Genomic DNA, 139,734 nt, shown 5'->3' on the forward strand with positions numbered 1-139,734 from the left:
CACCAAGCTGTGGCGGCCATGTTGATGCCAAGACTAGTCTTTTAAAGGGGAAGTATCACTTTTTTTTTCATCTGACGTTTCAGCCATGTGTCATAATCTATGTGCAATATTATAGTATAGAACTTTAGTTACTAGTGAGAATATATGCATTTAACACATTGACTTTTGTCAATGATTCTCATTTCGGATCCCAGATTTCATGGGAAATTGTATCTAATTTTTTTTCTTGGTACATCCCAGCCACCGGTTTGAATGTATTATATTAATATTTTAGAGAATTTTTGAACTATTTTTTTTTTTTTTTTTTTAGATAACATAATATACAAGTATTTCTTTCCTCCCTCTGACCACCATATATAGTAGTGCTGGGCTTTTAAAAGGGTACTCCAGAGGAACAAAACTGTTTTCTCATCATCTGGTGCCAGAAAGTTAAACAGATTATACTTCTATTTAAAAATCTTAATCCTTCCAGTACTTATCAGCTGCTGTATGCTCCAGAGAAAGTTGTGTAGTCATTCCATTCTGACCACAGTGCTCTCTGCTGCCACCTCTGTCTGTGTCAGGAATTGTCCAGAGCAGAAGAAGTTTGCTATGGACATTTGCTCCTTCTCTGGGTAGTCTCTGACATGGCCAGAGGTGGTGTCACGTTGGGCAGGGATAAGGTAAAGCCCTGAACTCAACAACACCCTCTGACCCTTCCAATTGCGTATTTGTCCTAAGGAAAGGATCCACAACCACAAGGACAGTCCCTGCCTGTCTACGTGCTGGGGCTTCAGAGTCAAAATAATAAACTACAGAGGCCATTGCTATTTACTGGAGATACCTCTTTCACTGGCAAACTCTGGAGGCCACAGCAGGTCTTAAAGGGCCAGAAAGTTAAACAGATTTGTAAATTACTTCTATTAAAAAATCTTAATCCTTCCAGTACTTATTAGCTACTGAATACTACAGAGGAAATTATTTTGTTTTTGGAACACACAGCTCTCTACTGACATCACGAGCACAGTGCTCTCTGCTGACATCTCTGTCCATTTTAGTAACTGTCCAGAGCAGCATATGTTTGCTATGGGGATTTTCTCCTACTCTGGACAGTTCTTAAAATGGACAGAGATGTCAGCAGAGAGCACTGTGTTCCAAAAAGAAAAGTATTCAGCAGCTAATAAGTACTGGAAGGATTAAGATTTTTTAATAGAAATAATTTACAAATCTGTTGATTTAAAAAAAAAAAAAAAAAGTTTTCCACCGGAGTACCCCTTTAAATAGCCAGCAACATATATGAGGCCTCAGTATTGGTCAGCTGTCCACAGCCCCAGATTGGCTAGGGCTTAGCCACAGCAACCAAGCCAAGTCAGATATCAGGAAAATGTAACCATTTGCACCAGACGAGTCCTTAGAGGTGGCAGCAGAGAGCACTGTGGTCAGACTGGAAAGAACTACACAACTTCCTCTGGAGCATACAGCAGCTGATAAGTACTGGAAGAATTAAGATTTTTATATAGGAGTCATTTTGAAATCTGTTTAACTTTCTTGCACCCGTTGATAAAAAAAAATAAAAAAAAAATAAAGTTTTTCTTTCAGAATACCCCTTTAAGTGTATTAATGCCCTCTCAGTCACTAGGCATGGTATCCTGCTCTAATCCTATATCTAATTACCCCAGCCAAGGAACAGGGGCTTGTTGGCACCCACCAAAAGCTTCACCAAATCCCTGGGCCTAGATTACTTGCTTACAGTCCACATTTTTCCCAGGACAACTGGGTTAAAAAGGGGCGGGGTTTATGTAAACTCTTTACAAAAGTGGCCTTTTTTAGGGGGGCATTTCTGGGCGGTCACAGGGGCAGAGTTTGAATGCCCCAATTTTTTCATTTTTTTTTTATTCAACAGATACATCATGTGACCCATTAAGCATATAATCCCGAAACGGATACTTCCTCTTTAATAAGTAGAAATACTGTATTCTTATTACGGCAAAGGTCAGATAGTTATATTTCCTAGGTGTTTATGTGTTAAAGTGGGCTTACAGCAAAAAAAGACCCTAAAATAGCTACCTGTGTACATACGTGAGCATATATATTACTCCATAGGGCCAAATTTAGAAACGTTAGACCGGCGGTCTCCAACTAGGGGGTGTTGTGGCTGTCTGGGCATAGTGGGAGTTGTAGTTTTGCAACAGCTGGAGAGCCGCAAGTTGGCGATGAAACAGATATGGCTGCCTCTATTTATTGATCATATAAACCTCTATACCAGCAAGATGCAGGGGTAATCTATAATATATGAGTGAAATACAGTCAGTATAAGAAGCATTAAAGGGGTACTCTGGTGGAAAACTGTTTTTTTTTTTTTAATTATTTAAATGAACTGGTGCCAGAAAGTTAAACAGATTTGTAAATTACTTCTATTAAAAAATCTTAATCCTTTAATTTTTGAATTTCTTTTTTGTCTTGTCCACAGTGCTCTCTGCCGACACCTCTGTCCGTATCAGGAACTGTCCAGAGCAGCATAGGTTTGCTATGGGGATTTTCTCCTGCTCTGGACAGTTCCTGATACGGACAGAGGTGTCGGCAGACAGCACTGTGGACAAGACAAAAGAAATTAAAAAAGTATAGAATTTCCTCTGTAGCAAACAGCTGCTTAAAAGTACTGGAAGGGTAAAGATTTTTTAATAGAAGTCATTTACAAATCTGTTTAACTTTCTGGCACCAGTTCATTTAAAAAAAAGTACTCCCGTGGAAAACTTTTTTTTAAAATCAACTGGTGCCAGAAAGTTAAAGAGATTTGTAAATCACTTCTATTAAAAAATCTAAATCCTTCCAGTACTTTTTAGGGGCTGTATACTAAAGAGAAATCCAAAAAAGAAATGCATTTCCTCTGATGCCATGACCACAGTGCTCTCTGCTGACCTCTGCTGTCCATTTTAGGAACTGTCCAGAGCTGGAAAAAATCCCCATAGCAAACATATGCTGTTCTAAAATGGACAGCAGAGGTCAGCAGAGAGCACTGTGGTCATGACATAAGAGGAAATGCATTTCTTTTTTGGATTTCTCTTTAGTATACAGCCCCTAAAAAGTACTGGAAGGATAAAGATTTTTTTTAATACAAGTGATTTACAAATCTGTTTAACTTTCTGGCACCAGTTGATTTAAAAAAAAAAGTTTTCCACGGTAGTACCCCTTTAAGCCAATGTTTCCCAACCATGGTGCATCCAGCTGTTGCAAAACTACAACTCCCAGCATGCCCGGACAGCCAACGGCTGTCCGGGCATGCTGGGAGTTGTAGTTTTGCAACAGCCAGAGGCATCCTGGTTGGGAAACACTGGCCTAGGCCCATAAAGTATTCTTATGATAAATTTGGCTCTAATGATTGAATGCATATATGTGTGTATACAGTACATGTATGTATATGGTTACTGACATGTACATAAACACATAGGTATGAACCAATACAAATCCACAGACGGCTATATGTATATACTCCATATGTAGAATTATATGTACACAGGGCAATAGTACTTGCTCTGAGGAGAGTCTCGCCCTTTCCTTCTCCTCCATACGCTCAGACTTCTGCGGTGACCGAACGTTCCTGCTGCGCGATATATTCTGCAGAACAAAAAACTGCAAAAGCCAAAATAAATGCATTAAATACTGCGCTGTGTGGTCTGTGGTGTGCAGCGTTTTGTGTATGTGTATGTGTAGCATCATGGCAGATCTTCAAGATTATGAATGGTTCCACATGATCAGGATAGCCAATCTGAGGACAGCAAAAATAAGAGAGGGGGCAGAGTAACACTGCAAGATCAGACTGCATGGGTTTGTTTGTAGTCTGTTACCATAACAACACCTGGGTTTGTTTGTAGTCTGTTACCATAACAACACCTGGGTTTGTTTGTAGTCTGTTACCATAACAACACCTGGGTTTGTTTGTAGTCTGTTACCATAACAATACCTGGGTTTGTTTGTAGTCTGTTACCATAACAACACCTGGGTTTGTTTGTAGTCTGTTACCATAACAACAAATGGGTTTGTTTGTAGTCTGTTACCATAACAACAAATGGGTTTGTTTGTAGTCTATTACCATAACAACACCTGTGTTTGTTTGTAGTCTGTTACCATAACAACACATGGGTTTGTTTGTAGTCTGTTACCATAACAACAAATGGGTTTGTTTGAAGTCTGTTACCATAACAACACATGGGTTTGTTTGTAGTATGTTACCATAACAACACCTCGGTTTGTTTGTAGTCTGTTACCATAACAACACATGGGTTTGTTTGTAGTCTGTTACCATAACAACACTTGGGTTTGTTTGTAGTCTGTTACCATGACAACACATGGGTTTGTTTGAAGTCTGTTACCACAACAACAAATGGGTTTGTTTGTAGTCTGTTACCATAACAACACATGGGTTTGTTTGTAGTCTGTTACCATAACAACACATGGGTTTGTTTGTAGTCTGTTATCATAACACATGGGTTTGTTTGTAGTCTGTTACCATAACAACACATGGGTTTGTTTGTAGTCTGTTACCATAACAACACATAGGTTTGTTTGTAGTCTGTTACCATAACAACACCTGGGTTTGTTTGTAGTCTGTTACCATAACAACACATGGGTTTGTTTGTAGTCTGTTACCATAACAACAAATGGGTTTGTTTGTAGTCTGTTACCATAACAACACATGGGTTTGTTTGTAGTCTGTTACCATAACTACACATGGGTTTGTTTGTAGTCTGTTACCATAACAACACTTGGGTTTGTTTGTAGTCTGTTACCATAACAACACATGGGTTTGTTTGTAGTCTGTTACCATAACTACACATGGGTTTGTTTGTAGTCTGTTACCATAACAACACATGGGTTTGTTTGTAGTCTGTTACCATAACAACACTTGGGTTTGCTTAGGAGCTGTATACAGAAAACGGTAGGAAACTTTTCATAAACATTTGCACAATTTGAAAACCACTGATAAAGAGCATCAGGCCATCTAACGGGGTCCTTACGTGTGTGGTCTACAGATCCACTACAGATTTTAACCCCTTAAGGACCCGGGGTTTTTCCGTTTTTGCATTTTCATTTTTTCCTCCTTACCTTTTAAAAAATCATAACTCTTTCAATTTTGCACCTTTAAAAATCCATATGATGGCTTATTTTTTGCGCCACCAATTCTACTTTGTAATGACGTCAGTCATTTTACCCAAAAATCTACGGCGAAACGAAAAAAAAAATCACTGTGAGACAAAATTGGAAAAAAAATACGGCATTCTGTAAATTTTGGGGGCTTCCGTTTCTACGCAGTGCATTTTTCGGTAAAAATGACACCTTATCTTAATTCTGTAGGTCCACACGGTTAAAATGATCCCCTACTTATATAGGTTTGATTTTGTGGTACTTCTGGACAAAATCATAGCTACATGCAGAAAAATGTATACGTTTAAAATTGTCATCTTCTGACCCCTATAACTTTTTTATTTTTCCGCGTATGGGCAGTATGAGGACTCATTTTTTGCGCCGTGATCTGAAGTTTTTAGCGGTACCATTTTTGCATTGATAGGACTTATTGATTCATTTTTTCATGATATAAAAGGTGACCAAAAATACACTATTTTGGACTTTGGAATTTTTTTGCGCGTACGTCATTGACCGTGCGGTTTCATTAAAGATATATTTTTATAATTCGGACATTTCCGCACGCAGCGATATCACATATGTTTATTTTTATTTACACAGTTTTTTTTTTTTTAATAGGAAAAGGGTGATTCAAACTTTTATTAGGGAAGGGGTTAAATGATCTTTATTCCCTTTTTTTTCCACTTTTTTTTGCAGTGTTATAGCTCCCATAGGGACCTATAACACTGCCCACACTGATCTTTTACATTGATCAATGGTTTCTCATAGGAAACCATTGATCAATGATTCTGCCGCTTGACTGCTCACACCTGGATCTCAGGCACTGAGCAGTCATTTGGCAATCAGACAGCGAGGAGGCAAGGTAAGGGACCCTCCTGCTTTGTCTCAGCTGTTCGGGATGCCGCAATTTTGCCACGGACATCCCGAACAGCCCCCTCAGCTAACCGGCAACGATTTACTTTCACTTTAGACGCGGCGTTCAACTTTGAACGCCGTGTCTAAAGGGTTAATAGCGCGCGGCACCGCGATCAGTGCTGCGCGCTATTAGCCACGGGCCCGAACCGTGTTATAGAATGGGAGCGGACTCATGACGTACCGGTACGTCATGGGTTCTGTAGGGGTTAAAGGGGTTATCCACCATAAGGTGATTTTAGTACGTACCTGGCAGACAGTAATGGACATGCTTAGGAAGGATCTGCGCTTGTCTTGGGGCTAAATGGCTATGCTGTGAGATTACCATAACACTGTGGCTAGCTTTTTGTGAACTGGTATTTCCTGTTTGAGTTTTCTTTTTTGCCTACAAATCCCAGAATTCCATTTTCCTCCCTCCCAAACATCAGCTACCCCACCCATTGAAACATAAACAAGTTGCATCCATTCAAAAGACCTGTGGTTTTCAATCAGGGTGCCTATAGCTGTTGCATTAGTTGCAGATTGATCTCTCTCCCACCAAGCGATTGCTCCACCCATTGAAGCAGACAGGCTCCCTGTCATCAGCTGACTAGTGATGTCAGGTCTTGGCCGCATTGCAACCTGGGAAAAAATCTGAGACAACAGTAATTTTGTATGCTGCTAAAAATAAATATTGAGGTGAAAATCACAGAAGAATTGTGAGAAAACCGTCACACACAGGTACAGACACTATATTATGAACTACACTAACTTTACAGCCCCTGTAGCATAGTAAAAAAAAAGTGGAATACCCCTTTAATCCTACACTGAAACTAATGAAATCTGCTGCAAAAATTCACAACAAAAAATAGCACGCTTCAGGAATTTTCTAATGACTCCCAGCACTTGAAATCAGAACAAACACAACTAGAAAAATTATTATTGTGTATGGAAGGAGGTGCATGGATAAAAAAAAAAAAAGCGACATAAAGTGAAGGTGTAACCCCCAAACTTTTTAAATCTTTACTACATTATTGATACCAGCAACTGGCTGAACATATGTACAGAATATTCTTAGTCCAAAGAATGTAAATAATATGATCAGTGGGGGAGATTTACCAAAACCTGTGCAGAGGAAAAGTTGATTAGTTGCCCAAAGCAACCAATCAGATCGCTGCTTTCATTTTCTAAAATGCCTCTAAAAGGAGCAACTGGTCAACTTTTCCTCTGCACAGGTCTTGAGAAATTTTCCCCCGTGTGTCTGAGCACCCCTAGAGTAGTTTCTCTTTCCTCCCAACATGTTTTTTTTCACTATTTATGGTGACTTCATCAGAGGAGGTATAGTATGTTCACAAAGCAATTCAGCAATTTTGGACTATACTGGTGCCAGTATGGTTTGGCAATGATTACCAAGCCTTTAAAATCTGTACCTCAGTATTGGTACTAACAACAGGCTGTACATATTTACTAAATATTCTTGATATGGAGAATATGAATAATATGATCAGTGTGTATAAGCACCCCTAGAATCGTTTCCAACGTGTTTCTGTCACTGATTATGATGACTTCATCAGGGGAGATATAGTATGTTCACAAAGCAATTTGGCAATTCAGCAAATTTGGACTATACCGGTGCCAGTATATTTTGGCAATGAAACAATGTAAATATAAGAAGAATGAGACATACGGTTTAATAGGTTGTCACTCCCCACATGACTATGCACACAAACTTGACCTGTGATCTACTTATAGTAGTGCATCAGTGGATGCATATTATACTGCAATAAGATGAAGACAAATCTAATAGATTCTCCTCATGGATCACTGTCTTAGTCCACAGGTATAGTTGAAGAGACCAAAGAGTCATTATAATGAGGTACAGTCTCTATGACATTAAATACGGTGTGAACTTCAATGGCAGGAGCCGGAGACCTTCAAAAGTTTACAAAGAAGATTCTCATTCCATGACTACAAGTGGAGATCTTAAGATACATCAGTAATGGCTTATAGCTTGTGTAGGTATAGACGGAAGGATGAAGCAGTTTGTCAGCCTATGTATGGACGTATAAATCTGCAGGTTCCCTCTTCAGCAGTGGTGTACAATGAAGACAGGGGGCGCCACATCAGAGATCAAACTAGACCCCCATATTGGTGACAAGTCCCCCCCCCCCATATATTGGTGACAAGGTCCCCACCCTATATTGGTGACAAGGCCTCCACCCCCACCACATATTGGTGACAAGTCCCCCCCCCCCATATTGGTGACAAGGCCTCCACCCCATACTAGTGACAAGCCCCCCCCCCATATTGGTGACAAGGCCTCCACTACATATTAGTGACAAGCCCCCCCCCTATTGGTGACAAGCCCCCCCTATATTGGTGACAAGGCCTCCCTCCCATATTGGTGACAAGGCCTCCCTCCCATATTGGTGACAAGGCCTCCCCCACATATTGGTGACAAGGCCTCCATCCCATATTGGTGACAAGCCCCCCACTGTATTGGTGACAAGGCCTCCCCCATATTGGTGACAAGGCCTCCCCCCCCCCCATGTTGGTGACAAGGCCTCCCCCCCCCCCCGTATTGGTGACAAGGCCTCCCCCCATATTGGTGACAAGGCCTCCCCCACATATTGGTGACAAGGCCTCCACCCCATATTGGTGACAAGGCCTCCCCCCCCCCATATTGGTGACAAGGCCTCTACCCCATATTGGTGACAAGGCCTCCCCCCCCCATGTTGGTGACAAGGCCTCCCCCCCATATTGGTGACAAGGCCTCCCCCACATATTGGTGACAAGGCCTCACCCCATATTGGTGACAAGGCCTCCCCCCCCCCATATTGGTGACAAGTTCTCCATCCCATATTGGTGACAAGGCCCCCCCCCCATATTGGTGACAAGGCCTCCCCCACATATTGGTGACAAGGCCTCCCCCCCCCCCATATTGGTGACAAGTTTTCCATCCCATATTGGTGACAAGGCCTCCCCCCCATATTGGTGACAAGGCCTCCATCCCATATTGGTGACAAGCCCACCCATATTGGTGACAAAGCCTCCCCCCCATATTGGTGACAAAGCCTCCCCCCATATTGGTGACAAGCTTCCCCCACCCCCATATTGTTGTTTGTTTCCCTCTCCATGCACTTTCCATGATCCTTTAAAGGGGTGCTCCACTGACCAGTGTTCGGAACATTTTGTTACGAACGATGTGCGCATGCTGCAGGGGTCAGCCACACCCCCTTGTGATGTCATGCCACGCCCCCTCAATGCAAGTCTCTGGGAGGGGGCGTGGTGGTCGCCATGCCCCCTCCCATAGACTTGCATTGAGGGTGTGTCACGTGACGTCCCGAGGTGCGTGGCTGACCCCCGCAGCGTGCGCACATCGTTCAAAACTAAATGTTCCGAACACTGGTCAATGGAGCACCCCTTTAACCAGTTCCCAACCTTAAGATGGTATTTCTGTAGGGGAGTCCTGTAACTGTTCTGCACAGGACGGATGGATGCATTAGTACGACCTAGGCCTCATTCAGCATCTGTTACAATGTGTCAGAGAAGACAGAGGTCCGCGTCCTACAGAGGTGCAGATAGCATCATGGATGTTGACAATACAGAATGGGGGAGATTTATCAAAACCCGTCCAGAGGAAAAGTTGCCCAGTTGCCCATAGCAACCAATCAGATCGCTTCTTTCAGTTTTAACAAGGCCTCTGCAAAATGAAAGAAGCGATCTGATTGGTTGCTATGGGCAACTGGGCAACTTTTCCTCTCCACAAGTTTTGATAAATCTCCCCCAATGTGTGTCGGTTCACATCCGCACAGATCCTTATTTTCAGATAATGTTAAAAAAATATCGCAGCGTGCAGCATTATTTATTCCACGCTAAAATGATGGAAACCCAACGGATGCCATTAGTTAGTAGTGCTAAGACCCCCGTATGGCCAACTGCGTATCACTGTCCCGCGTGCTCCCCGTCTAATACCTTGGAGAAGCCATGTAACCGATCACTCTGCATTCTGCAATGCGTTGGGGAGATTGAGTGACAGGAATCACATGACTCCTCCATAGGACTCCATGTTGTAGACGGGAAGCATACGGTGTGAGAGAAAGGGGGAACGGAGCTGCAACGGGGGCTGGAATAAGAAGGATTAAAGGAAATGGACTTGAGTTATACCAGATAAATGTACAACTAAAAATATGGAGAAATAAGTTAATATTAATCTGCTGAGGGCAAAGAGATTATAGTGAGTGATGGTTCCTCCTCTTGGTGGAAGATGGTAGGAGTAGTAGTTTTGCAACATTTTAAGGTCCACAGTTTAGAGACTAAGCTGGAAGTTGTAGTTTTGCATCAGTTGGAGGTCCACATTAGAGATGAGCGAACTTACAGTAAATTCGATTCGTCACGAACTTCTCGGCTCGGCAGTTGATGACTTTTCCTGCATAAATTAATTCAGCTTTCAGGTGCTCCCGTGGGCTGGAAAAGGTGGATACAGTCCTAGGAGACTCTTTCCTAGGACTGTATCCACCTTTTACAGCCCACCGGAGCACCGGAAAGCTGAACTAATTTACGCAGGATAAGTCATCAACTGCCGAGCCAAGAAGTTCGTGACGAATCGAATTTACTGTAAGTTCAGACTTCTATGGGAGAAAAACGCCATGATTCCAGGGGGAAATAAACGCCATAGGCTCAACACGCTGTGATTTTGCAAAACCGCCAAGGAGCTGAAAAAGAGTGTAAAAACTTCAAAAGGATTTAAAAAAAAAAAAAACACGAAATTGAAAAAGTGAAAAAAGAATTTTGCGTGTTTTCATTGATTTACAGCTAACATCTGGCCGCAGCGTTTTTTGGCCGAAAAAATGCGATGTAGCAGAATTGGCGTTTTTCTTGGCATTTTTCTAAAAAATAAAAAATAAAAAAAAAAATATAAAAACAAGTGGAATTCCAGCCTTAGAGTGTAGTGTGAATTCACCCTAAATCAGGTTGCAATTTCTAAGTGCAGCCAAAAAATTGCCTAAAAAAAAGGTCAAACAATATGAAAAAATAACAAAATAATAATAATTAAAAAAAAAAAAACAGAAAGTATTATGCACTTTTACGGCAAGAAAAAGAAAAAAATGGGTGAAAAATTAGGCGTAATTTAGAAATTTTTTTATGCTTCAAAATTCATATATAGCCTTAAAGCGAGGGTCAAGGGGGAGAGTTATCAAAACCTGCAATCAGATCGCTTCTTTCATTTTTAAAGAGGCCTGTGGAAAATAAAAGAAGCAATCTGATTGGTTGCTATGGGCAACTGCACCACTCTTCCTCTACGCAGGTTTTGCTAAATCTCCCCCATGGGGTTAATCTCAGATTGTGAATACCGTGTCATGTGACGTAGGATGTGCAGCATACACGCCTGTGGCCAGAATCTGCTTAGGCCCAATATTTGCAGCCGACAGTGATGTAATAACAGACACCTACCACTAGATGGCTCCAGTACACCACGTAATACATTATAATTCATTGTTTAGTGCGCACGCTGAAGGTCATTTACAACATACAGCAATGCAGAAACATGGTGCAAACACTACAGACGTGCGCAATCACACTGGGATTTTCAGAAAGCATGTTTTATTTTCTGATTATAAAACCTTAACCCCTTAAGGACGCAGGGTTTTTCCGTTTTTGCATTTTCATTTTTTCCCCATCACCTTCTAAAAATCATAACGCTTTCAATTTTGCACATAAAATTCCATATGATGGCTTATTTCTTGCGCCGCTAATCCTACTTTGCAGTGACATTAGTCATTTCACCCAAAAATCCATGGCGGAATGGAAAAAAAATTCATTGTGCAACAAAATTGAAGAAAAAATGTAATTTTGTAACTTTTGGGGGCTTCCGTTTCTACGCAGTACATTTTTCGGTAAAAATGACACCTTATCATTATTCTGTAGGTCCATACGGTTAAATCGATCCCCTACTTATATAGGTTTGATTTTGTCGTACTTCGGGAAAAAAATCATAACTACATGCAGGAAAATTTATATGTTAAATACTCTCATCTTCTGACCCCTATAACTTTTTTTTATTTTTCCGTGTATGGGGCGGTATGAGGGCTCATTTTTGCACCGTGATCTGAAGTTTTTATCGGTACCATTTTTGTATTGATTGGACTTTTTGATCACTTTTTATTCATTTTTTCATGATATAAAAAGTGACCAAAAGTGCACTATTTTGGACTTTGGAATTGTTTTGCGCGTACGCCATTGACCGTGCGATTTAAATAACAATATATTTTTATAGTTCGGACATTTCCGCACGCGGCGATACCACATATGTTTATTTTTATTTACACTGTTTTTTTTTTATGGAAAAAGTGGGGTGATTCAAACTTTTATTAGGGAAGGGGTTAAATTACTTTTGTTAATTTTTGCAGTGTTATAGCTCCCACAGGTACGCCCTACGTCCTTAAGGAGTTAAAGGGATATTCCCACCTCAACTAACATAGTTACACTTGTAGGACACGTCAAGTCAGATATGTTTGCAAATACATTCATTTAGCAACTGACCCTCCTCTTGATATTCCTGCTCCTTTCCTTATTGACAGCTCATTGCCTAGGTCTGTTTCCCAACCAGGGTGCCTCCAGCTGTTGCAAAACTACAACTCCCACCTGATAGATATGAGATAGATAGATAGATAGATATGAGATAGATAGATAGATAGATAGATATGAGATAGATAGATATATGAGATAGATAGATAGATATGAGATAGATAGATATATGAGATAGATAGATAGATAGATATGAGATAGATAGATATATGAGATAGATAGATAGATAGATATGAGATAGATAGATATATGAGATAGATAGATAGTTATGAGATAGATATAGATAGATATGAGATAGATAGATAGATATGAGATAGATAGATATATGAGATAGATAGATAGATAGATAGATAGATAGATATGAGATAGATAAATAGATATGAGATAGATAGATAGATAGATAGTTATATGAGAGAGATAGATAGATAGATAGATAGATAGATAGCTAGATAAATAGATAGGGAGATAGATAGACAGATTTGAGATAGATAGATAGATAGATAGTTATATGAGATAGATAGATATGAGATAGATAGATAGATATGAGATAAATAGATAGATATGAGATAGATAGATATGAGATAAATAGATAGATAGATATGAGATAGATAGATAGATATGAGATAGATAGATATGAGATAGATAGATATGAGATAAATAGATGGATAGATATGAGATAGATAGATGAAATAGATACAAAAAGCAAAGGACCGCAGCACACACAGGTAAACTTCAAAATAGGTGAGTATTTATTGCATCTTCACAGCAAAATCAGGTGCACCTATTTTGAAGTTTACCTGTGTGTGCTGCGGTCCTTTGCTATTTGGATTTAACATGGTGACCATGACCAGGAACCAGATGACGGCTTGCACCGAATAGATTGTACTTACCTGCTGTGGTTGTGCTGCTCTTTGGACTTTTATTTTAATTTTTTTTAGATGAGATAAATAGATAGGTAGATAGATAGATAGATAGATAGATAAATATGAGATAGATGGATATGAGATAGATAGATAGATATGAGATAGATAGATATGAGATAGATAGATATGAGATAGATAGATATGAGATAGATAGATAGATATGAGATAGATAGATAGATAGATATGAGATAGATAGATAGATAGATAGATAGATAGATAGATAGATAGATATGAGATAGATAGATATGAGATAGATAGATAGATATGAGATAGATATGAGATAGATAGATAGATAGATATGAGATAGATAGATATGAGATAGATATGAGATAGATAGATAGCAAAGAGATTCTAGAGCAGCACTACCAATATGAGTAAATGCAGGTGCACGCAATCCGAGAAAGCCGGGTCACTGCTACAGTTGGAGATATATACAAAGAAGATTGCAGTACTCGAGGTTCAGGTGAAAAAACTTAGAGTGGTTTTATTCCATCCAAAATGCGAAGTTTCGGTCGCCACATGCGACCATTTTCAAGCATGACAACATAGTGAATGTGCAACATATATATAGGGGGATGGTACACAAAAGTGCAATCAATGACAATTAATAAAAAAAAGCAACGTAATGTGAATTCAGTAAAACTCCCATACAGCAAAAGGGAGACAATGACTTAGTCATAATAAAGTGCATCATATAAGGTACATATGGATCTGTACAGTAAAGTGACAACAGTGCTATATGCGTGCAAAACAATTGGTGTCAGGTGTATTAAAAACATAATTATGCCTAAGATGAAGTTTGCACTCACCAAAATGAAAAAACAGCGTCCCGGCACACTAACGAGGGCACTGCGTCCCACGTGGGCCGTCCCACAATACAGGACAATACACATCAGGTGTGTTGCCAATGAGTGCATGTAGCGTCATGTCAGAGCGTCCATACCCAAGCGCATGCGCCCGTGACTTTCTTCTTCCCAATGCGCATGCGCTTGGGTATGGACGCTCTGACATGACGCTACATGCACTCATTGGCTCTCCTGATGTGTATTGTCCTGTATTGTGCGACGGCCCACGTGGGACGCAGTGCCCTCGTTAGTGTGCCGGGACGCTGTTTTTTCATTTTGGTGAGTGCAAACTTCATCTTAGGCATAATTATGTTTTTAATACACCTGACACCAATTGTTTTGCACGCATATAGCACTGTTGTCACTTTACTGTACAGATCCATATGTACCTTATATGATGCACTTTATTATGACTAAGTCATTGTCTCCCTTTTGCTGTATGGGAGTTTTACTGAATTCACATTACGTTGCTTTTTTTTATTAATTGTCATTGATTGCACTTTTGTGTACCATCCCCCTATATATATGTTGCACATTCACTATGTTGTCATGCTTGAAAATGGTCGCATGTGGCGACCGAAACTTCGCATTTTGGATGGAATAAAACCACTCTAAGTTTTTTCACCTGAACCTCGAGTGCTGCAATCTTCTTTGTATATATCTCTAGATAGATAGATAGATATGAGATAGATAGATAGATAGATAGATATGAGATAGATAGATATATAGGAGATAGATAGATAGATAGATAGATATGAGATAGATAGATAGATATGAGATAGATATGAGATAGATAGATATGAGATAGATATGAGATAGATAGATAGATATGAGATAGATAGATAGATAGATGTGAGATAGATAGATATGAGATAGATAGATAGATATGAGATAAATAGATAGATATGAGATAGATAGATAGATATGAGATAGATAGATAGATATGAGATAGATAGATATGAGATATAGATAGATATGAGATAGATAGATAAATAGATAGATAGATATGATATAGATAGGAGATAGATAGATATGAGATAGATATGAGATAGATAGATATGAGATAGATAGATATGAGATAGATAGATAGATAGATAGATAGATATGAGATAGATATGAGATAGATAGATATGAGATAGATATGAGATAGATAGATATGAGATAGATAGATAGATAGATATGAGATAGATAGATAGATATGAGATAGATAGATATGAGATAGATAGATAGATATGAGATAAATAGATAGATATGAGATAGATAGATAGATATGAGATAGATAGATAGATATGAGATAGATAGATAGATATGAGATATAGATAGATATGAGATAGATAGATAAATAGATAGATAGATATGATATAGATAGGAGATAGATAGATATGAGATAGATAGATGATAGATATGAGATAGATAGATAGATATGAGATAGATAGATAGATAGATAGATAGATAAATAGATAGATAGATATAGAGTAGATAAAAGGCAGCACTCCCATATGAGGTGAAAATAAACTAGTGTTTTATTCCGTGATGCAGACAACGTTTCGGCGATCTCTCACCGCCATTTTCAAGTGCAAATAAGTGATACATAAGGGGTGTAATACACGCCCCACAATCAGTGACATCATAACAATTAGCATAATTAGAAAACAAAATATAGGAAACAAAATGGTGTCACTAATGTATCGGCTCCTCGCTCATATCACAAAAAATTAATAAATAAATCAATAATGTAAATTATAAAAATAAATAAATATCTAGCAGATCCCAAAAATGGTTGCGGTTGTATTCTGTTCCCGTTGTCATCATGACTGTATTCACATAATCTAGAAAAAGAAAGAAAATTAAAATCAAATCTCTGAAATAGAAAGTATCACTCAATACTGAACATCCACCTGGACTCATTACAAGGGGCTACACTGGACCATTACAAGGGGCTACACTGGTCATTACAAGGGGCTACACTGGACCATTACAAGGGGCTACACTGGTCATTACAAGGGTCTACACTGTCATTACAAGGGTCTACACTGTCATTACAAGGGGCTACACTGGTCATTACAAGGGGCTACACTGGTCATTACAAGGGGCTACACTGTCATTACAAGGGGCTACACTGTCATTACAAGGGGCTACACTGGTCATTACAAGGGGCTACACTGTCATTACAAGGGGCTACACTGGTCATTACAAGGGGCTACACTGGTCATTACAAGGGGCTACACTGGTCATTACAAGGGGCTACACTGGTCATTACAAGGGGCTACACTGGACCATTACAAGGGGCTACACTGTCATTACAAGGGGCTACACTGGTCATTACAAGGGGCTACACTGGTCATTACAAGGGGCTACACTGGACCATTACAAGGGGCTACACTGGTCATTACAAGGGGCTACACTGGTCATTACAAGGGGCTACACTGTCATTACAAGGGGCTACACTGTCATTACAAGGGGCTACACTGGACCATTACAAGGGGCTACACTGGACCATTACAAGGGGCTACACTGGTCATTACAAGGGGCTACACTGGTCATTACAAGGGGCTACACTGGTCATTACAAGGGGCTACACTGGTCATTACAAGGGGCTACACTGTCATTACAAGGGGCTACACTGGTCATTACAAGGGGCTACACTGGTCATTACAAGGGGCTACACTGTCATTACAAGGGGCTACACTGGTCATTACAAGGGGCTACACTGGTCATTACAAGGGGCTACACTGGTCATTACAAGGGGCTACACTGTCATTACAAGGGGCTACACTGGTCATTACAAGGGGCTACACTGGTCATTACAAGGGGCTACACTGTCATTACAAGGGGCTACACTGGTCATTACAAGGGGCTACACTGTCATTACAAGGGGCTACACTGGTCATTACAAGGGGCTACACTGTCATTACAAGGGGCTACACTGGTCATTACAAGGGCCTACACTGGTCATTACAAGGGGCTACACTGGTCATTACAAGGGGCTACACTGGTCATTACAAGGGGCTACACTGTCATTACAAGGGGCTACACTGGTCATTACAAGGGGCTACACTGGTCATTACAAGGGGCTACACTGTCATTACAAGGGGCTACACTGGTCATTACAAGGGGCTACACTGTCATTACAAGGGGCTACACTGGTCATTACAAGGGGCTACACTGGTCATTACAAGGGGCTACACTGGTCATTACAAGGGGCTACACTGGTCATTACAAGGGGCTACACTGGTCATTACAAGGGGCTACACTGAACCATTACAAGGGGCTACACTGGTCATTACAAGGGGCTACACTGGTCATTACAAGGGGCTACACTGGTCATTACAAGGGGCTACACTGGTCATTACAAGGGGCTACACTGTCATTACAAGGGGCTACACTGGTCATTACAAGGGGCTACACTGGTCATTACAAGGGGCTACACTGGACCATTACAAGGGGCTACACTGGTCATTACAAGGGGCTACACTGGTCATTACAAGGGGCTACACTGTCATTACAAGGGGCTACACTGGTCATTACAAGGGGCTACACTGGTCATTACAAGGGGCTACACTGGTCATTACAAGGGGCTACACTGGTCATTATAAGGGGCTACACTGTCATTACAAGGGGCTACACTGGTCATTACAAGGGGCTACACTGGTCATTACAAGGGGCTACACTGTCATTACAAGGGGCTACACTGGTCATTACAAGGGGCTACACTGTCATTACAAGGGGCTACACTGTCATTACAAGGGGCTACCCTGGTCATTACAAGGGGCTACACTGTCATTACAAGGGGCTACACTGGTCATTACAAGGGCCTACACTGGTCATTACAAGGGGCTACACTGGTCATTACAAGGGGCTACACTGTCATTACAAGGGGCTACACTGGTCATTACAAGGGGCTACACTGGTCATTACAAGGGGCTACACTGTCATTACAAGGGGCTACACTGGTCATTACAAGGGGCTACACTGGTCATTACAAGGGGCTACACTGGTCATTACAAGGGGCTACACTGGTCATTACAAGGGGCTACACTGGTCATTACAAGGGGCTACACTGAACCATTACAAGGGGCTACACTGGTCATTACAAGGGGCTACACTGGTCATTACAAGGGGCTACACTGGTCATTACAAGGGGCTACACTGGTCATTACAAGGGGCTACACTGGTCATTACAAGGGGCTACACTGGACCATTAGCTCAACATTTTTTGTGTAACAATGAATTCCACATTTAGACCATTTGGTTTTAAGGAATTGAGATCACAGATCCACCTTAATTCTCTTTTCTGCAGGATGGGCACCCTATCCCCCCCCCCCCTTCGCTTGAGTGGGGGGATGTGGTCTACCACCATGCATTTTAAGTCATACTCCGGGTGACCTACTTCCATGAAATATTTAGAGACTGGTAAGTCTCCTCTCTTTTTTCGTATGGCATACAGGTGCTGGTTCAATCTAGTTTTTGTTTCCCCCACATAGATAAGATTGCGGGGACACCATAGAATATAGATTACATGATTGCTGTCACAGGTTAAATAGAATTTTATTGGGATGGTTACACCTGTTTTGGGGTGCAAAAATGCCTGTCCTTTTTGTAGGTACAGTGATCCCTCAACTTACAATGGCCTCAACATACAATAGTTTCAACATACAATGTTTTTTTCTGGACCATTGTAACTTGAAACCAGACTCAACATACAATACAGACAGTCCAGATCTGTGATACCTGTCACAACTGGAGGAAGTGACCAATCAGAATGGACATTTTACTGGTAAATCACCTCTATTAGGCTGGATTCACACTACGTTTTTCAACTACGGTTCCCGCCTACATATTCATTAGTGAAAACGTATGGAACGGTATTGGAAACCGTATAAATAGGCAAAGCATTGCAAACCGTATGCACCCTGATGCCTACCGGTTGCGTACGGTTTGCTTGCAATATGTTTTTAAACAGTACTCCAAACCGTGTTTGACCATGCGCATTTGCATCCTAAAGTCCCCACCCAAGACCCCTCCAATTAAAAATGGACAGAATTTTCAAAAACATGTTTTTTTTTTTAATAAAAACTGACAGAACTGTATGCACTTTTAAAAACAGTATACTGTTTAAAAACGCATACAGTTTACTTTTTCCCATACTGTTCCATCCGTTTTTTTCCCATACGGTTTTTGATAGAAAACGTATGCGGGAACCGTAGTTGAAAAACGTAGTGTGAACCCAGCCTTACTTAAGTGCATGCATTGACTGGTGTCTGGTAGCGCCCCCTACAGTACAGGGAGGTATTACATGTTCTGTACTCTTTACATGTGCCAGGGTTAGCTGCTCCTTTGGAAACCAAGTAAGGGCGGCTCCATTTGGGGCACTGTGTGTACAGTGATCCCTCAACTTACATTGGCCTCAACATACAATAGTTTCAACATACAATGGTCTTTTCTGGACCATTGTAACTTGAAACCAGACTCAACATACAATACTACGGACAGTCCAGATCTGTGAAACGTGTCAATGGCCGGAAGAATAAACTAATCAGAATGGATATTTCACTGGTAAAACCCTAAAGTGCATGCACTGACTGGTGTCTAGTAGCGCCCCCTACAGTACAGGGAGGTATTACATGTTCTGTACTACTCTTTACCTGTATTACTGAAGTGTATGCACTGACTGGTGTCTGGTAGCTCCCCTACAGTACAGGAAGGTATTACATGTTCTGTACTACTCTTTACCTGTATTACTGAAGTGTATGCACTGACTGGTATCTGGTAGCGCCCCCTACAGTACAAGGAGGTATTACATGTTCTGTACTACTCTTTACCTGTATTACTGAAGTGTATGCACTGACTGGTGTCTGGTAGCTCCCCCTACAGTACAGGAAGGTATTACATGTTCTGTACTACTCTTTACCTGTATTACTGAAGTGTATGCACTGACTGGTATCTGGTAGCGCCCCCTACAGTACAGGGAGGTATTACATTTTCTGTACTCTTTACCTGTATTACTGAAGTGTATGCACTGACTGGTATCTGGTAGCGCCCCCTACAGAACAGGGAGGTATTACATTTTCTGTACTCTTTACCTGTATTACTGAAGTGTATGCACTGACTGGTGTCTGGTAGCGCCCCCTACAGTACAGGGAGGTATTACATGTTCTGTACTACTCTTTACCTGTATTACTGAAGTGCATGCACTGACTGGTGTCTGGTAGCGCCCCCTACAATACAAGGAGGTATTACATTTTCTGTACTCTTTACCTGTATTACTGAAGTGTATGCACTGACTGGTGTCTTTTAGCGCCCCCTACAGTACAGGGAGGTATTACATGTTCTGTACTACTCTTTACCTGTATTACTGAAGTGTATGCACTGACTGGTGTCTGGTAGCGCCCCCTACAGTACAGGGAGGTATTACATGTTCTGTACTACTCTTTACCTGTATTACTGAAATGTATGCACTGACTGGTGTCTGGTAGCTCCCCCTACAGTACAGGGAGGTATTACATGTTCTGTACTACTCTTTACCTGTATTACTGAAGTGTATGCACTGACTGGTATCTGGTAGCGCCCCCTACAGTACAGGGCAGTATTACATGTTCTGGACTCTTTACCTGTATTACTGAAGTGCATGCACTGACTAGTGTCTAATAGCGCCCCCTACAATACAGGGAGGTATTACATGTTCTGTACTACTCTTTACCTGTATTACTGAAGTGTATGCACTGACTGGTATCTGGTAGCGCCCCCTACAGTACAGGGAGGTATGACATTTTCTGTACTCTTTACCTGTATTACTGAAGTGTATGAACTGACTGGTGTCTAGTAGCGCCCCCTACAGTACAGGGTGGTATTACATGTTCTGTACTGCTCTTTACCTGTATTACTGAAGTGTATGCACTGACTGGTGTCTGGTAGCGCCCCCTACAGTACAGGGAGGTATTACATGTTCTGTACTACTCTTTACCTGTATTACTGAAGTGTATGCACTGACTGGTGTCTGGTAGCGCCCCCTACAGTACAGGGAGGTATTACATGTTCTGTACTACTCTTTACCTGTATTACTGAAGTGTATGCACTGACTGGTGTCTGGTAGCGCCCCCTACAGTACAGGAAGGTATTACATGTTCTGTACTCTTCAACTGTATTACTGAAGTGTATGCACTGACTGGTGTCTGGTAGCGCCCCCTACACTACAGGGAGGTATTACATGTTCTGTACTCTTTACCTGTATTAATGATGTGTATGAACTGACTGGTGTCTAGTAGCGCCCCCTACAGTACAGGGTGGTATTACATGTTCTGTACTACTCTTTACCTGTATTACTGAAGTGTATGCACTGACTGGTGTCTGGTAGCGCCCCCTACAGTACAGGGAGGTATTACATGTTCTGTACTACTCTTTACCTGTATTACTGAAGTGTATGCACTGACTGGTGTCTGGTAGCGCCCCCTACAGTACAGGGAGGTATTACATGTTCTGTACTACTCTTAACCTGTATTACTGAAGTGTATGCACTGACTGGTGTCTGGTAGCGCCCCCTACAGTACAGGGAGGTATTACATGTTCTGTACTACTCTTTACCTGTATTACTGAAGTGTATGCTATGACTGGTGTCTGGTAGCGCCCCCTACAGTACAGGGAGGTATTACATGTTCTGTACTACTCTTTACCTGTATTACTGAAGTGTATGCACTGACTGGTGTCTGGTTGCGCCCCCTACAGTACAGGGCGGTATTACATTTTCTGTACTCTTTACCTGTATTACTGAAGTGTATGCACTGACTGGTATCTTTTAGCGCCCCCTACAGTACAGGGAGGTATTACATGTTCTGTACTACTCTTTACCTGTATTACTGAAGTGTATGCACTGACTGGTGTCTGGTAGCGCCCCCTACAGTACAGGGAGGTATTACATGTTCTGTACACTTTACCTGTGCCAGGGTTACCTGCTCCTTTGGACATCAGGTTAGGGTGACTCCATTACTTTTTTAGGACATTGAATGTACTGCACAGGACCCAGAAGAAGCTCCTGTCCTCTACATAGATCAGTGCTTCCCAAGCAGGGTGCCCCCAGCTGTTGCAAAACTACAACTCCCAGCATGCCCGGACAGCCTTTGGCTGTCCGGGCATGCTGGGAGTTGTAGTTTTGCAACAGCTGGAAGCACTCTAGTTGGGAAACACTGACATAGACAGTGATTACAGCTCCCAGCAGATCTTTCCTACTTTTATATATAAGGATTTGCTTTATCTATATTAGTTATCTACTTATTTTTATTTTTTTATTCTCACTTTTTCCTAGTTTTGGATGACATTTTGGTGCCTTTAGAACCAATTACCAGGTTTCCATAGAGTTCTGGTCTCAACATACAATGGTTTCAACATACTATGGTCGTCCTGGAACCAATTAATATTGTAACTTGATCATTTAAGGGCCAGGGATGAGACTGTGAGGCGAAAGGTTTATGTATGTGAATATTCTTTGAAGTTCCGCCCTACTTATGCCTGTGAGCCAATGAGAGTTCTGCAAGCACAGTTGTCAGAGCTTAGCAACGTCCCTAGCAACCAATAGAAACTTGCTGGCACGACCAGTATATAAGATCACTCCCTGCCAGCATTCCTGCACATTCACATGGTGGTTTAGCGAGCAGAGTGTTTCTGTTTGTCAATCACAGAGACGGGGTAACCCCCGGTGATAAACTATGAGGTCATTTTTTTGTATAGCCTTATCTAGTTTTTCCTCTGTGTCGACAATTCTGCTAGCCGGCAGAAATTGGCTATATGGCAAACTCTCTGAATCTGAAATGTGTCTTCTTCGTAAAAGTTTGGGCTTTGTACCCACGTCTGCATTCAATAAATTTAATTGGGTGAAAGATTTACATTTATTTACCAGGAAACTACATTGGAAGAAATTCTATGCCAACTGTGAGAGACGCCGTGCCCAGGAACTTGGCCTCCCGGGGATGTCCTCCGGGGTGCAGAGTTACTGGTCGATCTCATGAGTGAGGGGGATCAATCCAGTGGACTAGGTTCCTCTACGCAACTGAGAAATAAAAGCAAAAAGACTCCACCCACAGGAGATCTCTCCTGTGTGGATGTGTTCCTGAACTTGGTTCTAAATGATTTGGACCAGGTTAGGTCAGTTGGCAACACTAACTTCAGCCATGATGAGATGCAGGCGCTGCTCAGATTGGAAAAAGACAAATCTCTGGTAATTAAGCCCTCCGATAAGGGGGGCAACATTGTTTTGATGGACCATCTCAAATATCGTCAGATGTGTCTAGATCTCCTTCTGCTGGATGATTGCTATGAGATCTTAAGAGATGATCCCACTGTGCAATATCGCACTGAACTAGTCGAGATTGTCCAAACAGCTAGGGATGCTGATCTAGTAAGTGAAGAAGAAGCTGACTTTCTGGTACCCCGCCATCCCAGGGTGGCAACTTTCTACTCTTTGCCTAAAATACACAAGGGCACCACACCCCTCAGGGGGAGACCAATTGTCTCGGGCGTGGAAAACCTATCACAAAACGCTGGTGTGTACATTGATGCCATATTAAAAACCTTTGTGATGGCATTGCCCTCATACACCAGAGACACTACTGATCTGTTAAAAAAGATTGATGGTCTGACCCTTGAGGGACATACGTGGCTAGCCAGTATTGATGTGGAGTCCTTATACTCCTGCATTCCCCATGATCTGGGAATAGCGGCGGTTGAGTTTTTTCTATGAAGTAGAGGTTGCCAGTACCGTGCCCATAGCCGATTCGTCATAGACCTGCTCCGGTTCACCCTCACCAAGAATTATTTTCTATTTGACAGACGTACCTTCCACCAGCTCAGAGGGACCGCAATGGGGAGCCCTTGTGCCCCCATATATGCTAATCTCTATCTGGGCTGGTGGGAGGAAACGTTAGTCTTTGGTGAGGAATTGGTGCATTTTACGGAGCAGGTCGGTCTGTGGGCACGGTATATTGACGACATTTTTGTCATATGGAATGGCACCCGTGATGACTTAATATCCTTCATTGATGCTTTAAACAACAATGCAATAGGCCTTAAGTTTACCTTCGAATTGTCATCTGATGAATTACCATTCCTGGATGTCCTCATTAAGAAGGATGATAGGGGGAATTTACAGACAACTGTGTACCGTAAGGCCACTGCAACAAATTCTCTATTGGAATGGACTAGTTTCCATCCGGTACCGTTAAAGCGAGGCATCCCGAAAGGGCAATACTTGAGGATGAAGAGAAATTGTTCATCCCAAGTAGAGTTCAGGAAACAAGCCAATGATTTGAGGCAGCGTTTCCTGGACAGGGGGTATCTGGATTGGGTCCTGCGAAAAGCTTACCAAGACACGAGGGAGGTTGAAAGAGCAGGCTTGCTTGTGCCTAAAACCCGGGAGGTGAGCTCAGACAACCTCATTAGACTAGTGGCTACTTATGATGGGGGAACACAGGATGTCAAACGCATTCTTAGCAAACATTGGGAGATACTGGGGATGGACCCCGACCTTAAAGATGTTGTGGGATCTCACCCCCAGATCTCCTTCAGAAAGGGCAAGAGCCTGAAGGACAGGTTGGTGAAGAGTCACTATGCGCCACTTCAGGCACAAGGAACTTGGCTAGATAGGCAAATTAAAGGATGTTTCCGTTGCAGTGGGTGCATAGCATGTAGGCACATTGAAGTGGCCAAAACCTTTTCTAGCACCAACACGGGACAAATTTACTCCATACGCGACTTCATTAACTGTCGGAGCAGAGGGGTGGTGTATAAAGCGACCTGTAGTTGCGGTATGCAATACGTTGGCAAGACATTTAGAGAGTTCAGAAGGAGAATAGGGGAGCATTTGAGAGACATAAGTAATCTGGCAGACAAGCCGATAGCTCGACATATCAATGGCCAACACGGTGGGGATGCCCAAAATCTGAGATTTGTGGGAATAGAGCTGGTGAGACCTCCCACCAGGGGAGGAGATTGGGATAAACTGATCCTCCAAAAAGAGACCTGGTGGATTTTCACCTTACAGACCCAGGCTCCCCGTGGTCTTAATGAAGCATTGAGTTACGCCTGCTTTTTAGAATAAGCTATTGTCTATGTCTTATGCTCTCCATATGGTTATCCTTGAACTCTCTGTGTTTTCTTTGCCATACATTAAACATCTTGGTTAATTATACCCCCGATACCCCCCCCCCCTTTCCTCATTGCCTTGTCCGTCTTCCTCTCCCCTTTCTATTACCACCCCCCCCCCATTATGTACATGCAATCATCCATCCATTTTTCCTATGCACAAATGCTTTATTTTTATATAGGCATAGGTCATTACATAGAGTTCGCTTAGAAGTCCTATTCTTGCTTTTCACAGGACGTTTCTAATACTTCTTACCCCGCACCTTTATATTCATATTTATTATGGTCCGTTTTACCTCTAGATCCGGCTAAATACTGTGATGTTTTCAGTTGCTGGCAGCGCTATTGGTATTTACCTGGCGCTGCCTAGCAACGAGCGACGCTCGGCGCTGGGATATGCGTCACCGGAGGTGAGACGTCACCACCGGAAGTGACGCACGGCGGCCTGTGATGCGCGCGTGATTTCCTTTCAGACACGCATAAGTATAGCGTGGGTGTCCGCGGCAAGTTAGCCAGGACACCGATCGGCTGAGTGCGCTGCCCACCATTGTGGGAGTGCACCTGGGGATACCGCCACTGCGGCAACCCGTGGTAACCGTGAGTAGCCATCTGCTGGCACTTTCTGCCAGTAGACAACAGATACTATTAGCACCAGTATTGCCTAAACTGGATAGGTGCTCACCTGTAGGTACACTCATGGCATTGCTTAAACTGTAAATACTTTTGTAATTTCTATTTGGTGATAGCCCTTACTTTGATAATTTTTGATATTATTGTAACTGTATATTGGGAATATTGATTCTATGTAAGTTGCCTGGTTAACCCCTGAGGAACCCACCGATGTGGTAGAAACGCGTCGGGTATACCAGAGCAAGGGCATGTTTTATATTGCCAGGGATTTATAGGGCGCAGTCCAAGGGATATATCGGGGCAGGGGTCGCTCTTTTTAGGGCGAGTGCCCCGACAGTCCCTGTGGGAGCAGGGGTAGTCTACACTACATTTCCCCGATAGGGTGTTCTAGGGTGATTTATGCACTCTGTGCACCACTGCTCTCCTCACTATCCCCTATATAGACACACCTCCATCTAGTGTGGTCTATACACTTTAGATCTGGTGTCAACCCAAACTACTGGCTTTTGTTGTGGGGCCTGTGCTAATGATTGGTTTTAGACGTGTCTGATTAAAAGTTATATTTTAAAGTGTGTACCCCTCTGTGAATTATATGGCTATATGGCAAAGACTGAACCATAGACCTAGGATGAGAAGATTGCTTATATTGATTGCTTATATAAGATTGCTTATAGCAACCGGGACCCACCGGGTATGATGCGCACTCACCTCGTGAGCGCGCATTATATATGGGGACGCCCATATGGACGTTCAGAAACGTCCATATGCGCTAAAGGGTTAAGGACAATGGACATAAATGTACATCCTGATAGGGTGGTACTTAAAGGGGTATTCCAGGCCAAAACTTTTTTATATATATCAACTGGCTCTGGAAAGTTAAACAGATTTGTAAATTACTTCTATAAAAAAATCTTTATCCTTCCAATAGTTATTAGCTTCTGAAGTTGAGTTGTTGTTTTCTGCCTAACTGCTTTCTGATGACTCACGTCCCGGGAGCTGTGCAGTTCCTATGGGGATATTCTCCCATCATGCACAGCTCCTGGGACGTGACATCATCATTGAGCAGTTAGACAGAAAACTTCAGAAGCTAATAACTATTGGAAGGATTAAGATTTTTTAATAGAAGTAATTTACAAATCTGTTTAACTTTCCGGAGCTAGTTGATATATATAAAAAAAAAGGTCTTGCCTGGAATACCCCTTTAACGCACCAGGACATATATTTACGTCCTGTAGATGACGCATCATGCTCTGCAGGTCCCTACTGCTATCAACAGCCAGGAACCCGCAGGTAATGGCGGCCATGGGCGATCGCGCCGTGCAGTGCTTCTAATGGCTGATCTGATGGCCCTCGGGGATGAGAATATCCAAGATGGTGGATGGAGGTCTCCTCACCTGCTCTGACCGTCATCCCTGGGTCTTCTTCTCTGGTCTGCCTTTCAGCTGACCAGAGAAGACTGCTGATAGCACTGATCAGTGCTATGCATATGAATAGCACTGATCAGTATCTGCAATCTGATGAGTGCTATAAATAGTCCCATATTGGGACATAGAAATTGTAAAATAAATGTGAAAAAAAAGTTTTAAAAAATGTGAAAAAGACCCTCCCCCAATAAAAATTTACATCGCCCCTTTTTCCCATTTAAATTTGGTGTTGGCACATGTGTAAATGTCCAAACTATCAAAATATAATGTTAAAGGGGTACCCCCTGCCCTGTGTCGGAAGCTCAGCTCCCCAGCATCTGGAAGTTTATTGTTCCGAACGCTGTGTGCGGGCTTCCGTGTTCAGGGCTGCCCCTCGTTACGTCACGCCCGCCCCCTTCGTTATGTCACGCCCGCCCCCTTCGTTACGTCACGCCTGCCCCCTCAGAGAAAGTCTATACGAAGGGGGCGCGATGGCCGTCACGCCCCCTTCCCATAGACTTTCGTTGAGGGGGCGAACAATAAACTTCCGGATGCTGGGGAGAGGAGCTTCCGACACAGGGCAGTGGAGTACCCCTTTAATAATTCTGTGCGGTGAACAGGGTAAAGGTAAAAAAAAAAAAAAAAATCAGAAATTGCTGCTTTTTGGTCACATCACATCCTGTAAAAATAAAATAAAAAGTGATAAAAAATTAACACATACACAAATATGGTATCGATAAAAACTACAGATCACGGTGCAAAAAATCAGTCCTCATATACCCCCGTATACAGAAAAATTAGAGAGTTAGATGAGTCAGAATAGGGCGAATTAAAACATACAAATTTTGTTTAAAAAGTTAGATTTTTTTAAATTTTAAAGCAGTACTATAATAGAAAAATATGTAATGATGGCTATCATTTTAATCATAGTAACCCACAGAATAAATCAAACATGTCTATTTTACCATAAAGTGCACTGCGTAAAAACCAAACAATAAAGTTTTTATGGTAGAACAAAAGGTGTCATTACCAAATACAATTGGATTTAAGAAGGAAAAAATTAAAGAATCAAACTGGCTGTGTCCTTAAGGCAAAAAAGGGCTGTGTCCTTAAAGGGGTACTCCGGTGAAAACCTTTTTTCTTTTAAATCAACTGGTGGTAGAAAGTTAAACATATTTGTAAATTACTTCTATTAAAAAATCTTAATCCTTCCAGTACTTATTAGCTGCTGAATGCTTCAGAGGAAATTCCTTTATTTTTGGAATACTGATGACATCACGAGTATGCTAAGGGCAGCATGGTGGCTCAGTGGTTAGCACTGCTGCCTTGCAGCGCTGGGGACTTGGGTTCAAATCCCACTAAGGACAACAATAAATAAAGTGTTATTATAATAACGTCAGCAGAGAGCACTGTGCTCATGATGTCATCAGAGAACATTCCAAAAAGAAAAGAATTTACTCTGTAATATTCAGCAGCTAATAAGTACAGGAAAGATTAATATTTTTTAATAGAAGTAATTTCCAAATATGTTTAACTTTCTGCCTCCAGTTGATCTAAAAGAAAAAAGGTTTTCACCGAAGTACCCCTTTAAGGGGTTAAAATTAGGGATCGACTGATTATCGGTTTGGCCGATATTCATGATTTTTGACGTTATCGGTATCGGCAATTACCTTGCCGATAATCCGATAATGTCCCGCCCTGTAAGCACCGCCCCGCCCCCCACAGCACGCCGCACCCTCCACCGCACCGCCCCCATTGCCTCCCCCATCCCCGATTTTATAATTACCTGTTCCCGGGGTCTGGGGCCCGCGCTACTTCTGGCTCCTGCTGCGTCCTGCGTTACGCTGTGCGCTGCGCAGCGCAGTGATGTCCTCAACGTGATGTCACCGTCAGTGCACACAGTGACAGCTCAGGACGGGAGCCAGAAGTAACGCGGGCCCCAGCTGGACAAAAGGGGGACAAAACCCAGCTGAGAATGTTAGCAGTCCAAAATCCCAACTTGTCATTCCCCGCTTTCAAGAGACTGGCTATCCAAGTGGCTGAGTCCGGGACTGAGTTAGAGGAAGCTTGTCCACCTGTTCAAGAGCCATTAGGGGCGGTAGCCAGACCTATGTCACCATCACCAGCCCCTGCCCCAGTGTCAACTGCTTTGTCAGTCACCGCAGCTGAACAACTGACTAAGGCTGTGAAGGAGCTTGCCACCTGGTCTGCTCCACGCAATTTCAACCCCCGCAACCCTCCGCCAAATAGACCCTCAGGGACTCAAAGACCCTTTTGTACCGATTGTAATAAACCAGGATATTGGAAAATGCAGTGTTGGGATTTAAACGGATTTCCCCTGAGGTCGTGGACCGGCCCTCAGGAAAAGAGTCATCAGGTCCAATCCCCAAATGACCTCAATCAGGACTCTCACTTTATGTCGCCTCCTACCCCTATGTAAAAATTATTGTAGAAGGTGTATTGTTGGAGGCGTTGATAGATACAGGGTCACAAGTGTCTACTGTTACATACTGCGCTCCGGCGGTTAGCACCGGCCGTGAGCGCAGTAGCCCCGTGTCCCCGCTCACTGGCCGTGAGCGCAGGAGCCCTGTGTCCCTGCTCACTGGCCGGGCCGGGATTTGCATAGCGGGACGCGCCCGTCACTTACTTACATCCAATTCTGCTGCTGCTGCTCTGTCTCAGCCTCGGCGCGCGCGTCCCCGTCCCTTAGGGTGCGCGCGCGCCGATGCTTTGAAATTTAAAGGGCCAGTGCGCCCATAATTAGTAAGTGCACCTGAACACTATATTATAAATCCCTGCACCTCCCACACATCCCTGCCGGACCTTCAGTGCTCATTGCCTAAGAGAAAGCGTTCCCATTGCCTGTTTTGCCTATCCGTGAATTTAGCTGCATTATAAACGTAGCTTAAAGGGGTACTTCCCCTGGAAAACATTTTTTTTTTAAATCAACTGGTGCCAGAAAGTTAAACAGATTTGTAAATTACTTCTATTTAAAAATCTTAATACTTCCAGTACTTATCAGCTGCTGTATACTCCACAGGAAGTGCTTTTCTTTTTTGAATTTCTTTTCTGTTTGACTACAGTGCTCTCTGCTGAAACCTCTGTCTGTGTCAGGAACTGTCCAGAGCAGGAGAGGTTTCCTATTATGGACAGTTCCTGACATGGACAGAGGTGTCAGCAGAGAGCCCTGTGGTCAGACAGAAAGGAAATTCAAAAAGAAAAGAACTTCTTGTGTTGCATACAGCAGCAGATAAGTACAGGAAGGATTAAGATGTTTAAATAGCTGTAATTTACAAATCTGTTTAACTTTCTGGCACCAGTTGATTTAAAAAAAAAAAAAAGTTTTCCAGTGGAGTACCCCTTTAACAATACAGGCCGCCATTTATCATTGTAGGTGTAAGTGTAAGCATTTTTTACACCTTTTTTTTGTGTGCTGGTAATGTGTAGGATTAATAAATTTTGTGCAGGTCACATTTTCTGAAATTTCACTCTTCACATACACCAAAAAGCTAAGCTAAGTCTTGGCTGGTGTAGTTTTAGAGACTTTTTGGTGGTTTTGCGCCTTTTCACAAAAATGCGCAGTTCATAAAACCCGTCCATATCATGCGTATTGCCGATACAACTCAAAAGCAGCAGAAATGTGTCAACCAAATGGCTCAACAAAGGTACAAAACAAAAAGGACAAATTGCTCCAAAATAGCGCCAAATATAGAAGGAAATAAAAGGGTAAACACCAGTGTTGATCACGAATATTCGCAATGCGAATTTTATTCTCGATTATCGCATATTTACGAATATAGCGCTATATATTCGTAATTACGAATATTCGTTTTTTTTTTTTTTTTCACAGTACACATCACAGTGATCATCCCTCTCTGCTTCCAGCTTGTTTGGTGTAAAGAAGGCTCTAATACTACTGTGTGAGACTGGCGCACGAATTTTCGCACATGCGAAAATTTACAAATGCAAATTTTCGCATATGCGAATTTTTGCTTATGTTAATTTTTGTATATGCGAATTTTCCTATATGTTAATTTTTGCATATGCAAATTGTTGCATATGCGAATATTTTACGCGAATATTACGAATATGCGAATTTAGCGAATATATGATGAATATTCGTCCATATATTCGCGAAATATCGCAAATTCGAATATAGCCTATGCCGCTCAACACTAGTAAACACAATGATAAATGCCGGCCACAGTCTCTACTTACTTCTCAAAGAGCGTCTCCTTGGCTATACTGACGTGTACTGCAGAGGCTCTGCTCCTTCCTTGACAAGCAGAAATCTATTTCTATTGGCTGCTGTGCAATAAACAGAAGATCCAGATGCAGAGACATGGCTGAGTGACTGAGCATGTGTGTCCACCAGCACTTAACTTAAAGGGGTTCTCTACCATAAGGTTATTTTTAGTACATACCTGGCAGACAGTAGTGGACATGCTTAGGAAGGATCTGCACTTGTCTTGGGACTAAATGGCTATGTTGTGCGATTACCATAACACTGGGGCTAGCTTTTTGTGAACTTGTATTTCCTGTTAGAGTTTTCTTCTTTGCCTACAAATCCCATAATTCTATTTTCCTCAGCCACCCCACCCATTGAAACATAAAAGAGCTGCATCCATTCAAAAGACCTGTGGTTTTCAATCAGGGTGCCTACAGCTGTTGCATTAGCAGACCTCTCTCCCACCAAGCGATGCCTCCACCCATTGAAGCAGACAGGCTCCCTGTCATCAGCTGACTAGTGATGTCAGGTCTTGGCCGCATTGCAAGCTGGGAAAAATCTGAGACAACAGTCATTTTGTATGCTGCTAAAAAGAAATATTGGGGTGAAAATCACAGAAGAATTGTGAGAAAACCGTCACACACAGGTACAGACACTATATTATGAACTACACTAACTTTACAGCCCCTGTAGCATAGTCAAATAAAAAAAATCCTGGAATACCCAGCTGTTGCAAAACTACAACTCCCAGCATGCCCGGACAGCCACCATGCTTGGAGTTGTAGTTTTGCATCTGCAAGAGCAGTGTTTCCCAAACAGGGGGCCTCCAGGTGTTGCAAAACTACAACTCCCAGCATGCCCGGACAGCCTTCGGCTGTCCGGGCATGCTGGGAGTTGTAGTTTTGCAACAGCTGGAGGCATGCTGGTTGTGAAACACTGTGTTAGATCTTTATTTCTCCCTCATCATTGGAAATCAGGGGCCCTACTGACTATGACCAGTTTTAGAGAGGGAATATACTTATAATAGGTTTGTTCTTACCGCTGCATTGGCGTTCACTCCAGCTTTGTATGTGGCGTCCGTAACCTATCCTGCTCGAGGGAGAACTCTGTAGGACCTTGTTTCCCAACCAGGGTGCCTCCAGCTGTTGCAAAACTACAACTCCCAGCATGCCTGGACAGCCAAAGGCTGTTTGGACATGCTGGGAGTGGTAGTTTTGCAACAGCTGGAGGCACCTTGGTTGGGAAACACTGCTATAGGGTGACACAAGCGTCATCTACGGTAGGAGGTCCAGGTGACCACCATCACCAATCGCTGCCAAACTCCTTCACCTTCCCCTGGGAGAGATAAGTATTGACTAGATGGCTGATGGTTCTTAAATAATATAGAACAGTGGTCTCCTATTTGTGAACCTCCAGCTGTTGCAAAACTAAAACTCCCAGCATACCCGGAAAGCTGTTGGCTGTCCAGGCATGCTGGGAGTTGTAGTTTTGCAACAGCTGGAGGTCCACAATTTGGAAACTATAATATAGGACAATGTCCCCAACCTGTGACTCTCCAGCGGTTGCAAAACTACAACTCCCAGCCATCAACTGTATGGGAATGCTGGGAGTTGTAGTTTAGCAACATCTGAAGGTCCCCAGTTGTTAGATTATCGATATAGGACAGTGTTCCTCAACCTGTGAGTCTCCAGCAGTGGCAGAACTACAACTTCCAACATGGTGGCTGTTCCGGAATGCTGGGAGTTGTAGTTTAGCAACATCTGAAGGTACATAGTTTGTAGATCATCGATATATGACGATGTTCCTCAACCTGTGACTCTCCAGCGGTTGCAGAACTACAACTCCCAGCCATCAGCTGTATGGGAATGCTGGGAGTTGTAGTTTAGCAACATCTGAAGGTCCACAGTTTGTAGATTATCGATATAGGACAGTGTTCCTCAACCTGTGGGTCTCCAGCAGTTGCAGAACTACAACTTCCAACATGGTGGCTGTTCAGGAATGCTGGGAGTTGTAGTTTTGCAACATATGAAGGTACATAGTTTGATGACCTTTGATATAGGACGATGTTACCCAACCTGTGACTCTCCAGCGGATGAAGAACTACAACTCTCAGCATGGCAGCTGTCTAGGAACACTGAGAGTTGTAGTTTTAAACAGCTGGAGGTCCACAGTTTGTAGATCTTTGATATAGGACAATGTTTCCCAACCTGTAACTCTTCAGCGGTTGCAGAACTACAACTCCCAGCCATCGGCTGTCCAGGGATGCTGGGAGTTGTAGTTTTGCAACATCTAGCGGTCAACAGTTTGGAGACCACAGATTTAGGACAATGTTCCCCAACAGGTGACTCTCTAGTGCAGTGTTTCCCAAACAGGATGCCTCCAGCTGTTGCAAGACTACAACTCTCAGCATTCCTAGCCGAAGGCTGTCCTGGCATGCTGGGAGTTGAAGTTTTGCAACAGCTGGAGGTCCACAATTTGGAAACTATAATATAGGACAATGTACCCAACCTGTGACTCTCCAGCGGTTGCAGAACTACAACTCCCAGCCATCAGCTGTATGGGAATGCTGGGAGTTGTAGTTTAGCAACATCTGAAGGTCCACAGTTTGTAGATTATCGATATAGGACAATGTTCCTCAACCTCTGAGTCTCCAGCAGTTGCAGTGCAGAACTACAACTTCCAACATGGTGGCTGTTCAGGAATGCTGGGAGTTGTAGTTTTGCAACATATGAAGGTACATAGTTTGTTGACCTTTGATATAGGACGATGTTACCCAACCTGTGACTCTCCAGCGGATGAAGAACTACAACTCTCAGCATGGCAGCAGTCCAGGAACACTGAGAGTTGTAGTTTTAAACATCTGGAGGTCCACAGTTTGTAGATCTTTGATATAGGACAATGGGAGATTTATCAAAACCTGTCCAAGGAAAAGTTGCTGAGTTGCCCATAGCAACCAACCAGATTGCTTCTTTCATTTTGTAGAGGCCTTGTTTAAAATGAAAGAAGCGATCTGATTGGTTGCTATGGGCAACTCAGCAACTTTTCCTTGGACAGGTTTTGATAAATCTCCCCAATTGTCCCCAACCTGTGACTCTCCAGCGGTTGCAGAACTACAACTCCCAGCCATCAGCTGTATGGGAATGCTGGGAGTTGTAGTTTAGCATCATCTGAAGGTCCACAGATTGTAGATTATCGATATAGGATAATGTTCCCCAAACTGTGACTATTCAGCAGTTGCAAAACTACAACTCCCAGCCATCGGCTGTCCAGGAATGCTGGGAGTTGTAGTTTTGCAACATCTTGCAGGCCACAGTTTTAGGAGACCACTGATTTAGGACAATGTTCCCCAACAGGTGACTCTCTAGTGCAGTGTTTCCCAAACAGGGTGCCTTCAGCTGTTGCAAAAGTACAACTGCCAGCATGTCCGGACAGCCGAAGGCTGTCCGGGCATGCTGGGAGTTGTAGTTTTGCAACAGCTGGAGGCACCCTGTTTGGGAAACACTGCTCTAGGGGATGCAAAACTACAACTCTCAGAACTACAACTCTTAGCATGATGGCTGTGAAGGAATGCATGGAGTTGTAGTTTTGCAACAGCTGGAGGCACCCTGTTTGGGAAACACTGCTCTAGGGGATGCAAAACTACAACTCTCAGAACTACAACTCTTAGCATGATGGCTGTGAAGGAATGCATGGAGTTGTAGTTTTGCAACAGCTGGAGGCACCCTGTTTGGGAAACACTGCTCTAGGGGATGCAAAACTACAACTCCCAGCATGGTGGCTGTGAAGGAATGCATGGAGTTGTAGTTTTAGAGTGCCACAGGTAGAGGAACAGTACTGCATTCCATTGCTGCGCCAGTATCACTTCTCATCATAAGTGGTATGGTCCATTTGGGCGTGGCCAAGTAAAGTGTAAGTATCACGGGCCAACCAAGGTGGGCGTATCCCACCACTCCCTACAGGCGTGGTCGGCCCCGCCCACTCCCCCTAACAGGGATACGTGCGCTTCCACACCCACCTTACCCAATTCCATTCTACACACAGTATTACGTGCCCCCCCCGCCCCTCCCTCTCAGTACGCGTTGTACGTAAAGCGTAGTCACGCCCACTCCTGCCGCCGTCGTAGAAGAGAGGAGGAAAAAAAAAAAAAAAAAAAAAAAAACTTTTTTTTTTTTTTTTTTTTTTTTTTTTTTTTAATTGAGGAATCAACAGCCGCCATCTTGTCGCGGCTCGGTCAGCGCCGGAGATCTCCGGGGCCCTAAGAGGAGGATAGGGGAGGAGAGGGCCGCCAGCCCGGACAGCGGGGGACTCCGGAGGCGGTGGGGGGCAGCTTCCTCTCCCCCCCCCCCAGCCGGAGGAGGACACCGCGTATTTCTCTCATCCCAGGCCCCGTTTGGTGGCGGTAGCGGCGGCTCCTTTTTGTTTTCCCTCCCCCTCCCGGAGGAGGAGGAAGCAGCAGCGGCCGCACGGTTGCGTGGGCGGGTGGAGAGAACCGGAGGAGGAAGGGGGAGGGGAGCTGGGACCGAGGCCTGACGCAACCTCCCGGGCCTACCCTCGGCCTGACACCCCGCCGGCCGCCGCTCTTGGGGGGCTGGAGCCCCCACATTTATCGTCTCTCTACCTTCACGTCCTGACCACTGGGGGGCGCCACCGCATCACACACGGTGCTCGTCACATCTGAGGGACACTGATTTTTTTTTTTTTCGGGGGGTCCGAACTGATATTTGGGGGTTCCCCATAGTCGATCGTCTGCACTTACAGCCTGTGACCTGTAGGGGAGCTGTAGTTTTTAGGTGCGCTTCAGTCGCAGAGAGCTGATCATAGATCCCTGGACTATCGGGGGTCCCGAGCGCAGAGTCGGGGGGTCCCCAGCGGGCGGAGTAGATTGTTGGGGTGCACAGGGCGGTGTATTGGGGTCCCCCAGGCCGGTGTGACATCACTGCTCGGATCGGGGGGCTCAGGCCGGGGCCCCCCAGGGATGCGGGACTCGGGGGGCTGTTAGGTGCCAGTAAGAAGCCGGGAGGGAGGTGGTGGCAGGGCCGGGGCATCCCCCCCTCCTCCTCCCCTGTACGCTGCTCCTCCTCCGGGGAGGGAGTCTTGTCTGTCTTCGGTGACCGATCAGAAAAGGGGAGAAGATGGCCGAGAACCTGCTGGAAGGGCCGCCCAACCGGAAGAGACCCAAGCTCAGCTCCCCGGGCTTCTCCGCCAGCGCGGACAGCACAGGTACGAGAGGCCGCGGCCCGAACCATCCCTGTAGGCCCGGCTGGGGAAAGGAGGCCGGGATAGAAAGGAGGGAGGCCGGGGCAGCAGATGGCAGCGCCAGGGCCCACTCCGAATCATCACACACCTTACATGGGGCTGACTGTAGTGCATCACACGCCTTACGTGGGGCTGACTGTAGTGCATCACACGCCTTACATGGGGCTGACTGTAGTGCATCACACACCTTACGTGGGGCTGACTGTAGTGCATCACACACCTTACGTGGGGCTGACTGTAGTGCATCACACACCTTACGTGGGGCTGACTGTAGTGCATCACACACCTTACGTGGGGCTGACTGTAGTGCATCACACACCTTACGTGGGGCTGACTGTAGTGCATCACACACCTTACGTGGGGCTGACTGTAGTGCATCACACACCTTACGTGGGGCTGACTGTAGTGCATCACACACCTTACATGGGGCTGACTGTAGTGCATCACACACCTTACATGGGGCTGACTGTAGTGCATCACACACCTTACATGGGGCTGACTGTAGTGCATCACACACCTTACATGGGGCTGACTGTAGTGCATCACACACCTTACATGGGGCTGACTGTAGTGCATCACACACCTTACGTGGGGCTGACTGTAGTGCATCACACACCTTACGTGGGGCTGACTGTAGTGCATCACACGCCTTACGTGGGGCTGACTGTAGTGCATCACACGCCTTACATGGGGCTGACTGTAGTGCATCACACACCTTACATGGGGCTGACTGTAGTGCATCACACACCTTACATGGGGCTGACTGTAGTGCATCACACACACCTTACGTGGGGCTGACTGTGGTGCATCACACACACCTTACGTGGGGCTGACTGTGGTGCATCACACACACACCTTGCGCGGGGCTGACTGGTGCATCACACACACCTTGCGCGGGGCTGACTGGTGCATCACACACACACACACACACCTTGCGCGGGGCTGACTGTGGTGCATCACACACACACACACACACACACCTTGCGCGGGGCGGACTGTGGCGCATCGCGCGCACCTTGCGCGGGGCGGACTGTGGCGCATCGCGCGCACCTTGCGCGGGGCGGACTGTGGCGCATCGCGCGCACCTTGCGCGGGGCGGACTGTGGCGCATCGCGCGCACCTTGCGCGGGGCGGACTGTGGCGCATCGCGCGCACCTTGCGCGGGGCGGACTGTGGCACATCGCGCGCACCTTGCGCGGGGCGGACTGTGGCACATCGCGCGCACCTTGCGCGGGGCGGACGGGCGACTGTAGAATACTCAGATGGGACTGATTGGAAAATATACATTACATGGTATTTGTTACATCATTGCATTATAACCCTTACATGGGGCTGACTGTAGTGCATCACACATCTAACGTTGGGGCTGACTGTAATACGTTGCGCAGGACTGACTGTGGCACCCTTCACACTGCATTTTTGTGCTGTGTTTAACGTATACATTTAAAAAGTGAACAAAACGTATACAGGTAGCCAAGAGTAAGTTCTGCTCACCTATACTGCATATTACACAGCTATCCCTTCTCAGGTTAAAGCAAGATGAAAACGTAGTGTGAACAAGTCCTAACACAGCATACAGTACATGGGACTGTAATATATCATTTACATGGGGCTGACTGTATCATACACATTATGTTGGAATGACTGTAGAATACTCATTACATGGGACTGACTGTATCACAAATAATATCTCACACGGCTGTCGGTAACACATCATACATTACATGGGACTGTAGAATATACAGATAGAATTACATAACATGATCACACAGGACTAATGTCATTTATTACATGGGGCTGACTGTAACAACGTGTGGACTGACTGGTGCTGTATATTACGGATTATACACTGTGCAGTGTCTGATATATACATCTCATGGCTAAACTTCTCAGCTGTCTATCCAGAGCTCCATGAAATCTCTTGTCACCTGTTACATTATACACTGCTCAAAAAAATAAAGGGAACACTAAGATAACACATCCTAGATCTGAATGAATGAACTAATCGTATGAAATACTTTCATCTTTACATAGTTGAATGTGACAACAAAATCACACAAAAATTATCAATGGAAATCAAATGTATCAACCCATGGAGGTCTGGATATGGAGTCACACTCAAAATCACAGTGAAAAACCGCACTACAGGCTGATCCAACTTTATGTAATGTCCTTAATACAAGTCCCAATGAGGCTCAGTAGTGTGTGTGGCCTCCACGTGCCCGTATGACCTCCCTACAACGCCTGGGCATGATCCTGATGAGGTGGAGGACGGTCTCCTGAGTGATGTCCTCCCAGACCTGGACTAAAGCATCCGCCAACTCCTGGACAGTCTGTGGTGGATGGAGGGAGACATGATGTCCCAGATGTGCCCAATCGGATTCAGGTCTGGGGAACGGGCAGCCAGTCCATAGCATCAATGCCTTCCTCTTATAGGAACTGCTGACACACTCCAGCCACATGAGGTCTAGCATTGTCTTGTATTAGGAGGAACCCAGGGCCAACCGCACCAGCATATGGTCTCACAAGGGGTCTGAGGATCTCATCTCGGTACCTAATGGCCGTCAGGCTACCTCTGGCAAGCACGGAGGGCTGTGTGGCCCCCTAAAGAAATGCCACCCCAAACCATTACTGACCCACCACCAAACCATTACTGACTCACCACCAAACCAATCATGCTGGAAGATGTTGCAGGCAGCAGAACGTTCTCCACGGCGTCTCCAGACTCTGTCACATGTGCTCAGTGTGAACCTGCTTTCATCAGTGAAGAGCACAGGGCGCCAGTGGTGAATTTGCCAATCTTGGTGTTCTCTGGCAAATGCCAAACGTCCTGCACGTTGTTGGGCTGTTAGCACAACCCCCACTTGTGGACTTCGGGCCCTCATACCACCCTCATGGAGTCTGTTTCTGACCGTTTGAGTGGACACATGCACATTTGTGGCCTGCTGGAGGTTATTTTGCAGGGCTCTGGCAGTGCTCCTCCTGCTCCTCCTTGCACAAAGGTGGAGGTAGCGGTCCTGCTGCTGGGTTGTTGCCCTCCTACAGCCTCCTCCACGTCTCCTGATGTACTGGCCTGTCTCTCGGTAGCGCCTCCATGCTCTGGACACTACGCTGACAGACACAGCAAACCTTCTTGCCACAGCTCGCATTGATGTGCCATCCTGGATGAGCTGCACTACCTGAACCACTTGTGTGGGTTGTAGACTCCGTCTCATGCTACCACTAGAGTGAAAGCACCGCCAGCATTCAAAAGTGACCAAAACATTAGCCAGGAAGCATAGGAACTGAGAAGTGGTCTGCGGTCACCACCTGCAGAACCACTCCTTTATTGGGGGTGTCTTGCTAATTGCCTATAAATTCCACCTGTTGTCTGTTCCATTTGCACAACAGCATGTGAAATTGATTGTTAATCAGTGTTTCTTCCTGAGTGGACAGTGTGATTTCACAGAAGTGTCAGTGACTTGGAGTTACATTGTGTTGTTTAAGTGTTCCCTTTATTTTTTTTAACAGTGTATAAAGGCTTTTATTTGCCACAATCATATTGTCTCAAAGTTATTTCCTTGCCTTATTTATCTTATATCCCTCATCACCCTCCTGTACAGTGTGTATGTGTCACTACAACTCCCAGCATGCCCGGACAGCCGAAGGCTGTCCGGGCATGCTGGGAGTTGTAGTTTGGCAACAGCTGCAGGCACCCTGGTTGGGAACCACTGTATTAGGATGTAACCCATCAGTGAGCAGGGGTGTGGAAATATTTAAAAAATGACTTGTCCAAGGGACTAAAACGGAGCAAAATCTACTTGTCCCTCATGACGATCCACTTGTCCTGGTACACAAAATAATTTTAACCAAAATAGTCTGGGGGAAAAAAAGTCTTTATTGGTTTATTTAGGTTTTGCACTTTCGTTTTTTATTCCTCGCACTATAATAGCCGTAACTCCTATTTTTACATCTACAGACCCATACGAAGGCTTGTTTTTTGCGGGACCAATTGTACTTTGTAATGGCGCCTTTTATTTTTCTATAACATATGCTCCGAAACAAAGAAGAAAAATATATTTGTGAGGTAAAATTGCAAATTTGGTGTTTTTAATTTTTTTACGCCAGTCACCTAGTGGTCTGACTCTCGTGGTATTTTGATACTTTAGGGCGCCCTGATTACCAAATGTGTTTTAGCTTCCGTCATGTTTTACTAATTTTAAAATTCATAACTTTTTTTAAATAAATTAAGTTGCCATTTTTCAGACCCCTATAACATAAATTTTTTCTGTATACCGTGCTGTATGAGGGCTAATTTTTTGCGCCGTAATCTGCTGTTTTTATCGGTACAATTTTGGCATTGATAGGACTTGTTGATCGCTCTTTATTTTATTTTTTCTGGATATGATGTGATAACAAAAAAAGCAATTCTGTTGTTTGGTTTATTTATTTTTAATTGACCGTACGGGATACGTTATATTTTAATAGTTGGGAAAATGACGCACGCGCATATACCAAATTTTTGAACTTTTATTAAAGTATCTGTCAACAAAAACTTTTTATATAATGTAGATAATTCCAGTACAGTCATGGCCGTAAATGTTGGCCCCCATGAAATTTTTCTAGAAAATGAAGTATTTCTCACAGAAAAGGATTGCAGTAACATATGTTTTGCTATATACATGTTTATTCCCTTTGTGTGTATTGGAACTAAACCAAAAAAGGGAGGAAAAAAGCAAATTGGACATAATGTCACCAAACTCCAAAAATGGGCTGGACAAAATTATTGGCACCCTTTACTTAATATTTGGTTGCGCACCCTTTGGAAAAAATTACTGAAATCAGTCGCTTCCTATAACCATCAATAAGCTTCTTACACCTCTCAGCCGGGATGTTGGATCACTCTTCCTTTGCAAACTGCTCCAAGTCTCTATTATTGGAAGGCGCCTTTTCCCAACAGCAATTATAAGATCTCTCCACAGGTGATCAATGGGATTTAGATCTGGACTCATTGCTGCCACTTCAGAACTCTCCAGCGCTTTGCTGTCATCCATTTCTGGGGGCTTTCTGACATATGTTTGGGGTCATTATCCTGCTGGAAGACCCAAGATCTCGGATGCAAACCCAGCTTTCTTGAACATCATTGAACCTCCACCATATATTATATAACAGTAGAATGATTTGCTCTACCAAAAAATCTCTATCTTGGTCTCATCTGCTCATCCACAAGACATTTTCCCAGAAGGATTTTGGCTTACTCGAGTTCATCTTGGTAACATGTAGTCTTGCTTTTTTGTGTCTGTCAGCAGTGGGGTCCTCCTGGGTCTCTTGCCGTAGGGTTTTGTTTAATTTAAATGTAGTCAGATAGTTCGCGCTGACACTGATGCTCCCTGAGCCTGCAGGACAGTTTGAATATCTTTGGAACTTGTTTGGGGCTGCTTATCCACCATCCTGACTATCCTGCATTGACACCTTTCATCAATTATTCTCTTCGGTCCAAACCCAGGGAGATTAGCTACAGTGCCGTGGGTTGCAAACTTCTTGATAATGTTGCGCACTGGGGACAAAGGCAAATCTAGATCTCTGGAGATGGACTTGTAACCTTGAGATTGTTGATATTTTTCCACAATTTTGGTTCTCAAGTCCTCAGACAGTTCTCTTCTCCTCTTTCTGTTGTCCATGCTTAGTGTGGCACACACAGACACACAATGCAAAGACTAAGTGAACTTCTCTCCTTTTTATCTGCTTTCAGGTATGATTTTTATATTGCCCCCACCTGTTACTTGCCCCAGGTGAGTTTAAAGGAGCATCACATGCTTGAAACAATCTTATTTTTTCACAATTTTGAAAGGCTGACAATAATTTTGTCCAGACCATTTTTGGAGTTTGGTGACATTATGTCCAATTTACTTTTTTCCCTCCTTTTCCAATATACACAAAGGGAATAAATATGTGCATGGACAAGCGGGGCTCTGTGCACTCTCCGGACTCTTAACATAAGGATGATTGACAAGCCAGGAGTCAGCACAGATCCCTGCTTGTCCCGCCCAAAAATATACACAGTTTCTAATCAGTATATTACAAATATACATATTATGGTATTTACATTATATAAAGTTTTAAAATCATAATTCTTTAAATTTTGCACCTAAAAATCCATACGATGGCTTTTTTGCACCACCAATTCTTCTTTGTAATGACATCAGTCATTTTACCCAAAAATCTACGGTGAAACTGGGAGAAAAAAAATAGTGGGAGAAAATGCCATTTTGTAAATTTTGGGGACTTTCGTTTCTACGCAGCACATTTTTCGGTAAAAATGACCCCTTCTCTTTATTCTGTAGGTCCATACGATTAAAATGATACCCTACTTATATAGGTTTGATTTTGTCGGACTTCTGAACAAAATCATAACTACATGCAGGAAAATGTATACATTTAAAATGTTCTTTTCTGACCCCTATCTTTTTTTTCTATTTTTCCACGTGAGGGCTTTTTTTTTTTTTGCGCAGTGATCTGAAGTTTTTATTGGTACAATTTTTGTTTTGATCGCATTTATTTATTTATTTATTTTACTGTATAAAAAGTAAGCAAAAAGATGCTATTTTGGACTTTGGAATTTTTTTTGCGCGTACACCATTGACTGTGCGGTTTAATTAACAATATATTTTTATAGTTGTAATTCAGACTGATTCAAACTTTTATTAGGGAAGGGGTTAAATCATTTTAACTTCACTTTTTTTTTTTTTTTTGCAATGTTCTAACCTCCATAGGGCACTATAACATGCAGTACGTTGATTCAGTACACTGATCACTGCCATTGCATTGCAGTGTTATCGGCGGTTGATTGCTCAAGCTTGGATTTCAGGCTTGGAGCAATCAATCGCCAATCGGACGCGCGGTAGGCAGGTAAAGCACCCTCCTAGCTGATTGGGACATTGCAATGTTACTGCAATGTTACCGCGATGGTCCCGATCACCCCGATTGAGCTGCCGGGAAGCTTTCACTTTAGATGCGGCGATCAACTTTGATCGCCGTGTCTAAAGAGTTAATGTTGCACATCTGCCTGAATGGCGATGTTCGGCATTAGCCACGGGTTCTGGCAGCTGATAGCATCATACTGTGCGGGTATTATGTGACCTCAGCTCCTGAGCTCTCTTCATAACCCTCCCATGCCGCAGCGCCATTTTATAAAAGGGGTTAAATTTTATTGTCCCTTAGGGGACTTTAAGGGTACGTTCACACGAGTAGAACTCCGCACAGTGAACAGTACCATCAGTGTGAATGGATCTTCCGCGAGACCCGGTCATGCGGCGGAAAATTCCACCGCTGAAATTGTTCTGGCAAAGAAAGTGTTCATTCTTTGCGGGGGATTCCGCGAGTACTGCATAGCTGGCAATGGTCACGGTGTGAGAGAAGATTCAGCAGTGTGAACATACCCTTAGGAGGAATCATTAGATTCCTCATGTAGATGAATCCAGTTCTGTTGGACTCCATTGATCGGTGCTCATTTGATGCCTAGAGCACACTCAAATAACAGATTCATGGTTCCACTCCACTAGACCACCAGGGACTGGTTAAAGGTCCCTTTTAGACGGCTGCTGTCAACTTTGACAGCAGTGCTCTAAAGGGTTAATAGCTGGGGGGGGGGGGGGGGGGGATCGCCGCATGCTGGGCTATTAGTGACGGCCCCCAGCTACAGAAATCAGCAGGGGACCGCTGGGTATGGAGCTGCCTCAAGTTAGGAGCCTGCTCCATACACCCTAAACGTCGCCAAATTGACTGTCCGGCTCTACTAGCCCGAAGCAGGGCTAAATGTCGTCAGAATTCACCTGCCCGTCGCCTGGAACAGCGTGTCCTGGGGGTCGGGCGAAAGGAATTCCACATCCCTGAGTGAGGGACTAGGAGTTACTACGAATTATAGTCATACATGCATTCGCTTTATTGATTCTTTTACCCTGCAGAACGGGCAGATTTGCTATAAGAAATTAGATGTTACATGTGAAGACTACTACCCCCATTATTTACATATATTGCATGAGTGTTACATAGAACACATGAGATACAAAGAACAAGCAGGCTCAGCCCCAAAAAATCCTAATGGTGGGGTGCTGCCGCGTGTATTAAGCTATGCATACAACAACCAGAGAGTACATCATATAGCGCACACCCAAATTTCACAAAAATATAGAACACTCTTTATCGATGTACAGTGGTCCCTCAACATACGATGGTAATCCCTTCCAAACGGACCATTGTTTGTTGAAACCATCGCATGTTGAGGGATCCGTGCAATGTAAAGTATAGGACAGTGGTCTACAACCTGCGGACCTCCAGATGTTGCAAAACTACAACACCCAGCATGCCCGGACTCCGGGCATGCTGGGTGTTGTAGTTTTGCAACATCTGGAGGTCCGCAGGTTGTAGACCACTGTTAGAAGAAGTTGTACTCGCGTGTCCCCGCCGCTCCGGACCGTCACCGCTGCCCGGGATGTCGCCGTCCATCGCTGTCGCCGCATCCCTGAGGTGTCCCTGACGCTTCGGCAAGGCCTCTGCTTCCCCGGCATCCTCGCTCTCTGTCGCCGCCATCACGTCGCTACGCACACTGCTCCTATTGGATGACGGCGATGGAGAACACCGGCGATGCAGGGGATCCCGAAGAGGACGCGCCGGAGCCCTGGGGACAGGTGAGTGACTATCACCAGAGCACGCGGTGTTGGTGGTGGTGGCGGCGGTGTTGGTGGTGGTGGCGGCGGTGTTGGTGTTTACATAGAACACATGTCTAGACTGCCAGACTTTAGGTATAATATCGGCTCCAGCTTCAAGATCAGACCCATCTGGGAACGTGATGTCTGTGACTTTTTGTAGTTTTTTTTTATCACGTTCTTACGTTGTGTTTTTCTTCATGCACATCTTTTTATGTTACGTGCGAACTCTGTACATGTGTAAAAGGGCAGTATATCTTACGGGTTGTAGCAGATTCTTTGTAGTCTCGACAAACTACTATTGGCACCTCTTCTACGTCTGACGGCGTGGTTGAAATTAACGTATCTTGGGAAGAAGTTGAACCAGTGTTTTCCATTCAGGGTGCCTCCAGCTGTTGCAAAACTACAACACCCAGCATGCCCGGACAGCCGAAGGCTGTCCGGGCATGCTGGAAGTTGTAGTTTTGCAACAGCTGGGGGCACCCTGATTGGAATATAGGGTTCCTTTCAGTCTAAATCTTACACTTTATGCAAACCAGTTGTATTGCAGATCTATAGGCTCATTCTGCGCCTACAGTGGTAACTATACATAGGCATGCATGTTCCACCGCGCGTCATATTTTGCAGATAATCCTCCATAGAAGCATTTCTGTAGTACAGCATAGAAGCTCCATATGGCCCCCTGATATGAGACCCCAAGGCCTCCCTTACATGTGCAGCCTTCATTTGTTGTGTGAGGGGACTAAGTCACTACCAGACACCTTTTTGGCTGCACCTTATATCTCCTAGAAGGAAAAAAACTTGAAAAACAAGCGGTGTGGAGTGGACACTAGAGAGGATATCCCTTCAGTAAGAAGGTTGGGCCTAGAGCGGATGTACATGGAATCTTCAGATTAACACAGAATAATGCTATTCTGTTACATAACATTACTCTGTGTTATCGGCGATCTGCCGGTAGAGCCTGCTGAGCCAGCAATTTGGAGCAGATGAGACCTCTGGATGGCAAACAAACTGATCGGACCCCCACGAACATGTTGCTTGGGTGCCGATTGGTTTGGAGGTATTGCCATTGCGGCACTTAAGTGCCACAATCACTATTGATCATTCAGGGGTTAATGCATGGTTTTCCCAACCAGGGTGCCTCCAGCTGTTGCAAAACTACAACTCCCAGTAAGCCCAGACAGCCGAAGGCTGTCTGGGCATGCTGGGAGTTGTAGTTTTGCATCAGCTGGAGGCACCCTGTGTGTGAAACATTGGGTTAATGACAAGATCCTCGTTCTCCATCGACTGCGAGTACACTGCTTATAGCAGCCGTCCTTTACAGTTTATGTAGTGAGGGCAGGTCTTGCATCTTCACAGTGGGACCACCGTTCAGGGCGTAAATGTTCATCCCGGTGAGTTAAAGGGGTTCTCCGATGCATAAACATCATATCCCCTATCCAAAGGATAGGGGATAAGATGCCTGATCGCGGGAGTCCCGCCGCTGGGGACCCTCGGGATCATGCACGCGGCACCCCGTTACACCCCGACTACAGGGCGGGCGGAGCGTGACGTCACACGCCGGCGCAGGCCTGACGTCACACGCCGCCCGCCCTGTAGTCGCCGCTAATCAGTCCCGGAGCAAACACGCTCCAGGGACTGATTACAAACGGGGTGCCGCGTGCATGATCCCGGGGGTCCCCAGCGGCGGGACTCCCGCGATCAGGCATCTTATCCCCTATCCTTTGGATAACGGATAAGATGTTTAAGCACCAGAGAACCCCTTTAAGTACCAAAGCACCAGGACGTACTTATTCTTCCATTGTCCTTAAAGGGGTACTCCGGTGAAAAACTATTTTATTTATTTATTTATTTTTTTTAAATCTACTGGTGCCGGAAAGTCAAACAGATTTGTAATTTATTTCTATTTAAAAATCTTGATCCTTCCAGTACTTATCACCTGCTGTGTGGTCCACAGGAAGTTCTTTTTTTTTTCTTTTTTAAATTTCTGTCTGACCACAGTGCTCTCTGCTGAAAATTTCTGTCCATGTCAGGAACTGTCCGGAGCAGGAGAGGTTTGCTATGGGGATTTGCTTCTGCTCTGGGCAGTTCCTGAGACACAGGTTTCAGCAGAGAGCACTGTGGTTAGACCGAAAAGAAATTTACAAAGAAAAGAACTTCCTGTGGAGCATACTGCAGCTTATAAGTAATGGAAGGGTTAAGATTTTTAAATAGAAGTCATTTCCAAACCTGTTTAACTTTCTGGCACCAGTTGATTAAAAAAAAAAAAAAAAGTTTTTCACCGGAGTACCCCTTTAAGGGGTTAAGAGGACCGTCCGGCTGTCCTGACCTGTCTGTTGTTGAACACATTCAGCATCTTCTACCCTTAGATCCAGTGATAAGTCTGCAGCGTTGCAGATGTTGCGCAGCCTGTCGCAGACCTGTCAGGGTAGATGATGGCTCCGCTCTGATCGATCCCTCGTAGTTTCTCCTCGCTGATTTACAGCGCTCACAAGTTGGCTCCGAGTTCTAGCAAACAAAGGGGGGAAAAAATGTGGTGCCTGAGTCTTTGTTGTGAAAGTATGTGGCGATGTTCAGCCGGAGCCAAGTGCTTGGTTACTGGCGATCCCCTCGGCGTGTCATCACCACGTTTCCTCATGCCGCGCGCTGGGATTTCAGCAGTCGTTGTGATAAGTCGTCCTGCCAGCAGTAAGTTCCCCCTTCACAACAATGAATGAATGGTTGTGATTCTGCCCGAGCCAACGTATTATGCGTGACACATCAAGTATGAGGGGCTCAGCATTCCCCATCATGGTGGTTTAGGAACATACATTGGAATTCATACCCACCCCTCCCTTCTCACTATGACAAGGGGAATGTGTCAACATCTATTTTTATTTATCTATTTATTTATCTATCTATCTATCTATCTATGTAGCCATCTATCTATGTAGCCATCTATCTATGTAGCCATCTATCTATGTAGCCATCTATCTATGTAGCCATCTATCTATGTAGCCATCTATCTATGTAGCCAGCTATCTATGTAGCCAGCTATCTATGTAGCCAGCTATCTATGTAGCCAGCTATCTATGTAGCCAGCTATCTATGTAGCCAGCTATCTATGTAGCCAGCTATCTATGTAGCCAGCTATCTATGTAGCCAGCTATCTATGTAGCCAGCTATCTATGTAGCCAGCTATCTATGTAGCCAGCTATCTATGTAGCCAGCTATCTATGTAGCCAGCTATCTATGTAGCCAGCTATCTATGTAGCCAGCTATCTATGTAGCCAGCTATCTATGTAGCCAGCTATCTATGTAGCCAGCTATCTATGTAGCCAGCTATCTATGTAGCCAGCTATCTATGTAGCCAGCTATCTATGTAGCCAGCTATCTATGTAGCCAGCTATCTATGTAGCCAGCTATCTATGTAGCCAGCTATCTATGTATGTAGCCAGCTATCTATGTATGTAGCCAGCTATCTATGTATGTAGCCAGCTATCTATGTATGTAGCCAGCTATCTATGTATGTAGCCAGCTATCTATGTATGTAGCCAGCTATCTATGTATGTAGCCAGCTATCTATGTATGTAGCCAGCTATCTATGTATGTAGCCAGCTATCTATGTATGTAGCCAGCTATCTATGTATGTAGCCAGCTATCTATGTATGTAGCCAGCTATCTATGTATGTAGCCAGCTATCTATGTATGTAGCCAGCTATCTATGTATGTAGCCAGCTATCTATGTATGTAGCCAGCTATCTATGTATGTAGCCAGCTATCTATGTATGTAGCCAGCTATCTATGTATGTAGCCAGCTATCTATGTATGTAGCCAGCTATCTATGTATGTAGCCAGCTATCTATGTATGTAGCCAGCTATCTATGTATGTAGCCAGCTATCTATGTATGTAGCCAGCTATCTATGTATGTAGCCAGCTATCTATGTATGTAGCCAGCTATCTATGTATGTAGCCAGCTATCTATGTATGTAGCCAGCTATCTATGTATGTAGCCAGCTATCTATGTATGTAGCCAGCTATCTATGTATGTAGCCAGCTATCTATGTATGTAGCCAGCTATCTATGTATGTAGCCAGCTATCTATGTATGTAGCCAGCTATCTATGTATGTAGCCAGCTATCTATGTATGTAGCCAGCTATCTATGTATGTAGCCAGCTATCTATGTATGTAGCCAGCTATCTATGTATGTAGCCAGCTATCTATGTATGTAGCCAGCTATCTATGTATGTAGCCAGCTATCTATGTATGTAGCCAGCTATCTATGTATGTAGCCAGCTATCTATGTATGTAGCCAGCTATCTATGTATGTAGCCAGCTATCTATGTATGTAGCCAGCTATCTATGTATGTAGCCAGCTATCTATGTATGTAGCCAGCTATCTATGTATGTAGCCAGCTATCTATGTATGTAGCCAGCTATCTATGTATGTAGCCAGCTATCTATGTATGTAGCCAGCTATCTATGTATGTAGCCAGCTATCTATGTATGTAGCCAGCTATCTATGTATGTAGCCAGCTATCTATGTATGTAGCCAGCTATCTATGTATGTAGCCAGCTATCTATGTATGTAGCCAGCTATCTATGTATGTAGCCAGCTATCTATGTATGTAGCCAGCTATCTATGTATGTAGCCAGCTATCTATGTATGTAGCCAGCTATCTATGTATGTAGCCAGCTATCTATGTATGTAGCCAGCTATCTATGTATGTAGCCAGCTATCTATGTATGTAGCCAGCTATCTATGTATGTAGCCAGCTATCTATGTATGTAGCCAGCTATCTATGTATGTAGCCAGCTATCTATGTATGTAGCCAGCTATCTATGTATGTAGCCAGCTATCTATGTATGTAGCCAGCTATCTATGTATGTAGCCAGCTATCTATGTATGTAGCCAGCTATCTATGTATGTAGCCAGCTATCTATGTATGTAGCCAGCTATCTATGTATGTAGCCAGCTATCTATGTATGTAGCCAGCTATCTATGTATGTAGCCAGCTATCTATGTATGTAGCCAGCTATCTATGTATGTAGCCAGCTATCTATGTATGTAGCCAGCTATCTATGTATGTAGCCAGCTATCTATGTATGTAGCCAGCTATCTATGTATGTAGCCAGCTATCTATGTATGTAGCCAGCTATCTGGCTATGTAGCCAGCTATCTGGCTATCTATTTATATTTTAACATGTGGCTCTCCGGCTGTGGCAAAACTACAACTCCCATCATGCAACGTTTTTGCAATACAGTTCCCGTATCAAGTTTTTGATGAAAAACAGATTCCCCAAAACCTGACTAATCTGTATCAAATCGTGTGCACAAATTTTAACCCGTATACAGTTTGAAAACTTATGTCCGGTTGCATCCGTTTTTTTAAGGAAAAAATTTATACGTTTTTAACATTTCACTCCGTTATGAATAAAGTTTCACTTGTTTTATTGAAATTCCAAGAAAAAAACTGTGCAAAATCAAAAACCGTATGTGAAAACAGTATGGAACTGTGGGCACATACGGTTCTGTACGGTTCCCTTTGACTCCCATGTTAAATAAAAATAAATAAAAACTCATACAGTTTTTCACCCGCGCCAAAAACCGTGGTAGGCTACGGTTTTGGGTACCGGAAAAAAAAAGACAAAACCGTACAAGATGCAAAACGGACACAACCTGATGCATCTTTTGGCATACGGTGTTCATTGGAGAGTCAATGCATACGGTTTTCTATACGGTTCCGTACAGTTTTCACATTGAATATGTATACGGGAACTGTACTGCAAAAACGTGGTGTGAACCCAGACTTAGTTTTGCAAGAACATACAATAGTGTATTAAAATATATATATATATATATATATATATATATATATATATATATATATATATATATTTATTTAATATTATAATTTTTTTTTTTTTTTTAACCACCTTTTTGGCTTTCTGTCCAGCTGTTGCAAACTACTACTCCCAGCATGCCATGCTGGGAGTTGTGAACATGCACAGTATTATTTTTGGGCAAAGTTTAGTTGGGGGGGTAGACTAACATATTTATTTTACTTATTTATTTTTTTAGGTTGCGAATTGTAGTTTTGCAACAGCTGTGCACACGCACATCCATCCTGTCGGCCTTTACGGCAGTGTGCCTCCTGCTGTTGCAGAATTACAACTCCCAGCATGCCCGGACAGCCTGGGAATGCTTTGTAGCAGTGTTTCCCAACCAAGTGTGTCTCCAGCTGTTGCAGAACTACAACTGCAAGCATGCCCGGGAATGCTTTTATAGCAGTGTTTCCCAACCAGTTGTACCTCCAGCTTTTGACAAACTACAACAAATACATTACATCTATGTTTTTTCAACCAACGTGCCTCCAGCTGTTGCAAAACTAAAACTCCCAGCATGCACGGCCAGCCCAGGAATGCTTTATAGCAGTGTTTCCTAACCAGGGTGCCTTCAGCTGTTGCAAAACTACAACTCCCAGCATGCTGGGAGTTGTAGTTTTGTAACAGCGGGAAACATTGCTTTTATGGGGCTGTATTTAGATAGGATAGGTTTTCTTTAACCTACATCTTACCTGCTGCTGTCTGTCAGGCCATGCTTGTAGCTGTAGTTCAACAGCTGGAGCGCCACAGGTTGGAGATAAAAAAAAAAAAAAAAAAAAAAAAAATTCTAGGATCCTCATTATGTGCCAACCGCACTACTACGCCATGTGTAGTGCCACCTGTTGCTAAGCAACAGCTCAAACTTTTTTTTTTGTGTGCGCACGCCGTGCCTAGCAACCATTGCAGGTTCACTATTTTTTCTATACACGTTCTATTTTTAAGAAAATTTGGGAAATGCAAAATGCGCTCAAATCCCTTCCCCTTTTCTCCATTTTTTTCCCTTCACTGCAGATACAGGAGTATGTTCCCCCATATCAGAGTGTGTGTAAAATCTACTCCAGATCACTCTCGTGTCTTGCACATTTTTCCATTCCGCTTGGTGGGTTTCTGGTAGATGAAAGCGTGCACGATGGGGGGGGGGGGGGGTGCTGACCCCTCCATAAGGGGAGGTCATCGGTGCTATGTCCACAATGTGATCATCCCTGTTGTGCGGCTCCTCTGGTCTATGATAGGGATGGAGGGAATGATATAAGATTTTCCCTTCTATGAGGCGTACGTCTGTCAAACCAAAATGTGCTTATTTCTAGTTGCAAAACTACAACTCCCAGCATGCCCGGACTGCCGACATCCAGCCTAAATCTGAGCAAAGGCTGACGTTACGACAGTGTTTCCAAACCACTGTCTCTTCAGCTGTTGCAAAACGACAACTCCCAGCATGCCCGGACAGCCAAAGGCTGTCCGGGCATGCAGGGAGTTGTCGTTTTGCAACAGCTGGAGGCACCCTAGTAGAAAATTGCAGATCTAACCCCGGCATAGGCTGACAGGGCATGCTGGGAGTTGTGGTTTTGCAACAGCTGGAGGCACCCTAGTAGCCTATGCCAGGGTTAGATCTGCAATTTTCTGACAGGGCATGCTGGGAGTTGTGGTTTTGCAACAGCTGGAGGCACCCTAGTAGAAAATTGCAGATCTAACCCCGGCTTAGGCTGACAGGGCATGCTGGGAGTTGTGGTTTTGCAACAGCTGGATGCACCCTAGTAGAAAAATGCAGATCTAACCCCGGCTTAGGCTGACAGGGCATGCTGGGAGTTGTGGTTTTGCAACAGCTGGATGCACCCTAGTAGAAAAATGCAGATCTAACCCCGGCATAGGCTGACAGGGCATGCTGGGAGTTGTGGTTTTGCAACAGCTGGATGCACCCTAGTAGAAAAATGCAGATCTAACCCCGGCATAGGCTGACAGGGCATGCTGGGAGTTGTGGTTTTGCAACAGCTGGAGGCACCCTAGTAGAAAATTACAGATCTAACCCCGGCATAGGCTGACAGGGCATGCTGGGAGTTGTGGTTTTGCAACAGCTGGATGCACCCTAGTAGAAAAATGCAGATCTAACCCCGGCTTAGGCTGATAGGGCATGCTGGGAGTTGTGGTTTTGCAACAGCTGGAGGCACCCTAGTAGAAAATTAGAGATCTAACCCCGGCATAGGCTGACAGGGCATGCTGGGAGTTGTGGTTTTGCAACAGCTGGAGGCGCCTTTGTTGGGACACACTGGCCTTTTGACTTTGCACAGTTGTTGTTCTTGGAATTTCAATCAAACAAGGGAAACTTTTATTCATAATGGAGTGAAAAGTTAAAAACTTATAATTTTTTTTTCTTCTTAAAATTAAAATTTGTACACACGTTTTGATACAGTTTAGTCAGGTTTTGAGGAATCAGTTTTTTTTTTAAATCAAAAACCTGATACAGGAACTGTATTGTAAAAACGTGGTGTGAACCCAGCCTAATATTGCCCCAGACTGGACCCTTTCATAGAGCTCGGCTGTGACTTACCCTTAGGCCTTGGCATCCTTGGTTCAGCGTCTGCCTGGCATACGGTAACCTTTTGTGTACGGAAGGCTTTAAGTATAGGTAATGTAGCCTGCCAAGTGCCGGATTTCATCTGCGGCTTCACACTTTCTTCTTCCTACATCTTCTTTGTGTACCTGGCATGGGCTTTATCCATGGATGTCGGCTACTTATCCACGCCGCCTAGTGTTCTTGCTGTCGTTGGGCTTTATGTTTGTCTGTATCTACTATAAAGCAGTGTCGTAGTAATTGTAGGTGTCCCCTAAATGCTGCACATGTATGGAACAGGGTGTAGTGATTGGTACCCGGCAGGTTATTTTTGGGCATCTATCTTAAGGCAAATGGGCAGTGCCCATGAATGGTAAAACAAAGGGGCACTAAGTAGGCCTGCAACACAGATCTCAAGCGCTCAATTTAGGGGTCTGTGAACCTGCATTGAGGGGGCGTGGCCGACCCCCGCAGCACGCGCACACAGCGTTCTGAACTAAATTTTCTGAGCGCTGGCCAGTGGACTACCCGTTTAAGCTAAATCCATCTGGAATACATTGCCGTCTATTGGGATGTCAATGTACGCACAGTCCTAGCTGCACTCTGAATCTCCAGACTGATTTATTCCGGCTAGAAATTCTGTGATGGGAACCGAGCCTTACGGTAAGGTCCCTAGTGGGAACCGAGCCTTACGGTAAGGTCCCTAGTGGGAACCGAGCCTTACGGTAAGGTCCCTAGTGGGAACCGAGCCTTACGGTAAGGTCCCTAGTGGGAACCGAGCCTTAGGGTAAGGTCCCTAGTGGGAACCGAGCCTTAGGGTAAGGTCCCTAGTGGGAACCGAGCCTTAGGGTAAGGTCCCTAGTGGGAGCCGAGCCTTAGGGTAAGGTCCCTAGTGGAAGCCGAGCCTTGGGGTAAGGTCCCTAGTGGAAGCCGAGCCTTGGGGTAAGGTCCCTAGTGGGGGCCGAGCCTTGGGGTAAGGTCCCTAGTGGGAACCGAGCCTTAGGGTAAGGTCCCTAGTGGGAGCCGAGCCTTAGGGTAAGGTCCCTAGTGGGAGCCGAGCCTTAGGGTAAGGTCCCTAGTGGGAGCCGAGCCTTAGGGTAAGGTCCCTAGTGGGAGCCGAGCCTTAGGGTAAGGTCCCTAGTGGGAACCGAGCCTTAGGGTAAGGTCCCTAGTGGGAGCCGAGCCTTAGGGTAAGGTCCCTAGTGGGAGCCGAGCCTTAGGGTAAGGTCCCTAGTGGGAGCCGAGCCTTGGGGTAAGGTCCCTAGTGGGGGCCGAGCCTTGGGGTAAGGTCCCTAGTGGAGGAGACCTATGACCAGTGGTTTGCAAACTGTAGACCTCCAGATGTTGCAAAGCTACAACTCCCAGCAGGCCCGGACAGCCAATAGCTGTCCGGGCCTGCTGGGAGTTGTAGTTTTGCAACATCTGGAGACTGCTGGTTTAGACCAAACATTTAGGGGTCAGGGGCTGACTGGGGGGCATTACCAGTAATTTGGTGGCTACATAATAACCCACCCGTCATATTTTAATACAAAAAAAAAACAAACAAACCAAAAATACATAAACCCCACAAAAACAAGTTTTTCTCAGAACAGGTTTTTGTTGTTTTCCTTTTTTCGTAATTTTTAAGCGTCTCCAATAAAGCGAACAGTTATTGCATTTTTCCACGCAGAATAATAAAAATGGTCTTGAGTTTCTTTTGTTTCCAGGCGCTCCCTGCCAAGGACTATACGCAGTGAGCAGGGGGGCGGGGGGGGTACATCCAGCGATCAGGCTTTATCCCTAATTCACCTTTAGGAAGTTTCCTGAGGTCATCAAGTCTCGTTCCTCCAAGAGCCGATGATTTAATGGCAACTCAGGAAGTGAAGGGATACACTATATGGTCAGAGCTCTTGCGGTTAACTTTTTTTTTTTTGTCCTCGCCCCCCCCCCCCCCCCAACACGGCGAGGGGGGTTATTGTGAAATGATTGTAATGTATACATTGTGAGGACTTTGTCAGCCTTTGTTACATTGTGTAGTAGAGATATGAGAATCAGGTGTATAATTGCTGGGTGATATATTTATTATTTTTTATATATAATATGATATATAAATTGTTACTCAGTACCTAATCCTGACCATGTACTTATCATTTTTAAGCCTCCAACACCTATATTTATTATAAAAATCCCTCTTTTCATTAGCTTGCAGTGTTAGAAATCCTTTCAGAGGAAGGGTGCTTGTGTCCCCCTTGTGGTGGTGGGAGATAATTGGTGTGTGGTAGGAGGGGGCGTGTCCCTCCCTTGTGCTCGTGGGGGGTGACTGGTGTCGTGGAAGGGGACGTGTCCCTCCTTTGTGCTGGGGGGAGGTGATTGGTGTCTGGTCAGAAGGGGCGTGTCCCTCCTTTGTGCTGATGGGAGGTGATTGGCGTGTGGTGGATGGGGGCGTGTCCCTCTTGTGGTGGTGGGAGGTGATTGGTGTCTGGTCAGAAGGGGCGTGTCCCTTTGTGCTGGTGGGAGGTGATTGGTGTGTGGTAGGAGCAGGCGTGTCCCTCCCTTGTGGTGGGAGGTGATTGGTGTATGGTAGGAGGGGGCGTGTCCCTCTCGTGGTGGGAGGTGATTGATGTGTGGTGGAAGGGGCATGTCCCTCCCTTGTGCTGGTGTGAGGTGATTGGTGTCTGGTCAGAGGGGGCGTGTCACTCCTTTGTGCTGGTGGGAGGTGATGAGTGTGGTTGGAGGGGGCGTTTCCCTCTTTTTTTTTTTTTTTTTTTTGGTGGGAGGTGATTGGTGTCTGGTCAGAGGGGGCGTCGCTCTCTTTTGGTGGTGGGAGGTGATCGTGCTGGGCGGTATACCGGTATGAACTGGATAGCGTTTTTTTTTATTTTTTTTCTCTCCCACGGTATGGATTTTTGCCCATACCGCTATACTGGTCGGGCCCCTCCCCCGGATGAATTGTAGAGCCCAGCGCGGCGCACTCACTTGTCCCGGTGTGCTTCTCTGGCCCGATTCCGAGAGCGGAATTGGGCCACAGAAGCTAATCCATTTACTGTGTCCCCCCGCTGCGCCGGTCAGCCAGTATCCCCACCGCTAGCGGGATCCATGTGCCCACTAGCGGTGTCAAGAGTGCCTCCTGCGAGCGCTACCATCACCACTAGTGGGGTCCCTGGGCCCACTAGTGGTGTCAAATGTGCCCCCCCGCGAGCGCTACCATCACAGCTAGCGGGGTCCCTGTGCCCACTAGCGGTGTCACAAGAATGCCGAGCGCGGCTCTGTTCCCCCGTCCCTGTCAGTTCTCAGGGTACGGGAATAGATTTAAAAGTGTTACTTCTCATGCAGCCTTGTCCATGAGTAATTTCTTGTCCATGACTCAGGACAAGCCTGATGCTGCTGCAGGACTGGTTAGTGTCCCAGTAGGTATGGGGACCCCTAGTGGTGGGATTTTCAGGGGCTGTTTTCTTAATTAAATATTCAAAACAACCCTATTACAAAAGATCTTTAATTGTCATCAGTAACAGCATATAAAACATTTTTGTATAAGATCGTGCCCATTTAAGGTTTGTTACCACAAAGCCACGTGATAGGCAATAGCTGGCTGCTTTGTGGAGGTCAGACTGCTGGGACCCCTATTTCACGAGGCACCTTGTCCTCCGAGTGGTTCAGCAGCGCACATGATTGACTGCTGCGCCATTTACTGTCTGTGGGACTTCAGAGTTTACTGGCTAAAAGTCCCTGGAGTGATGGCCAAGCATGCGCAGTGCTGTCCTGCACCACACTCCTTCTGATTTATACCACAGACCTCTGAACCAAAACAGGACCAGCTTTGGTTCATTGTTGCATACATTTTTATTGTATGTTGGGGGGTAGGTTCACACCTATATCACACACCTGTCTGTGGTATACATTAAACATTTGTATGTTTGTATCCGTTTGTTTAACATTAACAGGAAAAAACTTCATGCAATGTAAAAACAGTAAAACAAGCAAAGGAAAGAAAAAAAAACATACTGCAGAAGACGCCGCTAAAAGGTGTAGCGCAGCAGACGCCGCTAAAAGGTGTAGCGCAGCAGACGCCGCTAAAAGGTGTAGCGCACCAGACGCCGCTAAAATGTGTAGCGCACCAGACGCCGCTAAAATGTGTAGCGCACCAGACGCCGCTAAAATGTGTAGCGCACCAGACGCCGCTAAAATGTGTAGCGCACCAGACGCCGCTAAAATGTGTAGCGCAGCAGACGCCGCTAAAATGTCTAGCGCAGCAGACGCCGCTAAAATGTGTAGCGCAGCAGACGCCGCTAAAATGTGTAGCGCAGCAGACGCCGCTAAAATGTGTAGCACAGCAGACGCCGCTAAAATGTGTAGCGCAGCAGACGCCGCTAAAATGTGTACCATAACAGTCCGGACGATCTGTGAGTTGTAGTTTGGCAACAGCTGGAGGCACCCTGGTTGGGAAACACTGGTCTATCTTGTGTGGTGCCCTCCATATTGTATAATGTGGTTGCACAATGTATATACACTGCTCAAAAAACAATAAAGTGAACACTTAAACACCACAATGTAACTCCAAGTCAATGACACTTCTGTGAAATCCCACTGTCCACTCAGGAAGCAACACTGATTGACAATCAATTTCACATGCTGTTGTGCAAATGGAACAGACAACAGGTGGAATTTATAGGCAATTAGCAAGACACCCCCAATAAAGGAGTGGTTCTGCAGGTGGTGACCACAGACCACTTCTCAATTCCTATGCTTCCTGTCTGATGTTTTGGTCACTTTTGAATGCTGGTGGTGCTTTCATTCTAGTGGAAGCATGAGACGGAGTCTACAACCCACACAAGTGGCTCAGGTAGTGCAGCTCATCCAGGATGGCACATCAATGCGAGCTGTGGCAAGAAGGTTTGCTGTGTCTGTCAGCGTAGTGTCCAGAGCATGGAGGCGCTACCAGGAGACAGGCCAGTACATCAGGAGATGTGGAGGAGGCCGTAGGAGGGCAACAATCCAGCATCAGGACAGCTACCTCCACCTCTGTGCAAGGAGAAGCACTGCCAGAGCCCTGGAAAATGACCTCCAGCAGGAGACAAATGTGCATGTGTCCACTCAAACGGTCACCATGAGGGTGGTATGAGGGCCTGACGTCCACAGGTGGGGGTTTGTGCTTACAGCTCAACACCGTGCAGGATGTTTGGCATTTGCCAGAGAACACCAAGATTGGCAAATTTGCCACTGGCGCCCTGTGCTCTTCACAGATGAAAGCAGGTTCACACTGAGCACATGTGACAGACATGACAGAGTCTGGAGACGCCGTAGAGAATGTTCTGCTGCCTGCAACATCCTCCAGCATGACCGGTTTGGCGGTGGGTCAGTAATGGTTTGGGGTGGCATTTCTTTGGGGGGCCGCACAGCCCTCCATGTGCTTGCCAGAGGTAGCCTGACGGCCATTAGGTACCGAGATGAGATCCTCAGACCCCTTGTGAGACCATATGTTGATGCAGTTTGCCCTGGGTTCCTCCTAATACAAGACAATGCTAGACCTCATGTGGCTGGAGTGTGTCAGCAGTTCCTATAAGAGGAAGGCATTGATGCTATGGACTGGCCGCCCGTTCCCCAGACCTGAATCCGATTGAGCACATCTGGGACATCATGTCTCGCTCCATCCACCACAGACTGTCCAGGAGTTGGCGGATGCTTTAGTCCAGGTCTGGGAGGACATCCCTCAGGAGACCATCCTCCACCTCATCAGGATCATGCCCAGGCATTGTAGGGAGGTCATACGGGCACGTGGAGGCCACACACACTACTGAGCCTCATTGTGACTTGTATTAAGGACATTACATAAAGTTGGATCAGCCTGTAGTGCGGTTTTCCACTGTGATTTTGAGTGTGACTCCATATCCAGACCTCCATGGGTTCATAAATTTGATTTCCATTGATAATTTTTGTCTGATTTTGTTGTCACATTCAACTATGTAAAGACGAAAGTATTTCATACGATTAGTTCATTCATTCAGATCTAGGATGAGTTATCTTAGTGTTTCCTTTATTTTTTTGAGCAGTGTACATGGCGTGGAGCAGGGCCATTCCCTTCCCTGTTCTATATGTAACTCGTCAGTTCCCCGTCCTGCCCGGATGTCTGCTTTAACCATACCCTTGTGGTTCTCGACTCTCCGCTTGCTCTTGTGGTTGTTTAATCTCAGGGTTTGATGCAGGATTAGGGTTGTAGTATTTGCAGTTTGATGATATGATCAAGATCACGTTAATGGCAAATTACTTACAATGTGCACAGCGCCCGCCTCAACCCTGACATTAGTAACCACCGAGGCTTATGGAATTGACTGGCTGCTGGCAAGTATAAAAGCGGAGGCCTGGAGGAAAATAGAACCTGCTGCAGCCATTAAAGAAGGAGTCCTAAGGTTACATCCCAGAATATGGAAGGGGCATTAAATAATCTCTTTATAAGGGCTCCGACGCCTATGGTGTGCACGAATGGTTTTGTGCCATGATCTGTAGTTTATACCTGTACCACTTTTGTGTCTATGGAACTCTTTTTTGATCACTTTTTATTATTATTATTATTATTTTTTATTTTTTTTTTCTTTCTGTGATGTGGCCAAAAATCAGCAATTTTGGCATTTTTCTATGTTTTAAACTGTTCTGTGTTTAGGATCATTAACGTTTATATTTTCAAAGTTCGAGCATTCGGCCGATAGCTGTACAAGGCAGTGTTAACCAATCACGGAGCCTCCAGCTGTTGCAAAACTACAACTTCCAGCATGCCCGGACAGCCAACGGCTGTCCGGACATGCTGGGAGTTGTAGTTTTGCAACAGCTGGAGGCACCCTGGTTGGGAAACACTGGTGTAGGGTATACCGTCAGGACAGGTTGGGTGACAATGTTGGGTCCACTGCCGTCGTGTCCTCACAAACTCTCTACTCTTCGCCTCGTATTGAACGCTCTACCACCGACAAGTGCACAGAAGGGTTAACATGATTTTACTTGCACCTTCACTTGCACAGAAGGGTTAACATGGTTTCACTTGCACCTTCACTTGCACAGAAGGGTTAACATGGTTTCACTTGCACCTTCACTTGCACAGAAGGGTTAACATGGTTTTGCTTGCACTTTCACTTGCACAGAAGGGTTAACATGGTTTCGCTTGCACCTTCACTTGCACAGAAGGGTTAACATGGTTTTGCTTGCACCTTCACTTGCACAGAAGGGTTAACATGGTTTTGCTTGCACCTTCACTTGCACAGAAGGGTTAACATGGTTTTGCTTGCACCTTCACTTGCACAAAAGGGTTTCATGGTTTTGCTTGCACCTTCACTTGCACAGAAGGGTTAACATGGTTTCGCTTGCACCTTCACTTGCACAGAAGGGTTAACATGGTTTCGCTTGCACCTTCACTTGCACCTTCACTTGCACAGAAGGGTTAACATGGTTTTGCTTGCACCTTCACTTGCACAGAAGGGTTAACATGGTTTTGCTTGCACCTTCACTTGCACAGAAGGGTTAACATGGTTTCGCTTGCACCTTCACTTGCACCTTCACTTGCACAGAAGGGTTAACATGGTTTTGCTTGCTCCTTCACTTGCACAGAAGGGTTAACATGGTTTTGCTTGCACCTTCACTTGCACAGAAGGGTTAACATGGTTTCGCTTGCACCTTCACTTGCACAGAAGGGTTAACATGGTTTCGCTTGCACCTTCACTTGCACTATCATGTTCTCTTGCACAGTGGTTCTCTTGGCTATGCTCTGCAGCCGACCCCATTCCTATCAATGGGACTATGCTATAGCTCTGCTACCAAATCTAAGAGGAGGACATAGTGCTAAACCAGCCCCCTCAGCCTACTTGTACTTGGGATCAGTAGGAGTCCCAAAAGTCAGACCCTCACTGATCATATTGTGACATACAATGTTGGTGACTCGGGTAAAAGTCTTTGCAAAACTGGTAGATTGTGTATATATTCGTTGTTGGCACATCTTCTTCTTTACTTATGTATTTTTCTTCTTTTTCTAGAATTTTCTTTCTTTGACCTGGAAAATGACCTTCCCGACGAGTTAATTCCGAATGGAGATCTCAGCCTCTTGAACACTGGTGGAGGACTAGGACAAGATGCCGCGTCCCAGAACAAGCCGCTTTCTGATATTCTTCGCGGAGGGAATCCAGCACTGGGCGGGGGCATGGGAAGAGGGGGCTCCGGTAGCCCTGTACAACAAACTATGGGAGGTCAAGGCCAGCAAAACAGCCCAGGACTTGGCAACCTGGGAGGCCTCAACAAGAGCCCGCTCAACCAAGGACTGGCTGCCAATTCTCCATCTGGATTAAACAAGCCTACGACTGGCACCTCCGGTCCATCTGGTCCTAACTCTCAATCTCAAAAGCAAGTTGGCATGGTGGCGGGCAGTCCTGCCGCCCAGCAGGCATCTGCGGGTATCTGCATGAACTCCAACTTTAACCAAGGGCATCAAGCACTGTTGAATAACAACTCTGGGCACACACTAATGAGCCAAGCCCAGGCGCCACAGGGACAGGTACTGAATGGCTCGCTAGGACCTGGAAACAGAGGTCGGGGTGCGGGCTTACAATACAATTCACCTGCCATGCAAGCCAATCCTGGGAGTGTTCTTGCCGAAACGTTAACCCAAGGGACGGCGACCATGCCGACTCACACAGGAATGACCACCACCCAGCCTGGACCCATGGCAAAGGTAGGTGCTGCTTTTATGTATTTTATGGATGGCACCACAACTTACTAGTTTTATTTAGGAATGTACATTTTTAAAGGGCTTGTGTAATTGCATAGCTAAAAAGACCCCTCTATGAAGAGCTGGTTTTGCCTATATTAGCTTCCTCTGCAGCGGCCACTACTGGGGAAATGTAATATTGCAGACAGCTACTATACCTGTGCTCTCCAAACTGTGGCTCTCCAGCTGTTGCAAAACTACAACTCCCAGCATGCCCAGACTGTCCGGGCATGCTGGGAGTTGCAAACAGCTGCAGGGACTTGTAGGCTTGCCTAACTGGCCTTTTATAGTCTGTAGTATTAAAGACTCCTGGTGGAAAACGTGTGTGTGTGTATGTATATATATATATATATATATATATATATATATATATATATGTGTGTGTGTGTGTGTGTGTGTGTGTGTGTGTGTGTGTGTGTGTGTGTGTGTGTGTGTGTGTGTGTGTGTGTGTGTGTGTGTGTGTGTGTGTGTGTGTATATATATATATATATATATATCAGATTTGTAAATTACTTCTATTAAAAAATCTTTACCCTTCCAGTACTTATTAGCAGCTGTATGCTACAGAGGAAATTCTTTACTTTTTGAATTTCTTTTTTGTCTTGTCCAGTGCTCTCTGCTGACACTTGATGCCTGTATCAGGAACTGTCCAGAGCAGGAGAAAATCCTCATAGCAAACCTATGCTGCTCTGGACAGTTCCTGACACGGACAGAGGTGTCAGCAGAGAGCACTGTGGACAAGACAAAAAAGAAATTCAAAAAGTAATGAAAACTAATAGTAAAGATTTTTTAATAGAAGTAATTTACAAATCTGTTTACCTTTCTGGCATCAGTTCATTAAAAAAAAAAAAAGTCCACTGAAGTACCCCTTTAAGATTGTCGAGATGGCTGGCCCTTTTTTAAGGGTACGTTCACACATACAGGATCCTGCGTAGATTTGATGTGCAGGATTTGTAACTGCCGATGAGAAGCTGTGCTCAGTCATTTTAGTTTACATTGAAATCTGCAACCGAAAATCCTGCGCATCAAATCTGCGTACGTGTGAACGTACCCTTAGGAATCGCCGCTGAAGGGACGCTGTATGATGCCTTTTTTGTGCCTGCTCGGAGCGGCAATACGCCGCTATGATCAGACACACTGAAGCGATGTGAGAGTCGCCACGCATGCGCAGTTTACTCGCACACATCGTGGCCGCTCCCCCTGCTCTATAAGCTATGAGCCAGGCCGAGAGCTGCCGCGATGTGAGTATACTGCGAATGCGCGGGGCGACTTGCACATCACAGTGTGTCTGCTCGTAGCGGTGTATTGCCGCTTCGAGCAGGCACATGTAAAGGCACCGTACAGCGGTACTTCAGTGGCGGATCCACAACTTATTGTATGCCGTGGATCCGCTCGTGTGAACGTACACTTTAGAGGTTTTCTCATGGACAGTGCTCATCTATCACCGGATAGGTTATGGGTGTCTGAATACTGGGGACCTCCTTATGAGGAGTACAGGGGTCTTGTGTCCCCTGTTTGAATGAACATGTAGTCTATGGGACTGACCTAGGTTAGTGTTAAATTATACCATCATCGTCCGGCTGGTGGCGTTGAATGGAGCAGCAGTGGGCCTATCCAACCTCCACTTTATTTACATCAGGGAACCCTGTTTGTAAAATTGTGAGGGTCCTAGCAGACCTGATCAGATCACCTATCCTGCAGATCTTTTGTGGGGGAAAACTCTTTGAAGGCTATATTCACACAGGCAAAAAAAAGAATTAAAAATGTGGTTTCCAGACCCCATTGCCTTCAATGGGTAGTGCTCAAAAAAAGCAAAAGGCTATTTTCGCGGCAATGCATTTCCGTGCGGACATGTCTCTTCATTTCTGCTGGCTCCGGAATTGGGATTTCTGCTGCAGAAACATCTGCTGTGGAAATTCCACCTTGTGAGCAGCGCAGCAGAATCCCATTGATGTCAATGCTGTGGAATTTCGCACAGAAATTTCATCATGTAAATATAGGCTAAATCTGCTCTCGAAAAAAGTGGCGTGTTATGGAGTCTATCATCACAATCAGTGGAACTTTAAACTCCTGAAAAGCCACATGAAATACCACGTCAAAGAAGCGATGAAGGCACGGGGTTTGGAAGCAGTTTTTGCAGGCGGATTTTTAAACGCGCTAGTTTCTTTTATTTATTTTTTTCAACCATCTGATCTGGTTTTTTTTTCACCTGTCTTCATATACAGTAATCTCTCGAGTTACGATATTAATCGGTTCCAGGACGACCATTGTATTCTGAGACCATAACTCACTGGAAACCTGGTAATTGGTTCGGAAGCCACCAAAATGTCATCCAAAAATAGGAAAAACTGAGGATTAAACAAAAATAAGTAGATAACTAATATAGATAAAACAAATCCTTACATATAAAAGTAAGAAAGATCTGCTGGAGCTGTAATCACTGTCTATGTAGAGGACAGGAGCTTCTTCAGGGTCCTGTACAGTACACACAATGTCCTAAAAAAGTAACATGGAGCCGCCCTCATCTGGTGTCCAAAGGAGCAGCTAACCCTGGTACAGGTAAAGAGTAATACAGAACATGTAATACCTCCCTGTACTGTAGGGGGCGCTTCCAGACACCAGTCAGTGCATGCACTTCAGTAATACAGGTAAAGAGTACAGAACATGTAATACCTCCCTGTACTGTAGGGGGCGCTACCAGACACCAGTCAGTGCATGCACTTCAGTAATACAGGTAAAGAGTACAGAACATGTAATACCTCCCTGTACTGTAGGGGGCGCTACCAGACACCAGTCAGTGCATACACTTCAGTAATACAGGTAAAGAGTAGTACAGAACATGTAATACCTCCCTGTACTGTAGGGGGCGCTACCAGACACCAGTCAGTGCATACACTTCAGTACTACAAGGGTTTTACCAGTAAAGTCCATTCTGATTGGACTGTCTGTACATTGTATGTTGAGTCTGGTTACTAGTTACAATGGTCCAGAAAAGACCATTGTATGGTGAAACTATTGTATGTTGAGTCCATTGTAAGTTGAGATATCACTGTGTATATATAACTTGATTGACATGTTCCTCTTTGAGACTTTCTATTATACTCAGAAGATATCTAGGGATCTTGGTTAGCTTTTTTGATGGTGTACTGTGGCTTTTAAGTCTCTTGCTAGTTTTGCTTTTGCTTTGAAGTGGTTACCTTGTGTGTTCCCTGTGATTCGAGCTGCTGAAGTGCTCTCTGTCTTTCACCTTTTTAAATTACATCATGTCAACTTCTGCTAAAATAACAGGCGCCATGATGCTGCTCCTGTCGTATTATCACTACAGGAATAATGATAATGCATGTGGTTTTAATACTTTAGCCTAGTGGTTTCCAACCTGTGGCAAAACTATAAATCCTAGCATTCCTGGACAGCCGATGGCATGCAGCTGGTTGTAGTCTGGCAATGGCTGGTGGGCCATATGTTGTAGACCTCTGGAGCCCACTGTACCACAGAAGGTGGCAACTTGGCATTTTAGTGGCCAGTTGTTAGCTTTCATGTAAAGCATTAGTGGAATACTTGCCTTTTTGGTTCATGCTGAATGACTTTTCTGTAATAACTTGAATTCATACAAGGATGCATACGCACTATACTTTGTGCCTCCTGCTGGTGACATATCCCCACTGGTGACATATCCGTGCCTGACCCCGTTCAGTGCAGTGACCTGAAATGAGTGGCTTAGTGATTCCGCAGGCGATTTTGAGATGCTTCTGCCAGATCCATGCCACGGTGGCAGAAAACCTGCTGAGAATTCACCGTAAGATTAGTTGACAGTACAGCAAATAACACACAAGCTGAAATCCTCGGTGACAGTGGTAGGAAGAGCTTCTATCAAAGAGTGTATGTATATTATAAATAATAAATAAAAAAATAATTAAAATAAATATACAGTGGTCCCTCAACATACAATGGTAATCCGTTCCAAATGAACCATCGTTTGTTGAAACCATTGTATGTTGAGGGATCCGTGCAATGAAAAGAATAGGAAGTTGTACTCGCCTGTCACCGCTGCCCTGGATGTCTCCCTCCATCGCTGTCCCCGGGGTGTCCCCGACGCTCCGGACATCTCTGCCTCCCCGGCATCCTCGCTCTCAATCGCCGCCATCATGTCACTACGCACGCCGCTCCTATTGGATGACGGGACGGCGTGCGTGGCGACGTAATGCCGACGATGCAGGGAATCCCGAAGATGACGCTCCAGAGCCCCGAGGACAGGTAAGAGATAATCACCGGGGCACTGTAAACGGCTATTCGGTGGCAGCTGAAACAGTCAGCGCTGCCAGATAGCCGTTTATGCAATTGCCCCGACATACAAAAGCATCGTATGTTGATGCTGCCACTGAGAGGCCATCGCATGTTGAAATTATCGCATGTCGGGGGGGGGGGGGGGGGGGGGGTCACTGTAGATAGATGCAAAATCAAAAAATGTTGCAGAATCTTGTAATACCTCTCTTTTTTTATTGGACTAACAGAATTTTGTAGAGAAGCTTTCGGGATTCCTCCCTTCATCAAGTCTAAAGCAAATCTAAGCTCTAAGCGGAAGACACAGGTGACATCTTACAAATATGCAGGGGTTAAGACAATGGATGCTGAGAATTATCATGAAGATGGGCCATAAATTGTCCTGCTAGAAGAACATAGACTAAATAGATAAGGATAAGAAAAAGGAGGAGGGAGCAAGGTTATAAGACAGTACAGGATAGAAGAGAAGACAGTACAGCACAGGTTATAAGAGAAGACAGTACAGTACAGAATAAGAGAAAGCGGTACAGCACAGAATATAAGAGAAGACGGTACGGGGCAGGATATAAAAGAGAAGACAGTACAGGGCAGGATATAAAAGAGAAGACGGTACAGGACAGGATATAAAAGAAGACGGTACAGGACAGGATATAAAAGAGAAGACGGTACAGGACAGGATATAAAAGAGAAGACGGTACAGGACAGGATATAAAAAAGACTGTACAGGACAGGATATAAAAAAGACTGTACAGGACACGATATAAAAGAGAAGACGGTACGGGACAGGATATAAAAGACTGTATGGGACAGGATATAAAAGAGAAGACGGTACGGGACAGGATATAAGACTGTATGGGACAGGATATAAAAGAGAAGACGGTACGGGACAGGATATAAAAGACTGTACGGGACAGGATATAAAAGAGAAGACTGTACGGGACAGGATATAAAAGACTGTATGGGACAGGATATAAAAGAGAAGACGATATGGGACAGGATATAAAAGACTGTATGGGACAGGATATAAAAGACTGTATGGGACAGGATATAAAAGAGAAGACTGTATGGGACAGGATATTAAAGACTGTATGGGACAGGATATAAAAGACTGTATGGGACAGGATATAAAAGACTGTATGGGACAGGATATAAAAGAGAAGACGGTATGGGACAGGATATTAAAGACTGTATGGGACAGGATATAAAAGAGAAGACGGTACGGGACAGGATATTAAAGACTGTATGGGACAGGATATAAAAGAGAAGACGGTACGGGACAGGATATAAAAGACTGTACGGGACAGGATATAAAAGAGAAGACGGTATGGGACAGGATAAAAGACTGTATGGAACAGGATATAAAAGAGAAGACTGTACGGGACAGGATATAAAAGACTGTACGGGACAGGATATAAAAGAGAAGACGGTATGGGACAGGATAAAAGACTGTATGGAACAGGATATAAAAGAGAAGACTGTACGGGACAGGATATAAGACTGTATGGGACAGGATATAAAAGAGAAGACTGTACGGGACAGGATATAAAAGAGAAGACAGGATAGGAGAATTGTTGATGCTTGAGAATGGTGGTGTGAGAACACCGAAACACAGCACTTTATGTTCCTGGAATAAATTCCTGATAGATATATATCTCTATATCTGTAAAAATAAAGGGAACACTTAAACAACACAATGTAACTCCAAGTCAATGACACTTGTGTGAAATCCCATTGTCCACTCAGGAAGAACACTGATTGACAATCAATTTCACATGTTGTTGTGCAAATGGAACAGACAACAGGTGGAAATTTGGGCAATTGGCAAGACACACCCAATAAAGGAATGGTTCTGCAGGTGGTGACCACAGACCAGTTCTCAGTTTCTATCTTCCTGGCTGATGTTTTGGTCACTTTTGAATGCTGGCGGTGCTTTCACTCTAGTGGTAGCATGAGACGGAGTCTACAACCCACACAAGTGGCTCAGGTAGTGCAGCTCATCCAGGATGGCACATCAATGCGAGCTGTGGCAAGGAGGTTTGCTGTGTCTGTCAGCGTAGTGTCCAGAGAATGGAGGTGCTACCAAGAGACAGGCCAGTACATCGGGAGACGTGGAGGAGGCCATAGGGGGGCAACAACCCAGCAGCAGGAACGCTACCTCTGCCTTTGTGCAAGGAGGAGCAGGAGGAGCACTGCCAGAGCCTGCAAAATGACCTCCAGAGGGCACAAATGTGCATGTGTCCACTCAAACGGTCAGAAAGAGACTCCATGAGGGCTGTATGAGGGCCCGACGTCCACAGGTGGGGGTTGTGCTTACAGCCCAACACCGTGCCGGACGTTTGGCATTTGCCAGAGAACACCAAGATTGGCAAATTCACCACTGGCGCCCTGTGCTCTTCACAGATGGTAGCAGGTTCACACTGAGCACATGTGACAGACGTGACAGAGTCTGGAGACGCCGTGGAGAACATTATATTGCCTGCAACATCCTCCAGCATGACCGGTTTGGCGGTGGGTCAGTAATGGTGTGGGGTGACATTTCTTTGGGGGGGCCGCACAGCCCTCCATGTGCTTGCCAGGGGTAGCCTGACTGCCATTAGGTACCTAGATGAGATCCTCACCTTGTGAGACCATTTGCTGGTGCGGTTGGCCCTGGGTTCCTCCTAATACAAGACAATGCTAGACCTCATGTGGCTGGAGTGTGTCAGCAGTTCCTGCAGGAGGAAGGCATTGGTGCTATGGACTGGCCGCCCGTTCCCCAGACCTGAATCTGAATGAGCACATCTGGGACATCATGTCTCGCTCCATCCACCACAGACTGTCCAGGAGTTGGCGGATGCTTTAGTCCAGGTCTGAGAGGACATCCCTCAGGAGACCATCCCCCACCTCATCAGGATCATGCCCAGGCGTTGTAGGGAGGTCATACGGGCACGTGGAGGCCACACACACTACTGAGCCTCATTGGGACTTGTATTAAGGACATTACATAAAGTTGGATCAGCCTGTGGTGGGGTTTTCCACTGTGATTTTGAGGGTGACTCCATATCCAGACCTCCATGGGTTGATAAATTTGATTTCCATTGATAATTTTTGTGTGATTTTGTTATCAGCGCATTCAACTATGTAAAGACGAAAGTATTTCATACGATTAGTTCATTCATTCAGATCTAGGATGTGTTATCTTAGTGTTCCCTTTATTTTTTTGAGCTGTGTGTATGTGTGTAATATATATATATATAGGTATACAAAATTTATTTTTTTCTTTTATTATATTCACACACCCTGAAATAAGTCTTTATATATACATATATTAAATATATATTTAAAATAATCCGTTATATTAAATATAATCCATAAGACTGGTTAGTATGAGCCAGCTCTTCACCCCTAGATGTTGGCACTAGGACGCCTGCCTGAGCATTGAGTTTGTATTTCAAGTCTTTCCCTTGCGAACTAGCTTTCCTTTTGAACATTGTTTCCAAATCAATGCATCTCCAGCTATCGCAAGACTACAACTCCCAGCATGCCCAGATAGCCTTTGGCTGTCTGGGCATTCTGGGAGTTGTCGTTTTGCTACAGCTGCATGCACGGTGGTTAGAAGACACTACTTTAGAAGGAAAAGTTCTGGCGTGAGCGCCTTCTTTGAGTCGGTACCCTGTAAGCCAGCATTTCTCAACCTCTGACTCTCCAAAGTCACACCTACCATCATACCTAAATAGCAACGTCCAAATAGAAAACACAGGTGAGCCGGCATTGCTCCACCCTCGGACAATGCTGCGAGACAGACCGGAATATATCCAGATGACCTGAACGCCTTATGCTACAGGTGTGTAGGTGATGCTCAGTCCTAAAAGAAGATATGGCAATAATACGGAAGAAAGATGAATGACGGCACTCACCGGTACAAAACGTCTTTATTTCTCCATAAAATCACAGGAACACAAGCAGGTCAGGGGGTGCGGGAGAGGCGGTGGGTGTGCGGGACATGACGTTTCGTGCGTAAAAACGCCACGGCAAGAGGAAGTGCGTTTTTACGCACGAAACGTCACGTCCCGCACACCCACCGCCTCTCCCGCACCCCCTGACTTGCTTGTGTTTCTGTGATTTTATGGAGAAATAAAGAAGTTTTGTACCGGTGAGTGCCGTCATTTATCTTTCTTCCGTATTAATACCTAAATAGCCTTCATTTTGCTGTTTCCTCCAGGAGGAAGAAACCTCGCACAAGTGCCACCTGTAGGTAGCTGCCATCTGAACCCTTATTCCCCAGCCTGTGGCTCTCCAGCTGTTGCAAGAAATACAGCTCCCAACCTGCAGCCTTCCAGCTTTTGTAGAACTACAACTCTAGGCATGACCCCGGGCGACTTGTAGTTTCAAAACAGCTGGTGGGCTGCAGCTTGGACACTTTACACATTCTTATCCTATAGAATGCTTTGCCTGTAAGACTCCCTACACCGGCTGGATCTCCAGTCAATACTGGCGTCTCCAGTTCCTATACATACTGGGTGAATTGGTTCTTAAGCCGCCCATAGACGTGATGTCTAGTAGGCTACTAGTTGTCGCTCCACAATGGTTATTGGCTGGGCATGTATGCAGGCCTCACTCATTGCCATATACCTTCATATGGCTGAAGCTGCCTCCAGTCTTATGTCTATGGCCTGTGTGTGTGTGGTGTAATGTACGTAGGCATCGTCCTCCAGACATTCTCATCCATACTGCCGGCGCCTAATAAAGTTGCAGGTACGTTCTCGGCTGCTCAGGGATCACATTGATGGCGACGTGCGCAGGCTGCTATTTGCTTAGCAATTTGTCAAATGCCTCTTGTCGTTTTTAGTGCCGAGCTTCTAGTTAGTTGCTATGGGCTGCGGCACGTTGCCACCACTTTTCCTATGGCGGATTATTGAGTGGCTGCAATTGTATATTAGAGTGGAGAGACAAATGGTCTCAGGAGATTCCATAATGATGGTCTTTAACACCTTAACGACCATGGATGTGGATGTGTCCAGGCAGGATGCACGTTCCCGCACCAGGACGAGTATACACATCCGGGGGGGGGGGGGGGGGGGGGGTCGGAGATGCACATTTCCGCACCAGGACGAGTATACACGTCCATGGTTCTCATGGGTGCTGCCCAGTTCACCCACGAGATTGCTGCAGGGACTCTGCTGTAACACAGGGGCTTGCCACACTGCCGGGACCGAAGAAAACTTCGAGTCCCGGCAGTTTAACCCTTACAGCTGCGGTCTGAAGCGACCGCGAGCTGTAAGGAGTTTTGACAGAGGAAGGGGGCTTCCTCTGTCTCCTGTAGCATCCCGCAATGATCGCGGGGTGCTGCATGTTACCTGGGAAGCCGGGGGTCTTTACAAGGACCCCCAGGTCTGCCCCGGTTATTGCCTGTCAGGTATGCCAGAGGCACTTCCTGATATGCTGCCTGCCAGTGTAAAACTAGTAGGCAGCATATAACTGCAATGCTTTGGAATACAAACTATTCCAAAGCATTAAAAAAAAGTGTGTATATAAAAAAAAAAATGAATAATAATATAATATAAGTGTGAAAAAAGTGTAAAATAAATAAATGTATTAAATGGAGATAATGAAAAATTAAATGCATAATGTGTAGGATCACACGCCGCATATCCGCAGTATATTACATGCTGTGGATGCCCGTCAGCAGTCACAATAATGATCTCCCTGCTGCGGCTAGGTAGCTTTGTGTGTCCACTCATAGCGGCGGATTTCCCGCCGTCAGTCATGAGCGGACACACTGAGCTACCCAGCCACAGCCGTGATCTCGCCATTGTGACTGCCGGGGGCATCCGCGGTGTGAAATATGCTGCGGATGCACTCTGTGACCCCTACACTGCGTCCCGGTCATTCTGCATTTCAGTAGTATGTTAGAGGTATCCGTCAGCATCACGTCAAAGACAAAAAAGATTGACGTATACTGTAGCAGCTCCATTTATTTCTGAATGAGACTACTACAGTATACATTGGCATCCCTTTTTTGACATAACAGGCACCTATACTGCAGAAATGCAGTATGGACTATCACCAACCCCTTTCTTACCCTCCAACAAAATAAACCAGTTTTTTTTTTCAAGGCTTTTTTATTTTTTATTTTATTTTTTTTTTTAAACCCGGTGATGGATATATTGGCCATGAGTGGGTGCTTATTCCCACAACATGATGGCTATATCCATCAGGATCTTTATAAGGGGTACTGCGGCCCTGAGGCATCTTATCCTCTATCCAAAGGATAGGGGATAAGATGTCTCACTGCTGGGGACCCCCGCAATCTTGTATTCGCCACCCACCTGTTTGAGCTGCACGCTGCGGTGCCAGCTCACAAATAGCCGGGTGGTGTTTCCAAAATGGGGTCACTTCTGGGGGTGCTGTATTTTTCTGACAGCTAGAATGCTTTGCAAGATGAAGTGAGGACCAAAATTTGTATAATGATATCCTGAAAGACAAATGGTGCTCCTCTCCTCGTTTTGGGTCCCACCATGTGGCCATACAAACAAATATGGTCTAAGCGGGGGTATTACCGAACACAGGATGAGCAGCGTAATAAAATATGGGGCGCATTTTCTACTTTTCAGATGCAATGTACAAAAAATATGTCCCACAAATGATGCATTTGTGAAAAAATAAAGAAAATTAGAATTTTTCCACTGACTTTGTAACCATTCCAGCCATACAAAAAGGACTCTAAGTACTCCCTTTTGGGCTAGGTGAATACCTTAGGGGGTGTAGTTTCCAAAATGGCATCACTTGTGGGGGTTCTGTATGGTTCTGGCAGCTAAAACCCTTTGCAGGCATGAAGTGCGGCCTATAATCCATCCGGCCTAAAATAATGCCCTGAAAGCCAAATGGCGCTCCTCTATTTCTGGGTCCTACCATGCGGCTAAGGAACCACATATGGCCTAAGTGGGGGTATTTCCAAACATGGGCGGAGCAGCTTAATATAGGGTGCATTTCTTTCAATATCAGAAGCGATGTACAAAAAATCTGCCCCACAAATGATGTATTTGTGAAAAAAAGCAAATTTCGAATTTTTAACACTGACTTTGTAATAATTCCCGCCAAAAAACTATGGTGTTATAATAATCACTGTACCCCCTAGCGAATACCTTGAGGGGTCTAGTTTTTAAAATGTGGTCATTTGGAGTGGGGGGGGGGGGGGTTTACTATGTTCTACCACCTTCAAGTTTCTGCAAACCTTGGGGGGGGGGGCATCCATCCATCCATCTTCACTGCAGGGATGTCCGCATTCCGGTGGGAAGGGTGAGCCGGTCCGGGCCGTCCATCTTCACCGGTAGGCCCTCTTCTCCGCTCCGGGCCATCCCCGGACTAGTGACGCTGCATTGACGACGACGCACACGGACGTCCCTGCCTGTCATCGTCAATACAGCGTCACTAGTCCAGGGACGGCCCGGACCGGAGAAGAGTGCCTCCCAGTGAAGATGGATGGCCCGGACCGGCTCACCCTCCCCACCGGAATGCGGACGGTCCTTGTATTGAAGATGGACGGCCTGGCTCAACCTCCCCACCCTCCCCGGACGGTCCCTGCAGCTACTAGAGCAACAACTGGGGAGATGAGAAGACGACGAAAGGGGGGTCTGGATGATGACAGGTGGTGATATGGACAGGGGGGGGGGGGGGGGGGGGGTTGGTCTGGATGATGACAGGGGAGGGGTCTGGATGATGACAGGGGAGGGGGGATGATGGATGATGTATTTCCCACCCTAGACTTATACTTGAGTCAATAACTTTTCCTGGGTTTTTGGGGTGAAGTTAGGGGCCTCAGCTTATATTCGGGTCGGCTTGTACTCGAGTATATACGGTAAATTGTTGGGCTTCTAATTCATTTAAAATGTTAATTAAAAACAAAAGAAATGCTTTCAAAAAGTAGACCTCTGAGTAGAAGTTTCATAAACTATGTGGTCACAAAGTAATAAGTATATGCAACCTATTAGTGTTAAAATAGTACTAATAATTTTTTTTGGTTAAATTTCATGTAAAAAAAAAAAAATAAATAAATAAATATATATATATATATATATATATATATATATATATAATTAATATGATATCGGCTTACTTTTACTATGTACATGAAGGACAACTTGTGACAAAAAAAAGTCAGAATTATCGTGATTGGCAAAACGTTACCAGTGTTATTCTCTAATAAAGTCAGACATCCCCGATTTGGAAAAACGGGCCTGGTCTTTCAGGGGCATACAGGTTTACTTGTATTGGTCCTTAAGGGGTTAAACCGCCGCCCTCCGAATGGTGCAAAACTACAACTCCCAGCATGCCCGGACAGCCAACGGCTGTCCGGGCATGCTGGGAGTTGTAGTTTTACACCAGCTGGAGGTAGCTGTAGTGGTTATTGATCTCCAACCTGCGACTCTCTAGCTGTTGCAAAATGACAACACCCAGGATGCCAAGACTGCAGAAGGCTGTCTGGACGTGCTGGGAGTTGTAGTTTTGCAACAGCCATAGGTTGGAGATAAACGTCGTAGATCACCACTTTTGTGTATGCAGTGTTTTTGCTTTTCTTGCGCGATTGCATCCGAGCCAGTCTTTTCTCATGTTGCACATGTTCTTGTACAATTGCTTTACGCTTTTGCGTTTTCCATTCTTTTTTTAGATGGGACTCCAAGGCAACAATGGCCCTTTTGGACAAACGTTCAACCAATCACCGGGGCAGCAAATACGAGCCCAGGGAGTAAATCCTCAGCTTCCCACCAAGCCTGCCATGGCAAATAACCTTACTCCGTTCCCTTCTGATATGAAAAGCTCACCTGTCGCCAATGTTCCTAATATGGCAAGTACCAAGTGGCTCCGTTATATCGGTTGTGGGAAATTACGAACAGGAGTACATTATAAATAAAAAAAAAAAATATATTTCCTCTCAGCAACATTTATTAAGCTAACAGGTCGTTAGTGTACTTTATGATCATAGTGTGTGTGTGTGTGTGTGTGTATATGTATAGAGAGACGTGTAGAGAGAGAGAGAGAGAGACACGTGTAGGGGGAGAGAGAGAGACGTGTAGAGACACACACATTCACACACTGGGGCAAAAAAGTATTTGGTCAGCCACCAATTGTGCAAGTTCTCCCACTTAAAAAGGTGAGAGGCTGTAATTTCCATCATAGGTTATAACCTCAACTATGAGAGACATAATGAGAAAAAAAATCCATAAAATCACATTGTCTGATTTTTAAAGAATTTATTTGGAAAATTATGATGGAAAAATAAGTATTTGGTCAATAACAAAAGTTCATCTCAATACTTAATATAACCTTTGGCAATGACTGAAGTCAAAGGTTTTCTGTAAGTCCTGTAAGCTTTTCACACTTCTTGCTGTTATTTTGGCCCATTCCTCCATGCAGATCTCCTCTAGAGCAGTGATGTTTTGGGGCTGTCACTGAGCAATACGGACTTTCAACTCCATCCAAAGGTTTTCTATGGGGTTGAGATCTGGAGACTGGCTAGGCCACTCCAGGACCTTGAAATGCTTCTTACGAAGCCACTTCTTCGTTACCCGGGCGGTGTGTTAGGGATCATTGTTATGCAGAAAGACCCAGCCACGTTTCATCTTCAATGCCCTTGCTGATGGAAGGAGGTTTTCACTTAAAATCTCACGATACATGACCCGATTCATTCTTTCCTTTACAAGGATCGGTCATCCTAGTCCCTTAGCAGAAAAACAGCCCCAAACATGTCTCCACCCCCATGCTTCTCAGTAGGCATGGTATTCTTTAGATGCAACTCAGCATTCTTTCTCCTCCAAACACGACGAGTTGAGTTTTTACAAAAAAGTTCTACTTTGGTTTCATCTGACATTCTCCCTATCCTCTTCTGGATCATCCAAATGCTCTCTAGCAAACTTCAGACGGGCCCGGACATGTACTGGCTTAAGCAGGAGGACACGTCTGGCACTGCATGATTTGAGTCCCTGGCGGTGCAGTGTGTTACTGATTGTAGCCTTTGTTACTTTGGTCCCAGCTTTCTGCAGGTCATTCCCTAGGTCCCCCCTTGTGGTTCTGGGATTTTTGCTCACTGTTCTTGTGATCATTTTGACACCATGGGGTGAGATCTTGTGTGGACCCCCAGATCGAGGGAGATTATCAGTGATCTTGTATGTCTTCCATTTTCTAATAATTGCTCCCACAGTTGGTTTCTTCACACCAAACTGCTTGCCTATTAGAGATTCAGTCTTCCCAGCCCGATGCAGGTCTACAATTTTGTTTCTGGTGTCCTTCGACAGCTCTTTGGTCTTGGCCATAGTGGAGTTTGAGTGTGACTGTTTGAGGTTGTGGACAGGTGTCTTTTATACTGATAACAAGTTTAAACAGGAGCCATTAATAAGGTAAGGTGAGTGGAGGACAGTTCCCACACGGCGTATACGCAGCGTATTTCATGCTGCGCAAAATTTATGGTAGCAGCGGGAAACACGCTGCGTGTTCCTTGCTCACTATACACACAGGGCTTTCCGGCGGTAGCCCTATGTGTGCAGTGAGTTTTGGAGGCGGAGCCGCACATCACAGTCACGCCGGCACACAGCCCCGCCTCCAAAACTCACTCACTCAATGGGCTGCCGCCGGAAAGCCCTGTGTGTATAGTGAGCAAGGAATACGCATTGTATTTCCCGCTGCTGCCGTAAATTTTGCGCAGCATGAAATACGCAGCGTATACGCCAGGTGGGAACGCACCCTTAAAGAAGTTACAGGTCTGTGAGAGCCAGGAATCTTGCTTGTTTGTAGGTGACCAAATACTTATTTTCCACCATAATTTTCAAATAAATTCTTTAAAAATCAGACAATGTGATTTTATGGATTTCTTATTATGTCTCTCATAGTTGAGGTTATAACCTATGATGACAATTACAGGCGCCGCTCATCTTTTTAAGTGGGAGAACTTGCACAATTGGTGGCTGACTAAATACTTTTCTGCCCCACTGTGTGTGTGTGTGTGTGTGTAGATAGCGCTATATATATAATAATATAATTTACACATTTTTTTATTTTATCTTTTTTTACTTTCTATTCCTTGCTCTTTTTTTTTTTCCAGTCTCCTTTGCAAGCGCAAGTTCAACAAGTGGGCCTAGGCACTACACCCTCTATGGGGACCGGCCCCACGGCCGACCCAGAAAAACGCAAACTCATCCAGCAGCAACTCGTTCTCTTGCTGCACGCCCACAAATGTCAACGGCGCGAGCAAACCAATGGTGAGATGCGGGATTGTGCCCTTCCCCACTGCCGTACTATGAAGAACGTGCTGAATCACATGACTCACTGCCAAGCCGGGAAAGCTTGCCAGGGTAATCAGTTTCATAATGTGGTGGCGTTCACGTTGTATTGGTATTTGGTGATGCGGAGGTATAATTTTTACAGTTTTTATTTTTTTATTGTTTTTTTTATTTTATTTTTTTTTCCTTTCCATAGTTGCTCATTGCGCTTCCTCCAGACAAATAATTTCTCACTGGAAGAACTGTACGCGGCATGACTGTCCTGTGTGCCTCCCTTTGAAGAATGCCAGCGACAAAAGGAACCAACAACGTGAGTATTTGATGTGCTGCTTTTACCAGTCACTTCTATGGCCCTTGCTGTGGCTTTCTAAAGGTGGTCACACATTAGAACATTGTTTGCCACAACCAGGGTGCCACCAGCTGTTGCAAAGCTACATATCCCAGCAAGCCAGGACAGCTGTTGGCTGTCTAGGCATGCTGGGAGTTGTAGTTTTGCAACAGCTGGAGGCACCTTGGTTGTGGGAATTATTGGATTAGATAAACTTGGTTTCAGATATTTCTGTGCTGCTGAAAAGAATGAGATAAACTTGTGTCAGAGATGTCTGGCAGTGGATTATAATCCTCTCCAGATGAACATGCATGCACTGCCAGGCAGAAGTATGTGTGTGTAATTGGAGATTCGGGAGGAATAGCGAATTTTTGCCTACCTTAAAGGGGTACTCCGTTGCTAGACATCTTATCCCCTATTCATAGGATAAGGGATAAGATGTCTGGGGACCCTACCTATGGGTAGGGGATAAGATGTCTAGCAATGGAGTACCCCTTTAAAGAGGTACTTCAGCGTTCTGGAGATCGCAGGGGGGCAAGCCTCTGAGATCCACCATGATCTCCAGAACAGGGCCCCTGGACAGCACTTGCTCCATGAATTGTTTATAGAAGCTCCGCAGATATTCATGTACAGCACTGGTGTATCTCTTGTGCTGTTATAGATAATGCATTGAGCGCGTGCCGCATGCACTGGGAACATTCGGGGCCCCTTTCTAAAGGTTGTGGGGGTTCACAGAGCTCCTGCGATCAGGCACCCATCCCCCGTCCTTAGGATAGGGGATATATTTGTAAACGCTGGGGCACCTCTTTTAACGCTGGATTTACAAGTCGTAGCCAAAACCAGGTTTGAGACCAACACAGAGAAACTAATTGAAAGATTTTGTACTTTTTTGAACCCCCTCCTGATTTTAGTCAAAACTACTAACAAAAATGTGTGAACGTAGCCCAACACACAACCTATTTTTCAGTAACTGTTATACAGCCCCCTCTTCTAGCCATCAATTTTAGTTATGTTCGGGTGTATTTACACATACAGTATCCTGCGCATATTTGCTGCAGAATGGAAGCTGTGTTTAGTCACTTTATTTACCTAGAACTCTGCAGCTTCAAATATGCACGGGATACTGTACATATGGATACACCCTTAAAGGAAAACTGTCAGCTTGCTCCCCCAGCACTAACCAGCGGTACTGACTGTTAGTGCGGGGCACGATGATCAGTTTGTTGCCTACCATGCCCGGATCCACCCTGCCATTCGGCCGAAATGTTCGTTTTTCTGTATGTGCTAACTGGCACTCTGAAGTCAGCGCCGCTCGTCCGTAGCGCTGTCCAGCTCATTAATATTCCTCCCCTCCCTCCGCCTCTCACTCTTCATTACATAGTGCGGAGGAGAGGGAGGAATATTGATGAGCTGGGCAGCGCTGCAGACGAGCGGCGCTGACTTCAGAGTGCCAGTTACCCTGCCTGTGCCAGTTAGCACCTAATTAGCATATACCAAAAAATGAAGATTTTGGAAGGAAGGATCCGGGCACAGTAGGCATCAAACTGATAAGCGTCCCCCGCACTACCACCCAGTATCACTGGTTAGTGCGGGGGGGGGGAAGCTCACCATTTTCCTTTTTAAGAGGTTATTGTGAATGCACCTGGTAAGAAAACTGCAGTCTAGAAGTACTGAAATGATTCCAGATTGAGGAGTGCTTTAAGATGGGTACAGCTGACATACAACACCGACTCACCTGTGTTTCTGTCTTCCCAGCCATCCTTGTATCCCCTTCCAGCGGAGTGCAGAATCCCATCGGTGCAGTGGGGGGAACCCAACAGACCGCTCCTACAATCAACAGCCCTAATCCTATTGACCCCAGCTCCATGCAAAGGGCATACGCTGCACTGGGTCTTCCATACGGTAACCAGTCTCAGGGCCCTGGGCAGCAGCAGGCACAGTCTCAAGTTCATCAGCAGATACGTGGCATCAATGCACTGAGTAAGAGACTGTTTGATAATATTTGTAATATGGCGTACACATGAACTGATGTGGCTAGTATGGATTTGTGAATCCTCTTTAATCACAATTATTTTTTTCTGTTTGCCATCTAGGTGGTAATCAGATAAACCTCTCTGCCAGCGGGATGGCTACAGAACAGACTAGCCTGATCTCTGAAGCTTCTCTTCCCACTGCCCTGGCAAATACAAAGTGAGTGAATATATCCAGTGTAAATCTACTAGTCATGAGGGATAGTAACTAGAATCAAGAAGATTGTGCTGTACCTGGATGTAGGAAGACATGTACTTCTTGCTCTTGTACAGGCTGTACTTGTATTCCCACCATAAAGATCAGTATTTTCTAATTGGTGTGCCTCCAGCTGTTGCAAACTACAACTCCTAGTATGCCCGGACAGCCTACTGGGAGTTGTAGTTTTGCAACAGCTGGAGGCACACTGGTTGGGAAACACTGAAATTTCACCTATTGTTATGACATGCTATCACTATGGCAGTGTTTCCCAACCAGGGTGCCTCCAGCTGTTGCAAAACAACTCCCAGCATGCCCGGACAGCCATCAATCTTCGGGGGAGACCCCCCCCCCCAATCAATCTTTGGGGGAGACCCCCAATCAATCTTTGGGGGAGACCCCCCATGAGTCATAAAGTGATAGCTATTTATATGGAAATACCCCTGTAAGCGAACTCTGTACAAAATCTTTTCTTCTTTTGCAGCTCCTTGTTGAGTGATGGTAACAATCCCAGCACTGTTGGCAACTTAGGTACCATGCCTACAGCAGCACCACCATCTTCAACGGGGGTAAGGAAAGCCTGGCATGAGCATGTGACCCAGGACCTCCGAAACCATCTAGTCCACAAATTGTAAGTAAAGCCTGTGAATTTTTGCGATTATTTTTTATGTACTCATATTGGTTGCCTTGAATTTCTGTTGTTTCCCGTCTTGCAGAGTCCAAGCAATCTTCCCCACTCCTGACCCTGCTGCCCTGAAAGATCGCCGGATGGAAAATCTGGTGGCTTATGCAAGAAAAGTGGAGGGTGACATGTACGAGTCAGCCAACAGTAGGGTAAGTGCGATTAAATACAAACTATTAGTGCTGCCATAGTGCACAGAGTCTTTGTCATTGGTCCTATACACAGATTGCTGGAGAAAAACAGGTAAATCCAGCAGGTGCAGTTTAAAACTTTTTTTTTTTTTTTTTATTCTGATACATCTAAAATGACATATTGCAGCATAACCGCAAAAAATCAACATGTTTCTGCCGCCTTCCCACCGTTAAAGGAGTAGTCCAGTGCTGGAAAACGCATCCCCTATCCTAAGGATAGGGGATAAGTTTTTGATCACGGGGGTCCGAGCGCTGGGGCCCCCCCATGATCTCCTGTAAGGGGCCCCAGCTTGCTGGCCAGATAGCGCGTGTTGACCACTGCACGAAGCGGCGGCCGACACGCCCCCCTCAACACATCGCTATGGCAAAGCCAGAGATTACCGAAGGCAGCGCTTCGGCTCTGCCATAGAGTAGTATTGAGGGGCCGTGTCAGCCGCCGCTTCGTGCGGTGGTCAACACGCCCCTTTCCTGTGGGCTGCCGGGGCCCTGTACAGGAGATTGTGGGGGGGCCCAGCGGTCGGACCCCCCGCGATCAAAAACTTATCCCCTATCCTTAGGATAGGGGAGAAGTTGTTCAGCCCTGGGTATCTCCTTTAATCACCCTCAACCATGATTAAGGGTACTTAGGTTCCAGAAACCCGTTTGTCTTTGCCAGCTTTGTGCAATATGTAATTTCTCTATCGGCTCCATTGGGGACACAGACCGTGGGTGTATCTTGCTGTCTCTAGGAGGTGTGACACTATGGTAACAAAAAAAGTCAGCTCCTCCCAGCAGGATATACCCGCTGTCAGGCCCAAGGCCTGATTATGGAAACATACATGTGCTTTATAAGACATGGGTTAGGGGTCATTCAGACAGTGTATCCTTTGTTTTTTGTGTATTGCATTTTATTGGGGGGTCTGGCTGTTAGTTTACATCTCCTTTTGAAGTCAAAGGCTTTTTTGAAGTCATTCACTCTGGTCCCATCATATAATCAAACAGATAAGGGGTCAGGAAGAGAGAAGACCCCCTGGTGGGATCAGAGGGGAGGGGGGAATGGAGTCTCCCTCCCAAGAAAGCAGATATATTTAAAACAATGCTAGACTCAGTGTGTTAAATGCTGTGCAACAAGCTGACAAGACCATCCTAAAAACAGCTGGAACTCACTCTAATGGACTGCTATATCATCATGCTGTAAGAACTTCACCTTTTGTTTTCTGAACTTGTCTTGCCAAACTCTTTTATATATTTTTGTACCTGTATGTCATTTGTTCCTGTATTTTTATATATATATAGCACTGTGATACCTTTTATCAGATTAAATGTTTCATTAATCAGCTCTGGTCTTTGATCTCTTAATATAGGAGCTCACTTTTCTGAAGGCAGCTCTGGTGGAAACACGTTTATCTAAGGGTTAATTTTGTGGCTTGCTGGGACTAGTAGTGGATACCCAGAGGTCTGGCGGCCTTAACCCTTGCACCATCACACTCTCTCTAGCGTCTTGGCTGGACAGATAGGGTGTGATCGTGACAACTGGTAGCAGCGTCGGGATATATTTAGAGATTTTTAGTGCTTGCTGGATTTTACCTGTAAGGAAATCTTGGCACTAAAAAGAAATTGCATACATATTCTTGTGTGTAAATTCCAAAGACCGAGCTCAGTGCTTTTTTAAAAGACATACAAAAAGAGTGCAAGACAGTTCTGTCCTCCCAATCACCTGTTTTACCTCCTCTGTCTCATCTCTGAAATATGGAGGCATATCACAAGCAGTCCAAGCCTGCACTGGAGCTAATGTGCCAAGAAAAGGACATCCCTACTGCAGGAAAGAACAAAGAACAACTTATTGCTGATCTTGTGGAGTTTTATGTCCGTTCAGCAGAGCTGAGTGACATGAGACAAAGTCCTACAGCTGAAACTGCCATCCAAGGACTGATATCTCCTGGGGTATACAACATTACTCCCCATCAGGACAGTACTCCCCATGAGGCCTTGGACTCTTATATGTGGACTGCCTTACAACACCATGGGAATGTGGATGCCAATATGAAACTCCAACTGCTTCTCCAGTACCAAACTGCAGAGAGAGAGGCCCAGGCACGAGCCGCAGAGAGAGAGGCCCAGGCACGAGCCGCAGAGAGAGAGGCCCAGGCACGAGCCGCAGGGAGAGAGGCCCAGGCACGAGCCGCAGGGAGAGAGGCCCAGGCACGAGCCGCAGGGAGAGAGGCCCAGGCACGAGCCGCAGGGAGAGAGGCCCAGGCACGAGCCGCAGGGAGAGAGGCCCAGGCACGAGCCGCAGGGAGAGAGGCCCAGGCACGAGCCGCAGGGAGAGAGGCCCAGGCACGAGCCGCAGGGAGAGAGGCCCAGGCACGAGCCGCAGGGAGAGAGGCCCAGGCACGAGCCGCAGGGAGAGAGGCCCAGGCACGAGCCGCAGGGAGAGAGGCCCAGGCACGAGCCGCAGGGAGAGAGGCCCAGGCACGAGCCGCAGGGAGAGAGGCCCAGGCACGAGCCGCAGGGAGAGAGGCCCAGGCACGAGCCGCAGGGAGAGAGGCCCAGGCACGAGCCGCAGGGAGAGAGGCGCAGCGAAGGCATGAACTGGAGGTTCTGAGGCTGAGGGGGGATGCTTCATCCGCACGGAGTGATGTGCAGGATCAAGGAGACCACAAACCCCCCTTGGAACATTTCCCCATGTTGGAGAAAGATGGTGATCTGGATGTGTTCCTGAGGGGATTTGAAAAGGTTTGCCGGCAGTTCCATCTACCTAAGGAACAGTGGGGACGATATCTAACCCCACGGCTGCAAGGGAAAGCTCTGGATGTGTTTGCTTCGCTTCCCTCTGAAAGTGACCAGGACATGAGGCAATAAAATCTGCCCTGCTAAAAAGTTTTAATCAGACTTCAGAGGCTTATCGGAAAAGATTAGAGATGAGCGAATTTACAGTAAATTCGATTTGTCACGAACTTCTCGGCAGTTGATGACTTTTCCTGCATAAATTAGTTCAGCTTTCAGGTGCTCCGGTGGGCTGGAAAAGGTGGATACAGTCCTAGGAAAGAGTCTCCTAGGACTATATCCACCTTTTCCAGCCCACGGGAGCACCTGAAAGCTGAACTCATTTATGCAGGATAAGCCATCAACTGCCGAGCCGAGAAGTTCGTGACGAATCGAATTTACTGTAAATTCGCTCATCTCTAGAAAAGATTTAGTACTTTGCAACAAAGCGCCACAGAAAGCTGCACTGAACATGCAGGTCAGCTAAGGACTGCATTCAGGCAATGGACTGGGGGCCTACAAGTCACTACCTATGAGGCCCTGGAGGACTTGATGGTCCTTGATCAGTTTCTCCAAACACGGAGCTTTGAAGCCAGAGAGTGGATTTTGGACCGCAAGCCCAAGACAGCCATGGAAGCAGCAGAACTTGGAGATGACTTTGCCAACAACCGGGCACCAACAGCAAAGCGTGGATCTGCACAAGCTGGAGCAAGTACCTGGAGGGGAGCCACACACCCACAGAGCACCACCAGGTCAGCTGGGAAATTCTTGCCATCATTCCCAAAAGCAACAGGAGCCACGTTGGGTCAGGGGGACACCCGCCAATGTTACAGATGCAACAATATTGGGCACCTGAGTGCCACTTGCCCCAACAAAAAGAATTCTCCACCAGTAGCTGGAGGACACACAGCCGTTCTTCTGGTGTCCGGAGCGGTGGAGAAAAGAGCGGATGACCTGCAGAGTGTAACTGTGGGTGACCGGGTGACAGTGGGTTTGTGAGATTCTGGAGCCTCCTTTACCTTGGTGTGGCCTGAAGTGGTGGATACAGAGGACATCATCCCTGATAGAACCATGGCTTTAAAAGGAATTGGAGGTGTGCGGCCTGCTGTGCCCATGGCCCGTGTGTACCTGGATTGGGGTACAGGCAAAGGTTTGCGGGAGTTGGGGGTCTCTGAGGACATCCCTGTTAATGTTCTGCTGGGGAATGATTTGGGTCGGATGCTCAGTCATTATGCTCCAGAGGACACTACCTGCACACCGGATGGGCTAGGAGAGAGCCCTGTTCATTCTGAGGTACTGTGCGAGACTTTGGGAGACTGTGAAATGTGGTAACTGGGAGGGGGTGCAGGGGATTGATAATTGTTTACCTGTGACTGAACCAGTAATGTTTTCCAAAAGTGAAGTGGGGTGTATTGTAAAATGTGGTGACAATGCATTGCCAATGCCAAAACCTAGTGGAGATGGGCTAGGGGGAGGGGTTGGTGTGCCCCTGGTGACATGTAAGGATGAGGGACCAGCAGTGACTGATATGTCCCAATCCTGTGAGCCTAAGGAGGAGGAGGGAAGGAGTGATAGCCCTGTGTATGATGCCTGTATTGTTATGTCTGGAACTGAGAGAAAGGAAGGTAAACCCCAGGGAGGCATACCAATGGTGGCAGTGGTAACACGTCAGCAGCGTGCCAGGGCTGCGGCTTTAAAAAGAAGGGAGGATGGTGATGCCAGGGGCAAGCTGTGTGACTTGCAAGCCACAGCAGAGGAAGGTGGAGATGCTAGTTCACCTGGGGGAAATGTGCTCCCTGATGCCACAAGATGGGGGGAGGGAAATGAGCATTTCCGGGAACCTCTGCGCAGTGACCCTTCTCTTGAAGGGCTGAGACAGCGTGCTGAACATACAGGTGTTGACACAGATGGGCATCGGGTATATTGGGAAAATGATATCTTGTACTGGGATTCCCTTTCCAAAGGCATGCTAGGGGCCCAGGAGAGAGAAAGGCAGTTAGTGGTTCCTAGGCAGTACAGGAAAGAGCTGCTGAGGTTGGCCCATGAGACCCCCCCTGGCAGGACATTTGGGAGTGGCCTATGCGGTCATAAAGAAGGAATGTCTTGCTGTGGTCTGGGCTTTGCAAAAATTACAGCCATACCTGTATGGCAGGGATTTTACTGTCATAACTGATCACAACCCTCTACATTGGTTGGACAGTGTGTCTGGTAACAATGGCACCTTGAAACAAATGCTAAAAACATTTGTAGAATCGGAGGGCAGAGACTGGGAAAAGTATTTACCCCATCTGTTATTTGCTTACAGGGTGGTACCCCAAGAGTCTACAGGTTTCTCGCCCTTTGAGTTATTATATGGTCACAAAGTGTGGTGACCCCTAGATTTAGTTAGGGGAGAATGGGAAGGGGGGGCTACATGCCCCTGAGACTTCTGTGGTGGAGTATGTTCTGAGATTCGGGGACAGGATGCAGGCATTGACTGGGCTGGTGCTGGTACATGACAACCTCACAGCAGCCCAGTCCAGGCAGAAGTACTAGTACGATTGCGTCAGGGAGAAATAGAGGAGTAATGGAGACAGATCTATTAGTCTGGAAAGGCAAGATCTCTCTGCCTCCATCTTAAGGGGGCGGTGTCAGGCCCAAGGTGGGATCAGAGGGGAGGGGGGAATGGAGTCTCCCTCCCAAGAAAGCAGATATATTTAAAACAATGCTAGACTCAGTGTGTTAAATGATGTGCAACAAGCTGACAAGACCATCCTAAGAACAGCTGGAACTCACTCTCATGGACTGCTATATCATCATGCTGTAAGAACTTCATCTTTTGTTTTCTGAACCTGCCTTGCCAAACTCTTTATATATTTTTATACCTGTATGTCATTTGTTCCTGTATTTTTTTATATATATATATATATATATATATATATATATATATATATATATATGTATGTGGCAGCCTTAACCCTTGCACCATCACACTCTCTCTAGCGTCTTGGCTGGACCGATAGGGTGTGATCGTGACACCCGCCTTCAGGCTCTGAGCTAGTCCGTTTTAGCTTAGTGTCTGAGGAGGTGGACATGGGCTGGATTCTCCAGTCCAGGTCATTTTGTTTTTTATTTTCCTAGTTAGGGACGTGTTAGTTTTTTATTCCATTTTGTTTTCCGTTTTCAGGTGGGGACTCGGGGACTGCGGTTCCCCGTTTCCCCATTGCGAGTGAGGGGGCACAGACATTGAATAAATGCGCTGTTAACCCCCCCTCGCCAACGGTCAGCGCCTGGGTGGTACCTCATGGGTCCGGGTCCCCTATGTCTCCGCTCGCGCATAGCAGCTAGGCGTGATGCGGGGACCATAAGTTGGCTGAAGACTTCACTGAAGACTCCATTAGGTAAGTTCTTCTGACTGAGGTAAGTACTTTTCCCCCTTTTTTTCTCCATAGGTATGGACTCGCAACCTCTGGAGACCCCCTGTTTTTGGCCCACCTTCAGTTTTATGGGGCTGCATTTTACAGGGGCTGATTCTTTTCATTGGGGGAGCAGTGGCACCTAAGGGGGCATATATTACAGGGCACTTTACTTCTGGGGGCACTTTACTAGGGGTGCGTGTGTGCTTGGTGCAATACTTCAGCGCCTTATATGCGGCTGTCTGCCGCGGCGGTGCTCGGGCCGGGGACTTCCAGCGCCGGCTTACTTTCGTTTTCCCTCAGCACCTTTATCTGCGGCTTACAGCCACGGTGCCGCTTCGAGCCGGGCGCTTCAGCGCCGGCTTACTTTCACTTACTTTTACTTTCACGTTTAGGCCGCCCGCTCTTTTCACCCGAGCGCCACGGCCGTGGCGTACATAAATCGACAGGGCGGCACTCGCAGCTCGGCAGCCATGGCCGACGTAACCAGAATTCTCTCCTGGGTGGAGAGCAAGGTTCCAGCCATTTCGGTGATCCACATTCAGGGAGTGCTCAACTGGGAGACGGACTTCCTCAGTCGGTCCTCACCCGACCCCGGCGAGTGGTCTCTTCATCCGGAGGTCTTCACCCAGCTCTGGGGCGTTTCGGACGTGGACCTCTTCACGTCCCGGCACAATCAGAAAATCATTCAGTTTGTGTCCATGTTCCGGGACCCTCAGGCTTTGGCCGTGGACGCCCTAGTGATTCCTTGGGCGCGGTTCACCCTACTTTATCTGTTCCCTCCTCTTCCACTCCTTCCCAGGGTGCTGAGGAAGCTCAAGGCAGAGGACGTCACCCCGCCATTCTGGTAGCTCCAGATTGGCCCCGAAGGTCGTGGTACGCCGACGTAGTCAGGCTCCTGGACGACGCTCCTCTGCGCCTTCTGCTCCGCCCGGATCTACTCTCTCAGGGTCCTCTTTGCCACCCCAATTTACAGTCGCTGCAAGAGTCGGTTGAGCCCGCGGGTTCTCTTCCTAAGTCATTCGCACCATGCTCAAGACTCGTAAGCCCTCCTCCGCAAGAATTTACCACCGTACTTAGCGGTCTTATTTTCGTTGGTGTGAAGCTCAGGACTTCTCCCCGGTGACCTCCTCTGTTCCCCGTCTCCTCTCCTTTTTGCAGTCCGGGTTGGAACTGGGGTTGTCTCTCAGTTCCCTTAAAGGTCAGGTTTTGGCACTTACTGGTCCTTTCCAGCGGCCCCTGGCTTCTAATCCTCATGTACGGACCTTCCTGCAAGGAGTGGCGCACGCTGTTCCTCTTTGAGCCCGTTAGAGAGGTGTCTCTCTGCGTCTTTTCTTGGAAAGTGGCGTCCCTTGTTGCTATCACCTCCATCCGGAGGATGTCTGAATTGGCAGCTCTTTCCTGCCGTTCTCCGTTTCTGGTGATCCACCAGGACAAGGTCATTTTCCGGCCAGACCCTTCCTTTTTACCTAAGGTGGTCTCAGCCTTTCATCTCAATGGGGACATTGTCCTCCCGTCCTTTTGTCCGGCTCCTTCTCATCCTAAGGAGCGCTTACTACACAAGCTGGATGTAGTTCGGGCTGTTCGGTCTTATCTCTCCATCACTTCTTCGTTTCGTCAGTGTGATTCCCTTTTCGTCCTCATGGAAGGTCGTCGCAAGGGACAACCTGCTTCCTAGGCCACAATTTCTAGGTGGATTCGGTCTGCCATTTCGGAAGCCTATCGCTGTAAGGGGAAGATTTCTCCTTTCAGGGTTGTGGCTCATTCCACTTGTTCTGTCGGGGCATCCTGGGCTCTCCAGAATAGAGCCCCGGCCTCGCAGATTTGCAAGGCGGCTACCTGGTCATCTTTGCACACTTTCTCAAGGTTCTACCGGGTTCATACTTTCACATCGGCTGATGCTAGTTCGGGGCGTAAAGTGTTGCAGGCGGCAGTGGCGGCTGTCTGCCTGATTGCTTATCTGCCCACCCAAAGGACGGCTTTGGTACGTCCCACGGTGTGTGTGTCCCAATGGAGCCGATAGAGAAAAGGAGATTTAACACTTACCGTAAAATCTCTTTCTCGATGGATCCATTGGGGGGCACAGCTCCCGCCCTTTTAGTTTTTTTTCCTTTGGTTCTCTGTCAGAGGGTGTGTTCAGTTATGTTTTTTCTTCTGGTTCTCGGACAGTTTTTTTTTTTTTTCCCTTGACCTATTGGTCTCCTCCTATTGCTCTGGAACTTAAACTGATTAGCTCAGAGCCTGAAGGCGCGTATATCCTGCTGGGAGGAGCTGACTTTTTTGTTACCATAGTGTCACACCTCCTAGAGACAGCAGCATACACCCACGGTCTGTGTCCCCCAATGGATCCTTCGAGAAAGAGATTTTACGGTAAGTGTTAAAAAAAATCTCCTTTTTAAGTGTCAGAGTAAAATTAGAAGTTTTAAATCTCCCCTGCTGGATTCATCTGCTTTTTTGATACCTGCATGATCAAAATGGTGTAGAAGACATGGTCTAATATAATCGATTTAGATCAGTGTTCCACAACCAGGGTGCCTCCAGATGTTTCAAAACTACAACTCCCAGCATGCTTGGAGTTGAAGTTTTGCAACACCTGGAGGCACCTTGCTTGAGAAACACTGATCTAGATACATGACTGACTTAGCTTTACTAAGAGTCTTGTCTGTCGTCCAGGATGAATACTACCATTTACTTGCGGAAAAAATCTACAAAATCCAAAAGGAACTTGAAGAGAAAAGAAGGTCTCGTTTGCAGAAGCAGGGTATTCTGGGCAACCAGACCGCCCTACAGACACCTGGTACACAGACTCCCGCTCTTCCACAGCCAGCTGCTGCTCTTGGCCAAGCACAGCCTGTCCGGCCAGCCAGTAAGTTTTATGGCATCCATGGACTTTTATATTGAAGACTAGTTGAACAACGTTGCAGAACAAGATGGCATTTAATTGGTTTTTGTTTGCTCCTTAGATGGCCCCCTCCCAATGTCTCCAGTTCCTATGAGTCGAATGCAGCTGCCTTCAGGTAACAAACTAATGTTCCGTGATACCCTAAATCAGTGCTTCCCAACCAGGGTGCCTCCATCTGTTGCAAAACTACAACTCCCAGGATGCCCAGACAGCCTTCGGCTGTCCGGGCATCCTGGGAGTTGTAGTTTCCCAACAGCTGGAGGCACCCTGGTTGGGAAGCACCGGCCTAAATGTATATTTTCCATCTTTAAATGCAGTGTTTCCCAACTAGTGTGCCTCCAGCTGTTGCAAAACTACAACTCCCAGCATACCCAGGCAGTATTTTGGTTGCAACAGCCGGAGGCACACTGGTTGGAAAATACGGTTTAAATGTACGTCTCAGAAATGAGGGTGTACTTCTAAAATGAGGGTGGGCAGGTTGTCTTTATACTTTATCTATCTAATGTTCTGCCAATCATTAAAGGGATTATACTCAGGAAAAAACTTTTTTATATATATAAAAGTTAGATTTTTTAATTATGAATTCAGGTAGAAGACAGACATGGTCGCACATCTACAATCTTGCACAATGATCTAATTGCTTCTCAGCATAATTTCAAAAACGAACAGGTTGTTAGTATATATGTTTTGATCAAAAAGTACAAAGCCCACTCGCCATGTCAAGGCCACCTATTTAGAGTGGGTCCCTAAGGTCCCTAGCATAAAATGGTGTACCACCGCCGCGACACCAGTGCCCACAGGGGGAACGACCCACTAGCAGAGCGGCCCCAATGCCACTCAAACCAGTCCATGGGTCGCACCTCCCCGCAGACACGGCGCCACGGCAGTAACAAACGCCGCACACCACCACACCAGTGTGAACAGGGTGCTACAGCACACTTACCATGCTCTCCCAGTCAGACTGGGAGGCTGCCAGGAAAGAAAAGGCCCATGTGTAGCTAACTACTACTTATATAGGGTTGGGCTGAGGGGGTGGGGAAGAGTGCAGACACATGTTCAAAAAAAAAGAGGGGATAGAAAACACAATGTGAATTCAGGTAGAAGATTTTTATATTAGAAGATTTTTTAATTATTTCTATTAAAAAACTTAATCCTTTCAGTACTTATGAGCTGCTGAAGTTGAGTTGTTCTTTTCTGTCTAAGTGCTCTCTGATGACACCTGTTTCGGAAACTGTCCAGAGTAGAAGCAAATCCCCATAGAAAACCTCTTCTACTCTGTGCAGTTCCCGAGACAAGCAGAGATGTCAGCAGAGAGCACTGTTCCCAGACAGAAAAGAACAACTCATCTTCAGAAGCTGATAATTATTGGAAGGATTAATAGAAGTAATTTTTCAAATCTGTTTAACTTTCTTGAGCCAGTTGATATAGATAAAAAAACATTTTTTTCCCCTGTAATACCCTTTTTAACCCTGTTAATCTAAACATCTTAGGGATGCCCTTATAGTTCGTAGAATACTAAAATGTCTAGCAATATATATCGGTTTTGCAGGGAGCATGCCTTGTTGTTCAAGAGTTGCCAGTCATGTGTATTAATGTCGGATATTACTTAATTGTTTGTAGTATATAAAATCTTCCTTCTTTCTCTTCAGGAATGAATCAGTTTAATAACTTGCCCATTGGAAATGTACAGATTCCTCCTGCTCCTATGGGACCTCGGGCAGCATCCCCACTCAACCACCCCACCCAAATGAACAACATGGGATCGGTGCCAGCTGTAAGTAACATATACACCAGGGTGCATATTGCATTAGAAAAGCTATACAGGATAAATTTTGACGGTCTGTTCACACGTACAACATATTTGATGCTTAGGATTTGAGGCTGCAGATGTTAAAGGACATCTGCAGCAAAACAAAACTTATCCCCTATCCACAGGATAAGGGGATAAGTGTTTGATCCCCGGGTGTCTGACCGCGGGAACCCCCGCGATTTCCTGCACGGGGTCTTGGCTCTCCCGTGCAGGAGGCGTGCCGGCCCCAGCATGACGCTGTGCCCTACACGCCTCCTCCATGTATCTCTATAGGAGAGGACGAGAGGCAGAGTTCGTGCCTCGCCGCCTCTCCCAGAGAACTGTATGGGGAGGAAGCGTACCGTCAACCTCAGAGGTCAACACTACGCTCATTAGCCGCTCAGAGCAGCAATGCGGGGGCCCGTGCAGGAAATCACAGGGGTCCCAGCGGTCGGACCCCCATGATTAGACACTTATCCCTTATCCTGTAGATAGGGGATAAGGTGTCTTGCTGCAGATGTCCAAGAGTACCTATCCTCAACTAAATTGTCCCTGACACTCACTAACTCTATCCCGGTCTTTATTTTGACATAAAAATTCTCATCAATACTTTTTTTGCCATTACTATGGCTGTTCAGTTCTTTTGCTGTGTGCGAGGTATTAAGGGGGAGTAGCCCGGCAGGTGCAACATCATCTGAAGCCTGGCCGGGCTCACTTCCGCCCTTCTTCCTTCTCAGTGTTTCACAACCATGGTGGCCTCCAGTTGTTGCAAAACTTCTACTAGCAGTTGGAGGCACCCTATTTGTGAAACGCTAAAGTAGCAACTTGTATGGCGATGTAAACATTAGTACACTAAGTTTTGTTGGCTGTAGAGGACCTCGATCATAGAAGGCAGACCCGATCCTCAGTCAGAGCAACACTGCACTGACATATGGCCAGCGCGCGTTCACTCTCCTTCTCAGGCAGGAAGAGCCTGATGACGTGGCCAGCCATGTCGGGAGCGCGCTCTGCTGCACGCTGTGGGGTCCCGGAACTCTTCTCTTGGGCTCGAACACGGACACTCCGACGGGTGTACGAACTCCATCTCACCAGCAAGTAAGCCTAGTAGCGCACACAGCGCTCGCTCCCGCCTTTCTGATAGGCAGAGAGCAGCGCTGTGCGCGTCACGTGTCTTTGCTGCAGTCTGAGATTTCGGACTCATGTCAAGCCAGGCATCAGTCCGATATCTATAAAAGCCTAGCGGCCGGACCATCTAGGGAGACCCCTAGTGGTAGCTTTTACAAACAGAAAATTCACTAAGAAATATAATTTTTTTAAATTATATGTATTTAGAAAAGTGTTCTAAATGCCTAAATGTTGAACATATCAAGTTATTTTCATGATATGTACTCTTTAACCCCTTAAGGACCCAGCCCATTTTTTACCTTAAGGACCCGGCCATTTTTTGCACATCTGACCACTGTCACTTTAAGCATTAATAACTCTGGGATGCTTTTACTTTTCATTCTGATTCCAAGATTATTTTTCGTGACGTATTCTACTTTGTTAGTGGTAAAATTTTGTCGATACTTCTATCATTTCTTGGTGAAAAATTGCAAAATTTGATGAGAAAATTTGAAAATTTAGCATTTTTTTTTTTTTTTTTTAAACACTCTGCTTATAAGGAACATGGACATCCCAAATAAATGATATATTGATTCACATATCCAATATGTCTACTTTATGTTGGTATCATAAAGTTGACATGTTTTTACTTTTGGACGACATCAGAGGGCTTCAAAGTTCAGCAGCAATTTTTCACAAAATTTTCAAAATCTGAATTTTTCAGGGACCAGTTCAGTTTTGAAGTGGATTTGAGGGGCCTTCATATTAGAAATACCCCATAAATTACCCCATTATAAAAACGGCACCCCCCAAAGTATGCAAAATGACATTTAGAAAGTGTGTTAACCCTTTAGGTGTTTCACAGGAATAGCAGCAAAGTAAAGGAGAAAATTCTAAATCTTAATTTTTTACATGTAATTTTTCATGTTTTAATGTTCATGTAGACCCAGTTTTTGAATTTTTACAAGGTATAAAAGGAGAAAAAGCCCCTCAATGTGTAACCCCATTTCTCCCGAGTAAGGAAATATCTCATATGTGGATGTTAAGTCATCTGTGGGTGCAGTAGAGGGCTCAGAAGGGAAGGAGCAACAATGGGATTTTGGAGAGTGAATTTTACTGTAAAGGTTTTTGGGGGGCATGTTGCATTTAGGAAGCCCCCATGGTGCCAGAACAGTAGAAGAAAAAAAAAAACACACATGGCATACTACTTTGGAAACTACACCCCTCTTGGCACGTAACAAGTGGTACTTTGAGCCTTAACACCCCACAGGTGTTTGACGACTTTTCGGTAAAGTCACATGTGTAAATGAATATATATATATTTTTCACTAAAATGCATTTTTTCCCCCCCAAATTTACCATTTTTAGAAGAGTTAATAGGAGAAAATGCCCGACAAAAGTTGTAACCCCATCTCTTCTGAGTATGGAAATACCCCATGTGTGGATGTAAAATGCTCTGCGGGTGAACTACAATGCTCAGAAGAGAAGGAGCCACATTTGGCTTTTTGAAAGCAAATTTTGCCGAAATGGTTTTTGGGGGGCATGTCATATTTAGGAAGCCCCTATGGTGCCATAACAGCTTGTTGCCACCATCTTTCCCCGCTCTGCCCGGACTTCCGGGGGGGAGGGGAGGGGGGGCAGAGCGGGGGATCTGAACTTTCACCCTCCGCACCTGCCCTGTGATTCGTCCTGACCGGCCAATCGCTGTGAATAGGAGAAGGTGGCTCCCCTGCCACCTCACTCCTATCCTTCAGGATGATTGGGGCTCTCTCTGACAGCTCCGATCATCCCTATTTTCCAGGTGACGGGGTTCCTGCTGAATGATTTCAGCAGGTATCCCAGTCCGATCCCTGCCCGGCGGGGACCAGAATTCCCACAGGCGCACAGCTATACCCTGGGTCCTAAAGTCCCAGGACATCTGGGTCCTTGAGGGGTTAAGCTTTGTTCTGTCCATTAGTTTACATTGAAATCTGTAACATGAAATCTGCTGCTTCAAATGCACAGGATGCAGTATGCGTTATTATACCCTCATTTTTTTTGTTTTTTTTTGTTTTTTGTTTTACAGATGGCAATGTCTCCTTCACGCATGTCCCAGCCGCAGACAATGATGGGTGCACATGGCAATAATCAAATGGGTCCAGCACTGACGCAAAATCAGTTCTTGCAGCAAGGACAGTTTCCGACCAGTAATGCAGGCCTAGGAGTGACGCTGGGACAGACGGGAGCGGCGGCGGCGGTGTCACAGGTTTGAGCTCCTCTCTATGCATTGTGATTGAGCACTGCTTCATAAGAATGTCTAAATGACTTCATATGTCTATATAACTTTTTCAGCAGGGACAAGCACCCACAGCATCTTTGCCAATCAGTAACTCCATGAACATAATGGGGCCTCAAACCAGTCAGCTTCAGAGGCCAGCCCTCTCCCAGTCTCCCCTCCATCAGACCCCTCCTTCAGTAAATGCTGTTGCTGCTATGCCGCCTGTTCAGCACCCAACGCCAGCAGGCATGACACCACCACAGCCAGCAGCACCAGCCCAGCCATCCACTCCGCTGCCACCAGCTGGACAGACCCCAGCTCCCACACCTGGCTCCGTCCCCAATGCCATGCAGACACAGAGCACCCCAACGGTGCAAGCTGCTGCCCAGGCTCAGCTCACTCCACAGCCTCCTACACCTGTGCCCAGCCAATCTGTGCCCACACCACAGCCATCTCAGCTGCAACCAGCCTCTGTGCATGCAGCAGCCCCTGGCACTCCAGTGAGTATATAACATTTAACAGTTTACTACAGTGTTTTCCCAACCAGGGTGCCTCCAGCTGTTGCAAAACTGCAACTCCCAGCATGCCCGGACAGCCTTTGGCTGTCCGGGCATGCTGGGAGTTGTAGTTTTGCAACAGCTGGCGGCACCCTGGTTGGGAAACACAGTTTTTTTTTACTATGATTTTTGTGATTGTCTTGATAGCTTCAGCGCACTGTTCATACTTGCATGCAATTCAGAGCTTGTTGGTTGTGTTTTTAGCTTTCCCAGGCAGCTGCAAGTGTTGACAACCGTGTGCCTACTCCTGCCTCGGTAGCCAGCACCGACAACCAGTCAGCCCCTGATCATCCGGTGATTGAGGTCAAACAAGAGATCAAAACTGAGGAGCCAGAGCCTTGTGAAAACCCAGTGGAGCCTAAAACAGAGGTAAGTATCAACCAGATTGTAGGCGTGAGTGCGCTAGAGATGAGCGAACTTACAGTAAATTCGATTCGTCACGAACTTCTCGGCTCGGCAGTTGACGACTTATCCTGCATAAATTAGTTCAGCTTTCCGGTGCTCCCGTGGGCTGGAAAAGGTAGATACAGTCCTAGGAGACTCTTTCCTAGGAATGTATCCACCTTTTCCAGCCCACCGGAGCACCGGAAAGCTGAACTAATTTATGCAGGATAAGCCATCAACTGCCGAGCCGAGAAGTTCGTGACGAATTGAATTTACTGTAAGTTCGCTCATCTCTAGAGTGCACCATAGGATTGCCTGTGCATGCATTACTGCTAACCCTTATTGTTTTGTAATTTTCTAAGTTGTCTTTGAGGCCTTTATTTGTCACAGTGAATCCCAGGTTTTCTGATGCATTGCCTTGTAAATGCTTCTCATCCTACATAGACAAAAATACAGGTGAATCTCGAAAAATTTGAATATTGTGCAAAAGTTCATTGCATTTCATTAATGCAACTTAAAGGGGTTCTCTCGTCAACTGGTGCCAGAATGTTAAACAGACTTGTAAATTACTTCTATTAAAAAATCTTTTTCTCGGTGGCTCTAAATTGGGAGACACCTTACAGATGGGTATATGCTCTTGCCACTAGGAAAATCTTTATCCTTCCAGTACTTATTAGCTGCTGTATACTGCAGAGAAAGTTCTTTTCTTTTTGGATTTTTTTTTTTCTGTCCACAGTACTCTCTGCTGACACCTCTGACCGTGTCAGGAACTGTCCAGAATAGGAGCAAATCCCCATAGCAAACCTATGGTGCTCTGGAAAGTTCCTGATACAGACAGAGGTGTCAGCAGAGAGCACTGTGGTCAGAGAAAAAAAAAATCCAAAAACTAAAGAACTTTCTCTGTAATATACAGCCGCTAATAGGTACTGGAAGGATGATGATTTTTTTTTAATAGATAGAAGTGATTTACAAATCTATTTAACTTTCTGGCATCAGTTTATTAAAAAAAAAAAAAAAAGTGTTCCAGCGGAGTACCCCTTTAAAAGGTAAGGAAGCATAAAGTGCTCCAAAATCTCCTGGTAGACGGATGCTTTGACCCTGGACTTAATGAAGCACAGTGACCAACACCAGCAGATGACATGGCTCCCCAGATCATAGTAATTTGGGGGGGGGGGGCTCTCTTTGGGGTTTTTATGAGCTGTAAGACAAAATCATCAGTTATGACACCGGCTTGAACGATCTTGCTTTGCATGTAATGAGTCTCTAATATTAGTTTCACATTTTAAGTTGAATTTCTGAAATAATGAACTTAGCATGATATTCTTATTTTTCGGGTTTCACCTGTAGGTCTTAACTAGAGGTAGGAAGGCCTGAAAATAAAATGAAAATATTGGGGGGGAAAAGCAGTTATTGAAGAAAAACAAAAATGGATTAAGGAGTATGTTCTTCTATGATCGGTTTATAACATGGTATTCAAACTACCGTATATACTCGAGTATAAGCCGATGCCCCTAATTTCACCCCAAAAACCCAGGAAAAGTTATTGACTCGACTATAAGCCTAGGGTGGGAAATACATCATCCCCCCCCTGTCGTCATCCAGACCCCCATCATTAACACCCTCATCATCATCACTCTGTCATCATCCCCCCTTCATAATCACCGCCTGTCACCCCCCCTTATCTTTACCTTGTCATCATCCCCCCCCTTCATCATCCCCCTGTTATAATCCCACACCCCCTTCATCATCACCGCCTGTCCTCATCCCACACTCCCCCTTCATCATCACTGCCTATCATCATCCACCCGTCATCATCCCACACTCCCCCTTCATCATCACCGCCTATCATCCACCCGTTATCATCCCACACCTCCCCTTCATCATCACTGCTTGTCATCATCCCCCTGTCATGATCCCACACCCCCCCTTCATAATCACCGCCTGTCATCATCCCACACCCCCCTTCATCATCACCACCTGTCATCATTCCCCTATCATCCCACCCCCCCTTCATCATCACCGCCTGTCATCATCCCTCTGTCATTATCCCACACCCCCCCTTCATCATCACCACCTGTCATCATCCCCGTCATTATCCCACACCCCCCTTCATCACCGCCTGTCATCATCCCCCTGTAATTATCCCACACCCCCCCTTCATCATCACCACCTATCATCCCACCCCCTTCATCATCACCGCTTGTCAATGTCTGATTACAGTGGTCTTCAACCTGCGCACCTCCAGATGTTCCAAAACTACAACTCCCAGCATGCCCGGACAGCCATCGGCTATCCGGGCATGCTGGGAGTTGTAGTTTTGAAACATCTGGAGGTCTGCAAATTGAAGACCACTGCGCCCTTCGTTATCATCCAGCCCCACCCCCTTTAGTTTTGTACTCTCCTCCCCTCGGCGGGACGTTAGGGTGAGCTGGTCCTGGTCATCTGTGCTGCAGGGACCGTCCGGTGGGGAGGGATAGTAGTTCCAGGCTGTCCATCTTCACCGGGGGGGGGGCCTATTCTCCGCGCTTCGGGCCCGAAATAGTGATGTTGCCTTGACAACGACGCACAGGGACGTTGCTCATCAACGTCCCTGTGCGTCGTTGTCAAGGCAACATCAGTATTCTGGGGCCGGGCCCGAAGCATGGAGAAGAGGCCCCCCCCCCCCCCCCCCCCCCCCCCCGGTGAAGATGGACAGCCTGGAACTACTATCCCTCCCCACCGGACGGTCCCTACAGTACAGATGGCCTGGACCAGCTCACCCTAACGGCCCGCCGAGGAAAGGTGAGTACAAAACCAAAGGGGGTGGGGGGTCTGGATGATGACGAAGGCCGCAGTGGTCTTCAACCTGCGGACCTCCAGATGTTTCAAAACTACAACTCCCCGCATGCCCAGAAAGCCGATGGCTGTCCGGGCTTGCTGGGAGTTGTAGTTTTTAAACATCTGGAGGTCCACAGTTTGAAGACCACTGAGGGCGGAGAGTTCACTCGAGTATAAGCCGAGGGGGGGGTGTTTTCAGCACGAAAAATCGTACTGAAAAACTCTGCTTATACTCGAGTATATACGGTATTTAACATTTAGACCTTTATGAAAGACATCGAAGAATCTTTGTAAAACAAGCAAATTCTGGAATACGGTTCGAATACTGAGAACACATTTTATAAAGGGCAATAAGCATTTCTGTCTTTAGGGGCGCTGCAGGGAAAGTTTGTTTGGTTTTGGCTGGGCTCCATCTTGTTGGTATTACAGTAGTTGAGCCTGTTCTCTCAGATCGCCCGTAATGGACTATTATCTCTCGGATTCCTAATAATGTTCTCCCTATCACAGATCATGTGCACTCTTGGTGGTTCACACCACGTTTTTGCAATACAGTTCCTGTATCAGGTTTTTTATTAAAAAAACGGATTCCTCAAAATCGGACTAAACTGTATCAAAACGTGTGTACAAATTTCAACCCGTATACAGTTAAAAACCTTATACAGTTTGAAAAATGATGTCCGGTTGCATCCGTTTTTTTAAGATAAAAACCATATACGTTTTTAACTTTTCACTCCATTATGAATAAAGTTTCACTTGTTTGATTGAAATTCCAAGAAAAAAAAAACTGTGCAAAGCCAAAAACCATATGGTGAAAACCGGATGTAACCGTACGCACATACGGTTCTGTACGGTTTCCATTGACTCCCATGTTAGAAAAAAACGTATACGGTTTAATAGGTTTTTCACCCGGACCATAAAACGTGGTAGACTACCGTTTTGGGTACAGGTAAAAAAAAACTGACAAAACCGTATGGGATGCAAAACGGACTAAATCGGCTCATGCGTTTGACTTACAGTTTACAATGTTGAGTCAATGTATATGGTTCCGTACGGTTTTTAACTTGAAACGGTATATGGGAAATGTATAGCAAAAACGTGCTGGGTATGTTCACACTGAGGAATCTGAGAGGAATTTCCACGAGTAATTCTGCTCGCTTTTCCTCTCCAATTCATTCAGCAGTGAAAATCCCCATAGAGCTGTACAGAATTTCTGCCCCTCAGTTCACACTGAGGAATTTCCTCATGCAGAATTCTGACGAGGAAGTATGTTCCGCCTGAAGAAAGAACATGTTCTTTCTTTCAGGCGGAATCAGCGTCGTTCTCCCATAGAGATCAATGTTGTTGTTTTTTTTTTTTAGTCAGAAGCATTTCCGAGCGGAATTGGTGTGGAATTGGCGCGGAATTTCCGCATGAAAAAAATACATTTTTATGAATAGAAATACTTGATACTCCTCCTCCGCATGAAACCTGCATTTCTCTATCGGCTCCATTGGGGGACACAGACCGTGGGGTGTATGCTGCTGTCTCTAGGAGGTGTGACACTATGGTAATAAAAAAGTCGGCTCCTCCCAGCAGGATATACCTGCCTTCAGGCTCTGAGCTAATCAGTTTAAGCTTAGTGTCTGAAGGAGGATTCTCCAGTCCAGGTCTTCTGATTTTTTATTTTCCTAGTATAGGGACGTGTTAGTTTTTTATTCCTTTTCTTCAGGTGGGGGCTCAGGGACTCCGGTTCCCTGTTTCCCCATTGCGAGTAAGGGGGCACAGACATTGCGTATATGCGCTGTTCACCCCCCCCCCCCTCGCCAACAGTCAGCGTCTGGGTGGTACCTCATGGGTCCGGGTCCCCCTTTTTCTCTGCTCGCCTCGCTCGCGCATAGCAGCCAGGCGTGATGCAGGGACAAAAGCTGACTGAAGACTTCACTGAAGACTCCATTAGGTAAGTTCTTCTGACTGAGGTAAGTACTTTCCACCTTTTTTTCTCCATAGATACGGACTCGCAACCTCTGGAGACCCCCTGTTTTTGGCCCACCTTCAGTTATGGGGCTTGACCATACAGGGGCTGCACTTTATGCTGGGGGAGCAGTGGCAACTGAGGGGGCATATATTATAAGGCACCTTACTTTATGGGGCATATAGTATGGGGCACTTTTATTATGTGGTGTGTGTGTGTTGGTGCAACTACTACAGTGCCCTATATGAGGCTGTCAGATATGCTTGCAGCGCATTATTGCGGCTGACCGCCGCGGCGCTGCTACGAGCCGGGCGCTTCAGCGCCGGCCTACTTTCACTTTTGCCAGCAGCACTGCCGGCGTCTTGGCCGCCCGCTCTATTCCCCCGAGCGCATATACGGCTAGGCAGGTGCGCTCGGGACAAGGAGCGGGCACCATGACAGTTCTTCAGCCGTCTGTAGCTCCGCCCACTGGGCTGGAAGCTCTCAGAGGCGCGAAGCAGCGTCCAATCAGTGCCGTGGGCGCGGTTTTCTATGTGAAGGGTCGGTTACTGTGTGCCTTGCTTCAGGCACGCCCCTCCCTCCCTATTGGCTGGCCTGTTCAGTCTCTCTGGCTGCACGGAGCGAGTTCTCCTCACTGCAGCTGACAGGGGACACAGACTAGGGTGAGAAAGTTCCTGTCTTTTTTCTCACATTATGTCCGTACCCAGGGCTGTTCCTCCCTCCAAACAGAAACCTGGAAATTCAGTGACTTATTATATCTGTAATCACTGTAATACCAAGATGTCTGGCTCTGCTGAGCCCACTTGCCCTGCCTGCTCCACTGCTCCCCCAGACCCTCTGGTACCGCCTGATGCCCCTTCGGTCCCAGTGGGTTCAGCCGCTCCACCAGCCTGGGTTTCTTCCCTGACCCAGTATATGGCTGACTTGACCCAAGTCTCCCGTTCGGTGGCAGAGGCCTCCCGGGAAATGGTGTCCGCCTTGATTGGGGTCTTCCCTGCGCAGGACCTCTGAGAGGGCCCACTCTTCGTCTCCTCGTACTTCACGCTCTCACAAGCGTGCTAGGGGTGCCTCGTCTGACTCTTCCATTGAGTCTTCTGATAGACGTGAGCGTTCCCCTCGCGGGTCCTGCCCCCCTTATCTTCTGGGCACAAACGTCGCTCCTCCAGAGGACGTTCTCGGAGTCGCCGCTCTGCTACGCCAGAGCCGCGTACCCAGTCTGGGTCACCCTCCTCCAGGACTGCCTCTACTCATTCACATTCCCCTGGTGAACTGGTGGCCGAGGCTTCCGAGCCGGCATCTGACTCAGAGGACCGCTCAGACTCAATTGCAACGGTGAACTTATTGGTGACAGCCATAAGAGACACCTTTCACTTGGAGGACCCAGGATCTTCGGATGTCAATCCAGGAGTATCCTTTCATCGTACTAAGCCATCACCTCAAAGGTTCAGCTCTCACACTGACTTTGACGACATTCTGGAATCCGCATTGTAACATCCAGACAAGAGGTTCCCGGGAATCAAGTCAAATTAAGAACGTTATCCATTTGACAAGGACTTTGTCACTAAGGTGGTTTCCCCTCCCTCAGTGGATCCACCAATCTCCCGGATCTCTAAGGCGACTACACTGCCTCTGGCAGATGCCGCTGCCTTCAAGGATCCCGCGGACAAGAAGGTAGAATCTTTAGCGAAGTTTGCTTCTGAAGCAGCTGGCTCTTCTCTTCTTCCCATCTTCGCCTCGACATGGGTGTCCAAGGCCCTGTTGGAGTGGTGCCAAAAGCTCCATCAGGATATCTCAGTGGGATCCCCCCAGAGGATCTATCTGCTCTGGCTCTCCAATTTGCTAAAGCTGGGGACTTTCTGTGCACAGCTTCCATGCAGTCAGCCTGTTGTTCTGCCTTTGCTGTGGGTCACCTAGCGGCTCTCCGCCGCTCTATGTGGCTTAAAGCTTGGAATGCGGATGCCGCTTCCAAAAGGTCTCTCACTGAGCTGCCCTTTACGGGTGGCCGTCTTTTTGGCAAACGCCTTGATGAGATTATCTCTGAGGCAACGAGAGGTAAGAGTTCCTTGTTACCTCAAAATAAGGCTGGCCCTACTTCCCAGAGGAAGTCCTTTTCCTTTCGGACCTCTGGCCCCGGTAAAGGGTCCGGGCAGGCGCCCTCGCAGGACAAGAAGGCTCCCTTGTTCCGGGCCCGCCCGTCTTGGAAGTCGGACTCCAACCGGTCCGGCCGTTTTGCGCCCAAATCGGGCAACCGCAAACCCACTTCTGCATGAAGTGAGGCCCCCACCCGCGGTTTCTTTTCGGGTGGGAGGTCGTCTCTTGTTTTTCCGACACATCTGGACTTCGCACATTCAGGACTCTTGGGTCAGGGATGTGGTGTCCAACGGTTACCGGATCGAATTCTCCTCCCTTCCGAGGGATCGCTTTTTTAGATCCCGGGCCCCCCCGGTCTCCTCCTCTGGCGAAGCAATTTCGAGCGACTCTCCAGTCTCTGCTTCTCCAGGGGGTTATCGTCCAGGTTCCTCCAGGGGAACGTTTTCGGGGTTTCTATTCAAATCTTTTTGTGGTCCCCAAAAAGGACGGTTCTGTGTGACCAATCCTAGACCTTAAGCGTCTCAACAGTCACCTTCTCATCCGCCACTTCAGAATGGAATCCCTCCGTTCGGTGGTGGCGTCCCTGGAACAAGGGGAGTTTCTTTCATCGGTGGACATCATGGATGCCTACCTCCATGTGCCAATATTTCCGCGCCATCATTGGTACCGCCGCTTTGCGGTTCCGGAGGGGCACTTTCAATTCGTAGCCCCCCCTTTGGTCTAGCCACGGCTCCTCGGGTCTTTACAAAGATCCTTGCGCCAGTGATGGGCCTGTTACGGTCGAGGGGGATCTCGGTGATACCCTGTCTGGACGACCTTCTCATCAAGGCTCCAACCAGAGCCCAGACTCTGGAGAATCTGGACGTCACTCTCCACACTCTGACTCGCTTCAGGTGGATGGTCAACCGGGACAAGTCAATCCTCTGTCCTACCCAGTCTCGAACCTTCCTGGGACTTCGATTCAACACGGCCTCTGCCCGAATTTGTCTTCCGCCGGACAAACATCTGGCGCTCCTGTCGGGGGTCCGCTCCCTTTGGACCCAGTTATCAATCTCCATCCGCACTTGTATGGAAGTCCTGGGTCGGATGGTGGCAACTATGGAGGCCGTACCCTTCAACTGGCGATTCTCTCTCGATGGAACAGGTCTCCCCTGTCCCTCGATCGTCAGATTGTTCCCCCTCGCAGGGTCCGTCAGTCTCTGCTCTGGTGGCTCCGCTCCCCCTTCTTCTCCAAGGGTGGTCCTTTTCTTCCCCTTCACTGGCAGGTTGTTACAACGGATGCCATCCTGTCGGGCTGGGGCGGCGTGTTCAGGGATTGGACGGTTCAGGGACTCTGGTCTCCCCCGGAGACCCTTCTTCCGATAAACATATTTGAATTACGGGCGATTCTTCTTTGTCTTCTTCATTGGGAGTCCCGTCTTCAGTCCCGTCCTGTCCGCGTTCAGTCGGACAACGCCACGGCCGTGGCGTACATAAATCGTCAGGGCGGCACTCGCAGCCATGGCCGAGGTGACCAAGATTCTCACCTGGGCGGAGAACAATGTTCCGGCCATTTCGGCGATTCACATTCCGGGAGTGCTCAACTGGGAAGCGAACTTCCTCAGTCAGTCCTCACCCGACCCCGGCGAGTGGTCTCTTCATCCGGAGGTCTTCGCGCAGCTCTGCGACCTCTGGGGCATTCTGGACATGGACCTCTTCGTGTCCCTGCACAATCGGAAGATCCTTCCGTTTGTGTCCAAGTCCCGGGACCTTCAGGCTCTGGCCGTGGACGTCCTAGTGATTCCTTGGGCGGGGTTTGCCCTACCTTATCTGTTCCCTCCTGTTCCGCTCCTTCCCAGGGTGCTGAGGAAGCTCAAGGCAGAGGACGTCCCCGCCATTTTGGTAGCTCCAGATTGGCCCCGAAGGTCGTGGTACGCCAACGTAGTCAGGCTCCTGGACGACGCTCCTCTGCACCTTCCGCTCCGCCCAGACCTACTCTCTTAGGGTCCTCTTTGCCTACCCAATTTACATTTGTCCGGCATGCTGGGAGTTGTAGTTCTTGTGGCTATCACCTCCATCCGTAGGGTGTATGAACTGGCAGCTCTTCCTGCAGTTCTCCGTTTCTGGTGATCCACCAGGACAAGGTCGTTTTCCGACCAGATCCTTCCTTTTTACCTAAGGTGGTCTCGGCCTTTCATCTCAATGAGGACATTGTCCTCCCATCCTTTTGTCCTGCTCCTTCTCATCCTAAGGAGCGCTTACTACACAAGCTGGATGTAGTTCGGGCTGTTCGGTCTTATCTCTCCATCACTTCTTCCTTTCGTCAGTGTGATTCCTTTTTCGTCCTTTCGGAAGGTCGTTGCAAGGGACAACCTGCTTCCAAGGCCACCATTTCTCGGTGGATTCGGTCCGCCATTTCGGAAGCCTATCCCTGTAAGGGGAAGATTCCTCCTTTCAGGGTTGTGGCTAATTCCACTCGTTCTGTTGAGGGCATCCTGGGCTCTCCAGAATAGAGCCTCGGCTTCACAGATTTGCAAGGTGGCTACCTGGTCGTCTTTGCACACTTTCTCGAGGTTTTACCGAGTTCATACTTTCACATCGGCTGATGCTAGTCTGGGTCGTAAGGTGTTGCAGGCGGCAGTGGATCAGCCGTCTGCCTGATTATTTATCTGCCCACCCAAGGGACTGCTTTGGTACGTCCCACGGTCTGCGTCCCCCAATGGAGCTGATAGAGAAAAGGAGATTTTTTAACACTTACCGTAAAATCTCTTTCTCGAAGGATCCATTGGGGGACACAGCTCCCGCCCTTTTTTTGGTTTTTTCCTTGGTTCTCTGTTCGAGGGTGGGTTCAGTTATGTTTTTTCTTCTGGTTCTCGGACTGTTTTGGGTTTTTCTCTGACCTATTGGTCTCCTCCTATAGCTCTGGAACTTAAACTGACTAGCTCAGAGCCTGAAGGCAGGTATATCCTGCTGGAAGGAGATGACTTTTTTTTATTACCATAGTGTCACACCTCCTAGAGACAGCAGCATACACCCACGGTCTGTGTCCCCTAATGGATCCTTCGAGAAAGAGATTTTACGGTAAGTGTTAAAAAAAAAAAAAAATCTCCTTTTCCGCACAAAATTCTGCGCGAAATCGCTGCTAATTCTTAGCAGAAAAAAAAACGTGTTTTGGGGCGGAAATCTTCAGCGTGATTTCCGCCCCAATTCCTCAGTGTGAACATACCCTTACTCTGTACTTTTTATAGGTAGAAGAGGTACCCGCTCAGGTGAAGGAAGCACCAGTGGAAGGAACAGAAACTAAAACGGAACCAATGGAAGTTGAGGAAAAGAAGCCAGAGGTAAAAGCTGAACCCAAGGAAGAAGAGGAGGAGAATGCAAGTAATAACACTACCCCTCCGTCCGTATCACCTTCTCAGCCACGGAAAAAGAGTAAGTGTTTTGGGATTTTTTTTGTTGTGTTCCTTCGCCAAGTTAAGGTTAACCTGAATATGAATATCTCAAATGTGCTGTCTTTTTTTTTTTTGTCTCTAAGTATTTAAACCAGAGGAACTACGCCAAGCCTTGATGCCTACCCTTGAAGCACTATATCGGCAAGATCCAGAGTCATTGCCTTTCCGACAGCCAGTTGATCCACAGTTGCTGGGCATACCAGTAAGTGTGTTTTTTTTTTTTTTTTTTTTTTTTTTTTTTTTTTTAAGCCTTAGTGTACCTTTTGACATAGGTGTGATTAGGCCTTCTGCCATCCTATTCACACTTCGGAATTTCAATGAAAATTCTGCCTCTGAAAGTGATCAGCCGAAAGAATTATGTGGAATGATGTGCGGACTGCATTGCCGTCAATTGTGACTGTGCAGGTCCGTGTGGTCCTATCGCAGAAGGATTTCTCTGGTGGAATTCCGCACAATTTCTGTAGTGGTAACATTCCCTGAATGCGGTTTCTTTAGCAAGTATGCATATATAAAAAAAATTACCAGCTCACCACCCTGTGGTTTATTTAAATTGGAGAAACTTCTGTGATTACTTGGAAGCACGGAAGAAACTTCTGTGATTACTTGGAAGCACGGAACCGATGGCCAAGCTGCATACTTGTGTGAACAGGTGACAAAAAATAGTGAAAATTCCAGCTCCCAAAAAAAATAAAAGTCCAAAAAGTTATTTCACATGATAAAAAATAATGCAAAAATGAAAACCAAAAAGGTGGTTTTAAAAGCATAGCGGAAACGTCGACTCGTTTCGAACCATCATGGTTCTTAGTCATGGCACCATGACTAAGAACCATGATGGTTCGAAATGCGTCGGTGTTTCTGCTATGCTTTTAAAACCACCTTTTTGGTTTTCATTTTTGCATTATTTTTAATCGTGAAATAAATTACAATTTTGGAGGGGGGGGGGGGGAACTGGAATTTTCACAATTTTTTTTTTGTCATCTTTAGCAAGTATGCCTTACTAAGTAATAGGAATGCGGGGGGAGGGGGGGGGTAGGGTGAAGTAAAGAGACAAGTGACCTGAGTAAATCACAGGATGTTGATTTTTGTCAAACTTGTTGACACTATGCCTCCAACTGTTGCACAACTACAATTCCCAGCCTTTCTCTTTGGCTGTCCGGGCATGGAGTTGTAGTGTTGCGACAGTCGTTGGCACCCTGGTTAGGAAACAGTACCATATGAGGTTCTTGAATTTCTTAAGCATTAGATATACAAATTTATTCCCTGATATTTTTCATTTAGGATTACTTCGATATTGTGAAGAACCCAATGGACTTATCAACAATAAAACGAAAGCTTGATACAGGGCAGTACCAAGAGCCCTGGCAGTACGTGGATGACGTGTGGCTCATGTTTAACAATGCCTGGCTGTATAACCGCAAGACTTCCCGGGTTTACAAATACTGCACCAAGCTTGCCGAGGTGTTTGAGCAGGAAATTGACCCTGTCATGCAGTTGCTGGGCTATTGCTGTGGACGGAAGGTAAGACGTTGGATAAAGAGGTTACCCAGACGTACTCTTGTCTCATCTGACACCAGGCTCTGAGAGACAACGGAACACTGGGCATCACCATTACCAGCCACCCGGCAAGTAATGTGCAGCGGGGAACCATGTAACATATTTGCTTGGGAGTTGTGCCGCAGCCTTACCCAATTAGCAATTTTTTTTAATTATTTTTTTAATGATTCTAAACCAGTGTTTCCCAACCAGGGGGCCTCCAGCTGTTGCATAACTGCAACTCCCAGCATGCCCGGACAGCCGTTGGCTGTCTGGGCATGCTGGGAGTTGCAGTTTTGCAACAGCTGGAGGCACCTTGGTTGGGAAACACTGGCCTAAACAATTCATTTAAAGCTTTTTACTTTGTTTATAAGGAAATTCATCTTCTAAATGTAATTTTTGATTTTTTTCTCCTCAGTTTGAGTTCTCACCACAGACATTGTGCTGTTACGGGAAGCAGCTTTGTACGATCCCTCGGGATGCCGCCTACTACAGCTATCAGAACAGGTAACTTCCATCCCCTGGTGCGTCTCTTTATTGCATTTTAAGTGTTGTGTTATGCACCATTCCATCTATTATTTTCAGTATAGAGATGCTTGAATTGCGCAATTTTAAATGGCTTTTGGCCAGTAAACTGAACCGATGCTGGTCCATTTGTGTTAAATGCTTGCATAAGGCCAAGTACATCTGTGAGGTTGTATCTGAGCTGGTTTCTTCAGAAAAACTGCACCACACCTGCCCTCGGGTTGCGTGTGGTATTACAACTTTGCTCCTTTTCCCTTTGATGGAGCGGAGCTGCAATACCACAAACAACCTGAGGACCGATGTGCTCTGTTTTTCTAATCCTGGATAACCCCATTGATATTTTGGTCATATGGGTCCTGTGCTCAAGTCCTACAAAGGACAAATCTGCAAGGAGTTTCTATGTTCTCTCTGGGTACTCTGGTTTCCTCACAAACTTTAAAAATATACTGAATTGAGCCCCGATGGGGACAGGGACCAATTTGATTCATGTGCAGGACTGCGGTGGAATATGTTGGCACTTTATCAATAAATGAATTATAAAAATGTCCTTGATTCCCTACTTAGGTATCACTTCTGTGAAAAGTGTTTCACTGAGATTCAGGGGGACAACGTAACACTAGGAGATGACCCTGCCCAGCCTCAGACGTAAGTAATTTCCTAACACACATCTTTCTTGGGGTACAAATGTATAGAAGAATAGAGCACTCACCTTCCAGGAATTGCTAGTAGTCACTATATTTCATATTACAAGCACGAGCAGAGGGACCGGGGAGGCGAGGGGTACATGGGGTATGTTCACACTGGTGGATTTTAAAGGGTACCTTTCATCAAAAAATTTTTTTGATATAGTATGATTACTGTATGCAGAATAACTTCCAATTGCATGTTATTAAAAAATATGCTTCTTTCTATTTTTCCACTTTGAAAAAATGACCACTAGAGGTCTCCCTACCAGTCCTGGCCGCAAGCCCTTTTTATAGATTTCAGGCTCATGCTGGGGTCCTAAATCTCAGACTGCAGCCGGGACACAGACAAGCTCAGCACTGCTCCCTGCCTGTCAATCAGACAGGCAGGAGCCAGCACTGTGTTCATATTACAGCAGGACATACTCCTGACTTACTGCATGCCCTCAATCATTTTACTATCTGAGCTCCGATCTTTCTTCTCTCTGCACATGCAGTTGTAAACAGAGAGGAGAAGATTCAGAGCTGCCAGCTGAGCTTGTCTGTGTCCCGGCTGCAGTCTGAGATTTAGGACTCCAGCACAAGTCTGAAATCTATAAAAAGGGCTTGCGGCCAGGACTGGTAGGGAGACCCCTAGTGGTCATTTTTTTCAAAGTGGAAAATTAAATAGAAAGAAGCATATTTTTTAATAACATGCAATTGGAAAGTTATTGTGCATACATTAATCTCTAATAGATCAAAAGTTTTTTTAATCAATGGGTAGCAAAACCAGCTGGGCGAAATACGCACGTGTGAATGTACCCTTGCGTTGATATCAGGCATTTGTGTCTCAGAACTATATTGGATGTAATAGTGATGAACATAAGATGCTTGTAGGCTATTGTTATTCACTAAATAAGACTAACAGATTTTTGCTTCTGTTTTTTAGGACAATCTCTAAAGAACAGTTTGAGAAAAAGAAGAATGACATGCTGGACCCGGAGCCGTAAGTAGCACTCCTGTCTTCTGTTCCTCTTCTTCCGATACTTTCTTGCAGCTTTCACAATCTTTGCTTCTTTTCATCAGGTTTGTGGATTGTAAAGAATGTGGGCGTAAAATGCATCAGATTTGTGTGTTACACTTTGACATCATATGGCCGTCTGGGTAAGTGTCTCTACCTGCAAATATCTAAAAGCATTGGGGGGGGGGGGTTATATTGGTGTAACTGGTTGACAAGAACTTAAGAAAAAGGGGTATACAACATAGCCAACATATAGAAATGAATGACATGTCTGCCCATATCTTGTAATATTATTGTGTTGCAAGCATTTAAAGTCAATGATTTTAATGGATTTGGTCTTACGATCCTTTTTTTTTTTTTACTTTTCAGATTTGTTTGCGACAACTGCTTGAAGAAAACTGGAAGGACACGGAAGGAGAACAAGTTTTGTGCAAAGAGTGAGTGACTTAAAACTTCTCTTACCAAATGGCGATGGCATATTAATGGTGGCAGATTGCTTGCCGACTTGCAGTGCAGGGATTCTGCAATGCAAATTCCCTGCAAATTTTTTAAACAAGTTACTGGATTTTTATAAAGGAGTACTCTGGCAAAAAGCCGGACCCCTCCCCCGCCATCAACTACTTATCCCCTGTCCTGTCGATAGGGGATAAGTTATCTTTCGCCAGAGATCTTCTTTAAACACTATTGCAGTGTTTCCCAACCAATGTACCTCCTCCAGCTGCTGCAAAACTACAATTCCCAGCATGCCCAGACAGCCGAAGGCTGTCTGGGCATGCTGGGAAATGTAGTTTTGCAACAGCTGAAGGAACCCTGGTTGGAAAACACTGCTTCATCCATATAGACTGACAGAAACCAGCTCATGCTACAAATTTGCTGGTCCCCAGTATGCTCCTTTTCATGTTGCAGAAATTCTATAAATTTTATCGAATTAAATAATTTTCATTAATAGAGCTGATACCCACAGTACAGTATGAAGCTATATAGTAGTCCAGTGCTGAAAAACTTATCCCCTATCCTAAGGGTAGGGGATAAGTTTCAGATCACGGGGGGGTGTCCAACCGCTGGCGCCCACCACAATCTCCTGTACGGGGCCCCAGCAGCCCGCAGGAAGGGGGAGTGTTGACCACCGCTCGAAGCGGCGGCTGATACGCCCCCTCAATACAACTCTATGGCAGAGCCGGAGCATTGCCTTTGGCGATCTCCGGCTCTGCAATAGCACTGTATTGAGGGGGCGTGTTCGTGCGGTGGTCGACACCCGCTATCTGATCAGCGAGCCGGGCCCCGTACAGGAGATCTGAAACTAATCCCCTATCACTTAGGATAGGGTTAAGTTTTTCAGCACTGGACTACTCCTTTATTCCTCTTGTAACATGCAGAACTTGCTGTGTAATCTGCACGGTTTTACAGCAAGATCCGCCCTATTATTTCTGTTTTAGTGAAAACCATTGGGATCCTTGTCAATTGATTATTCTTCTTGTTTATAACAATGTTGTGTCTTCACCTAGTTAACATGAATTTACTTCTCCTCTTCAGGACTCCAAACAACTAGGCTCGGATGTCATCTGGAGGACCGTGTAAATAAATTCCTTCGGCGACAGAATCACCCTGAAGCTGGAGAGGTGTCGGTCAGGGTGGTGGCCAGTTCTGATAAAACGGTAGAAGTCAAACCTGGCATGAAATCCAGGTATGAATATGAAACGGCATCTGCCTTTAGTAAATACGCATCCCTGTACTGTTATGGATTCCTTGAGGGATCTGTAGTGGAATAATACTCTTCTTTCATGAGGTTTCTTGTCTTTATCATGTATCCATTGTCTTGATTACTTCTTATTTATTTATTTTTTCCTTTAATAAAGGTTTGTAGATACAGGTGAGATGCCGGAGTCCTTTCCATACCGTACTAAGGCACTTTTCGCCTTTGAGGAGATTGATGGAGTGGACGTGTGCTTCTTTGGCATGCATGTGCAGGAATATGGTTCAGATTGCCCTCTTCCCAACACCAGGTAAACGGAGCTGCCAGTCTGGATTTGTTCTATTGTTGACACTGTAGATCAGCGTTCCTCCAACCAGGGTTCCTCCAGCTGTGGCAAAACTATTCACTATTTGCCTGTATTCACTTAGGTCACTGCTTCCCAACCAAGGTGCCTCCAACTGCTGCAAAACTGCAACTCCCAGCATGCCCGGACAGCCGTTGGCTGTCCGGGCATGCTGGGAGTTGTAGTTTTGCAACAGCTAGTGGCCACCTGGTTGGTATACCCTGCTGTGTAGGTATGTACACTTAAACCAACCAGTGAATGCAGCTTTGCAGTGTTATAATGTAGTGATAATCCCTCTCCCTGTTGGTTTCATGTGTCTTATCTTTGTGTCTCTACAGACGAGTGTACATCTCATACCTGGACAGTATTCACTTCTTCCGGCCACGTAGCCTCCGAACAGCAGTTTACCATGAGATACTCATTGGATATCTGGAATATGTGAAGAAGCTTGGGTAACTATTCCTTTACGCTGCAAACCTTTCCTCTCCATATGTTCATTTTAAAGTACAATAATGAAATTAAAATTTTAAAGTTACTCCAGAAACAAACGTATTGTAATATGTCCCACTGGCTAAGCTGCCAATCATCTTTTGTAGAGTAACCTGGAAGCAAGTGTTCAATGGTCAGTTCCCTTGCAGCGCAGGGAAAGTTACACATGGTGCCCTTTAGGTGTGGTCTGGCAAAAAAAAAAATATGGACGATTTTAAGATTAAAAGGGGTACTCCGGGGAACACAGCATGTCCCCTATCCACAGGATGGGGATAAGTGTTTGAGTATGGCAAATGCAGTGAGAGAGCTAGGCTCCATACAGGAGATCCCAATGGGTCGAACACCCCCCCCCCCCCCCCCAACGCGATCACCTGTATAGGGTCTGGCAATTACCATACTCCTGATCCCTCCAGCTCCACCCTTGGGGACTAGCAGGAGTGACATCCCGCTCAGACTCTTGTCTCAGCCAGCCGAACATCACATGGATGCATCCCTGGGGTTGGGCCTAAGCACTCAAGAGAAGCCTCTGAATGGTAATTTCAGCACGTGGGCCCCATACAGGTGATTGTGAGCGGCCCCATGGGGTCAGACCCAGTTTTGACCCCTTGCAAAGACACTGATCCCCCATCCAGTGGATAGTGGATTAGTTGTCTTCCCCCGGGAACCCCTTTTATAAAGTGATGGATCATTGCTAGGATGTGCTATAACGGACAGGTCAGAGTCAGTGGCGGTAGTGCTGCGTTTCCCTTGTCTTGTGCATAGTGGGTGGCCAGGTACAACTCTGCAGGAAGAGAGCGCGTGAAATGGCAACAGCACTGTATCACATGATCATAAAGTGATTTAATACCCTAGATTATACTTTACATTTGCCTAAAATATTATATGAATTGGGTGGCTCCACACGAATATAAATACGTTGAGTCTAGACCGAGGTACTGAGTTGCACTATACCCAAAGTGCCAAAAAAATAAATAACCAAAACAGGTAAACTTATTACTTCAAGGTGTTCAGACCTTGAAGTAATAAGTTTACACCTTGAAGGTTACATTTTAATAAGTCTGAATGAAGGTCTGAATTCCCTCTGTTTTGGTTGTTATTGTCTAAAATATTGATTTTCTAGATCAAATAACCCTTCATCAGTATACTGATTTTTTTTTTCTTTTTTTTTCTCTATTCATCAGTTATGTCATGGGACATATCTGGGCCTGTCCTCCTAGTGAAGGCGATGACTATATATTTCATTGTCACCCACCTGACCAGAAAATTCCAAAACCTAAACGTTTACAGGAGTGGTACAAAAAGATGTTGGATAAAGCTTTTGCAGAGCGCATTATACATGACTATAAGGTAAAGTATGGTTTAGGGGTTTTAGGAGTTGTCAAGGGGATTTTCCATAGTCTCTTATGACAGGTCATTTGGGTGTGTCACAGGTGTATTAGGGGATTGCGTACTTGTTTCTGTAAGTCTATTTAATTTAAATGCTTCAGTTTCTACCAACAGAAACGGCCAGACCCCCATGTGGTGTTTTATGATCCATCTGATAGACATGACATAATTGTTTTTATTCACTGGACAATCCCATTTTTACCAATCTTACTTTACTAATCCCTCTTTATAAATGTTGCCAAACAGGACATATTTAAGCAGGCCACGGAGGATCGCCTTACCAGTGCGAAGGAGCTTCCATACTTTGAAGGGGACTTTTGGCCTAATGTTCTGGAAGAAAGCATTAAAGAACTAGAGCAAGAGGAAGAAGAGAGGAAAAAGGAGGAAAGCACAGCAGCCTGCGAGACCCCAGAGGTAAAGAATCCAGCTGTAAGCTTGGGGCAAACAATCATTGGGCAACAATGGGATTATATTTATGGCTAATCTATGAGTATTAAAGGTGAGCTTTAATACTCATTACATTTTGCAGGGCTGCCAGGGAGACAGCAAGAACGCCAAGAAGAAAAACAACAAAAAGACCAACAAGAATAAAAGCAGTATGAGCCGGGCTAACAAGAAGAAAACTAGCATGCCCAACGTGTGCAATGATCTGAGCCAGAAACTCTATGCCACCATGGAGAAGCATAAAGAGGTACGGTCCATGAGTGGTATGAAGGATGTCTATACTAGAATGTTAAAGGGATTATCCAGCATTAGGAAAACAGAGCTGATTTCTTCAAAAAACTGCAGGTGGGTGGGATTTTGCATCTTGGTGAATGGAGAGAAGTTGCAATACCTCACATCCAGCGGTAAAGCAAACAGCGCCGGCGCTGCACTATAAAATGGTGGTCTTGATAATTCCGATAGATGATGAAATGAGAGGATAGACCAGTGGTGCAGCAATATCTGGGGTGCGTTTACATGGAACTGAAGTGTTTGCAAATAATAGAACGAAGAAAAAATAGTAACGCACTCACCCGGGGTTTGTTTGCTGAGATGATTTTTATTCCTCCATAAGTGTCAGAAACAAGGGGTCAGGGAGGGAAGAAAAGATGAGAGCTCTGCCGAGCTCGGGGTGCGACGGTCCTGTTTTGCCGGTTGCCCTCTACGTCCTGTTTTTACCGGTTGCCCTCTTCCTCCTGTTTTTGCCGGTTGCCCTCTTCCTCCTGTTTTTGCCGGTTGCCCTCTTCGTCCTGTTTTTGCCGGTTGCCCTCTTCGTCCTGTTTTTGCCGGTTGCCCTCTTCGTCCTGTTTTTGCCGGTTGCCCTCTTCGTCCTGTTTTTGCCGGTTGCCCTCTTCGTCCTGTTTTTGCCGGTTGCCCTCTTCGTCCTGTTTTTGCCGGTTGCCCTCTTCGTCCTGTTTTTGCCGGTTGCCCTCTTCGTCCTGCTTTTGCCGGTTGCCCTCTTCGTCCTGCTTTTGCCGGTTGCCCTCTTCGTCCTGCTTTTGCCGGTTGCCCTCTTCGTCCTGCTTTTGCCGGTTGCCCTCTTCGTCCTGCTTTTGCCGGTTGCCCTCTTCGTCCTGCTTTTGCCGGTTGCCCTCTTCGTCCTGCTTTTGCCGGTTGCCCTCTTCGTCCTGCTTTTGCCGGTTGCCCTCTTCGTCCTGCTTTTGCCGGTTGCCCTCTTCGTCCTGCTTTTGCCGGTTGCCCTCTTCGTCCTGCTTTTGCCGGTTGCCCTCTTGGTCAGCAAGCAAATCCTGGGTGAGCGTGTTACTATTTTTTTCTTTGTTCTATTATTTGCAATACCTCACATAACCTGAGGACAGGTGTGGTGCTGTTTTTGGAAGAAATTACTTCTGTTTTGCTATTGCTGGATAACTCTGTTGACAAATGCTTTTTCTGTTAGGAACTTCTGTTCTGTTTTTAGTCTGGGCTACAATGCATAAAGGTTTGTTCTATGTATTCATCCATCTGTTTGTCCACTGTTTTCCAACAAGGGTGCCTCCTTCTGTTGCAAAACTACAACTCCCAGCATTCCCAGACAGCCTTCGGCTGTCCGGGTATGCTGGGAGTTGTAGTTTTTCAACAGCGGGAGGCACCCTGGTCGGAAAACACTGGGTTAGTCACTAATATTTGCTGCCTTCTTTTTGTAGGTGTTTTTTGTGATCCACTTCTATGCGGGTCCAGTCATCAACTCCCTTCCACCTATTGTGGATCCAGATCCACTCCTGAGCTGTGATCTGATGGATGGACGTGATGCGTTTCTGACTTTGGCCCGTGACAAGCACTGGGAGTTCTCCTCGTTGCGTCGCTCCAAGTGGTCCACGCTGTGTATGTTGGTGGAGCTGCACACACAGGGACAAGATAGATTTGTGTATACCTGCAATGAATGCAAACACCATGTGGAGACACGCTGGCACTGTACTGTGTGTGAGGTAAGTCTGGTATATAGAGCTGTTTGTAATGCGCTAGATTGTGTCTACAATGAGGGACTAACCCTGTGTCCCATCATTTTCAGGATTATGATCTGTGTGTGAACTGCTACAACTCGAAGAGTCATGAGCACAAGATGGTCAAATGGGGTCTGGGTCTGGATGATGAGAGCAATAATCAAGGAGAAGCGCAGTCGAAGAGCCCACAGGAATCACGGCGTCTGAGCATCCAGCGGTGTATCCAGTCGTTGGTGCACGCCTGCCAGTGTCGCAATGCCAACTGCTCGCTACCTTCCTGTCAGAAGATGAAGAGGGTTGTTCAGCATACAAAGGGCTGCAAGCGCAAGACCAATGGAGGCTGTCCTGTCTGCAAGCAGCTTATTGCGTTGTGTTGCTACCATGCAAAACACTGCCAGGAGAACAAGTGCCCGGTTCCTTTCTGTCTCAACATCAAACAAAAGCTACGGCAGCAACAGATACAACACAGACTGCAGCAGGCGCAGCTCATGAGGCGGCGAATGGCTACCATGAACACACGAACAGTTCCTCAGCAGCCTCTTCCTTCCCCTACGCCTGCAACTCCTGGAACACCCACGCAGCAGCCCAGTACTCCACAAACTCCACAGCCGGCCCCTCAGCCTTCTCCTGGAGGAATGGCCTCACCAGGCTTCCCTAGTGTGGCTAGGACTCAACCTCCCAATGTGTCGTCACAGGGAAAGCCAACAAATTCACTACCTGTAGTTCCTCCTTCCCAGCCTACTGTCCAGCCGCCTCCAGCTGCAGTTGCAGCCGCTCGGCAGATAGAGCTGGAGGCACAACAGCAGCAGCAGCTATATCGGGTCACGAATATTGAGGGCATGCCTGGCGTACGCCCAGGCATGGTAAATCCAACCGTCGGACCAGTAAATCCTTTGCAGCAAATGGGTATGAATGTGCCACGTCCTGGTCCGCTCAATGCCCCGCCCATCATGCCAGGTAGGCAGCCAGGACAGTGGTCCGCGAATCCAATGCCTCAGCAGACTCAAATACAGCAAAATATCCCGCGTCCGGCCGTGATGCAAATGACTGCTGCCCAGCAAGCAGTGGCAGGGCCTCGAATGCAGGGGGTTCCGCAGCAGCAGCCACGTAACATATCCCCTAATGCTTTACAAGATCTTCTGCGAACCCTAAAGTCTCCCAGCTCTCCCCAGCAGCAACAGCAGGTTCTCAACATATTAAAATCGAACCCCCAGTTAATGGCTGCTTTTATTAAGCAAAGAACTGCAAAATATGTGGCCAACCAGCCCGGCATGCAGCCTCAGCAGGCGCCGCAGCAGCCACCGCAGCCACCTGGCATGCATCCTCAGCCCAGTCTGCAGAACATGAATCCCATGCAAGTTGGCGTGCAGAGGCCCAATGTTCCACAGCAACAGCCAGGGATGAACCCCCAGAGCCAAGGCATCGGTCTCATGAATTCAGGTCACAACCCCAGTTTAGCAAATATGAACTCGCAGTATCGAGAAATGTTACGGCGGCAGATAATACAGCAGCAGCAACAACAGCAGCAGCAAAGCGGAGCGGCCATGGCAGGTGGGATAGCAGCTCATGGGCAGTTCCAGCAACCGCAGGGAGGATACCCGCAGTCTCAGCAGGCACTGCAGCAACAGCGTATGCAACACCTCTCCATTCAGAGCGGACCTATGGGACAGATCTCGCAGATGGCACAGCAGGGATTGGGCACAGATGGAACACCGCCAAGCCTTCAGCAAGCAATGCTGCTTCAGCAACAGCTCAAACAGCAGATAGTTTCCACCGGGCAGCCTAATCCCATGAGTCCTCAGCATCACCTCCTGACAGGCCAGCCCCCTAATGCCCATCTTCCCCCTGGCCAACAGATTGCCACCTCCCTAAGCAATCAGGTGCGCTCGCCTGCCCCCGTCCAGTCCCCCCGCCCCCAGTCACAGCCTCCACATTCCAGTCCTTCACCTCGTGTACAGCCGCAGCCTTCTCCTCACCACGTCTCACCACAGACTGGCTCGCCTCACCCAGGACTGGCAGCTTCTATAGGAACCTCCTTAGACCAGGGTCACCTAGGAAACCCCGAACAGAGCGCCATGCTGCCCCAGCTGAACCCTCCCAACCGTGGCGCCCTCACAAATGACTTGTCTCTTGTTGGAGACACTTCAGGGGATACCTTGGAAAAGTTTGTTGAGGGATTGTAGCATCCACAAAACAGCAGCGAACTGGAGAACTGCAATGGTGGATGGGAAGGGGTTCTTTCTCTCTTGCCCTGTCTCCCCCCACTTTGTTATATATAAATATATAAATATCTATCCCTCCCATTCTTTCCACCTTCCTTATGGACATTTGTTTTAATTTTTATTTGCCTACTCATTGCTGGTCTGCACATCAGGGACACAGGGTCTCAGTCTGGACTGAGACCACCGCCCATTTGCCAGATTCAAAGCCTGCACTGTCGAGGAGGATGGCAGCGCGCTGCTGAGCACCGCCTTCACCTTTCTCTTGCATTGTCAGTGGCTGCTCTGAGTTTCGACACAATTGAACCTATTTTGTGTATCTAGAATTTTGTTTTATGTATTTGTTTTGTTTTTTTTTTTTTTGTTTTTTTTCTCTGAAGCTGACCAGAAGGCCAAAATGTAACCCTCCTTCTATAAAGATGTCACAATGTCCGCCGTCTGGTCTGGGGAGAAAAAAAAAAAGGGGGGGGCAACTGGCCCAGGAGCGATAGAGGAACTACCCTTCTTCCATCCTAACTCTACCACGGAGGGGGTGGGGACACTTTTTTTCCTCCTCTGCCAGATTGGTGCGGTCTTGCGTCTGGCAGCGAAGGGTTGAACTCTTTCAATTACGCTAATGTGTGTAATTCTCTCTTATTCTTCTTTTTTGAGGACTGTCTTATCGGGTGTTCTCCTGCAGCTACAAGAGCCTAAAACAAAGTTGGGGGGTGGGGATGGGTTCACTTTTGCCACTTGTAACTACATCAGTTTTTTTTATTTTTTCCAAACTGGGAATAATTTTATTTTATTATTTTTTTTTTTTTTCATGGGACATTTGTAAAAAATAAATAAAATAAAAATAAGGGGGGAAAGGGGAAAGGATGCTGTATAAAAAAGAAAAAAACATGAAAAACTCATGGTTTACGTTCCTTTTTTCCCCCCACCTCCTTTCTGGAAACCCCAGACATCAGAAAAGCTCTTCCACCAAATGTTCCCAGCATAAAATCACCCCCTCCTGGCCGCTCCCGTCTCCTTCCCATCCCTCTTGTACAGTCTCTTTCTGCAAAGCCAGAGTCCGAAGTCGTGCAATCCGATTTCACCATCCTTTAGAGAAAAAAAATATCCCTACCTTTTTATTTTATTATAATTATTTTTTTATATATTTTTTTTTTTATTTTTTTTTTTTTTTTTTACATCTGGGGCATGAAATGGAAAGAAAAAAAATGACTCCCTCGATCCTTTTTTGGGACTGTGTATTTAAAAAAAAAAAAAAAAAAACACGACGAGAAGTGAAATCCAAGCAATCAATGTGGAAATCATGCTCGTTCTACCACCTCCCCCCCCCCCCCCCGGCCCTCCTCCTCCTCCTTCTTCTTCAGTAGGCGCAAAAGTCGGGAATACACACACAAAACGTAAAAATGACTGAATCATTGTACAGTATGGTAGAACGCGTGACGAAGAAACGTGGGAGCATTTCTTAACCTATGACATTGTTAGCCACTTTGCTGTCAGAAGGGAGAGGGGGCGATTCCTTTCATCCCTCTGGCAGGGAAGGGGTGGAAATACTGTCTTGACAGCAGCTATTTTCATGCTGAGTAAAAGTGTACATGGTATTAAAACTTCAGTGTTTCAGGTTTCTTCTTTTTCCATTTATTTTTTTTTTTTTTTTTGTTTTTTTTTTTTTTTGTTATGAAAATGCTGTTTTGGACATTGTATGCTGGACTATGCATGTTTTTATTTTTATTTTATTTTTTTTCAACTGTATATAAAGTATTGCTTAAAATCGATATAAATTACTGAAATTTTTACCCTGTAGTTTGTTCCTTACGGCCCCCCCATGTGCCTTGTAGGGACTGATCTGGAGGCAGGGAACGAGATCTGTCTGCTTCACTGTGGTCTCAGACTGTGGTCCTCCAAATGTTGCAAAACTTCAACTCCCAGCATGCCCGGACAGCCAACGGCTGTCCGGGCATGCTGGGAGTTGAAGTTTTGCAACATCTGGAGGGCCACAGTTTGAGACTAGAGATGAGCGAACTTACAGTAAATTTGATTCGTCACGAACTTCTCGGCTCGGCAGTTGATGACTTTTCCTACATAAATTAGTTCAGCTTTCAGGTGCTCCCGTGGGCTGGAAAAGGTGGATACACTCCTAGGAGACTCTTTCCTAGGACTGTATCCACCTTTTCCAGCCCACCGGAGCACCGGAAAGCTGAACTAATTTATGCAGGAAAAAGTCAGCAACCGCCGAGCCGAGAAGTTTGTGACAAATCAAATTTATTGTAGGTTTGCTCATCTCTATTTGAGACCACCGGTATAGAGGGGTTCTTGTGTGTTAAACATATTTGTTTTAGGAAATACTTAAAGGGGTACTCAGCGGAAAACATTATTATTTTTTATTTATTTTATTTTTTTTTTCATATCAATTGCCTCCAAAATGTTAAACAGATTTGTAAATTACTTCTATTAAAAAAATCTTAACCCTTCCAGTACTTTTTTGGGGTTATATACTACAGAGGAAATGCTTTTCTTTTTAGATTTCTCTTATGTCACGACCACACTGCTCTCTGCTGACCTCTGCTGTCCATTTTAGGAACTGTCCAGAGCAGGAGAAAATCCCCATAGCAAACATGTGCAGCTCTGGACAGTTCCTAAAATGGACAGCAGAGGTCAGCAGAGAGCAGTGTGGTAGTGACATAAGAGAAATCTAAAAAGTAAAGCATTTCCTCTGTAGTATATAACCCCAAAAAAGTACTGGAAGGGTTAAGATTTTTTTAATAGAAGCAATTTACAAATCTGTTTAAAGGGGTTATCCAGGAAAAAACTTTTTTTTATATATCAACTGGCTCCAGAAAGTTAAACAGATTTGTAAATTACTTCTATTAAAAAATCTTAATCCTTTCAGTACTTGAGAGCTTCTGAAGTTAAGGTTGTTCTTTTCTGTCTAAGTGCTCTCTGATGACACGTGTCTCGGGAACCGCCCAGTTTAGAAGCAAATCCCCATAGCAAACCTCTTCTAAACTGGGCGTTTCCTGAGACATGTCATCAGAGAGCACTTAGACAGAAAAGAACAACCTTAACTTCAGCAGCTCGTAAGTACTGGAAGGATTAAGATTTTTTTTTAATAGAAGTAATTTACAAATCTGTTTAACTTTCTGGAGCCAGTTGATATATAAAAAAAAAGTTTTTTCCTGGAGTACCCCTTTAACTTTCTGGCACCAGTTGATTTAAAAGAAAAAAAAATTCCACTGGAGTACCCCTTTAAGTCTGACCACAGTGCTCTCTGCTGCCATCTCTGTTCGTGTCAGGAAATGTCCAGAGTAGGAGCAAATCTCCATAGCAAACCTCTTCTGCTCTGGACAGTTCCTGACATGGACAGAGGTTTCAGCAGAGAGCCCTGTGGTCAGACTGGAAAGAACTACACAACGTCCTGTGGAGCATACAGCAGCTAAGTACTGGAAGGATTAAATATTTTTTTAATAGAATTAATTTACAAATCTGTTTAACTTTCCGGCAACAGTTGATAGGAAAAAATGTGTTTTCCGCCAGAGTACCCCTTTTAAAGTATCAATTCTGGAACCTCCTTTTCTTTTGGGTTCTGTGTTGTGCCATTCCTACTGTTGTGCCTCCTGGAAACGGATTGGCAAGTGGATGTGACCATTTTTATCCTTTTAGGGCGTCCCTACAGACTGACGATATCCATGCGGAGTGGACAGTGTTGGAATAAAGGAACACATCCTATTGACAAAGGGAATGGTAACACCCCGGTTGTCAATTTATGTTTTCAGGAGGAATGGCAGCGTAATGCAGAATCATTTCATGCTGAATGCAAACATTTAATCTTAACTTTCTTTTGAAGGCAAACTTAAAGGGGCACTCCGCTGCTCAGCGTTTGTAACAAACTGTTCCGAAAGCTGGAGCCGACGGCGGGAGCTTGTGAAGTCATAGCCACACACACCCCCTCATGACATCACGCTCCGCCCCCTCAATGCAAGTCTATGGGAGGGGGCGTGACAGCTGTCACTCCTCCCCTCCCATAGCCCCACCCACTCAATGCAAGTCTATGGGAGGGGGCATGACAGCTGTCACGCCCACTCCCATAGACCTGCATTGAGGGGGCGGAGCGTGATGTCATGAGGGGGTGGGGCTATGACGTCGCTGGCTCCAGCGCTCGGAACAGTTTGTTACAAACGCTGAGCAGCGGAGTACTCCTTTTAATTGGGGGAAATAAACCTAAAATGAGGTGCATATGTGCCAACTAAGCGCCCAAACCAATGTACTCATACGTGACATGACGGCATCTTATCAATTCACCCTTATAAAGAAAAAAAACGGATTTACTTGGACTTCTGAGTCCCGCAGAAAGTAACCATATACCTTCGGGAAAAGCCCTGATGTAGTCTTTGGTTTTGGACAGAGAACTGCACCCCAAAGATGCCCTTTTTTTTTATTTTATTTTTTTGTGCCCTTTTAGTGGTTTACAAGCATTGCCCCTAATCAGTGGTCTCAAACTGTGGCCCTCCAGATGTTGCAAAACTTCAACTCCCAGCATGCCCGGACAGCCGTTGGCTGTCCGGGCATGCTGGGAGTTGAAGTTTTGCAACATCTGGAGGGGCCACAGTTTGAAACCACTGCCCTAAGTGAATGAGAAAAGGACCATTCTGATGGGCATTGTGGTGGAAGTGACTGTGAATCATAGAACAAAAAACTTGGCACTCAAATAATGCGAATGAGGTTTATTTCATGTGCAATCCAAAATTAGAGATAACGTTTCGGTCAAACATTGACCTTCATCAGATCCATGATTGCTGCGGAGGTAGGTGTAAGAAATTGCCTAAGGGTGCTTTCACTCGCTATTTGTTCTTGCGGGTTTTCCCACGCTATTTGTTCTTGCGGGTTTTCCTCTGCGTATTTGAACGGGGGCGGGCTCTTCTCGGCTGTCCGAAGCAGAAAATCCACCGCAGTCCCTACTGACCTCAACGGGGCTTTCGGCGGATTTTCCGCAGCGTAAATTCCTCCGTGGAAAATCTGCTGCGGACAGCCGAGAAGAGCCCGCTCCCCTTTCAAATACGCAGCAGAAAACCCGCAAAAACAAAAAGCGTGTGAACGCACCCTAAAGCCGTGGAGGCGGCATATAAGAGGAGCGACCTTTTAGTTGCTGTAGATTACTCCTCAGCAATCCTGGATCTGATGAAGGTCAATGTTTGACCGAAACCTCTATAATTTTGGATTCGCATTATTTGGGTGCCAAGTTTTTTTTTGTTCTAGGATTCTAAGTAGAGATGAGCGAACTTACGGTAAATTCGATTCGTCACGAACTTCTCGGCTCGGCAGTTGATGGCTTTTCCTGCATAAATTAGTTCAGCTTTCCGGTGCTCCGGTGGGCTGGAAAAGGTGGATACAGTCCTAGGAAAGAGTCTCCTAGGACTGTGTCTCCTAGGACTGTATCCACCTTTTCCAGCCCACCGGAAAGCTGAACTAATTTATGCAGGAAAAGTCAACTGCCGAGCCGAGAAGTTTGTGACGAATCGAATTTACTGTAAGTTCGCTCATCTCTAATTCTAAGGAGTGGGATCCTACTTGAGCACCAGTAAATTGATCGAGTGCCATATTCTACTACTGGATGTGCCTGATATTTCGGATTCGATACGGCGTCATGTAGATGGTCAGAGCTTGTAGTAAAATACAACTATTTATTGTAAAAGGTTTGCTCCCTTTTAGGTAGAGGATCTAGTGTCTTCTGATCTAGCCAATCCTCTAGAGAAGAGGGCAATGTTTAAAGTAAAACGGGCATCCTGGTCACCCACACTAAACCCAAAACACTGGCTTATATTGTGGGTGATCAGGAGTCCGATGAGGGGGGGTCACTGACTATAATTCGTACCTTCCGTCCGGAGATATGTCCCACTGAAGATCTGCTTCTGTCTTCTCTGAAGTGCGCGCTGGAGGCGGGGCCCCGTCAGCTACATTTGAATATTCATTGTCGCTGGTCACATGAGGGCTCAGTCGGCGCGGACGATCATGTGACCAGTGATTCCACATCACTAGGATGTGGAGTCGCAGACAATTATTCAAATTGAGCCAGCGGGGCCCCCAGAGAAGATAGAAGGGAATCTTTGGTGGGACATATCTCCGGATGGAAGGTACGTATTGTAGTCAGTGACCCCCTCATCAGACTCCTGTTCACCCGCAATATAACCCAGTGGGTTTAGGATTGGGTTTAGTGAACAGGATGACGGTTTTCCTTTTTAAAGGGGTACTCCCGTTTTTTTATTTTTATTTATTTTTTAAATAAACTGGTGCAAGAAAGTTAAACAGATTTGTAAATTACTTCAATAAAAAAAAAATCTTAATCCTTCCAGTACTTTAGGGGCTGTATACTACAGAGGAAATTCTTTTCTTTTTGGATTTCTCTTCCGTCACGACCACAGTGCTCTCTGCTGTCCATTTTAGGAACTGTCCACAGCAGCATGTTTGCCGTGGGGATTTTCTCCTTCTATGGTCAGCAGAGAGCACTGTGGTCGTGACAGAAGAGAAATCCCAAAAGAAAAGAATTTCCTCTGTAGTGTGCAGCCCCGAAAAAAAAAAAAGTACTGGAAGGATTAAGATTTTTTAATAGAAGTAATTTACAAATCTGTTTAACTTTCTAGCACCAGTTGCTTTAAAAAAATAAATAAAAAGTTCCAGGGGTGTACCCCTTTAAGGAGGGGGTGTAAATCATTGCTGGCGATAAGATGTGGTTGTAAGCTCTGGGTAAATTTACATTTAACCCCTACCTACTTAAAGGTTCAATTCTTTAAAAAAAAAAAAAAAAAAAAATGTCCAATGGCTGGAAATGACGGTAAGTTTGATGTTTTAATATGAAGCTCTATTGCGAAGGGTTGTCAGGTGACCTTCACTCTATTTCAGCACATAAATGAAATGTATCTATAGACTCTAATCCCCCTGACGGAGACCAAAAGAGCAGCCATTGGGCCGGTATAGTTCAGTGTATAATTGTAGTTTTCTTTAAGTGCATCAGTCACAAAGAGACTGTTAGCTTTCATAATGCTGTTTATTAACACTGTGCAGTAGTACTACACAGGTCCACTGTGGGACTATCAACGGCATGACCTAGGTCAGTGTTTCCCAACTAGGGTGCCTCCAGCTGTTGCAAAACTACAACTCCCAGCATGCTGATAGTTGTAGTTTTGCAGCAGTTTGAGGCACCTTTGTTGGGAAGCAATGACCTACATGAATAAAGTCACTGTGGCCCTGGAGTATAGTGGACCTTGGGCCCTACCTCTCAACTCTTACACTAGTGACTATTGCTATTTTTATGGAGATATCAAATGCTACAATGTAAATAAAATGTATGGCTGGATTAGACTTGACAACGGGCTTATTTAGAGGAAACTCTTAAAGGAATTATCCACCATAAGGTGATTTTAGTACGTACCTGGCAGACAGTAATGGACATGCTTAGGAAGGATCTGCGCTTGTCTTGGGGCTAAATGGCTATGTTGTGAGATTACCATAACACTGGGGCTAGCTTTTTGTGAACAAGTAATTCCTGTTTGACTTTTTTTTTTTTACTACAAATCCCATAAATTCCATTTTCCTCCCTCCCACACATCAGCCACCCACCCATTGAAACATAAATGAGCTGCATCCATTCAAAGACCTGTGGTTTTCAATCAGGGTGCCTACAGCTGTTGCATTAGTTGCAGATTGATCTTTCTCCCACCAAGCGATCCCTCCACCCATTGAAGCAGACAGGCTCCCTGTCATCAGCTGTCATCGCATTGCAACCTGGGAAAAATCTGAGACAACAGTCATTTTGTATGCTGTTAAAAATAAATATTGGGGTGAAAATCACAGAAGAATTGTGAGCAAACCCTCACACACAGGTACAGACACTATATTATGAACTACACTAACTTTACAGCCCCTGTAGCATAGTCAAATAAAAAAAAAAAAATCCTGGAATACCCCTTTAATTTGTTATTGTCCCCATGCTGCTTACAAAATAATAAGCCCTTTACCTCTCGCTGCTCCCACGTTTCTCCAGTCTGCTTCAATGGATCCGGCCGGAGCTATATATATATATGACATTACACCACCACTCACTGGCCACAGCTATGTCCTGCCTTGTTTAAAGGGGTACTCCACCCTTTGGATAGGGGATAAGATGTCAGATCGCGGGGATCCCGCTGCTGGGGACCCCTGGGATCTCGGTTGCAGCACCCACCTGTACGGGTTCCGGCAACGCTGGAGGCTTCGGATCCCGACCACAATGGCGGAAGAGCGTGACATCACGACTCCTCCCAGTGTGATGTCACGCCCCGCCTCCTCACTGCAAGTCTATGGGAGGTGGCGTGATGGACCTCCCATAGACTTGCATTGAGGGGGCGGGGTGTGATGTCACTCGGGGCGTAGTCGTGACGTCACGCTCTTCTGCCATTGTGGTCGGAAGCCGTACAGGTGGGTGCTGCAACAGAGATCCCGGGGGTCCCCAGCAGTGGGACCTCCGCGATCTGACATCTTATGCCCTGTCCTTTGGATAGGGGACAAGATATCTAGGGGCGGAGTACCCCTTTAATGATAGGCGAGCGGTGCGGTCAATTTCCCTGGTTGTAGACGCTTGGGAGGGAAAGCAGAGTCACCGGTCACTGATGGGGCACCCCAGTACCGGAATGAAGAGGGAGTGGCGGAAGGGGCGTTAATGTTTATTTTTGTATCCTGACAGTGAGAAATTGACTGTGATCACTGGACAACCCCTTCTAAGCCTTAATGCACGGTGTGTGCAATTTAGCAAGTCTCTTACGTAACAAATTAACTTTTAGGGTAGGGTCACATGTGCCGGATTCTGCTGCAGCACATTTTCCTACCCATTGAAGTCGATGGGTGGCAAAATCAGCTGCGTATTTTGCTACCCCTTGACGTCAATGGGGAGAAAAATACGGCATGTTTGGCCCTACCATAAATAGCATATATATATATATATATATATATATATATATATAATATATTGTCCCACATCAGTGTTTTCAAACCAGCGTGCCTCCAGCTGTTGAAAAACCAACTAGTTTTCCACTTATATTTTTGCTTTTGGGACTGTTTTGTTTTGCCAGTTTCCTTCTTAAAGATCTGTAAAGAAGGAAAAGCGCATAATACCCTAAAATACTAGAACACTTCGGAACATTCCAAGGAAAGAACTGTGGATGTGAATAGTCTTTGTCCATTGGTTGCTGGATACAGCAGCATCTGTCAGCCATAGGATCTCATTGTAAATATTTATATATAAAAAAAAAAATCATGTGATAGCATATAGCTTACTTTTTCATAAAAAAATAAATAAATTAGTGTGTGTATGTGTATATATATATGTTTATGTGTGTGTACATATATATGTGTGTGTATATATATATATATATATATATATATATATATATAAAAATTATAATTGTTTTTTAAAGCGACAGGTACACTTTAAGTCATTGTTTACTCAACCAGGGTGTCTCCAGCTGTTGCAAAACAACAACGTCGGCTGTCCGGGCATGCTGGGTGTTGTAGTTTTGCAATAGCCGGATACACCCTCGTTGAGTAAATGCTGATCTAAACGTGGTTCACCAAAAATTTAGCGAAGTAGCTCTCTTCTGGAAGGAAGAAATTCTTGTTTCCTCCAACAGCAAGTAAACCATATTTTATACCCCCCCTCCCCACCAGGGCAGATTATTGGGTATCTTCAGGGACAGGTAGTAGTACCACAGCTCGACTTCTGCAGCCTCCCTCATGCTTTACACTGTAGCTTTGCTTTAGAGTGAATGGAGCACTATAAGCAGCAACATGCTATACATTTACAGAGTGAATGGAGCACTATAAGCAGCAACATGCTATACATTTACAGAGTGAATGGAGCACTATAAGCAGCAACATGCTATACATTTACGGGCCTATAAGTTGACTGTCGCCCTGAGGGATTGCTTTGCATTATAAATTCTACTCCCAATAATACATCAGTATGTCAGTACAGGGCATGCTAAGAGTTGTAGTTCTGTAACAGCTAAGAGACTGTAATACTAAGTTGGCTATATTTACTGGAGACTAGAGATGAGCGAACTTACAGTAAATTCGATTCGTCACAAACTTCTCGGCTCGGCAGTTGATGACTTATCCTGCATAAATTAGTTCAGCTTTCAGGTGCTCCAGTGGGCTGGAAGAGGTGGATATATTCCTAGGAAAGAGTCTCCTAGGACTGTATCCACCTTTTACAGCCCACCGGAGCACCGGAAAGCTGAACTAATTTATGCAGGATAAAGTCAGCAACTGCCGAGCCGAGAAGTTCGTGACGAATCGAATTTACTGTAAGTTCGCTCCTCTCTACTGCAGACAACAAGCATAGAGCAATGTCTGCCCCCATAATGGTTTTATCTTGCATGTTCCCAATTTGATGTACTACTATATATACGTTTTTTTGTGTCTTATAAGCCAAAGGCTGCCCGAGCATGCTGGGAGTTGTAGTTTTGTAACAGCTGGAGGCACACTGGTTGAGAAACCAGTACGCCTGTGTAGCATCACAATTACGTGCTGTATTATACATCGTCATTCTGCGGCAGACGTGCACAGCCCGAGCATTAGGGAGTGAATGAGAGAGAACGAGAAAACTGGAAGCGGCTCTGGATAAGAAGCTCCGCCCCTGACCTCACCCACCAATCAGCTGCTTGTAAACAGATACTTGTCTCTCCACCTTTATTTCCCGCCCTTCCCTGTAAGCTCCTCCCCCCAGCCCAGTGATTGACTGCATATCATTATCTGCTGCAGGGAAGCCATTCTGTACCGGAATAAGCTTTCTATATGTACAGTGATGCCTCAACATACAATAGTTTCAACATACAACGGTCTTTTCTGGACCATCGTAAGTTGAAACCAGACTCAACATACAATGCTACAGACAGTCCAGATCTGTGATATCTGTCAATGGCTGGAAGAACTGACCAATCAGAATGGGCATTCACTGGTATAACCCCTGTATTACTGAAGTGTATGCACTGACTGATGTCTGGTAGCGCCCCCTACAGTACAGGGAGGTATTACATGTTCTGTACTACTCTTTACCTGTATTACTGAAGTGTATGCACTGACTGGTGTCTGGTAGCGCCCCCTACAGTACAGGAAGGTATTACATGTTCTGTACTCTTTACCTGTATTACTGAAGTGTATGCACTGACTGGTGTCTGGTAGCGCCCCCTACAGTACAGGGAGGTATTACATGTTCTGTACTAGTCTTTACCTGTATTACTGAAGTGTATGCACTGACTGGTGTCTGGTAGCGCCTCCTACAGTACAGGGAGGCATTACATGTTCTGTACTACTCTTTACCTGTATTACTGAAGTGCATGCACTGACTGGGGTCTGGTAGCGCCCCCTACAGTACAGGAAGGTATTACATGTTCTGTACTCTTTACCTGTATTACTGAAGTGTATGCAGTAGTTTCAACATACAACGGTCTTTTCTGGACCATCGTAAGTTGAAACCAGACTCAACATACAATGCTACAGACAGTCCAGATCTGTGATATCTGTCAATGGCTGGAAGAACTGACCAATCAGAATGGGCATTCACTGGTATAACCCCTGTATTACTGAAGTGTATGCACTGACTGGTGTCTGGTAGCGCCCCCTACAGTACAGGAAGGTATTACATGTTCTGTACTAGTCTTTACCTGTATTACTGAAGTGTATGCACTGACTGGGGTCTGGTAGCGCCCCCTACAGTACAGGAAGGTATTACATGTTCTGTACTCTTTACCTGTATTACTGAAGTGCATGCACTGACTGGTGTCTGGTAGCGCCCCCTACAGTACAGGGAGGTATTACATGTTCTGTACTACTCTTTACCTGTATTACTGAAGTGTATGCACTGATTGGTGTCTGGTAGCGCCCCCTACAGTACAGGAAGGTATCACATGTTCTGTACTCTTTACCTGTATTACTGAAGTGTATGCACTGACTGGTGTCTGGTAGCGCCCCCTACAGTACAGGGAGGTATTACATGTTCTGTACTACTCTTTACCTGTATTACTGAAGTGTATGCACTGATTGGTGTCTGATAGCTCCCCCTACAGTACAGATTAGGTTAGCTGCTCCTTTGGACAACAGGTAAGGGTGACTCCATGTTACTTTTTTGGGACACTGTGTACTGTACGGGACCCTGAAGAAGCTCCTGTCCTCTACATAGACCAGGGCTTCCCAAGCAGGGTGCCCCCAGCTGTTGCAAAACTACAACTCCCAGCATGCCCGGACAGCCAAAGGCTGGGAGTTGTAGTTTTGCAACAGCTGGAGGCTCCCTGCTTGGGAAACACTTACAAAGACAGTGATTTACAGCTCCCAGCAGATCTTTCTTACTTTTATATGTAAGGATTTGCTTTATCTATATTAATCTACTTATTTTTCTTTAATCCTCACTTTTTCCTATTTTTGGATGACATTTTGATGCCATTAGAACCAATTACCAGGTTTCCATAGAGTTCTGGTCTCAACATACAATGGTTATCCTGGAACCAATTAATATTGTAACTTGAGGGACCACTGTATTGGGATTTGTCTTACATAACCTGGAGGTGTCTGGCAGCTGCTCATCTTGCGGCATCTGTAGAGTTAACCCTTCCACTGTCATAAGACGAGAAAGAAAAAAAAAAACACTAAGAATTCCCTAGCAATATAGAATGGGGGTATTCTTCCCCACCCGAACTGGTAGAACCGGCAGAATTTTTAGTGACTAAAAAAAGACACATAAACAAATAGAAGACCCCTGTAGAGAGGATGACCACCCCCAATGTGTGCTTTTTTTTTTCTGTCCACCCGGACAGTAGGACTGGTGATGGTCTCCAGTCTTCTGCAGCCTTTAGTCTTCTACATCGACAAGCATAGATGTACGAGATCTCAAACAGATTGATCCTTCGATGGGCACACAAGGACCTTACTCTCCTATCAGTGTAAGGACTGGGTTCACATCACGTTTTCTCGCATACGTCAGGGGGGAGCTAAAACCTCGCGCTCCCGTATGCCTTCGTATGCGCTCCCGTATGTCATTCATTTCAATGAGCCGGCCGGAGTGAAACGTTCGGTCGGCTAATTTTTGCGCCGTATGTGCTTTTATAACCGGACCTAAAACCGTGGTTGACCACAGTGCTTACAGCGCACAAATGAGTCGACCTGACCGAACGTTTCACTCCGGTCGGCTCATTGAAATGAATGACATACGAAGGCATACGGAAGCGCAAGGTTTTAGCTCCCACCTGCCGTGTGCGCTCCCGTATGGGAGAAAACTTCATGTGAACCCAGCCTTATAGCAGATCCTCTGGGGCGGGGACTTTCTTCAGGAGAATAGTCGCTACATCCGAACATCTTTCATCTGGTCACTCTCCAGAGGGGCACGGCAGAGAGAGACTCCATGGCAACAAGGTTCACAACCAAGCTGGTGAGATTTTGCTCACTTTTATGGACATTTATCAACGGGTTTAGTCAGGTTTTCTTTACTATAATTGTCGCAAAATTGTCGCAACTGCGACTATGCGATTTTTCGTGTGACATTTTGACTGGAAAGCGAGATAAGCAAGTTTTCCAAAAATTTACTTCGTAGTAATTATTTTAAAATGGACTACGGGTAGTCAGGTATTTATTAACTGTGACAGTCGCAACTGCGCAAAAAAATGTGGTAACAGGGTTAAAAATTGACTATATTTACTCCAGCTCAAACATGGAGCAGAAAAAGCTACTACCAAAGGAAAAAAGGAAAAATTGCTTACGTGAAAGAAAATTATCAACCGGCTGAAACCAGTTGATAAATAAGTCGCACATAAGCAAAAAAAAAAGTATGGAAAAAATTACTAAAAAAAAAAGAATACATAAGCAAAGATTGATAAATGTCCCTCATTGTCGTCAGGATAACCCAGTGGTGATAGATGCGCTGCCCATGTCCTGGAGGTTTAGGCTGGCCTACATCTTCCTGGTTGAAATGATTGGTCGAAATGATCTTGGTTTACCCAATTCATGCAAATGACTTGAGGGCAATTATGGAGACTCCGCCCTCCTCCCAAAGCAGATGAAATCCAGTAGGTTAAAACTAACGGTTTTCTTCTGTGAATCTGTTTTTGTTTTTTTCCCCTCAGATAGCAGTCAGTAAAAACAAAAAATATGCAATGCAGGTTTAACATATTTTTTCCCCCCTCTTCATCACTTTTATCTGTGTTTATAAAATCCTTTATGAAAGCGGTCAAAAAATACCGAACACTCAAGAAAGCTATTTCCACTGAAATTAAATAAAAGCCAAAATGCAGTAAAAAGTGCTGGCAGTTATTCAGGACATTTTCTCTGGCTTTTTCACAGGGTCTATTCACACGTACAGTATTTTGCGCAGATTTGATGCGCAGGATTAGAAGCCGTGTTCAGTCATTCAGTTTACATTGAAATCTGCAGCAGAAAATCCTGCGCATCAAATCTGCACAGAATAATGTACGTGTGAATAGACCCTTAAGGTAAAAACAACAGACATACGGTGTGTGTAAATATGGCCTAAAAGGTATGGTATTCAGCAAAGATATTGGGGGAGATTTATCAAAACCTGTGCAGAGGAAATGTTGTCCAGTTGCCCATAGCAACCAATCAGATCGCTTCTTTCATTTTGCAGAGGCCTTGGTAAAAATGAAAGAAGCGATCTGATTGGTTGCTATGGGCAACTGGGCAACTTTTCCTCTGCACAGGTTTTGATAAATCTCCCCCAATGTTCTCCCTGCATTTGATTGGGTTTAAGCTAAGAACTACATGGACCAATGTGAGTGATGACGATCTCTGCCCAGCATTGTGGAATATGTCTGTGTTACAAAAATAATGGAGTTATTATCCAGCATGGGCGGCATGCTTAGACTCTAGGACAGTGATGGCGAACCTTTTTGCGCCCAAGTGCCCAAACCGTAATGCACGCCAACTCTTTTTTTCCCCTCAAAGTTCCCTCAAATAGAAATCATCCCCAGACTGTGATGTCGTTCCCCCCCCCCCCTTATCCCCAGTCCGTGCAGTATGTCCCCCTTCACACATAGAAATCATCCCGTCTGTGATGTCCCCCCCTTATCCCCAGTCCATGCAGTATGTCCCCCTTCACATATAAAAATCATCCCCAGTCTGTGATGTCGTCCCCCCCCTTATCCCCAGTCCGTGCAGTATGTCCCCCTTCACACATAGAAATCATCCCGTCTGTGATGTCCCCCCTCCCCTTATCCCCAGTCAGTGCAGTATGTCCCCTTCACACATAGAAATCATCCCCAGTCTGTGATGTCCCCCCCCTTATCCCCAGTCCGTGCAGTATGTCCCCTTCACATATAAAAATCATCCCCAGTCTGTGATGTCCCCCCCCCCTTATCCCCAGTCCGTGCAGTATGTCCCCCTTCACACATAGAAATCATCCCGTCTGTGATGTCCCCCCCCCTTATCCCCAGTCCGTGCAGTATGTCCCCCTTCACACATAGAAATCATCCCGTCTGTGATGTCCCCCCCCCCTTATCCCCAGCACGTGCAGTATGTCCCCTTCACACATAGAAATCATCCCCAGTCTGTGATGTCCCCCCCCCCTTATCCCCAGTCCATGCAGTATGTCCCCTTCACACATAGAAATCATCACCAGTCTGATGTCGTCCACCCCCCTTATCCCCAGCCTGTGCAGTATGTCCCCCTTCACACATAGAAATCATCCCCAGTCTGTGATGTTGTCCCCTTATCCCCAGCCTGTGCAGTATGTCCCCTTCACACATAGAAATCATCCCCAGTCTGTGATGTCCCCCCCCCCTTATCCTCAGCCCGTGCAGTATGTCCCCTTCACACATAGAAATCATCCCCAGTCTGTGATGTCCCCCCCTTATCCCCAGTCCGTGCAGTATGTCCCCTTCACACATAGAAATCATCACCAGTCTGTGATGTCCCCCCCTTATCCTCAGCCCGTGCAGTATGTCCCCTTCACACATAGAAATCATCCCCAGTCTGTGATGTCCCCCCCCCCCTTATCCCCAGTCCATGCAGTATGTCCCCTTCACATATAGAAATCATCACCAGTCTGATGTCGTCCACCCCCCTTATCCCCAGTCCGTGCAGTATGTCCCCCTTCACACATAGAAATCATCCCCAGTCTGTGATGTCCCCCCCTTATCCCCAGTCCATGCAGTATGTCCCCCTTCACATATAAAAATCATCCCCAGTCTGTGATGTCGTCCCCCCCCCCCTTATCCCCAGTCCGTGCAGTATGTCCCCCTTCACACATAGAAATCATCCCGTCTGTGATGTCCCCCCCCCCTTATCCCCAGTCCGTGCAGTATGTCCCCTTCACACATAGAAATCATCCCCAGTCTGTGATGTCCCCCCCTTATCCCCAGTCCATGCAGTATGTCCCCCTTCACATATAAAAATCATCCCCAGTTTATCCAAAATGTTTCTTTAGTCAAACAGGAGTTACTATTAGAATTACAATAAGTATTTAAGGCCAAAAAAAATATAATTACACATGTTTTTCTAGTATATAACCGCTTAATTTTTGATACCCAATATCTGGCTTAACCATACAGAATTTAGTTACATAACCAGGTTATCTGTTTATTTGGTCAGATGTTGGGAGAGTTTAACATAAGGGGTGGAGGGTGACGAGAGGTGAAGACGATAAGTAGACAGTTCTAAGTCTTGCTTTGGATTGCCCACCCACTGTTCCCCATAAGTTGAGGTGGTAATGTGTTCCCTTGAGCTTTTTCAGCTGAAGGTGGTAATTTCATCTACCAGTAACTTAAGACTAAAGGGTTTATCCCTTGGATTTACAGAATTGTATCTAATGTTAGTCATCTATATGTTTACTATTTATGATTTGTATTCTTCCCTATTAATCTTTTCTTCTTTTTTACTAGTACAACATGCCTGTGCGACCCGACCTCCTCCATCAGATCGTCTCAGTGAAAGGCCTGACGATTCCAGTCTACTTAGGGAGATCCGTTCTGGAACTTTACCTCTAGCAACAATGATCATCAGGGGTAGGAAACTGAACATTATTATGAATTCCCCTGATTCATATTCACCATGACGCGTTTTTTAACACTCAATGTAAAGGGCTTAAATACAGATGTAAAAAGACGTCTTCTTTTAAAAGATCTAAAATCTAAAAAAATAGACATAGCCCTTATCCAAGAAACGCATCATGATGAATCGTGTTCTTTTAAATTTGCATCTAGATACTATCCCACAGTATTTTCTGCTACACAGGATAAAAAAAGGGGTGGAGTGGCTGTGTTGATATCCCGCACATGTCCTTTTCAGCTTTCAAACACAATGTTAGATCCTAATGGGAGATGGGTTATAGTCTCGGGTACACTGACAGGAGTCCCTCTCACAATATGTAACACATACGCACCCAATTCATCCCAGATAACATTCCTGAATAATATCTTTTCCAAACTGGAAACGTTACTTCCAACAACATTGATAATTGGAGGGGACTTTAACATCCCATTCTCGAGTACAACCGATAGACATTCAGTACTACATAACACACCTTCCTCAGCAGTAATACGACTTTCCACTGCCTTCCGGAAACTTGTGAGAAAATACCATCTTTTTGACCTCTATAGGATAAGTAATCCCAATAGCAGAGAGTTTACATTCTTCTCACATCCTCATTCCACCCACTCTAGAATAGACACCTTCTTTGGGAATCTTTTAGGCCTCAAATTAGTTGACAATGTTAAAATACTCCCTATAACATGGTCAGACCATGCTCCAGTGATAATGGAATTAAAATCAACTACAACGCCTAGAAAAACCTGCCATTGGAGACTGAATGAATTGTTAATAAAGAAATTAGAATATAGAGATTCCATTGGAGGGTGTCTTAAAGATTACTTTGAAAGGAATGAGGGTAGTGTTACAAACAGTCATACCCTATGGGAGGCACATAAGGCGGTCATAAGGGGACACTGTATTTCGCTGTCTTCTCGGCTGAAAAAGAATTCTGCGTCTCTTACGAATGAGCTAAAAAAGAAACTAAAAAAACTGGAGGATGGAATGGTCTTATACCCCTCCTTGAGAAGGTTAAAACAGATTGTGCTCATGCGAAATCAGTTGAAGGACGGTGAAATCGCCCAGGTGGAGAAAATGCTAACTTATACTAGACATACATATTACAGTAAAGCGAATAAACCTCATACCCTATTGGCCGCACAGCTAAACTCACAAAAGACACAATCAAATCCTTTTGCTATAAAAAATTCCCAGGGACAATTGCACTATGATCCAACACAAATTGCCAATATTTTTCAGGAATATTATTCTAATTTATACAATTTACCTTCCCAACTACCCTCAGATCACACCACCAGAGATTCTATATTAAAAAAGTACCTTGATTCTTGTAAGCTCCCTAAAATGACTATATCGGATTTGACCAATCTAAACAGAGAATTTTCTCAGGAAGAAATAATAGATACTATTAAAGAACTACCAAATGGCAAGTCTCCTGGCCCAGATGGCCTTCCATACTCTTATTATAAAACTTTTTCTGAAATCTTACTTCCACATATGATCTCCCTTTTCAACTCCTTCTTAGGTGAAACTCCCATTCCGTCAAATATGTTAGAATCTTACATCACAGTCATTCCGAAATCCGGTAAGGATCCTTCGGAATGTGCTAGTTATAGACCAATTTCACTATTGAATTCGGACTTGAAGTTATTTACAAAAATACTGGCCAACAGACTTAGCTTAATTCTTCCGAAATTAATAGATAAAGACCAAGTAGGTTTCACCTTAAATAGACAAGCTGGAGATAACACTAGACGCACGGTCGATCTCATTGAGGTAATAAATAGGACTAAGTCCTCTGGACTTGTGTTAAGTTTAGACGCGGAAAAAGCGTTTGATCGCTTAAGTTGGCCTTTTATGGAATCTACCTTGCGAGCTTTTGGAGTCTCGGGACCGTTTATGACAGCGATTTCACACCTATACTCATCCCCAACGGCACGAGTTAGACTCCCTCACGCCACATCTCAAAAAATAAAAATTCATAATGGGACAAGACAGGGATGTCCTCTGTCCCCATTATTATTTGTGCTATGTATAGAACCATTAGCGGCCCTTGTCCGCGCAAATCCTGATGTTAAGGGGATAGTGGTAAAACATAGAGAATATAAGATAGCGCTATTTGCTGATGACGTATTGCTAACCATCTCTACTCCCCTGACCTCACTACCTTCCCTCCACTCCCTTATCCACACTTATAGCCGTATGTCAGGATATAAGATAAATGAAGGTAAAACAGAAGCCTTACCCATTAACATACCTGACACCCAACTTTCTCTTCTTAAACTAAATTATCCGTATAGATGGCAGGATAACGCTATTACCTATTTAGGTGTACGCATTACCTCTAAATACTCTGCCCTTTACAAACATAACTTTCCTCAATTCTTTAAAGACATCAAATCCCAGATGGAAAAATGGTCTGGTCTCCCGATATCCCTTATTGGCAGGATTGCAGCAGTCAAAATGTCAGTATTGCCCAGATTCCTTTATTTATTGGAAACTTTGCCAGTATTAATACCTAGGGGAGCATTAAGGGGCTTTCAATCATCCATCCTCAGGTTTGTTTGGAGGGGGGGACGCCACAGGGTGGCGTTGTCTGTCTTGACGGCCAAAAAGAACTATGGAGGACTAGCACTGCCAGACGTCTTTGACTATTATTATTCAGTTCACCTTAAAAATATTCCATCATGGTCACAATTTCGGGCATATAATAAATGGACGGACATAGAGAAGCTGTGGTCGGCCCCGGTCCATTTATGTGCTTTGATATGGGACTCAAACTATCAGGTCAATCTAAAACACTTACTTGGCCCGATGAGAACCACATTAAAAATATGGGAAACTGTCAGGACTAAATATTCATTAATATCCCCCAACTCCCTTCTAACTCCCTTTATTTTTAATCCCTCTATCCCTGATAGTAATGATCTAGATATCATTTCCCCCTGGGTAGAGGCAGGGTTGTTTCACTTTGCAGATCTAGTGGACCCGATGAAAAGAACATTCCTAACCTTTCAAGCCCTTAGTGACAAGTTTAATCTCCCTAATGACACACAAAACTTTCTCCAAACCGTCACTTCACATGCAGGGTTAGGCTCACCTGAAGCTGCTTTCCCTAAACCAACATCCTTTGAGTTGTTGTGTAGGGGTGAGACCACCA

At 45.5% G+C, this 139,734-nt stretch overlaps 2 protein-coding genes across 4 annotated transcripts in view; both read left to right on the plus strand.

Moving 5' to 3' along the window:
* ADCY9 (adenylate cyclase 9) overlaps positions 1–2,373 on the plus strand; it is a 140,861-nt gene extending 138,488 nt beyond the window's left edge. Inside the window, exon 10 of the mRNA XM_056536525.1 lies at positions 1–2,373. This exon is cut by the window's left edge and continues 2,043 nt beyond it. The gene's annotated coding sequence lies outside the window, so the exon portion shown is untranslated.
* A 33,593-nt stretch (positions 2,374–35,966) lies between these two features.
* On the plus strand, positions 35,967–121,242 carry CREBBP (CREB binding protein). 3 transcript variants are annotated; one of them, XM_056533869.1, is made up of 31 exons: positions 35,967–36,979; positions 62,106–62,797; positions 75,762–75,938; positions 78,189–78,438; positions 78,563–78,676; positions 80,450–80,674; positions 80,788–80,884; positions 81,405–81,551; positions 81,637–81,754; positions 90,607–90,799; positions 90,897–90,950; positions 92,485–92,609; positions 95,794–95,973; positions 96,060–96,485; positions 96,747–96,911; positions 107,013–107,196; positions 107,300–107,418; positions 108,495–108,734; positions 109,168–109,256; positions 109,839–109,919; positions 110,886–110,942; positions 111,023–111,100; positions 111,327–111,394; positions 112,491–112,641; positions 112,814–112,960; positions 113,332–113,445; positions 114,664–114,829; positions 115,115–115,297; positions 115,398–115,559; positions 116,995–117,276; positions 117,360–121,242. In XM_056533869.1, the coding sequence occupies exons 1-31, from the start codon at positions 36,892–36,894 to the stop codon at positions 119,472–119,474; spliced, it is 7,287 nt and encodes a 2,428-aa protein (XP_056389844.1). In that variant the 5' UTR covers positions 35,967–36,891; the 3' UTR covers positions 119,475–121,242. The 3 variants fall into 3 exon arrangements, with proteins under 3 accessions (XP_056389844.1, XP_056389845.1, XP_056389846.1); XM_056533870.1 differs by having other exon boundaries at positions 115,115–115,282; XM_056533871.1 differs by having other exon boundaries at positions 78,189–78,345.
* Positions 121,243–139,734: the final 18,492 nt, after the last annotated feature.

This window comes from Hyla sarda, chromosome 8 (assembly GCF_029499605.1).
Source record: "Hyla sarda isolate aHylSar1 chromosome 8, aHylSar1.hap1, whole genome shotgun sequence".
Lineage (NCBI taxonomy): Eukaryota > Metazoa > Chordata > Amphibia > Anura > Hylidae > Hyla > Hyla sarda.

Excerpts from the sequence above, each read along its gene's own strand:
- CREBBP (XM_056533869.1), top strand. The coding sequence starts at position 36,892 with ATGGCCGAGAACCTGCTGGAAGGGCCGCCCAACCGGAAGAGACCCAAG. Across the intron at positions 36,980-62,105 it reads CGCCAGCGCGGACAGCACAG|AATTTTCTTTCTTTGACCTG; the intron begins GTACGAGAGGCC and ends TTCTTTTTCTAG. Across the intron at positions 96,912-107,012 it reads CAGTGGAGCCTAAAACAGAG|GTAGAAGAGGTACCCGCTCA; the intron begins GTAAGTATCAAC and ends TACTTTTTATAG.